The sequence below is a fragment of the Martes martes genome (assembly GCF_963455335.1).
Source record: "Martes martes genome assembly, chromosome: 1".
Classification (NCBI taxonomy): domain Eukaryota; kingdom Metazoa; phylum Chordata; class Mammalia; order Carnivora; family Mustelidae; genus Martes; species Martes martes.
The window spans coordinates 66,818,906-66,933,664 of NC_137888.1; the positions used below are offsets into that span (position 1 = coordinate 66,818,906).

The 114,759-nt window shown below is 41.3% G+C and overlaps 1 protein-coding gene and 2 pseudogenes across 4 annotated transcripts; 2 read left to right on the top strand and 1 right to left on the bottom strand.

Annotated features, from left to right (window-relative positions):
* Nucleotides 1-395: 395 nt before the first annotated feature.
* LOC308341078 (sulfide:quinone oxidoreductase, mitochondrial-like) lies at nucleotides 396-10,700 on the bottom strand (annotated as a pseudogene). Its single transcript has 2 exons — nucleotides 10,638-10,700; nucleotides 396-1,552 (listed from the first exon to the last, which is right to left on the bottom strand). The product of its transcript is annotated as a sulfide:quinone oxidoreductase, mitochondrial-like (transcript).
* A 2,894-nt stretch (nucleotides 10,701-13,594) lies between these two features.
* SLC25A36 (solute carrier family 25 member 36) lies at nucleotides 13,595-49,801 on the top strand. 2 transcript variants are annotated; one of them, XM_080822461.1, is made up of 7 exons: nucleotides 13,595-13,911; nucleotides 24,916-25,080; nucleotides 29,490-29,567; nucleotides 32,533-32,633; nucleotides 40,464-40,530; nucleotides 43,144-43,433; nucleotides 45,870-49,801. In XM_080822461.1, exons 1-7 carry the CDS (start codon nucleotides 13,871-13,873, stop codon nucleotides 46,061-46,063), a joined length of 936 nt encoding a protein of 311 aa, XP_080678587.1. In that variant the 5' UTR covers nucleotides 13,595-13,870; the 3' UTR covers nucleotides 46,064-49,801. The 2 variants fall into 2 exon arrangements, with proteins under 2 accessions (XP_080678587.1, XP_080678588.1); XM_080822462.1 differs by lacking the exon at nucleotides 29,490-29,567 and having other exon boundaries at nucleotides 13,614-13,911.
* A 3,206-nt stretch (nucleotides 49,802-53,007) lies between these two features.
* LOC308341146 (large ribosomal subunit protein uL30-like) lies at nucleotides 53,008-54,582 on the top strand (annotated as a pseudogene). Its single transcript has 2 exons — nucleotides 53,008-53,034; nucleotides 53,864-54,582. The product of its transcript is annotated as a large ribosomal subunit protein uL30-like (transcript).
* Nucleotides 54,583-114,759: the final 60,177 nt, after the last annotated feature.

Here is a 114,759-nt window from a genome sequence, read left to right on the forward strand (position 1 = left end):
GCATGTTGCATCCCAAAAGTCTGGAGGCAGCAGGCTGAAGAAAGCGCTTCCTGCAAACACTTTCCCTCGCTGGATGTCAAGACTCCCCAACACCTCTGGCTATTTGGCCAGAAGGACTGAAAGGTGACACCAGGAGGCCCAGAGCCAGCCACCCAGCCCCACACACTCTAATCCTACCTGTGCAGCCCCAGGTCCCCTCCCCGTGTGTGTGTGTGTGTGTGTGTGTGTGTGTGTGTGTGTGTGGCACTGAAAAGGGAGGCATTTGGTCACCATGATCCAGCAATTTAAGTCTTTGCACAGGGTTAGGTTTTAAGTTCTTCCTGCTGCTCTTGGTCAATCAGCGACTGTGATTTCGGTTCAGAAGCCATCCAAGGAGAGTGAGGGTTGAGCCCTCCTCAACTCATACCCAGATGGAACACCTTCCTCAGAAAAGCTGGTCCTCCCCAGTAACCCTTCAGCATCATATTCCAATACATGAAAGGTATCAGGTCAGCCTTTATGAGGTACATGGTAAGTCGCTCTCTGCTCTGGTCAAAGGGGAAGGTTTCCAGCGACTGAGCATTTTGTCGAACTCCGCAAGAATCACACGGTTGTAGCCAGTCACCAATGGACACGAGGTGTAGCCATCGTACTTTTTCATTGGTTTTTGATTCTTCATAATCAGAGAAATTGTTCTGTCAAGTATTCCTGACTGGGCAGCCACTGCGGCTGCGGTCTTTGACGTCGGAAGGTTGGTGCAGTCCCCGATGCCGAAGACATTGGGGTATTTCATGCGTTGAAGAGTTTCTTTATCGACATCCACCCAGCCGGCAGCATCAGCCACAGGACTCGTCTTGAGGACATCTGGCGAACTCATGGGTGGTGTTACATGAAGCATTTCATATGAGATCACTTGGGTCTCTCCAGGTTTGTCCAGATTCTCAAAAACAGCCTCCTGTCTATCAGCTCGGACTTCGATGAGGTTTTGCTTATAGTTAACGGTGAGGTTCCTCTCCTGGATGATCTCCTGCAGGGCAGCTGCATACTTCTTCACCCCAAAAATGGTTCCAAGAGAAGTGTTGAAAATGATATTGGCCTTGGATCGCTTCGCTGTCTTCCGGAAATAGGCTTCTGACAAATACATGATCTTCTGGGGCACTCCAGCACATTTTACAGGGGTATTTGGGAAGGTAAAGATGGCATTGCCCTCCTTGAAGTCCTGCAGAGCTTTCCACGTCTTCTCCACAGTCTTCACCGAATAATTGGACCCTATTTTGGGATGGCCAAAACCTTCAGGTAAGCCTTTGATCTTCTCATAGTCCAGCTGAATCCCGAGAGCAATAATAAGGTATTTGTAGGAAATCTCCTTGCCACTGTCTGTGTGGACACAGTTCTTGTCTGGGTTCAGCTCAACCACTTGAGCTTTGATCTATTCTACGCCAGAAGGTATCACACTTGCGGTAGAATGGCCCGATGTGGATAGCTGCTTGGCTCCAGCACCCACCAGTGTCCAGATTGGCTGGTAGAAATGAAGTCCCAGGACTTCAGAATGTGATTTATTTGAAGATAGGGTCTTTAAAGAAGAGATTAAAGTAAAATTCAGTCCTATGGGTAGGCCGTAATCTAATATGACTGGTGTCCTTATAAGAGATTAGGACACTGGGGCACCTAGATGGCTCAGTTGGTTAAGCCATTGCGTTCGGCTCAGGTCATGATCTCAGGGTCGTGGGATTGAGTCCCAAGTCAGGCTCCCTGCTCAGTGGAGAGTCTGTTTCTCCCTCTCCCTCTACCCCCTCCCCCCGCTTGTGTGTGCGCTCGCTCGCGCTCTCTCGCTCTCTCTCTCTAAAAAAAAAAAGGAATAAAATAAATTTAAAAAAAAACAGAGACCAGGACATAAGCACACAGAGACTAAGGAAAACCTATATAGGAAGGAAGCCATTTGTAAGCCAGTGAGAGAGGCCTCGGAAGAAACCAAACCTGCCAACACCTTAATCTTGGAGTTCTAGCTTCCAGAATTGTGAGAAAATAAAGTTCTGTTGTTTGAGCAACCCTGCCTATATTATTTTTGTTATGGCAGCCATAGGAAAACTAATAGAAACCCCATCACCACGTAGATGGTTCCTTCTTATCACCCTCAGCTTCCAACATAAATGTCAGGTCCCCAGAGAGTATGTCTGTAACTGAGTGCAGTCTAAACTATATTTTCCTGGGCGCCTGGGTGGCTCAGTCGGTTAAGCATCTGCCTTCATTTCAGGTCATGATCCCAGGGTCCTGGGATTGAATCCTGCATCAGGCTACCTGTGCATTGGCGGAGCCTGCTTCTCCCTCTCCCTATCCCTCTGGTGCTTTCCCTGCTTGTGCTTTCTCTTTCTATGTCAAATAAGTAGTCTTTTAAAAAATAAACTACATTCTCCCATCACTTGTTTTTCTTCATAGTTCAAGTTTCATAGGATAGAGTTATTTTATTTGCTAACCAGCATTTTGCCTAGGATATGAACTCAGCCAGGGCTGGCACCTAGAGTGTCTCATTATTCCACTGGGACAGCACCTGGCACAGGGTAGGCACATGGAAAATATTTATTGTATGTCCATGATGCCAAGTGCCAAAGAGACTTTCAAAACAAATACAAGATGGTTACCAACCTGGGGAAGCGTGGTTTCTGCGTGTGGCTGGAATCCTGCCACTCAGGGAATGTGTGGGCTTGATGAGTGGACACGGCATGATCTGTGGAGGCCAGTACTGCTGTGGGAGTGTGGGCAGTGCCGCAGTTCAGAGGGACCTGTGCCCACAGGAAGGGCTGGGAGAGTGCAGGGAGAGAAAGGCAGGGTCTTCACTGCCACCAGGCAGGAAAGGGGGCTGAGCTTTCCTCTCCCTGCCCACACTTCTCTTCCAGTCTCTCTCTCAATCTCTTTCTCTCTTTCTCCTTCTTCTTCCTCCTCTTCATTTCCTTTTCTTTTTCTCTCTCTCTCATCCTCCCCTCCCCCAATCTATCTCTTTCTACTTCCTCCCTCTTGATAAGGAGGAAAAAAAAGTAAACCCAACCTCATGGTTGTGTTGTGAGAACAGAATGATAGATAAATATGAAACATCCACCAATGTGTTGGGTCCCTAATTGATAAAATTACTTGACTATAAGTTAGTTGCATAACTGTAATACACACTTCATTACTTGGACCAGAATGGATGGTATACTGCTTCTAATCCACACCTACAATTTCACCAATGCACCACTTCTTCAACGATCTACCTACTGCCTAGACACATCTAGCAGCTCACTACATTCTGTTTCCACATCTTCTCCTTGACCTGTAGAAGAGTAGAATCATGCCCACAATTTATAGGAATCAAATGTGCAGGTGAGGCACTCAAGCCTAAATCAATCCCATAGGTTAGCTAAAATTATTTTAATGATTTGAAGTTAATTCCATTCCATTGTTTTCAGAGAGAATAATTTGCATTGCTTGAATCCTCTTAAACTTTTTTCAGATGTATTCTGTTGACCCAGGATCTGATCTGGTAAATGTTCAAAAGAATGTATATTCCACTGTTATTGAGAGAAGTGTTCTATACGAGTGATCTGTGCAATTAGGAAGAGTTGGTTGATAGCGAAGTTCAAAACTGCATATCCTTGTGGACTATCTGCTTGTTCTATCAATTATTTAAAGAGGGGTATTGAAGTCCCTGACTCTAATTGTGGTTTTGCCTACTTCTCCTTTGCAGTTCTAACAGGTTTTTGCTATATGTGGTTTGTAGCTTTATTTTAGGTAAATAAATATTTAGGACCATTAGACCTCTTGATGACTTGACTATTATCACGAGATGACCTTCTTTATCCCTGATAATATTCTTTGGGCAGAAATCCACTTTGTCTAATAAAATAGCCACACCTGCTTTCTTTTACTAGCGTGAGCATGTATATCTTTTTTTCTCACCTTTTTGCTTTCAAGATATTTGTGTCTTTGTTAAATTAGCGGGTGTTTTGGAACTTATGGTATACATTTTTAAGTTATCACAGTTTACCTTCAAAAGATGCTATTCTCCACAAATATATTAAAAAACAGACCTATAATAGCACATTTGGGGGCATATTTTCCTACTTCTTTGCATACCTGGTAATCTTTGATTGATCCCAGACATTGTAGCTTTTACCTTGTGGGATGCTGTATGTTTCTGAATTCCTATATAGATTTTTGGCCTTTGTTCTGAGATGCATTGAAACGCCTTATTAAGGGGCACCTGGATGACTCAGTTGTCAAGCGAGTGTCTTCGGCTCAGGTCATGATCTCAGGGTCGTGGGATTGAGACCCGCATCTCTCTGTCAAATAAATAAACAAAATCTTTTTTTTTTAAGATTTTTATTTATTTATTTGACAGAGAGAGATCACAAGTAGACAGAGAGGCAGACAGAGAGAGAGAGGGAAGCAGGCTCCTGCTGAGCAGAGAGCCCGATGGGGACTCGATCCCAGGACCCTGAGATCATGACCTGAGCCGAAGGCAGCGGCTTAACCCACTGAGCCACCCAGGCACCCCAAAATCTTTTTTAAAAATGCATTTAATAGGGGCGCCTGGGTGGCTCAGTGGGTTAAAGCCTCTGCCTTCGGCTCAGGTCATGATCTCAGGGTCCTGGGATCGAACCCCACATTGGGCTCTCTGCTCAGCAGGGAGCCTGCTTCCTCCTCTCTCTCCCTGCCTCTCTGCCTACTTGTAATCTCTGTCAAATAAATAAATAAAATCTTTTAAAAAATGCATTTAATAAAGTTTCATTCATCCTTTCACACCTCACTTTTGAAATGTATCATGCAGGACCAGAACAGTGTTTAATCTAGGGCTAATTCTTCCCCACCAGTGAGGCAAGATCCTTCCAAGTACTCTCCCCAGTGCCCTGGGGTCTGTGAGGTGTTCCATGGTGCTGATGAGAATAGGCAGTATTCCTGCAAGAATGCCACGTCTGTTCGCTCTCATTTTAGGATGGGGGTATTGTTACCTCTCTCAGGTGGTTTCCTCATGTGATTAGTACTCAGCTGGAAACTTCAGGAGGATCCTCTGGGGTTCTTGGTACTCTGTCCCCCACACTCTGGCTGCCTTGGTCTCCCTGAATTCTCAGTTGTGTGTCCACAACCCAGGGAGTCTGCCAGCTTGGCCCAGTTCCCATCTTCCTGTGGTGTAGCCAGGAACCCTCTCCCAGGTAATAAGCTGAGGCAATTACATGGCTGACTTTGTTTCTCAACTCTCAGGAATTATTGTCTTTCATTGTCTGATACCAAGCATCTTAAAACCACAGCTTTATACACTTTGCCTGGTTTTTAATAAGATGTCTGATTCTTGATAATCCCTTTTGTTTGGCAGTTAAGTCTTACAGAGCCAAAATTATGGAAAAGTGGTGAAAGCAACTTTAAGTAGTTTCCACTCAATGACGAGAAGAAAAACAAATTGTTCAGCTATGGCCAAGAAACTGGACAGCAATGGTCTCACTGACATCCTGGAAGAAGACATGAAAGGATTGAGGACAGAGGGAAACAGAATATCCTAAGTACAAAAAAAAATTCTTGGTATCCTGTATTTCTGGGAGATTCAGGGCCTTTCCAAGGTAATTTTGACTATGGAGCGAAGGGAGGGGGGGTTCCCCCTCCAGCACTGATGTTTGACCCCAACCCCAGTGCAATGAGACTCCCCAGTCCTGTTCTCCATTTCCCTTCTGTTCTCTCAACTATTAGGCAACCCAAGAGGTTATGGCCAGGAGTAGTGGCTGGTGAAGGTGAAAAGCTGCTGAATCAGTTCTCCCCACCCCAGACTCAAAGGCTTGCGAAACAAAGCTGTTATCACTCTTCTCCCCACCAAACATCTGTCAACTGCTGCTTCTCAGGGCATTGCTGCCAAACCAGAAGTTTATCCTTTTAACCTTTGGCCCCTGACCCTGGATAGTGACCTAGTGCTCACTTCTTGCCAGGTACTGTGGGGGAGAGGTAATAGGGAATATCTGTTTTGGCTCTGGGGACCGGAAGACTGAACAAGCACATGTGAAACCACTGAACTCTCTAAGGATAAATACTGTATTTTCCTCTCCAGACTGAAAAGGCCCACTGAGTACCCAGCCCACTGAGTGCAGGCACCCGATCACCACCATGGCATTTTGTCATGAAATTTCTCAAAACTAGGGATGAAAAGGAAAGACCCTAAGAGTTAAAAGAGCAAAAAGCATGTTATATATAAAAGACCAGAAGTAGAAATGGAGTCAAACTTCCCAATATTAGCCCTGGAAGCTAGAAAGTAATGGGGCAATGGCTTCAAAAGTCAGAAGGGGGATGTTTGGCTGGCTTGGTTAATAGAGCATGTGACTCTTGATCTTGGGGTTGTGGGTTCGAGCCCCACGTTGGGTGTAAACATTACTTAAAAATAAAATCTCCAAAAAAGAGGGAAATTATTTCCAACCCAGAATCCCATATTTAGCCAAATTATCAAATATGAAGATAAAATAAAGCATGCATAGTGTGGTGCCTGGAGTGGCTCAGTCGGTTAAGTGGCTGCCTTCCACTCAGGTCATGATCCCAGGTTCAGGGCATCAAGTCCCACATCAGGGTACTTGTTTAGCAGGGCGTCTGTTTCTCCATACCCCTCACCCCCGCTCATGATATCTCACTCTTAAATAAATAGTGAAATAAAATCTTTACTTTAAAAAAGCATGCATAATAATACTTCCTATACACCTTTTCTTTGGCAGCTGTTGTAGGATGTTCAGCAAAATGAAGTAGCAGATAAAGAAAGAAAAAAAAAAAACAAAAAACATGAGATCCCGGTTTTAAGTAAGGGGGTTGTATAAATCCCAGGATGAAAATTGTGCAGCCAAGAAAGCAACTAGTTCCTGGTGGGGCAGGAAGACAGAAGATTCCAGGAGGGAGGTGTTCAGAGAGAGCAAAAAAATGGGGTTTCAAGACGGATATTTAAACGTTTAGAAATAAGATTTCTGGGCCTTCGATAGAGGTGATGTACTATGTGGAAAAAATTAAAGATACGTCTAGAAAAGTAAACGAATTGGGGGGAAAGCACCATTGTTAACTCCAAGAAGAGTAAAAAGTTGTGCAAGTTCTATACCATTTGGCTTTGCGGTGGACAAAACTGACATAGTCATCATAAGACAAATAATCACGGAGTTAACTCAAGGACTGACAGGGCTTGGAAGCTCCAACAGGGAAAACGCAGGGGGTGGGGGAAGGGCAGAAGTGGAGAGGAGCTAAATCTGCATCTGTGAGAGCCAGAGTGCTCAAGATCAATGAACCTAGAAAAACAACGTGAACAGCTATTATTGAAAAATATGCAACTAAAGAGAAAGTAAAAAGTTGAAAGTGGCTACTTCTAGGAGCGAAAACGAAGAGACAAAATTAATGGGGTTGGAAGCCTGGCGTTTTTCATTATAACTTTTCTAATCCTATGTATTTGTAACAACCATGGGCATTGTTTGCATTATTTGTTTTATTGTGGTAAAATATTCAGAACATAAAATTTGCCATTTTAGCCATTTTTCAGTGTACAATTCAGTGGCTTTAAGTACATTCACATTGTTGTACAGCAATCACCACCATCTGTCTCTAGAACTTTTCCAACATCCCAAACTGAAACTTCATAACCACTAAACACTAACGCTTCAAACCGCCTTTCTCTAGCTTCTGGTAACCACTATTTTACTTTTTTCTCTATGAATTTGACTATCCTAGGTTTCTCATATAAGTGGAACCATACAATCCTTGTCCTCTTATGATGTTTTTTTCATTTAGCCTAATGTCTTCAAGGTCTATCCATGTTGTAGCATGTTTCAGAATTTCCCTTCTTTTAGGGGCACCTGGCTGGCTCAGGCAGTGGAGTGTGTAACTCTTGATTTTGACTATTGTGAGTTTGAGCCCATGTTGGGTGTACAGATTACTTAAAAATAAAATCTTTAAAAAAAAAAAAAGAATTTCCCTCCTTTTAAAGACTAAATAAATATTCCATTGTATGTCTATATCGTATTTTGTTTTTTCCATTATTAACAAGAAAGCCACAGGTCCAAAATGATGTCACTTAGACCCAGTCCCCAAACTAAGGCAAGATACACTATCTCACTGCAGTTGCAAACTCCCCCCAGAAATGTAGTCTTAAAGAGTCAGACAGGAATTTTTCTTTTCATTTCTTTTTTTAATTTTAAAATTTTTTTCGGAAAGTTTTGCGGGGAGGGGGCAGAGGGAGAAGAGAGAGATAGAGTCTTAAGCAGGCTCCAAGCCTAGCGGAGCTGATTCCAGGATCCTGAGATCATGACCCTGAGCCAAAACCAAGAGTCAGACATTTAACCAACTGAGCCACCCAGGCCCTCAGCCAAGAATTTTTCAGTCAGGGCCAGTGATTCTGCCACTTGGGACTTAAGCCAAAACCAAGAGTCAGACATTTAACCAACTGAGTCACCCAGGCCCTCAGCCAAGAATTTTTCAGTCAGGACCAGTGAATCTGCCACTTGGGCCTTCTCCATTCCCCAAAGAAAGATGAGGTCATCGGCATAAGACCCCTCACTTTTTTTTGTATTACCACAAATTACTGAAGTCCCAGGCATTGGCTATACAAAACTGAGAAAGTGTACCCGTCTTTCAACAAAATCTATACATTTCTTGGCAAGTTCTCTTCACCTTTCTAATCCCCTGTCCTGGAGGGTAGGAAAAATTGGATTTGGGTTTGTTTTTCCTAAGCCTCCTGGGACACGCTCCTGAGGGATGGGGTTTCCTACAAGCAAACTGTTGATTCGTTCTGCATAAAATCCATTTCTCTAACCTCCTTATCGATCCCCAGCCCTAGCTCTGCTTTCACCTGTGTATCTTGGAAGAACCTTTTATCCCTGAATGTGATACATAGGGTGGCTGATGGAAGGGGTGCTCAATGGGAGATCAAACCTGCATTAGGGAGCAGCTGCTCTCCTGACTCCAAGTGGGGTTCACAGGTAAGAGCACACTTATCCTCAGGGCACCACAGCTTCATAAGTTCCCCACCCTTCAACAGCTCCCCACCCTCTGTGCTTTTCTAGTAACCATGGCTAATATTCGCCATAGACCAAAAAACAGTTGAGATGGTACAGAACAGAGGATGAGCTTACAGACTCTGGAGTCAGATTACATAGATTTTCATCACAGCTCAGCCACCTGCTAGCTGAGTCCCCTTGACAAATCCTCCAACCTCTCAGCATCTCCCTTTCTTCATGCACAGAACATACCTCATTAGGTTCTATACAGGGTTAATGTAAATACATGTGATATGCCTGTAACAGTGCCTGGCACAGGATGAGGACTGTATAGATCAACTCTGAGAGGACTGCCATCATGCACAGAGTACCCAGGAGCACCCTTGCTCTGTTCCTCCCAATGATCTCTTCTGAGGAGTGGAATTTAGGAAGGGAGGTTGAGGATTTGATTTGATTTGATTTAATGGAGGGGATTTTAATTTCTACTTCCTGCACCTCTGTATTGTTTGAATTTATTACTTTTTGTTAAAAGCAAACCAGGAAAATAAATAAATAAAATGGCATCTGGTGAAGAGAATGTAAAACAATCTCTCCCACCCCCCCCACCCCCCACCCCCCCCACTGAAATAGCTAAGAAGATACAGAGATTTAACAACAACAGCAACAACAACAACAATCCTGGAGCCTCTGACTGGCTCAGTTAGGAGAGCGCACACCTCTTGGGGTTGTAAACTAATACCATCCAACCTTTTTTTTTTGAAGATTTTATTTATTTATTTGACAGAGATCACAAGAAGGCAGAGAAGCAGGTAGAGAGAGAGAGGAGGAAGCAGGCTCTCTGCTCAGCAGAGAGCCCAATGCAGGGCTCGACTCTGACCTGAGCCGAAGGCAGAGGCTTTAACCCACCGAGCCACCCAGGAGCCCCCCAACCAAACTTTTAAAAGTAATGTTGCCAGGGTGCCTGCCTGGTTCAGTTGGAGTAGCAGGTGACTCTAGATCTTGGGGTCCTGAGTATGAGCCCCAGGTTGGGTGTAGATATTACTTAAATAAATAAAACTTTACTACTAATAATAATAATAAAACTAATGTTGCTAATCCAAAGCTTGAAACTCATACAAATTTTCTTCACCTCCAAGACTAGTAAAATTGAAGTGTATGGGAAGGGTGGCATCAGTGTTTCATCTATGTGCCACTCTCCCACAAATAGCTACTAAAAGCTTTTCTTTAGCCCATTAGCAATTAAAATTCAAGGCCCGTACCAACCAAGACAGAGAATAGCAGTCCCCTCTACTTCACAGTGAGCTTATTTGTTTGTTTGGAGATGAGCATCCAGTTGTGCCCACCCTTTCCCCATTAGTTTCTCTTTCTAGATTTAATTTAAAAACAAAAACAAACAAACATACAAACAAAAAAAACACTACAACTCCCAGAAGACCCCTGGGCAGAAGTAGGGGTGGGAGAGGGAAGGGTGGTCGGTGAAGGTGTGCCTGACCCTAAAGCGACGTCTCAGCTCCACTCACCCTGCTTTAACATGCTTCTCCTGGAAAAGCACCTGGCAGCTCAAGAAACCTCTTTGCACTAGTCTTGAAGGATGTGCTCTAGCCAGCAGGAGTGAAGAAGTAGGGTTATAAAAGAGCAGGCGGATAGCAGTGCCGTGAAACTTCAGCAAGGGTGACAACCAACCCAACTCTGGATCTCCACGAGAATGATGACCTCGGCAACCACAGGCCAGTGGGCGGTCCCCATGACGTACCAGGCAGACCAGGCAGGGGGCAGAGTCTCCTTCCACGATGGCATCAGAAGGAAGTTCAAAAGGAAAGGGTCACAAATGATCTGTTATTGCTCATTGGGGAAATAACTGTTACACATAAGAACTCTGGCTTCCTCCTTAACCAGTTTTAAAATCTTCATTAAATGTAATTACTATGACATTCACTATGTCAAAAACAGGGAGCTAGAGCTATTGTCTTAAAAGAAATAGATCTAAAATGGTGCAGTCTACTTTGGAAAAGGGTCTGGCAGGTATTCAAAGGGTTAAACATAGAGTTCTCCTAAGACCCAGCAATTCCACTCCCAAGCATATTACCAAGAGAATTAAAAATGTATATTCGTGAACAAATGTTCGTGGCAGCATTATTCATGAGAGCCAAAAAAAGAAGCAATCCAAAGAGCCATCAGGTGAGACTAGATCAACAGAATGGGGTATATCCATACAATGGAATATTATTGTTCAGTTGTAAAAGGGAATGAAACACTGATATGTGCTACAGCCTGAATGGACCTTGGAAACGTTATGCTTAGTGAAAGAAACCAGACAAAAAGGGCACATACTGTATGGTTCTTTGATATGAAAAATCCAGATTAGGCAAACCCAGGAAGAGAGAAAGTAGATTAGTGGTTGCAGAAGACAGGGGGAGAGAAGAATGGAAGCGATTGCTAGCAAATGCAGGGTTTCTTTTGGGTGAGGAAAATGCTCTAGAATCAGATACTGGTGATGATTGTATTCCTATGAGAATATACAAAAAACCACTACATTAGGCACTTTAGGTGGCTGGTGGCATGTAAATGATACCCCCCAAAACCTGCTATTAAAAAAGAAGGGGTCCCCAAATGCTAATACAATGGTTTTGGGGTAGTACAGCTGAGTGCCAATTTTTATTTTTATTTTTCTGGGGCTTTATTGTTTTTTGTTTTTTGTTTGTCCAAAATTTCCCTCCTCTAATGGGCAGTTATTATTCTAACAACTGAAGCTCTGAAATCAGACACATTCTGCTGGATTCAAATCCAAGTTTCTCCTGAATAAACTGGTTAATCTTGGGCAAGTTGCTTAATTATTCTACACCTTAGGCTCTTTATGGAAAATTGAGCAATAATATTACTTACCACAGGGTAGTTGTGAGAATTTAATAAGAAAATGCTGTAAAGCGCTTAGATCAGAGCTTGGCATATTAGTAAGTGTTGAAGAAATACCAGCTGCCATTTTTTGTTTAGCTTTTTTTTTTTTTTTTTTTTTTTTTTTAAGTAATCTCTGTATCCAACTTGGAGCTCAAACTCCCACCCAGAAACCAAGTCTCATGCTCTACCTACTCACACAGCCAGGCACTCACCCACTCCCCCCCAACCCCCTCACCTCCTGCGGCTAGTTCTGTTAAGAATACAAGACAGTAAAATAATACTACTAATTTTTATAAGTAGTACTTATACAGCACTGCTGTCGATGCATATTAATGCATTTAGTCCTCACAACTACCTTAGGAAGTGGAGTACTCGTATGCTCATTTTATAGCTGAATATTAACAGTGGCATTTGCCAGCAACATGCAGTCTGTACATTCTGTAGGAATTTAGGGGTCCGTGAAGAGCACAGAGAGCTGAGGCAATCAAGGAGGACTCCATGAAGAGCATGGCCCTGGAAGAAAAGTAAGGGGCGCCCTGGATAATCCCTCATGGGTGGGAAAGGGTGGTGAGGGCCTTCCAGGTGGAATAGAAGTTACCCAACAAGTAGGTGGAAAATATTAACATTTGTTCAGGGTGAGTACAGATTATGTAATGAGTACAGATTATGTGTTATTTTCTGTACTTTTGTGCAACTGAGAAATAATTAAAAATTAATAAAATTAAAAATATTTTAGTCACTGTGTTCTGAACAAATAAAACATTTGCTTTCCCTGAGTCTTTGACTTATGTAGTATATATAACACATTAGCTGGTTAGAAGAACTAGTAAATCTTAATTCTCTTCATTCTTTCTAAAACATACGTTAGTTTTTAAATTCTATTTGCTTGTCACTATACCTTAGAGTTTCTTTTTTCCATATGGATCTGTCTTACTCCTTGTCACAATTGCACATTGCACAGTAGGAACCATCAATGATTTGTTTCTCGCTTCCCTACTGATCCCAATTTTCTATTACAAGCACTGTTTGTAAACATTTTACCCTTGTAAAAGTCCTTCCCAGGCACTACCTAGGGTAGATACTAGGAAGCAGAAATGCCATATATCGTTTTCAAAAAGTTAATCAAACAGGGGATGAATGCAAAATCTCTGTACTTCCCAATCAATTTTGTTGTAAACCTAGAACTGCCTTTTAAGAAAAAAAAATTTTTTTAAAAGATCTTATTTACTTGAGAGAGATTCACACGTAGGCAGAGAGGCAGGCAGAAAGAGAGGGGGAAGCAGGCTCCCTGCCGAGCAGGGAACCCGATGTGGGACTCAATCCCAGGATCCTGGGATCCTGACCTAAACCGAAGGCAGAGGCTTAACCCACTGAGCCACTCAGGCGCTCCCAAAAAAAAAAAAAAAAAATCTTACCAAAAAAAAAAAGGTCAAAGGCCGGGCAAGCTGGCGAACGGGGAAGTCCAGAAGGTTTCTCACGTGGTCTGGGCTGGGGCGTGGGGCTCCCTTCAGCCTGCCGGGCCCGGCCCAGGTGGCACCGGTGCAGCCTCCCCGCCCGGGATTAGATGCAGTAGCGCGGTGACCTACTACCCTCAGGACACGCGCTCCGCCCTGCCTCACGGTCCCTTTCATTGAAGAAGAAAAAAAAAAAAAAAAACCACCCTCGGCGATCACGTGAAAGCGGCGTGCTGGCCGCCTGACGTCACGAAGCGCAGGCCAATGGAAGCTTCTGTTTATGTCGGAGGTCACCGGAATATCAGAGCCCCAGCAAGCAGCCTTGCCCCGCCGTCGCCGCGCCGCTCTCCCGCCCAGGTCGCGGGCGCCCAGTGGAGCAGGAGGCGGCGCGGCTCCAGCGCCGCGGGGAGGGCCGCGCCGTTGCTTCCTGCAGCCGCGTCTCCGCTGGCCGGACCCCGCAGTCCCCGGGGCGCCGTGCGGCTCCAGACCGGGACCGAAGCTGCCGGCCGTCGCGGGTGGCCGGATCTGCGTCCCGCCTCAGCGCTCGGAGGACATGCGGAAGAGAGAATGACCCAGAGGGACACGCTTGTGCATCTGTTTGCCGGGGGGTACGGTCCAGACAGGGCGTGCAGGCTGGGGCCGAGGGTGCTGGGCTGAGGCCGAGGCCTGACGCGCAGGCCAGAGGAACGAGGGGGCTCCAGCCCGCTGGGCGGAGAGGGCGAGGCCCGGGCGGGGAGCGGGGAGGAGGCTTGAGGCGGGGGTGCTGAGGAATCTGAGGCCCGGCGAGGCGGGGGAAGATAAGGGACGAAGCTGGGGCGGGACATCAGTCTTGGGATCTGCGGAGCCGCGGCAAGGCTGGGGCGGAAGCTGCAAGCCGGAGGAGCGGCGGGCGGGGCTGGGGGGTACCGAGCGGACCGGGGCCGCGCGCCGCGGCCTAGAGCGTGTCCGGGATGCGGGGCCGTGGGAAGGAGTGTGGTGCAGGCCTCGCGGACGTTTCTAGGCCTGGGGGACGGGGCGGAGGTGCGGAGGCCGAGGACAAAATGGGCGCCGGGACCGCCTCCTCTCTCCCGCCTTGCAGCGCGGGCTGCTAGGCCTCCTCACGTTGCTCACGCCCCACCTCGGACCTCGGGGAGCTGATTTCCCCGCCCGCGCTGCGCGGGTGGGCTCTGGGTTGGGGTTGAGGGGAGGGCTCCCCGCACCCGTGGGGAGACTCACCGCTGGAGCTGTAGGATACTCGCTCTTGGAGGATTTTCTTCCCGAGCTTCTCCAGGTTGCAAGATGCGTGCAAAGCGGCATTGCCTTTGGGGTCAGATTCTTTCTCGAAAACTAGCCCTCTTGTGCACACTCTGCTCTTCGTCTTCTTAAAGGAGAAAGTCGGGGGTGGGGAGAGGTCAAATGCTTTGGCTATAGTTACTGTGTGTATGAGATTACGACTAAGCCTTAAGCCTCCCTGATTGCCAACCTAAATGCTACAGATACTTTGTTGAGCCAGTTGAGTCTCTTTTTTAGGTTTGTTCCTTCCGAATTATTTGGGGAATCCTAGCATTTTTAAGTGTAAGAGTTGCTTATTTGTAGGATCATAGTCATCAAAAAATGGCTGCGGTGAATTATGCCGAGGCTCTTTTATGTCTATATGACCATGTAAAGTCGCATCCCCTTAAAGCGTAGTTTGTTTTTCTGTCGGCCACTTTAAAATTTTATTGCCAGTGATGGCAATACTTTTCCTTGCGTTGGCACATTCAGTCAACAGACTTTTATTGTACACTAGTCATGGACCAGCCACTGGTCTGGAATAAAAATTATTTTCCTTTTAATCCGTGAGACAGAGTTTAGACGGAGTTTACTTTCCATATTTCTGACACTTTTGCCAGTAATCCATATTTCTGATACGTTAACCAATAATATTGGCAAATTAAATCTTGAAAAAAAAATTAGCCATGTAGATGTTCTTGTAAATAAGTGTTGTTAGGCAAATTATCAGGCTTCCTCATGTAATTGAGGTAATATATCTGAAAGAAGACTGCACACCTACTTATGGCCGCTATTTTAATTTGAGTGAAAAATGGACAGAACCTTTTATTTTAATTGGCTTCATTTGTAAATTGAGGAAGGTGTGCTATATGATCTCTAAGGCCCTTCCCAGGTCCTAACATTTCTATTACTCTGCATTCAAAATTCATATATCAGTTTGTTTTTTTTTTAATTAGGGCACGTTAGCTTGATTGCACTAAGTTCCTTGTTTGGATTAAGATCATCTGTCACTTTCTTGTTACTAATGCATGTAAAGGACCTCCTGGTTAGCTTTTTCTTTAAGAGCAGAAATGGAGTTTTTGCAGCATCTAAACACCAATAGATTTAGAAGCCTCCCCTCCCCCAAAGAACCTAGCATTTGCAGATTATTTAGAGTATTAAATGAGGTACTGGAATAAAGCCTGACACAACATAGGTGATCAGCCTTGTAAATTACTTTGTATCTCTTGTTTTTATAGTTACATGTGGTTGCATAATTTGTTGCAATAAAACCTGGTTTATCTTTTTTTTTACCCCCTGGTTTATCGTTTTTAGAGAATACCAGGACTAGGATGGTAAAGATCATCTGGTTCAGCCCCTTAAAAATATGGAAAATTACTGAGGTGTATTGATTTACCCAAGGTCAAACAGCTTTCTATACATGTAAAATGAGAGGTAAATAATCTCTACAGATCCTTCCAGCTCTATATTACATAACGCCAATATTGTAGAATATCCTGGATGTCTGTATGGTAACCTTTTGGAAATGATGTTGGGTTATGTCAGTTACATTGTTCTTAATTGAAGATGTTGAATTCTTTTATATATGAAAGTTGCTTATTTAGGCAATCACTTCTGGTACATTCTTCATAGAAAACTAGATTTCATTTTTATCCTGTTAAACTTATGTTAATTAGGAGTTAGGAAAGTTATTTTTACTTAAGCAGTAATAAGTAACAGAAAAGGAGAGAGATCTTTTTTATTAGCTGTTGTGACTGGGCTGCTTCACACACAGATATCATTTAGATTAAGTTCTGAAAACTCTATATGTTTTAAAACTAAATAATGTTTTGCAGTGGCATTTAATCTTAGGCAAAAATTGCCCAAATATGGGGCCTTAGGATTGTTTCCCTGGTGGTTGTAATTGTATTCAAGTATGTGTTTATCAGAATCTTGGAGATTTCCAGTGGTCTATTAGCTGTATTATTAAATCGGGAACATTTGCGACACACTAGAGCTGGACCTTGGGTGTGGGTAACATAGCCACATTCCTAACTTATGCTTTCTTTAAGACACCCTTTGGTCCCATTATATTATTTGCCAGGGTTAATATTCAGAGTTTGTAAGGTCATTGGTTAGGTCAGCTGTGTTATGGAGGCAACTCCTAACAACCTGCCAAAATGATGTAAGTAAGACTTAATTTAGGCTGTATTTTTAATGACTATTTGTATATTAAACTCTTTAATAGAACTATATATTATGTAGACTTGGGTCAGCTATCCACCAAGAGACAGTTTGCTTTTTTCTTTTTCTAGGAAGAGATTGTCTCAGATAGAAGGAAAAAACCTTAGAAACTGTCCTTTCTAGGTTTTTGATGTTATAGAATAATGAATTTGTATGCTCTTCAGCTATCAAACTTGACTGTTCTTTCCTTGGAATTCTTTGCCAATCAAAGCACTTAAAGAAAATGAGCAAGCAACTTTGCATTGGAACTTTTTTTTTTTTTAACAATAAAGCTACAACTTAGTACTTTATTATTAGCAGCAAATTACATTAGTGATAACTTACAACTGATCTTAACTCATTGGCCACATCATGGACAGAGGGACTCAGGAGCATTACAAGGCAAAAAGGAAGTGAAGGCCTGCTTAAGGCACTTGGAGTGGGGATGGTGAGGGGAAATGTGAGAGCAAGTTTAGAATGTAGAACCGGAGAGACTTGAGGATAATTGGATGTTAGAAAGCCTCTATATGCCTTTGTCACCCTTGTTAGCCTTCAGTATCTCATACTAAGGTAATCATAGGAGCTTCTTCACATGGCCTTTTAAAATTGTATATATTTAAGGTATACAGCATGATGATTTGATAATATGTATGCATAGTGAAAGGATTATGACATAACATCTGTTGTTACCATTTTTTGTGAGAGCACCTGAAATCTACTCTTAGCAGATTTCCAGTATTCAGTACAGTAGTATTAATTTTAGTCATTATGCTATACATTAGAACTTTAGACTTATTCATCCTACATAACTGCAGATTTGTACTGACTAATACTTTAACATTTCCCACACCTTGTTCCTGCTGACTACCCTGCATGCTTCTGTCTTATTTGACTTTAGATTTTATATAATAGTGAGATCATGCCATTTTTTTCTTTCTGTGTCTGGCTTATTTCACTTAGCATAATGTCTTCTATGTTCATTTGTGTTGTTGTAAATGACAGGGTCTTCCACGTGGCCTTCTTGATCCTGGATGCTTCCTAGCCCCACTACATTCTACATGTCTGTCTTGCTAGTTTTTGGTTTTGTGGTGGTGGTGGTGGTGGTGGTGGTTGTTTTAAGACTTTGTATTTTAAGAGAGAACTCAAGCAGGCAGGGAGAAGGGGAAGCAGACTCCCTGCTGAGCGGGAAGCCTGATCCACTGGATCCCAGGACCCTGGGATCAGGACCTGAGCCACCCAGGCGCCCTATCTTGCTAATATTTTAAAAGCATTATATTGGCCGTGCAAATCAGTGTTCATGTAGAGTTTGCTTATTATAAATAGTAAAACAATTTAAATCCGTGTTCATTGTTAAGAAACTTTCTTTGTGGGAGAATAGAATAAAATAATTTTAAATATTATGGTTTTTTATATAGAATGTTTAAGAAATAATTTCTGGTCTTTTAATTGTTTTATGACTTGCTTAATAAAATAATTGTGCTGTCCAAAATCTTGGAGATTAATAAATGAGGCACACAATATATATTTAATATATTTTAGTTGTACTCCTATCCCTTTAGTTTTGAAGCTGAGAATGCATTGTCCCTAGCCTCCACCTGTTAAGGAGTATGCTGCTTTAATCTTGCACTAAATTGACCAGTAGGTAGAAGTTATCTCTACTCACAAGCTGTTTAAGATGTGTAATAATAACTGTACAGAAGAGGGGTGCCTGGGTGGCTCAGTTGTTTAAGCGTCCGACTCCTGATGTGACACTCAGGTTAGGATCTCAGGGTCGTGAGATAAAGTGTGTGTCAGGCTCAGTGCTGGACCTGCAGCCTGTTCAGGATTTTCTCTCTCCCTGTCTGTTCCATTCTTCCTCTCATCCATACCCTCCTCACTAACATCCCCCCCCCCAGCCTCAAAAAAAAAAAAAAAAAAACAGAAGAACACATTTTTCCCTTTATATCCTTCCTGGCTAAATTGCATCTAATTTAGCATAGAACAGCATGCTTCAAATTGTACAGCAACCTATTAGTGGATTATAAAATCAATTTGGTTGGTTTGTGACCGACCTTCTAAAAATAGTAAGTATTCTGTGAAATGTTTGTGCATGTGGATATACTGTGTCTTCATGTAAAATAGTTCTTGTGGAATTGAATTCAGAGATTTGAAAGGGAAAGAGCTGGACTTAAAATCAGCAGATTTGGTTTGTTTTTTAGTTGACTGTCGACTTGGAGCAACTAATTTTCCCTTGCAGGATTTTTGTTTCCTCATCTGCAGAATAAGGAAGTTGGGCCAAATACACTGTTTCTTACCTCCTTTTTTAAAAAAAAAGTTTTAAAAATTTTTATTTATTTATTTGAGAGAGAGAACAGGAGATGGGGGAGGGTCAGAGGGAGAAGCAGAGTCCCTGCAGAGCAGGGAGCCCCATGTGGGACTCAGTCTTGGGACTCCAGGATCATGATCTGGGCTGAAGACAGTCTGTGGTAAGTGGATATAAATTGCTGATTTCCTGATGCTTTCATTGTAGCATCAGGGAATACAGAAGATAAAGTAAATAAAATACTTAGTATTAAGTGGGCAGTATGGGCTGTAGAGAAGAGTAGTAGTGCAAGAAAGGTGACTAAAGAGTCAGTGTGAAAGATTTTATATATGGTGATCAGAGAGGACATAAGTGAGAAGTGACAACTGAGCAAAGATAAAGAGGTGAGGTAGTAACTGGCTCTTCTATTCAAGGCAAGAATAGAAGATGAAACGGCAAGAGTAGAAATTCTGAGGTAGGAGCATGGGTCATATAATAAATTCTAATTAGAATTACAGCAGAGACCAGTGGCTTAGACCAGGATGGAAATGATGAGCAGTGGTTAAGATTCTGGATTTATTTTGGAGTAACTGAGTCAAAGACACTTGCATACCATTTTTTCATGGGGTCCAGTGAGTAGGTCCCAGAAGCATCAACCACATTCTCCAGTTAAAAACTGCTGCTGTTAAAAAAAAAAAAAAGATACTGATAAATTTTTGATTAAGTTTATTTTATAAATAAAGGTATGCATATAGTATTTTTTAAAAAGCTGCTGTAAGATTTTTATTAAACAGCGTTCCCCAACTCCTCTCCTCCCACGTTTCCTTCCTAGTGGGAACCTGTTGTCTCAGCTGTGTAGAATTTTCTTCATACTTTCTCTTCTGGTAGATGAGGATTTAGGGGGCACCTGGGTGGCTCAGTTGGTTAAGTGGCTGCCTTCTGCTCAGGTCATGATCCCAGAGTCCTGGGATTGAGCCCCACATTGGGCTCCCTGCTCAGCAGAAAGCCTGCTTCTCCCTCTCCCTCTGCCTGCTGCTCTGCCTGCTTGGTGTTCTCTATCTCTCTAATAAATAAATAAATAAATAAACTTTTTAAAAAAAAGAAAAAAGATGAGGGTTTAGTTATACAATTCCCTATTTCTCCTTTCTTTCTGTCCTCTCAATATAGTTACATAACAATTTTTTAGTTAAATCAATAGATAATGCTTAGCTTACTGTGATAGTGTATCGTTGATTGGAGGGCTCAGTTGTTGACCTTTTCTTTCTCGAATATCTTCATTTCCTCCCCTTGGAGTTAATAATTGCTACACATTTCAGAATGTTTGATTAGTTATGTGAGTACTTGAATATTTAGTTTCATATCATCAAATATATTCATCTGTCTTTTTTTCCTGAAGATCGTCATCCCTCTGAACTATGTGAATCCTTTCTGGGCTAGTTATTTTCTGAGCCTGACATTTTCACTGTCATCTTGTGATTCCTTTCTCGCTCTCCTAGGTTACTCATTCTTTTCCTAAATTCAATCCCCACCCCTACCCCCATTTTATCAAGATGTAATTGACCTATAACGCTGTATTAGTTTTAGGTGTACAACATAATGACTTGGAATTTCCCCTCCTCTTTTTTAGATTAATCCCTTAACTTGTAGAACACATTCTTTTGTAGCTAAGATAAAGTATAAGGTAGGAAATTTCTTAAATATTTATTTGTCTGCAGTGTATTTATTTTTTCTGCTTGATAGGTAGGTTTGGTATAGAATTCTAGAATCCATAATCTTCTGCAGTTGGGAATTCTGATGCTGTTTTGACATTTCCTTTGTTAAAAAACCTTTTATGCTTTGTGTGGAAGTTGATGAGATCTTTGTTCCCAATATTTTAAAAGATTATAGTAGCTCACCTTGGTGTAGGGGTTCGTTTTGGTTTTTGTTTTGATTTTTTTGGAATCTTTTGATTGTACCTGTGAAGCCTGACCTCAGAGATTCTTGAATTCTCATGTTCTTTTTTTTTTTTAAGGTTTTATTTATTTATTTGACAGAAAGAGAGATCACAAGTAGGCAGAGAGGCAGGCAGAGAGAGGGGGAAGCAGGCTCCCGCAGTGAGCCCGATGCTGGGCTTGATCCCAGGACCCTGAGAACATTACCTGAGCCGAAGGCAGAGGCTTAACCTACTGAGCTACCCAGGCACCCCGAATTCTCATGTTCTTTAGAGAATTAGGCTTCTGCCTGGGAATATAGTTTCACCCAGTGTGTGAGGGGAGTGGGGGTAGATCCCACCTGGATATCGCCCCTTTGCTCTGTAGCGGATCAGCCAGTCCCTCTGTTTTCAGTTCTTTGCCTCACCTCCATCTTGAATACTTTGTGCACTAATCTTCAGGCCTTTGAGATTCTGCAGGGCTTTTCTTCCGTATTTCCTTCTGCAGTTCTTTTTTGCCTCTTTGCTAGTAAGTCATTTACAAATCCCTTCCTGTATGCTTCATTGCTTGAAATCTTGGGTCTTGTTCATTTCTCCTCTGGCTCCCTCTGTCCTTGTGGCATATTTCTCTAAATTAGGCGATTTTTGACGTGGAGAGGAAATAATGTATAGTTAACCCTGTTTTCATAAGGAGAGATTTTAAATGTTTAACTCCAGTAGTTTAGTTCCCTGCATCCATTCTTCTGATTTCAGCATGCATAGTAGTTTTAAATGGCTTGAAGATAAAAATGGCATGAGAGATACTGGAGTGTCACCCCTATGCTTACATACCTATTGAATTTCGTAACATAAAATTGCTTCAGGACAGCCTAAGTGCTTGTGTGTACACCCACTTAAACCATTCCCCAGCTCTGTGTAACTTAGATCCTCATTACTTGTTGAATTGTTTTTAAGAGGGAGAATTGTTTAAGTTTTAAACATTACTTTTAAATTGTTCCTTAAGGAATCATGGTATCTTGTCTGTGGTCTGGCCATAAAGTATTTGTAAAAGTTATGATGTAATTTCTGTTACTGCTATCTGTAATAGATGCTGATAACTTCAGTAGCTAATATTAATGTGTGCCATGTCATGAAATACTTTACATGGGTAATATCATACATCATCTTTACAACAAGGCTGTTTTCCCCCAGTAGATGGTGGTCTTTTATATAAAGTTGACTCTTGAACAACATGGATTTGTACTGATACGGTCCACTTTTATGCAGATTTTTTTTTCAATAAATATAGTACTGTAAATGTAGTTTCCTAACATGATTTTCTTAACATTTTCTTCAGCTTTATATAGTAAGAATAAAATATATAATACATATACAAAATATATGTTACATGTTTATTTTCTTGGTAAGGCTTCAGTCAGTAGTAGGCTATTAGAAGTTAAGTTTTGGGGGAGTCAAAAGTTAAATGTGGATTTTTAACTACATAGGGTGTGGGGAAGGTTGGTTCCCCTAACCCCCATGTTGTCTGGGAGTCAGCTGTAATGAGGTTTTAAGCCTATTTCAGAGCTGTTTAAAAATTATACCTGTTCCTTATTTATTGAGTATGGGGTCTCCCTTAATCTAGTTAATTTTGTTTCAAATCTCTTATAGGCGTACTATTTATCTAATTAGTGTGTTGATTTCTGACAATAGAATTATGGTTTTGATCTTTCCTTTTGGGCTTTAATTTTTTTTAATTTTTTAATTTTTTTAAAATTTCCTATTTAAAACTAAGTGGAGTTTTTAGGAAACACTAAGTTTATTATAATTAAGATTTTAACACAATGTATTCAGTTCCAGGTAGTACATATACTTAACTAGTTTTCACATACTCAGTTTTTTCATCAGTTTTATCAAGGCATATGATAACATTCACCAAATAAAATTTGTTAAGTGTGTAGTTCAGTAAGTTTTGGTAATGTGTAAGGTCCTGTAACTACTATTATAATCAATCAAGATACAGAACGTTTCTTTTATCCCAAGAATTCCTCCATGCCCTTCACAGTCAGTTCCTATGCACTCCACTACCTCTAGGTAATTACTGATCTCATTTCTGTTCTAGTTTTGCCTTTTCCAAAAAGTCATTAAAATGAAAATGTCCTAAAATAAAAGGCTTTCGACCCTCACTTTTTCAGTTAGCATAATGCTTTTGAGATTCATCCAGATTGTTACTTTTTTTACAGAATGTAATCTATTACATTGATATACCATAACTTGTTTATCCTTCATCAGTTGGTAGACATTTAGGTTACCAGTTTGGGGCTTTTAAGAATACAGCTGCTGGGGCACCTGGGTGGCTCAGTGGGTTAAGCCTCTGCCTTCGGCTCAGGTCGTGATCTCGGGGTCCTGGGATCGAGCCCCTCATCGGGCTCTCTGCTCTGCGGGGAGCCTGCTTCCTCCTCTCTCTCTCTGCCTACTCATGATCTCTGTCTATCAAATGAATAAATAATAAAAATCTTTAAAAAAAAAAAAAGAATACAGCTGCTATGAGTATTCATGGATAGGACTTTGTGAAGACATATATCTGGATTTCTCCTGAGTTAGCACCTAAGAGTGGGACTTTGTAAGAAATCAACAGGCTGTCTTTTCTGGGGTTTTTTGTTTGTTTTTTTTAAAGCCTTTTTCTAAAATGACTACCACTTTGCATTCCCATCAGCAATGTATGAGATTTCCAGTTGGCCTTTATCAGCACTTGGCTTTCTCATTCTTTTTAGTTTTCACCATTAATAGATGTATCGTTATAGCTCATTGTGGTTGTTTGCATTTCCCTGATAAATGATTTTGAAAAAAATCTTTCAGGATTTATTTGCATCCATATGCATTTGAATGTTATCTGTTTTTAAGTTGTATTTTTCACTTTTGCATAAAATTTGTTTCAGTTTTATTTTCTTGATGGCATGTACTGTTATAGCAGTGTGAAATACTTATATATTTTATATATAAGTCCTAAATTTTGTATATTTATAAATTGTTCTAAATTTTATTGGGCATAATAGCGTTGCCATGCTGCTTTTTTTTTTACTATGTGATATGCACATACACTTTTTTTTTTTTTTTAATTCTAGAGGTAGAATTGTCTAGTATATTTCTGTGGTGAGCTGCTTTTCTTTTTCTTCCTTTCATGCCCATTTGGAGGTTCAGGTTACTTCTGATTTAGTCTGCTTTTCGCTTTGACTCTTTGGTAAGGGGTCTCCTGATTTTCCTCTAGTTAGAAAGCAGTTCTCAAGGTTTCAGGAGGTTTCACTGAGTGGTGGTTAGTGCTTTAAGAGAAAATTATTTCCCATTCTTGCATTTAAAAAGAATAGTTACTCAGCCTATCTCTTACATTGCTTGAAAAAGTTTAAATGATGTCATTTGTTTAGAGCTTTTATTTTGTTTTGATGATCAGTTTTTGTATTTAAATTGGATTCTTCTAGCTAAGCCTATCTGCTTTGTACAGATTTCTACATGTGGGCCTAATCCACTGATTTTGAGATATAAATATCATTTTTTGTAGGCAAAACACTTCTGAGTATTTGAATATTTAAAATAGGAAACATGATTATCCATCAGTGCTTAATTTTTATTGCTCTGAAGACAATAGCTTGAGTTTTGAAAGATAGAGGAGTTTGAGGGATAGGATATACTTCAGATAGTGACCTAGGTGTCAACAACCACAAATAATATCTGGCAAGGAGCACCAAATAAACCCTTAGGATACTATTTAAAACTATGATGTGACTTCCGAGTAAATTATAAATATTAAGCTCAGTTCTTTTTAGCTACTAAAGGTGTATGCAGTCAAATAAACATTAAAATTGTTTAGTCTTTTAAAATAAAAAATCTTAACATTTTAGTACCTTGGTGAAGCCCCAGTTGCCCACTCATTATACAGTCTAAATGTGTGTACTAATTTTTGGAGTAAGTAGATTTGTTCCTTTCATTTTTTCATAGATGTGGTGGTACAGTAGGAGCTATTCTGACATGTCCACTGGAAGTTGTAAAAACACGGCTGCAGTCATCTTCTGTGACACTTTATATCTCTGAAGTTCAGTTGAACACCATGGCTGGAGCCAGTGTCAACCGTGTAGTGTCTCCTGGACCTCTCCACTGCCTAAAGTGAGGCACAATTTTCGTGAATTTGGTTTTTTTAGTCTGTTTACCTTAATGATAGCCATGTGTTTTGTTTGTTTATATTCTGCCACATTTTAAGAAGCTTTTTTACAAACTTATTAACAGAGTTACTCTGAATTATATTCATCAGAAAAGATAATCCCTAATGGAGAGGAACAGTTAGTTGGATGATATAAAATGTAATGTTATTTCCAAATCATGTGTATTTGGATTATTTTTCTATATTTATTCAGTGGATTTGTTTTCTGAAGGTATTCTAGGTGTCCTATTTGGATCATTTATTTGTCTTTGAAATGTGATAGTGTTAAATCCCAACTCTTTCTGTGTGTTTTTAAATTTTCCATGTATTGACACAGTAAGTACATCCACTTAATGGCAATCTGTGATTTTTATGTAACCTAAACATAACTGAAATTTGAAGCAGTGTTCTACTGATTTTAAGAGGTGATTCAGTGTTTGTTTGACATTTCTTAGTGGTTTGAGAAAGATTTTGTCTCTACATTTTACCATACTTCATTATATTGCACATTGGATTTAAAATTTCAAAACTATTGAGATTACATTTTATGTGTTCAAACTTAGGTATGTAACTTGTATCTGCCTTATCAGGTCACTTGGTACATAATCTATTTGAACTTAGTTCAGTAGTATTTATTTTGTGGCAGCAAATAAACTCAATACTGAGTGTTTACCTTAGTTACCAAGAGTTCATCAGTCTTTTCTTTTTTCAGTTTACCTAGTACATGATAGGTAGAATAAGATTGTTAACAATTTTGGATGAAAATGCTGTAATTATAGGGTGCCTGAGTGGCTCAGTCAGTTGAACGTCTGCCTTTGGCTCAGATCATGATCCCCGGGTCCTGGGATTGAGTCCCAGGTTGGGCTCCCTGCTGAGGAGGGAGCCTGCTTCTCCCTCTCCCTATGTGCCTCCTCCAGGTTGTACACTCTCTTCACTCACTCTCTATATCTCAAATAAATAAAATCTTTAAAAATAAATAAATAAAATGCCATAATTACAGGGGCACCTGGGTGCCTCTTTCAGTTAAGCATCTGACTCTTGATTTCGGCTCAGGTCATGATCGCAGGGTTGTGAGATGTAGCCCTGTGATGGGCTCCGTGCTGGATGTGGAGACTACTAAAGAGTCTCTGTCTCTCCCTTTGCCCCTCTTCCCTTCTTAAATAAATAAATAAAATGCCATAATTATAGATGAATATCTGATAAGAGTATTATCAATCAGATTAATAATATCTTGGCAAAAATAGAATATTTTACCTGTTAATAATAGGTCATTTCTGTATCATGATTTTGTCTTTTATTACCACTATTACATCTCCTAAACTTCTTTCTTTGATCTTTGCGACAGTACCGAATATATTTTTTTATTTATTTAAGAGCGAGCAAGAGTGTATGCAAGAAGAGGGAGGGGCAGATGCAGAGGAAGAGGAACAAGCAGACTCTGAGCTGAGTGCACAGCCACTGTGGGGCTCATATCTCACGACCCTGAGATCATGACCTGAGCTGAAATCAAGTCAGATGCCTAACCACCTGAGACACCCAGGCTCCTCACAGTAGTAGTATATTTTTTATTCTTTTTTCTATTTTCCAGTGGTTTTACCTTCTGACTTTTCTCAGCAGTAGTAGGAATCCCTCTCAGCTTTGTTTTAATTTCTCAGTTTTTCTGGCCCTCTGTTAAGAGTCAGTTTAACATGTGTCACCTGTCATTAGTATATAAGTGACTTCTAAGTTTGCATTCTCTGCCTTAATACCTTTTTACTCATTCCCTTTGATTCCCTACTCAGGGGCTCTGTCCAAAGCAATCTGTTTCATGGCTTTTTTTTTTTCCCCCAACATCTTTATTTGAGGTACAAGTTACGTACCATAAAATTAACCCATGTAAAGTATACAGTTTGTTTGTTTTTAGTATATCCAGAGAATTGTGCGGCCATTATCACCTTCCAAATTTTTAACGTTTCTGTTATCATCACAAAATAAACCTTTATCTGTTAAAAGTCACTTCTCATTTTCTCCCTTCTCTCTCCTTCCATCCCCTAGCTCTAGGCAACTATAATCTGCTTTCTATCACTATACATTTGCTTATTATGGACATTCTATATAAATGGAATTCTATAATACACAGTCTTTTGTGATTGGTTTCTTTCACTCAGCATGTTTTCAAGGTTGATCCATGTTGTAACAGTATCTTTCTATTGTCAAGTATTGCTTTATATGGATATATACCACATTTTGTTTATCCACTCATCAGTTGATAGACATTGGTTTGTTTCCACTTTGCAGTATTCTGAATGATGCTATTATAGAGATGTAGGTTTTCATTTTGGGGGGGATATGCTAGGAGCAGAGTTGCTAGGTCATACAATAACTTGTAACATTTTGAGGAACTATGACACTGTTTTCCAGAGTGGCTGCATCATTTTACATTTCTACCACCAATGAATGAAATTTTCAGTTTCTGCACAGCCTTACCAACCCCGGTTTTTTGTTTTTGTTTTTTTAAGTAGGCTCCATCAACTCAGGGTTAAAGCCACCCAGGCACCCCCACCAACTCTTGTTTTACTATGTCTGACTTTTTTATTATAACCATTCTAGTGAGTGAAGCATTTCATGGCTTACCCATGAACTTTAGAAATCCCTCCCCCCTGCCCCCTACCGGGCTCTTGATTTCCTAGGTGGGTCATGGGTGAACTTCAGGAGGTCTATAAATTACATGAAATTGTATGCAGAATTGTGTTTGCAAATGGGTTTTGTTTTGTTTTTTTTTTAAGATCTTATTTATTTATTTGAGAGAGAGTGCACGAGTCTGTGTGGGAAGGGGAGAGGGAGAGAATCTGAAGCAAATTTCCTGCGGAGCACAGAGCCCAATGTGACCCAGTCCCATGATCCTGAGACCATGACCCGAGCTGAAACCAAGAGTCAGACACCTAACCAGCTGAGCCATCCAGGCACCCCAACAAATATGTTTGTTTTTGTTTTTGTTTTTTAAAGAACATTTACCTTTCTTAATTTTTCAGCGAGACTTAGGATACAGAAAAGGCTAACAAACACTGAATCTTCAAAATGTTCTCCATTTGTTATTTTGAACTCTGCTTCTGTCTAATCTAGTTTTATCAGATGTGGTTCTGTATCACTGTGTCAGTCATCTGGAAACATGGTAAAAATGCAAATTACTGAGCAGTGTCCTATACCTATTGAGTCAGAATACTTGGAGGGTGAGATCAGAGAAATAAGCGTTTTAAACAAATGCTCATAATATTAAGGTTTATCAAGTACTTACTGGGAGCCAGATCTCTTTTAAGTTCTTCATATGTTTATTTATTTATTCCTCACAGCAACTCAAAAAGAGAGTACTGTTTTTCTCTGTTTACTGCTGATGAAAATAAGGATAAGAGAAAAGTTACTACTTATGTTCTTACAGCTAGTGATTTACAAAAATTGGTCTCCTTACTAAGAAGTCTGGCCCCATATCTCAGGTTCTTATTTAACCATTATGCTCAACTGTCTTTAAAGATATCATTCTTAAGCACGTAGGTGGTTAAGAACCACTGCCCTAGCCTGTTAACTCTAGGTTAAAATACTTACTTTTCTCCAGTTTCTGTTTCTGTTCTCACTTCCAAGCTTAATTAATAACTCACTCTCAGAAAGCCTTCCAGGGCTTAGACATGCCTCTTCCTTTCTCTGCTAGGCTTATGTATCTAGCTTGTATAGTATTTGCTTATTAATATAGTCTGTTGAATTATTTGTTTCAGTGTAATTCTTTTTTCCGCAACTGCACATCAAATTTCTCATTAGCAGGTGTCTCACCTTCTTTTCTGTCTTTTTACTCTGCTTAGTTTTTATGCAGTAAGTATTCAGTATAGTAAATGTTAACTAAATAAAGGGGGATATGGTAACTGGCTAACTATTTTGGTACCCTAAAGGAGGTTAGGTTGCCAGATTTTGACAGCATTTCATTGGAATGATTGAAAGAGGTAATGCTGATGAGAGAGTTGTCTGATTTTCAAGAAAGGACCTCAGATACTAGACAGAAAACTACATTTTTGACGGGAACTGAATTTGCTGGTTAAGATTATAAAATGGAGGATATTGAAGATAATCATGTTCATACAAGAACATGATTGTATGAAAATGTAGAAATCATACTGTAGTCTTTAAAACTTTTAGAAAAGTGTCTGATTAGAATTCTTTTTATTATCATTTAAGATTATCATTTTATGCTGTGTCAAGAAAAACGGATTTTCATAAGTAAGAAAAACTGAGCAGAGCAGCACAACCTTATAGCAGAAGCTGACAGGTTTAAAAGTCTTAAGTTTGCTATACAAATAAAGTACTAGACTTCAAAGGACATTCCTTTCTAAATAATATTTTTTTCTTTCAGAGTGATCTTGGAAAAAGAAGGGCCTCGTTCCTTGTTCAGAGGATTAGGTCCCAATTTAGTGGGGGTGGCTCCTTCCAGGTAAAAATAATTTTTTTAAGTTAAACAAAATCGTGGCAGTCTTTATTGTTTCAAGTTTAATGATGGAAGATGCTGAAGAGAAGTCAAGGTGGTAAGGATAAAGCACCATGGTATAAAAACAGGTATCTAGTATCCATGTAAAAGCTTGGGCCGTTTGCCCTGTGTGGCAGCGCAAAGGACCTCTTAGTGAAATCGCTGTGGTGCAGTTTTTGAACCAAATTCAGAAGGCAGAGAATACTAAGGGAACCAACAGTGTGAAAGAGGAATACCTAGAGCTCTAGAACTAACCCTGTTTTTTGGCTTAGAGGACAAGCTAGACAGAATAATTTCATTACCTATTAAAAGAGCCAAAAAGGCCTAATTAATATATTAATTTGTCATTTTTCTCTGATACCTTTTTATCTTAGATTTACTGCTTCTGTAATAAAATACCATAGAGTTCCCATTCAGAGTGAAAATGGCCCTCTGTATCCTATGTACTGGATACGTGTCTTACTATTTATTTGGTTTTCAAGTTTTCGTGGGCTTTTTTCTCTCTTGAAAAATTTATCTGTTGGGGGAGATGGCTCCTGGGTGGCTCAGTCTTTAAGCGTCTGCCTTCAGCTCAGGTCATGATCCCCAGGTCCTGGGATTGAGCCCCTCATCTGGCTCCCTCGGCAGAGAGCCTGCTTCTCCCTCTCCTACTCCCCCTGCTTGTGTTCCTGCTGTCAAATAAATAAATAAAATCTTTCAAAAAAAAATTTATTTGGGGACACCTGAGTGGCTTAGTTGGTTAAACGTCGGACTCTTGGTTTCACCTCGGGTTGTGATATCAGAGTCGTGAGATGGAGCCTGGCTTGGGGCTCCATGCTCAGTGTGGAGTCTACTCGAGATTCTTTACCTCTGTCCTTCTCCCTCCCCCTCTGCTCCTCATCCCCCATTTGGGTGCTTGTGCACTCAACCGCACATGCGCACGCTCTCTCTCAAATAAATAAATAAATCTTAAAAAAATTTATCCTTACCGTAAAAAGTAAAAATGTATAGCATAAAGGCTGACATTCCATGTTAAACACATCACCCCTCATGCTATATGCCTTCTCATAGGCACTTACTCGTCTCTGCACAGAGAAGTGTTACTAATAAAAGTTTGGCATGTATAGTCTTCTTTTAATTTTTCTGGCTTATATTGTATGTAAAATGCATATCATGTATACTTAATTATTGTTTACATTCATTTAATCTTATTAAAATATTTCACCAAATTTGTCTTGAAGCTTTTTCCATCAAAATACGTAGTTTTTGTTTAATCACATAGTGTGGTGACTCTATCATTAATAAGCATTCCCTTAATGATAAACCTTTAGGTTTATTTCCACATTTTATCTGTTGAAAGCAGTAGTTTTGTGAACACAGCTCTATTTTTATCTTTACTTAAGCAAGTGTATTTCTTTAGAATAGTTACGTGTAATTAGAATTTCTGTATAAAAGAGCATATACACATTTGAAATTAATATTACTCAATTGCCTTCTGAAAGGCAATTTTTTTAATTCTCAAGTAGTGGATTAGTTGCTCTTTATCACATATTACTCATGTTGGTTACTATTCATGTCTTTTAATACTAGTTGAATAGACTAAACATGATTTTCACTGTGTTGGTTTTTTTTTTCTTTTAAGATTTTATTTATTTATTAGAGAGTGAACACAAGCAGGGTGGGAAAGAAGGGTCAGAGAGAGAGGGAAAAGCCAGCTCCCCACTAAGCAGGGAGCCCGGCGTGGGGCTCCGTCCCAAGACCCCAAGATTACAACCTGAGCCGAAGGCAGACACTTAACCAACTGAGCCACCCAGGTGCCCCTATTTTCAGTTTTAATATACATTTGTTTAATTTTGGGTGCAGTCACACCTTCCTTCTTGTAATGATTTTCCATTTGTGTATCTCTACTGTGAATTACCTTATATATTCGTTGCCTGTCTTCTCATTAAAAGGTCTTTTCTTACTTATTTCTAGGAATGTGCTATTTTTACCTCTTCACAATTCGTCATTAAATGTATTCTATTTGTTTTTCTTGCTGATAATGTATTATGTTTCATTTTAAATTATATTAACTTTCCATTTTTCTTCAGCACATTAAAAAAGGCACAACAGTGAGACTGTCCTCATTTGTGCTTTTGCCTGTTATGTTGGGAAATAAAAAGATTTGATACTGCAAGCAAATAATTCAAAGCCTGGAAAGCTAAACAATGAGGAGGTGGTGGGGATGCATGAAATCATAGTCAATAAGTTAAGAGGGGAAGTATTTACAGATGTAATGGAATGTTTATAAACTTAGAAGACATGACCTGATGGGGCTCATTTCTTCTGGAATTATTTTGTCTGTTTAAGGATATTGTGAACTACTCTGTATAATATAGATTAGAATATACCATGGTATCTCAGAATTGTTTAACATACTTTGATGAATTGGGTCAGTTCTGTGACCCTCTCCCCACTTAAAAAATATTATATATTAATAGTAATATCTTTATATTAATATCAACTAATCATAATAATTATATAATTAAAAAATTTTTAAAGTGCTTATACCATATTTACCCAACTCAAGTGTGTTTAATTTAACCTTACCATTACTTAAGCCTTCCAGCCTTATTCATATGTTTCTAAACATCTCTTATACAAATAGTTTTTATTTCATGCAGTCAGTCAGTTGATGTAAAAGTGTTGGGTCATGGTGGTAGGTGTCTTTTTGTTGGAGGGTGCTTTACATTTGAGGAACTTTACATTGAAGTTTGTCTTTTAATGAGTCAATGCAAACTGTACTTCAGAATCTACATGGAAAAAATATGTAAATTATCCTGATGTTACATGAGAATGTGGCTAAGACTTTGTTTTTAGATTTTTCTAAAATTAGAAAGATGAATTTACTTGTCATTTAAATCTTATGAATTATGTAACATGCTTGTTGATAAAATTTAAATCTTTATTTTAGAGCAATATACTTTGCTGCTTACTCAAACTGCAAAGAAAAGCTGAATGGTATATTTGATCCGGATTCTACCCAGGTACACATGATTTCAGCTGCAATGGCAGGTATGAATATAAAATATTAAAAAGCAAAAATTTTCCCAAAACCTAGAGACTTAATGTTGAATTATGATTTTACATTATGTAGTTAAGACATTGTGCTTTTCATTGATTAGCATCTACATATATGATTCTTAATATTTATTAGTATTACAGTAAATTTGACCAGAAGGTATACTTAAAATCTGTTTTAAGTTGGCATTTTTGTAATCAGGGGTTTGTGATAGCATACAGGTAGTATAATTTTTACATTGTCTTGTGTAGTCCACTGAATATTTAGTGATCACTTTGACAGTTTAAAGAATCCAACCATAATTACACTATAAATAAGTTATGCAGCTGTAATTTACTCTTCTCTCCTCAATTTCTGTTAGTGCCTTTTCCCTTTTTGCTGCATGTTTTGGCTTCTGTCTGAAATGTGCCGGCAGTTCTTGGTAAAGTATTCATTTTGTCCTGTGCTCAAATGCTGAAATTTTTGTGATGTATTACTGATAACTGAGAGATACTGTAATGTATGTATTTTGAAAAATATGTTTAGCATTCCATATAAATAACACTAGATAATACTTAAATTTAGGCACTGGCTATGTGTACATGCTTGCTATAGAAATGTTTTCCAGGGACTCTTCTATCATTGTTGAGTATATATGATTCTGAATTAAAGCAACTAGTTTTGGGCCTCTGTACTGCCTTAAAGATAAACTAGGAGATTGATTTGACCAGTCTGGTTCTGGAATCATTTGTTGCAATGCGTGTTAGACAAAGCCGTGACCTTTGGTTCATTATTTGCAGTTTTCTAAGATTTATTGTATATTTAACCATATGTCACGTTACCAAATTATGCTATGACAATAAAGCAGATTTTTACTACTTTCATCAACTATTGAGCCATAAATTGAGTGTCAGTTACGTGTTTCATAATGAGTGCCTTAAACTGTTAACCGTTTTCTGTTTAGAAATAAATTGGATCAATTTGAACCACATACTTTAACGAACTAAGTGTAAGTTGGAATAATTAATTTCTGAAAGGGTCAATAGCCATATATCTACTATATACCTCACAAATTATTTTCAAGACTTTTCATATTTGGTAATTGACTGACTCACCAAAGTTTTAAAGCTGAAAGGTAAAAAGTTTAGAGGTCACGGTGGTGAAATAGTCTTATTTATCCATGAGGAGAGATCTTGGGCAACTTAATGTAATTTATGCAAATTTCCTTTTACCTTACCCTTGGAATGTAGGTTGCTCTACAAAGATTTGGATTTTGAGAATTAGTTCTTTAGTACCATAGAGATCATCTAGTTATAAATAGAAATTTTTTTAATTTACTTTTTATAGCTGTTGAATACAGATACGATTTTTCCTCTTCAAATTTGAGTGGGTATAAGGTAAAAATTAGTGGCTAATTTCAAACTATATAACTGCCTTATTAGGATCTTTAAGAATATATTTCTGGACTACCAGTTTTTTAACCCCAGAAAATTATTAAAGAAATGTTAATTTTTTTTGTTCATTTTGTTAGACTTGATGTCCAGAAAGTAGATGAGCAGACATTTTTGGTAGAGGATAGTTATTATATATTCAGTAATACAAATTTAGGGTTTCAGAATATCTTAATTCCCAGTAGAACATCTTTTTTATTAGAATATCTCATCAGAATTTATTACTATTTTTGTATCATGTGGTAAAGAATTTCAGTGGAATTGTCATTTTGCACTTTTCTCTCAAGTGTGTACAAATGTCAACTCATAGTTTGTTTTTATATTGATAACTATTTTCCAACTTGAATTCCTTGAATTTTTGTAAATTGATGGTCTTAACCTTGCTCAGATTATTGCACTATATACTTATTGTGTAATTTGAAAATACCTCTTTCATGTGTTTGCAGTTACATTTTTCTGAGAATTGTGCTTTCAGAGCTTCCTTGCACTATTCATGAGCATTAACACTTAGCTCTGCAGTTTTTATACATAACTACATTGTTGGTGAAACTGAAAGATCCCATGCAAAGTCATTAAGGTAGCCTTTTGCCCCCTTCATTCTTGAAATTACCTAGACCATATTGCTCTGGTTTTTCTTCAGGATCATTTTTGAAGTCTTTTAAACATGAATTGGGGGTGCAAAGTGCTTAGAGGCAGTCATGTGAAAAATCATTTTTTAACTGGCTATTAAAAAAAAATGCTAACCTTGTCACTTTGGTATCAAAAAATGCACTAAAATAGACTTAAATGATATTGCCTGTAAGATTTTGCCACATCAAACAGCATACACATTAAGGATTTTAGTAACAGACCTTGTACATAATTTTTTTTCCAGGTAGCCCATTGATTTTGCATTTTATCCATATGAACCCAAGTGTTTAGGTAATAAACCTTTTGTTAATAAAAATAAACAGTTTATTTAAAGTGGATCTTACTTTGGCTTGTTGTAGTGTTTCAAGAGAATACTTTAAGAATTATAAACCTAAATTTAGAGGTATAATTGAAAAATTATTTCCAGTTAGAAGGCTATTTAATAAAATTAAGTAATGTTGACTCTGTTTTACCTGCTTTTTTTCTTCCCTACATGTAACCTTTGTTAGACTGAGAGTATTTGTTTTGTCGAGATTACTTGTATGTTTTTGTTTAAATGAATTTGTATATCCTACTCTATTACTAGACAAAAATGTACATACAAAAAATAGTATGGTTTCTTTATAGTAATTCCCAGTTTTCAGAAATTTTTATCTGGAGAAAACATACACACTTTTATATGCAACATAGATTTAAATGAAAAGAATTTTGATTTTTATTGGATTATATATTCAAATAGTTATTCCTTAATTTTTAAAATACCAATAATATAATCATTTAACTTTTACTAAATACCTAGTGGGTTTTACTTATAACATTCACTGTTATTTTTCAAAATACATTTTTCTGTTTGACTTTAAGTTTATTATAAACATTAAACTTTAAAGGTTAAGTTTTTACTCATGAAAGAGAAATTTTTTCTTGCCTATATAAAATATATTTTTTAATATTTTATTTTCCATGGCAGTTTATTCACCCAAATGGGTGGGTGGACAGATGTTTTGTGTGTTTATATATAAACATTCTTCCTGTTTTTTATTTTGTAGAACACAAGAAATAAAATACAAAATAATCCAAAATATTCCATAAATTGGATGTGCAGTATTATTGGTCATAGTGCAAAAGGTGTGAAAGGTACAATTGTAGCAACATATACTTTAATTTTAAAAAATTACAGATAATTACAAAATGTTACTCAGAATATTCTGGGTTTTGGGGTTTTTTTTTTAAGATTTAAGGAAAAAAAGATTTGCTAAGAAGCTGTTAAAGTATAGAAAATTGTGATTTCACCTCTGATCATGATAGATAATGATTAGGAAAATGAGATATGATGATCCCTTCTAAATATTTTCTTAGACTCCCCATTGACAAGGTTAGCATTTTTTCGTTAGGGCAAAATTCGTGTTTTAGGTAAGTATTTGGACTCTGAAACTGCTGCAGATGGCAGAATTTTCAGTACTCGATGCATTTTTTTTTAAATTATGGCCCATTCTGATCTTCCTTTTTGTTTTTTAACTTAAAATTTTCAAAAAAGTTAGATCTCACCGTAAATATTTCTGAAATCCTTCCAATGGGATTCATTTTGTACACATGTTTCTGATGAGGTCACTGCTTGTTGTTATGATACAGAAAAGCCTGTGTCTATTTTAGGCATTTACTGTACATTTCTCCCGAGAAAAGAGTGAGATCGTGTCATCTCATGCTCCCCATCCGCAGGTCACTTCCTGTAGAAATATGGACTAACTTAAACCTCGTGAGTACTGATCTGAGCGTCTCTTGCAGCCTCTAGTTATAAGAAACACACCCTGGGAATTTATAATAGCTGTGGAATTAGTAGAAGGCGGGAAATGAACTTTTATTTCCTGAATATATGTGTGTGTTCTGAGTATTTCATAAAACTTTTTAATTCTGATCCCTTTAGAATATTCCTTCTAGAAGGAAGAATGGGGTAACTTTTCAGTCATTGTGTAATAAAAGCCTGGGGTCTTCAGCTTGGCCATAATAGCCTTGACCTCGAAAAAATTTGGTGACAATATTTAAGATACACGTAGTTGTAAATGGTATCATACCATCCTACAACTTTTAGGAAAGATAGTAGTTCTCTCTGCTTAGCATAACATATTTTAAAAGGCTAATACATGCTTTCCATTCTGTTGTCTGTTTATATTTAGCTTTCTGCTTTCTTGCAAAAACATTGATCTTAATACCTACCATTACTTTCCAATAAATGTAGGGTAAGAATATATGGGATCTAAGCTGTTTTAGTTTTAATTGGGTTTTTGTTTTGTTTTTGTTTTGTAGTTTTAATGTATTTCTCTTAGAAGGTTAGGTGGGCTTTGTTCTGCTTACAGAACTTGATGAAGTAAAAAAAACTGAAAATGCAACAATACAGGTATCACTCACTTAATGAAATAGACATTTTCACAAGTTTCCTATAAGCAGGATTTCTTTTAATCTGGTGTACATTGTTGGATGGAGTCTTATGAAGCAAAACTTTAAAAGTTGCATTTTGAAAGTTTAAAAAAAATTTTCTAATAAAACTCTAACCACACTACTATATGGCCAATACACTGCCTCTTTGCTTTTACTGACTAGAGCAATGTTAATTCTTAACCTACAAATAGCTCCTTCATATGCCTCTAATTCAGCTTTAATGTTTAACAGAGTGCTCAGAATATTAATATGAACTAGCATTATTATCAAAATACCACAAACTTTAAATGCAAAAATAAAAAGTAATAGTAAATTTCTAAACTTTAGGGAAACTATTCCAAGTATCTTTGTATATATTTGTCTTAGAAGTAGGAAGATCTTTTTAGCTTTGGCTGTTGGCCAACTTCAGATTGCCTTGCCATATATAATTAAGTTAGTGATAAATTTTTGCTTCTTCCCACTTGTTTCATTTCTTGAATTAACAGACTATATTTTTATAGGATTAATTAGCTTAATAATGTCCAGTTAGTTTATTAGGTAGAGTGTCTGTGGTTAAGAGAATGTAATAGCATAAAATTCTAGGACCAGAGTTTTAACTGTGGTAAAGACCAATCACTAAAATGTAGGTTATCCCTAGATTCTCTCTAATGTAGTGGTTTGCTGGCATTTAGCCTAGTGTCTTTATTAAAAGCTAGCTTATTATTGGGAGAGTTGAGCCAGAACAACTGTAGTAAGCACAAGTTATTGGTAGTAACAGTTACAGAGGGATAAGATGACAACACTCAGTTGAATTTTAATGTTTCCTGTCCCATAGATTAATTTGTATTTGGAAAGGAATTTTAGTTAAGTGAGAAATACCTGTTGTTTGCGTCCTGTCATTGTTCATTCATAGGTACAGAGGATAATTAAAAATTTTATTCATGGATATTTGAAAAATTCATTTCTAGTAATATTTATAAATATTATTGCAGTATTTTAAAGTGTACATATATGGAGTTTTTCAGACTTTAATTGAGGAATTTTGTGACTTGGAAGAGTATTAAGCTTGGGTATTAACTAAGTTTATATTTTTAGAAATAGAACTTCTATTTAAAAAGAAAAACTTTAATGTTCATCTTTTCAAATCAAGTATCGTAGACTGAGATTTTTACCTAGACAGGGCTTTTTGGGTTGGGTTTGTTTTGTTTTGTTTTGTTTTGTTTTTAAAGCTTGGTGTAAGGATTCCCAGTTTTAGGCTTTCAAAATTTAATGAAAATTTTGTTTTCTTAATTTCCACAGGCTAATTAATAAAAACGATTGTGAATAATGTAGAACATTTTGTTGCCTTGTGCTGCTTTGCAGCCTTTCCCTAATAGACCCCCTAATACTGCTTTACGGGTATTTAACTAATACAGATATTTAAGTCTGAAAACAGTCATCGAGTTAGAGGTATAGCCAGAATACTAATGTCTGGTGCACATTTTCTTTAAAATATAATTTGAGTGTATTTAGTTTGAGTTTTTCAGTTAAGAAAATGAAGGTCAAGGAAAGAAAAAAAATTCTTTAGCTTTATTCTCATTTAAGCCAGGACATGCAAGAAAAATCTTTTCCAAGTAAAATATTTAAACGGATCTAATAATTTCATATTTTTCTTCTCCTTTCCTTTTACCAAGATTTTTATATATGAAAAGAAACTTACTTAAAAATGTTCCTGATAAAATGTCCAACACTTTAAATTTTTATTATTTTAATACTGGCATATACAAAATTGTTGGTCCAGTACTAGTTTTATATGTAGTATTAAAAATACTTGAAAGAAACGGAGACTATAGAGCTATTACAAAATAGTGAAAGGAGTTATCAAACCAAATTTTTATTCCATTTATCTATTATTTATCTATTATTTATCTATGTATCTATTATAAATAGATACAATTTAAGCATCCCTTTGTGAGACATCTGGCTATTTCTGTGGTGTTAAAACAGTGGCTTAAGGAAATAAAATTTGAGTTAGCTAATTATCTGACATTATAGAGGGGCAAAGAACCTGTGAGACCAAATTCTGCTTTGTAAACGATTTAGTAAAATGATTTTGCATTTTAGGTATACCCGTAGTGACTTTGAAAGCCAAGAAAAGTTTTATGATTGGTTCTACACTATATGTTAACTTCAAAAACAAATTATTTTTAAGTGCACCACATCATTTCTCTTCCTGAAATAACTTTACTCATATTCAGTGTGCTGGTTATATTCCACCTTTCTAAAAACAATACGTTTCACCTGCCTGTTATTTGATAGAAAGTGTTAAAATAGTTAAGATCCTTAGACATTTCTGCATGTAAGTTTTCACTGAACTTAAAGGCCAGTTGAATAAATACAGTTTGATGTAAGTAGTTCTGTGAAGTTTGTGTAGTGATCTTAAATGTTCACAAGCAATACATTAAAACCCTGTTTTGTATAGATGAAGCAATTTTCATAAATTCCCGTTACCAAGATTGCATTTCGTGTGCTATTTTCCATAACAGTAGGAAGATAGAAAGTAAAAAATATGCACTAGTCTAGAAACAACTGTTCCAGAGATCTTAATTTACCAACTGGAATGAGCCATCTTAGGAGACCACCCTTCTGCACTGATAGTACACAGTACTTAAGTTTTAAAGTAAACCAGAACTACATTCTACTCTAGTTTCCCTCTTCAGTGTCTATAAAGGTGAGAGGAAAGTTCCAGTATGTAACTTCTTGAACTTTTCAGTTTTTTATATGGTTAAGTGGGTGAGAAATAGATCTGTCCTATTAACCCTAACAGAAAGCTTACTTCTGTGATACCATTATTTTAACAGTGTTAGTAAGAATATGTTCATATAAAGCATTCATAAAGGCAAACAATAGTTTTTGCTGTTATATAGCCAACCTAAGATCAAAAATAAATGCTGACCTTTAGGTAGAAACCACTTGGAACATAGGGATTTGGACCTTAAGTAGCTGCGTAGAGTTTGCATGCTAAAAAGCCCTAGAATACACCAAATTTCTATATATTTGTCTGTAGAAATGGGTTTCTAAATTTAGCTTAGAGTGTAGACGGTGCCCTTCTACACTTGGGAGAGGAATTTATATATAATCAGGTTTTGCTCTTAAGAGAATTTTTTAGTTACGGTCAGAATTTGAGAATGTAGATTGGAAATAAACTACAAATGTTCATGGTTGTATGTTTATAAAATAAAAGTGTATAGAATACATCAATTAATAGTTTAAACATTTTCTTTAATATAGATTTATATGATTTTTAAAACCTTAAAGTTAATAATATATTCTTCATTTTTACCAGAGTTCATTTTAAACATGTTTGTTTAGGTTTTACTGCAATCACAGTGACCAACCCCATTTGGCTTATAAAGACTCGGTTACAGCTTGATGCAAGGTATGTTAATTCATTAAAATAAAATTAAAGTTGATTTCAGCTAATTTTTTCCTGTAAATTTATATCTGTGAGATTTCAGTGCCATGTACCTAGCCATGTCTTTCCCCTCTTTTGATACTGATTTTGTTTTTTGGGGTTTACCGTCAAAAGCAAGTGATAACAATAGTTGGCAATATGAGACTTTCTAGGGAAGAAAGAATATTATGTGTTGTGTTTTTAAATAAAAAGAATATATATTAGCCGAGCCCAAGCAGTGATAATTTCACTATGTGAGTGATTTTAATTGGTCTCCCAACAGTTAAACAACCCACGATCAACTGGTCTAAATTAAATCTTGCAGGATCATTGCTCAAATTTGGTAAATTTTATATACAGAGAGGCGTGGCATGGGATTTAGCTCTCATATATTCATAGACTTCATCTGTTACCAATGACCGTTCTATGGTAGCAGAGTTCATTGATTTGATGAATGTCTGTTGAGCAGATACACTGCTTGGTTCTAGAGATACACCAAGAAACAGTGGGGACCAACTTTGAATGGAATAGTCAATGAATTTTGTTTTTGAGCCCATTTTAAGCAGAAGCAGTGGTCGTTGCAAACCTCATAGGTCTTAAGGTTAGGGCCTGGCGTGTTTGGGAACTGAGCAAAGGCCACAAGCCGTACAGCTTAGAGTCTAGCCATCTCTATTCCTGTTACCTGGAGAATGGGAAGAGGAAATACTTTTTTAGAGAGATGAACCTATGGTTGTATTATAATAATAATAATACTTTGAAAACCTTTAGCCTTTTGGTATGGACTAGACTTGTAACAAATTTTCACTCTTATATTTTAGGGCTTGGGAAGTAGTCTATGTATCTCATAGGCTAAATAAAACTTATCTAAGAAATCATTAATAATGATGCCTGTTGGGGCGCCTGGGTGGCTCAGTGGGTTGAAGCCTCTGCCTTCGGCTCGGGTCATGATCCCAGGGTCCTGGGATCGACCCCCAAGTCGGGCTCTCTGCTTGGCGGGGAGCCTGCTTCCTCCTCTCTCTCTACCTCTCTGTCTACTTGTAATCTCTGTCTGTCAAATAAATGGATGAACTCTTTAAAAAATAATGATAATGATGATGCCTGTTTAAATATCTGTTTCCCACATTCTGTCATGTTGAACTATATGCTATTTGGAGACTGGAAACATCTCTAATTCTTGTTTCATCCGGAATAATTAAAATGAAGTCTTAAGTGTCGTGAAGCAAAACTCAAAGTCTACTTGCTAAAGCCAAAGACCTGAAAGGTAGTGGTAGTTAAAACAACCCAAAAGTTAGAGAAATGTGAAGATTCCAGTCCATATTATACTACCAGGGGTATGCTTCGGTATGTTGTAGGGTGGATCTATGGGGGGTCCTGAGAAAAGTATCTCTATTATTTTTTCACTTACAGTTGTAACACAAGCAAACACAAGGTCTTAGGCTTGGGGAGTGATAGGTAATGGGATGGGGTTGAGGTAATAGTTAAAGGTTGGTTTAAGGATGCTAATGTATAACCATGAAATCAAGAATAGGGCTGATGTGTTTGCATATTACTCTTTAGGACTTGTAGGATTTTAACTTCTTGTGAGGAAGTCTCTGGTAGAAACTGATTAGAGTTGTCTTCATGGATCATTCAAAGAAGAAAGTTTTCAGTCAGTGTCATTAGTTGAGGACAGTTACTAGTTCAAGACAATAATTAGGTCATAAAACTGGAGGAATTTGTAGGTTATCAAGTAGGTGTCGTAATTGTTTTTGTTATGTCAGAAATAGGTTGTATATAATTTATAAATAGGTAAATTTTCTATTTCTTTCCCTGTAGGTCACATTTAAACTCATTTCTTATAGATAAGGTTCTGTAGGGAGAATCATAGTGTAAGGTAATATTTTTACAAACTCAAAATTACATACTTGTATAAGAGTAGGTACACTGCCCATATAGCACTAAGCAAGTTTTACTGGGCACGATGCTCAATAAATATTTTATAACTGTAGCGGTCCGCATTCACTGTTCACCATGATACTGACATGAAAGATAGGACTGTTGCCTTCGAAGGATCATAGGAAATTTGACTTAAGTTCACACAGTCATTTTTGGGGAAGAACTGAGTGGGTTTAGAAGAATTCTGCAGATGCACAAGTATTGCATTAATTATATTCCCTGCTTTGTGATATACTATCATCATTGGTGTCTCAATCACTCTTTTCATGTTACTAAGTGCAGAAGAAATCTTCTCAACTTAGAACTGGATTTAATGATATGATGTAATGTGAGAGTTTGTTTTTATCTTGAGCTGCAGTCACAATGTATTTGGACTATTTTATTTTTTATCCCTACAGTACAAACTTAACGAGTACATGAAACTGAAGATTTAATGTATTTTGCATTAGTTAAATAAACTTCTTACATGGTACCCATCTAATGTGACAAACTTGGGATAAAAGAATAAAGTCTAAAATGAATGTCTTAAAATTCTGGTTTCACTTCTCCATGAGTTAGAGGATCATCCTCTATTTAGAGTGGCATATTTCTACTGCATTTTACTGACTTTATTTAAAAACCTATACTACCTTGTAAACAAGATTTTTCCTTTTTGCTTTTCAGGAACCGTGGAGAAAAGCGAATGGGTGCTTTTGAATGTATTCGTAAAGTGTATCAGACAGATGGACTTAGAGGATTTTATAGGGGCATGTCTGCTTCATATGCTGGCATATCAGAGACGGTTATCCATTTTGTTATTTATGAAAGTATTAAGCAAAAACTACTGGAATATAAGATTGCTTCTACAATGGAAAATGATGAAGAGTCTGTGAAAGAAGCGTCCGATTTTGTGGGAATGATGCTGGCTGCTGCCACCTCAAAAACTTGTGCCACAACTATAGCATATCCACATGGTAAGAGGAGTGGAGTTTCTATGAGTAAAATTCTATTAATTTACAAGTATTTTCCCATGTCAGCCAATGACCCATTTATTAGAACATTTATAATTTTATTGAAATCAGTAAAACAAAATACAGTTCTTAGGAGTTCATAATAGGATTAAATCTGTGTAAGTAACTTTTAATAGGTCAGTATATATTACAGTAGCATGATGGAGATTTAGCATGCACTCTGGACCGTCACATTTTAGCCCTGAGTCAGTCAGATTCCAGCCAGGTATGGCTATAGATGGTATACTAGATACTTTATATACATTATGTATACATTATTGCTAATCTACAAAAAATTCCTGCAAAGTACTTACCTTCTCCATTTAAGTCTAAGTGTGCTAGAATAGAACCAGAATTTGTCTTCATTTTCAAATGGGAAACAAGAAATGTTAAGATTGAGTTGCCGAAGGTCACAGAGCTTACTCAGGTCACATAGCTTACTCAGTGGAGAAGCCCAGATTTGAAACGGGAATCTATAATCCAAAACGCCAACCTATTTTACATTATTTCATGTTGGCAAATAAGTATATATGAATGATTTATTTCTGTCATTAAGTCTTATACTGTTAGCCTCTTTCATTGATAGATAATAAAATCACTTAAAAATTTGTCTGCAGGATGCTGAGATTTTTTTGTAACTTGTTTTAAGTGTAGACTTTGATTTTGTTGTATTTGGGGGTTTGTTTTGCCTTTTTTTTAAGATTTTATTTGTCAGAAAGAGAACAAGCAGGGGGAGCAGTAAGCAGACGGAGAAGCAGGCTTCCCATTGAGCAGGGAGCCCTGGTGCAGGACTCAATCCCAGGACCCTGGGGTCACAACTTCAGCTGAAGGCAGACTTTTAACTGACTGACTAAACCTCGGGGGTTCTAGGATTTTTTTTTCTTTCAAGTAATCTCTACACCCAGCATGGGACTTGAGATCAAGAATTGGATGCTACACTGACTGATCCACCCAGGCGCCCCTACTTTGGGCTTTTAATCTAAATGCTTCACTTTTGTTACACTGATTAACATTCACATTCATCCTTGTAAGTCTAAGGCTCTGTGATTAAAGCTGCATCAAGACAAATGAAACAGGACAATGGTTATTTGCTCTAAAAATGTAATTTTATGAGTAAAACTAACTCTAACCAAGTTGGACTGTGAACTTACCTCCACTTCTTGAGGGAAGTTCCTAACTTCTCTCTTTAGGAGAAGTCAAAAGAGGACAGTTATCAGCAGCATTGTTTAGGTTCTGGCTACTATAGGATACCTAGAATCGTGGCCTGCTAAGGGTAAGAGACAGTTTTGGAGTTGTAAGCATCCTGTCCCCTCAAGTGAGATGATGTCCTTACATGAAGGGGTAATTAATAAACAATGTTTTGGGTGGAATATATAAATGGCATGAATTTTTAAGATAAGATACAAGAAATCTCAAATAGTAACATTTGCAGTGAAAATAGTTCTAGGCCATTTCCCTCAGGCCCAACAGGAGTAGTGTGTTGGAAAAACAGACTGTTCAGTAGAGAGCTCTGAAATCTTGTCCCAGCCTCTACCCCCAAATGACTAAAACCTCTCAGCAGTCCAATTTCCTCACCTTTCAAAGCTAAGAAATAATGGACTAACCATAATCTTTTGTATCTCTTAGAGCTCTAAAATTTTACGAATTTTGCGTAGTTCCTTCCCAGACGGGGTCTTTTAGCTAACAGCTGGTGTTTTGAACAATTTTAGGCTCATGCACATGAAATTTCATGTTTGTTTCATGTGGACCATTGTAAATATAGATTATTAATTCTGTTTTCTTATTGTGGGGTTCACCTAAGAGTTTTTGTGTTTATTTCTCACACTATCTTTGTGTATTCATTTTTTATACCACCTGCATTCCCTTTTCTGTTTCTTCACCTTTTCCTTATACATGTATCATCCTTTTAGCTATATCTAGTATACAACTGACACTTTTGTTTTATTCTTTAACCATTCAGGAACCTGTTAAATTTTTAATTAGTATTTATTACTAGTGATTTTAACCAGCTATCTTAGAAGGTGGGTGTTACTGTAATAAGACCAGTTTCAATAAGTTACACATTAAAAATCACTCCCATATTCTGAGCTTACGCTTAAAGACTGGTAAATGGGATGTGCTCAGCATTAGGAGGGTATAAAGATAACACGAATGGGGGCACCTAGGTAGCTCAGTGAGTTAAAGCCTCTGCCTTCGGCTCAAGTCATGATCCCAGGGTCCTGGGATTAAGCCCCACATCGGCCTCTCTGCTCAGTAGGGAGCCTGCTCCCCCCGCCCCAACCCGCCTGCCTCTCTGCCCACTTGTGATCATCTGTCAAATAAATAAACAAATAATCTTTAAAAAAAAAAAAAAAAGATACCACAAATGTTTTAAAATGACTTTTTTTCCCCCCTAAACAGAAGTTGTAAGAACAAGACTACGTGAAGAGGGAACAAAATATAGATCTTTTTTTCAGACACTATCTTTGGTTGTTCAAGAAGAAGGTTATGGGTCTCTTTACCGTGGTCTAACAACTCATCTGGTGAGACAGATTCCAAACACAGCCATTATGATGGCCACCTATGAATTGGTGGTCTACCTTCTCAATGGATAGCAACTTTAAGCTGCTGTACTATGAAGAAGGAAGACCAAAAGATTCCAGTGGACCATGCAGTATCGAAGCCAGCATGGTGGACAGAAGTAAAACGTTTGGGAACATGTAACTATGCCTAAGTGGAAGTTTGGTTGTAGGAATTAAAGTAATCATAACCACATTACTTGGTCTTTTTCAGTAATATGAAGAAAAAAAAAAACCTAGGCTGCCTCTAAGAAAAAAGCCTTTAGAAGCACTCCTTTCTCCAAATTGCCATTTTCTCTACCATGTCCACAGGACACAGTTGCATTTTGTTGATTTATGGCAGAGTACGGTGTGTATTCCATGAGCACTTTTCCAGTCTTCTAAACAAAGCCATCCCTAATTGTATAAATATTACAACTATCCAAAGATAGTATTGACAGTCATAAATGTCTTACCTCTGGCTTCTGTGTAATTCATGTAAAATTGTAAAATAACAAGAATAAGTGAGATTCTTAGTATTACTTTTCCATTTCCTTGAGAGGATCTGGAATATTTTAAAATTAATTATTTGGCATTAATAGTCACTAGTTTTGACAACTAATGAAATAATGTCAAAAGATCTTGCATATTTTTAGCTTTAAAATGTTTTGGTTTCCACTGCTAACAGGTGCTTGATGTTGAGCATGATGTGGACACTTAAATTGTTCATTAACGTATCAAGCCCAGTGTAATAGTTTGGGACAGAAGAAACCAGTGAAATGTTGATTCTTGGCCATTTGAGTAACTGAACACATCCTCATATCTTCTCTAACTTTACAAAACATGAATGAATGCGGTTGTCTTGTCAGTGACTTAGTAGTTACGAACTTGAATTATCATCTATCATACCTAGATATTTTCTTGAAGTAGAAAAAATTCACCACTTCTGAATCTTTCTCTGTTTGCCTTCACATTAGGAATTTGAACCATTGAATTATTTCCAGAAGATCAATATAGATTGCATTTATTTTGTAGAGAAAATGGTAATTTTCAGCTTTCCCCTATTAGGTTTCTTTTTTCAAGGTGACATTATAAATATCTGGGGCAGTGTAAACATAGAAGAGGGACCCTCTGCTGTCTGATTGAGCAGGTAGTGATTCTAATTGACCAGAGTTTTGTGAATGAACAAACTGCTTTTGACAAGAAATTTATGTTATCCTGATTTCTTGGATGGTAAATCATAGAAAGACTCAAGTTAATTCAGATTAAGTTTCCTAACAGGATATAGCTTTTACATTTTGCTGTTGAGTTCAGCTGTACCTTTTAGTACCTAAATGTATATATGTATGGCCCTTCTGAAGATGTTTGCTGTAAATCTGTTAAGAGACTTTTGCTTATGGATGTTGCTATACTGGTGTATAAAACATCTTCAATTAAACTCCAGTGTGGTACTCATTTCGGTATAGATGAACTGTACATTTTGTGCAATGGCTTTATTTTAAGAATGACTTTGTGAATGCACTTTGTGGCCTTTTTTTGGAGAAGGGTGAGAGTAGAGTATTCCGTGTTAAGATTTTATTTTTTTTTAAACATTGGTCATGTATTAGGCAGAAACCATGTTCAAAACATTTTTCTGGGTTTTAGAGATGGTGTTTGGAGATCTTTAATAATATAAATGTTTTATGTATTCTATGTACACTCTAATGCCCCTGACACAGAAAATTGTAGCATGTCATTGCAAGCTTTCTCTGCTATCACCAGTGAAACACAGTGCCCTCTTAAATTCCTTCACCTTCTTAACTCCTTATAATCAACATAACTGGATGTTTTTGAGGTGCTTTGATTGGAATTAAAAAATATTCCAATCTCTTTGGAGACCAAAGGCAAATTCAGTTTCATTACCTTTGGGATTATTCGTACCTTTTATGGTGAATTTTAGCTTTGACATTTATTGTGAGAAACATGCCAAAAAAAAAAAAACTAGAGGTTTCTAACTTAAATCTGTAGAGAAAGTCTCATCTATAGTGTTTGCCTTTTCAGGTGCCACTTACACTGCCTAATACAGTACCATTTGCCTTGCAAAGATTTGTAAACATTAGTTCTGTTGAATGTAAGACAGAGATTCTCCCTAATGGTAATGATCTCAGTATGCCACAAATGATTAAGAATGATACGAAAACCAGCAGCTATGGAACATCTTATTATTTAGTGCTAGCACATTCATAATAAGTGTCCTTCACGGATGAACATGTATTCTTTTCTTATTTGTATTTAGCAAGTAAAACTTATGTTGACCTTAGTGTATTATATTCAGATTTTAAAAGTGAGTATTCGCTGTGTACTGGAAGAAAAGATCTTAGAGTCTTAGATTTTGGTTTTTTGTGCAACAACTGGAAAGAAGCAGTGAAGCTTATTTTAGGGTTGTTTTTTCCCCCAAAGCACAATCTGCCATAGTTTACTTCATGTGACAGATAATTTAAAAAAGAAAACTATATATAAAAGTTGTATATAAAGTTTGTCTTTGAAACATTTCTTTGGAGATTTTTTTTAATTGATGCAAATGTTTAAAAAGAAAAACACATACTTAAAGCATTGAGTTTTTTTTAGAGCTGTGTTTTGTTATCTATTTTCTATCAGATGACTTTTTATTTCTAGTACAGAGATTGGCAGCACTCTTCAGATTTGTATGTACTTTTATTACAGAATTTTATCAGGAAATTGAATTGAACTTAAGTTAAAGCAGTAGATACTGAAAGAGTATGCTCATAGAGCATTAGATAGAACTTTGGTACTGGTGGCTCATAGACAGTTTACTAAATTTCAAAGTCCAGATCTGAGAATTACCAGCCCTGTGACTGTGGGGCAGAATACAGTGCTTTTGAATCCAGGAGGGGGAAAGAAAAAGAAAAAAAAAAACTATCACCAAAGCTTTGTCTTAATTTTCATTATGTATGTAATTTTGTGGAACCAGCATTACTAGATGGGGGTCACTAGTAATTTATTTGTAATTTTGAAACCAGGATAGAATATGGTTAGATTATTTGATCCAGCCTTTGTCTCCTAAAACCTAATGCCCATTGTGGAATAGCATGACTGTATTAGGACCAGGGTGTTAAAAATAATGAGTGTTTATTCTTTTACTGGAGCATAAACATGTTGGCATTTTTAGGTTTAAGTCACTAAAAATACTGATCTGAACTTAAAGGATTTAAGTGCTAGAAATCAATCTATCCTTTACTCTTCCAACATTGTTCATGCCTGTCTTTCATTGTTTACATGCTCTTCTGCCCAGACTATTAGTACTGTAGGGACCCCTTTTGGGCTGATAAATAAAATAGTTGAGCCTTTCTGTCTACTGATCATGACTTAAACATTCCTAAGAATAAAGGTATTTCTGAATGATACAAATTAGAAGGAATTTTAATTACATGAGAATATTTCATACAATGTACTAACTTTCTGCCCACTCAGTTCTCTTCTCCATCATGCACTTATATTTCTTGTTAATCTATACACTGCTTTTTATGCTACTCCTTTTAGAAACTGAAAATTCTAGTTTCACTGTTTTTTTGTTAATAAACACTTGAATGTGTACCCCTCATATGTGAACAATTAAATTATGATCTATTCGTCATAGCTAAATCAACTTCAAAAGAGTTGATATCTTTTGACCATTTATGTGAGGTTTGCTATTCTCGCATTTTGTGTACATGGCTGTAAATTATGTGCATTTATTCTATTTATGTTAACTAGCTGAATTCTTTTGAATTGTTAAAATTAAAAAATTAAAATATCCTTATGAAAATATGGGGGTTTTTTCCTATAATGTATTCTAACATTTTGGTTTGGTGAGAATATAATCACACTTTTTAGGATAAAATGAACAAAAGTGTATTGCCATTTTCAAGTTTAAGTGTTAGACTCCAATCTGCTAGACATAGTGATTTCTCTATAGGAAACAAAAGGTCAAATTATCTACTTCCCTTGTAAGTCAGTAAGATTCTTCTGTTCTGCCATATATTCCACAGGTTTATTGATAATTTAGGTACCATACTTTTCATGTATCAAAACATCCTATTTGAAAAGAATATCTGAAAAATTTGAGCCTAATGAGGTTATTTGATACCTCCTTAGGTTGAAATGATTTTTTTACATTTTATCTTACATCATTAGTTTTTGATGTAGTGTTCAATGATTCATTATTTGCATATAACACCCAGTGCTCATCGCAACATGTGCCCTCAATACCCATCACCCACTTACCCTTCCTCCCACCCCCCGATTGTAATGATATTTTAACATCATGACTTCGTGTTAGTTTTGGTTTTCACCTTTCTGAAAGCTAAGAATATTAAAAGTTCAAACTTGTTAAAATAACCAAATGAATCTTCATTTGATAGGTTGAAACAATCGACAGATACAAGTGTCCTATAGTACTTACCCATTTTACATTTCTGTTTTATTGAAGTTTTCACAAGTTGTAGCTACCATGAAACATCACCTAGTTTTGTAGGTGAGGAAACCAGGATAGATTTGTCATGTCCCTTTTCTCAAACAAAACTGAAAGTTTTTGGACTACTTTCCACTGAAGACTGAAATAGTGGGTGAGGTGAGGACATTGGCAAAATAATGGTTGAAGTTGGTATGCCAAGCATATTTTACTGCTTAGTGTCCCAAGTTTACATTGTGTGTGTGTATGTGTGTGTGTGTGTATTACTGAATATTAGGATCCGTGGTAGAGGAGGGAATTTGTGAGTGTATGATTTCCTAAGGTTCAAGTATGAAATCCACACAACTGATAAACTCTGGCAAGAAAGCAAAGTGTAGTTAAGTGATTTCCTTTATTCTCCTAATTTTTTTTTCCACATTGCACAAACCAGCTGGCTACCTTAATATATATGGAATCAGTTCAGTAATTTAAATTCATAGAGTGCTATGTTTATACAGTGATTTCATGTGGTTTTCCAGCAACCTATAGATTGGGTGAATGGGCAAGTGATATTTAGAGGGGTATTAGTCACAGTGGGGTTTTTTTGACTTGGTGTTCTGAATCTTAATCCTGTGTTTATTTACTATACTAGATTATTCAACAGCCTTTGGGATGAACACTAGAATGAGTAACAAAACAAAAGACAATATAGATTAAAGATCTATGGGGATTGGCTCAGGATGAAATATGCTGGGGGATAGTAAGAAATAGAGCTAAGTACATGAATTGGAGTAGTTGAAGCTGGTCTATATAGAGCCTTAGGTTACTTCTGAGGCCACGAGGGAAACACTGGATTCCCCACCACCACCAATCATAAGTGTGTCTTAGGTGAGCTGTTCTCAATTATGCTACCTTTGAGCCTCAGCAATGTCATATGTTCTCTGGAAGTGTTACGGTGATTGATTCTTTTAGAAAGATCTGGAAAGGTTGGCTGGAGAAAACAGTATTTAAACCAAGCTTTGAAACTTAACAGGCTGATTTGGGGAGGAGCATTCCTTGTTGAAACAAAGATCAAAGTGTTCTAGTAGCCCATCAGAGAAATAACCCATTTTCTTTTATTCTCTCCTGGGAGTTGATAGAAAAAGTGTTTTGAGGGGCGCCTGTGTGACTTAGTTGAGCATCAGACTTTTGGTTTTGGCTTGGGTCATGATCTCGGGGTAATGGGATCAATCCCCCAGTCAGGCTCCACAGTGGGTGTGGAACCTGCTTGGGATTCTCTCCCTTTTCCTCTCCCTCTTCACCTGCCCCTCCCTATGCTCATGCCTATGTGTGCTCTCTCAAATAATTTTTTTAAAGTGTCTAGAGATTTTCAAACTGGTGGTCGACCTAGGATTCTAAACCTAGTCTCATTCAAAGTAGCTCAGCACATCCAGCTCAACAAAATTGAGTGTTAGAGTTCTGTTTTCTGTGTCCCAGTCCCTCATACTTTCCAAAGCACCTCAATTCTTAAGTCTTCTAAATTGCCAAGGACAAAAGGCCCACTTTCGCTATTTCTGAATCTTACCTTTCAAGATTATCCAGTAAGATTGATATCTGTTGATTGAACTTACTCAGATGTTTTAGTAGTGTAGGTTATTTGATGTGAATTTTCCTAAGTCACATATTGACTTTTTCATTGTCCCTGCCCCCCATAAGAGCAACTGGACATCAGTAGGAAAAGTGAGCCATTACCTCACCATACTCAAAACAATATGGGTCTAAAGATTAAAATTGCAAACCTTCTGGAAAAAAAAAGAAATATGTTTGCAAACTTGGAGTAGGCAGGGATTAGAGTCCACAGGAGGCACCAACCATTAAGAAAAAGCCCTCAAAATTAAAAATACCATTAAAATAAAAGTGCAGCCACAGTCTGCAAGAAAATACTTAAAATATATCTGACAAGATATAAAATATATACACAGGTAATGACCTAAACACTTTTAAAAATAAGCATATGTAAAGATGCCTAACATGATTAGTAATACTAATTAGAACCACAAATAAGGTAACACAATATAGCCAATACAATGACAAGCAGACACAATACCAAGGATGTAGAAACAACTGGGACTGCCTACATTGCTGTTGAGAATGTGAAATGGTATAGCTACATTGGAAAGATGAAGTTTTTAAGAAAAAAGTTTAAAATTATTTCTATGCTATAACCCAGAATTACTACTGGTAGGGAAGGGGGAGGTGGGAATTTCCAAGAGAAATGAAAATCTCCAAAATTTTCATAGCTCTTTTATTTCTAAGAGTGATATCAAGGGAAAGTCAATTGTAAATCATGCAGTGAAATACTGCATCATAAAACAAAAAGCAAAATAGGAATTACAGATACGTGCAATAATGTAAATGAGTATTAAAGACATATTAGATGAAAGAAGCCGGGCGCAGAATAGTATACACTGTACTCCATTTATATGAAGGTCAAAACAGGGAAACATAGCCAGCTTGATAGAAGTCAAATTAGTGTACCTGGAGTTGGAGAGGAGTTGACTAGCAACAGGGCCTAGTGAAACTTTCTGGAGTAATGGAAAAGTCCTACATGTTGATCTGGGTAGGGTTAAACAGGTGTGTACATAATGTAAAGATATATTATCTGTATATTTAAGATTTGTTCACGTCAAGCCTTTTTTTTTTTTTTAATCTAATGCAAAGTAAAAAATGTTTGAACACTACATAATGAAACCCATGAAGCCTTGAGGTACTGGAATTAGCAAAGTACAGTTCATAAAATAGCCCTGCTTAATATGTTTTGAGAAATAAAAGAGAATTTTTAAGTATCTGATTTTGCTATCAAGCAGGCAGGACCTCTGGGCTACTCATCTCCATGACAACTAGATCTCAGAATGTGCTTTTTGAGGCCTAGCTCACAAAAAGTAGAAGGCTTCCCCAAGGACTTTTCCCTTTCCCTCCCCCACGCCAAGCCCAAAATTAAGCAATTAGAACTAAATCTGGATTAATCAGGATGGGGACTGGTGCTGGGGCTTAGATCTCCAGGAACAATTGTATCTGGGGCCCAGGCCTGAAGAACAGGGGCCTCAGTAGACTGAGGTGCTCCCAGGATGGGTGGGGGGTACTCCCCTGGATACCAGTAGAAGCAGAGTCAAATCTGGTGGGGGGGAACTCTTCAAGTTGGGCCTACAGACTCATAGCATTGCTTAATGATTTCCAAACATAAGATCTGGCCGGCCGTGAGTGATCACAGAAACATGGAAACAACAGATTGACACCATCAAGGACTTAAGAGAGAAAATGCAGAGTAGCTAGTAGTTACAATTACAAAGATGAGCCTACAGTATTAAATAAGAAATAAACAGACTTTAAAATAGTTAACCATAAAAATGAAGACTATAGAGCAGTAGCCACAGGTTTGGAAACAACAGCAAGAGCAAAGAAACAAGATCCCTCTGGTTCCAGAAAATCTGAAAAAGATGATGGCTTATCAGGCCCTTAAAACCTCTCAAGCAAAGCAGGCACTTTTGGACAAGGAACAGAAGAAAGGAAAAGAGCTCAAGTTCAAGGGACCGAAATGGTTCTTACATGATTCCCGGCAGCAGCAACATGACAGGTTGCGTCTGAGACGACCAGAAGTGAAACCTTGTGGCTTGGAAGTGCCAGATAAATATTCCTTGGGCTCTGCTGTATGCATCCAAAGGATGAATGGGGTGAGTTCACTGGTGCAGAGGACTACTGCCAGGCTTCGCCCGAAGGTTTTCAGTGATGTCTTTTTCAGAGTAACCCCCTGGACCATAAAAACACTACATAGAGTGGAAACGTACGTGACCCGAGGACTTCCAAATCTGAAGTGTGCCCAGAAACTCATATTGAAACATGGACAAGACAAAGTGAAGAATAAAACCATCCCTTTGACAGACAACACAGTGACTGAGGAGCACCTGGGGAGGTAGAGTGTTATTTGCTTGGAAGACCTCATTTATGAAATTGTCTTTCCAGGGAAGAACTTGCAGATATCTGCATTCTTCCGTCCTTTCCATCTCTCAGTGGCCTGTTCTGCTACCAAGAATAGTGGGCTTCCTCAAGGAGGTGCCTTGCCTGGCTCTCGAGGGGACACATCAATCAGCTCATTTGTCAGCTGAATTAAACTCAGAATATCTGAAAGCACAGCGCACTGGTGGCTTGTGTTTTGTCTTTTGGAATTTTTACCAGTGTCTTCAAAGAAGATTATTAAATGTTATATCTCTGGAAACTAGAGGGAGGGTCAAGGACAAGATGATGATCCTCCTGGCAGGCACTTGTCATCACAGCCCATTTCCAAGGGAAAATTCCAGTGTGTTTCCACTGTTGGGGGCCCCCCGCCACCTCTGAGGTCAGCAGAGGACTCCTGGCATGGAAGAGGGAGTCCTGCTATGTCCCATCTTCTATCCTGGAGTTTAATGTTGATGAACGAATACCCAAGCATGAATACAAGACTGCAGTGGACCAAGCTCAGGGACATACTAGAGCCTGGGGGTTCCTGGGGCCTTGTTTTAGAAGGAACTTGAAATATAGTTACAAAGAAGAACACAAAAACAGTGCTCAGTTGTCAGAAAAAAGAGAACTATAGGCACTGAAATCAAGAACTCGGTGGGTGAATAAAAATGGACTAGATGTAACTAAAGTGATTTAAACGTGAACACCTACCTAAATTATCTAGAGGACAGGAAGGGTAAAGAGAAGGGCTATGAAAGATCAGTTAGGAAATAAAGGAGGATGGAATCAGAATGTCTAATATACTTCATTACATTTAGTAAATGAGGAAACATTTTAGAAGGTAATTGGAAAATTCCCAGAGTTGATAAACCTGAATCCATAGCTCCACAGATCACAATGTATCCTGATTTGGATTAAGACATGCCTATAAACAGTGATAGGAAGAACATCAAAGCAAAGTGAAGATTTTGATTTCTGCTACCTGCAATGGGTTAGGTTTTAGGGCCAGTGCTCCCAATGAGTGCAATTAAAATGCTCAGTAAAGTATTCTAAAAATCTTACCATCTGAGAGTGAACATAATGAGGAATGAGCAAGCCAAACTCCAAGACATAAGAGCCTAGAAAGTCAAGAGGGCACGCCAAGCCACCTAGGACCCAGAAGCAAGTGAGGCAGAAGTAGATGACCAGGTCCCATTTAAGTTGAGGAGTCTGATAGACCCTTCCCATTAAGTTGGGGTCCCAGTAGCAAATTTGGATTCTTTCTTCCATCTCCCTGGGAGTGGACAAAGTTTCCTTGGTGCTGAGCAGAGCACAGAAGTAGAACACAGAAGCCCAACCCTGAGACCCAGTACTGACCCCGAGTAGAAATAAAGCCCAACTTAGCATTGCTAGAGTGAGGATGGGGCGTCCAGATCAAGAATTAAAGTGGTTCCAGACACATGGGATCCCAAATGCATGGTAGAAGCAAAGACCATTCTTTTCTGGAAAAAGCAGTCCTTACCTATGATTATGGTGCGAACACATCAATAATTTCCAGGCCTGTGAGCAGCACACGGTCGATAAGCACACAAGAAAGCCGTGCCACTAGTGACAACCCTTAAAAGCAAAAGCAGCCCACTCTCAAAGAGAAAAGCGACTCTGGAGTTCCCAAATATAAAGTAAAGTGCAAATGAGTACAGTTTTAAAAATATAAGACATGCTTGAAAATAGGAGAGTAGGACACTAAAAAATGGTTGAGCAGATTTGAAAACCAAATATAACTCCTAGAAGTGAGAACTAAAGTTTAAAGCACAGTTGGACAAAGCTGGGAAGCATAGTTTCGCAGCAAGTTGGAGCACATGCTGTCCAGAGGAAGAAGAAGGTACAGAGGAGACGTGAGATGCAGACAGGACGCTCCAGGGCTGGGCGGCGGCTGAGGAACTAATCTCTTAGATCAACAATCCCAAACAGAATACATAAAAAGGAGCTCCTCTCCACACACAGTATCATGAAACTAGATAACCAAAGGCAGAGAAGATTTGGGGATAAAAATATCCAGACTTTTACCTCTGACACAACGAATCTTCACAGCAATGACAGCCACTGTGACAACTGACTTAACAGGCAGAACAGAAGAGAGGGGGACAATTCCTTCCGATGTGCTGCCAAGCTAGTTTTACAACCAGTAAAAATCCTTCAGGCCTGAGGAAGGAATACAGAAATTTCAGAAAAATTAAAACAGGGAGTGTGCTCTCAGCAGGTCATCAAAGGAAATCCCCCAAGGTGTACATCAGGCAGAAGGAACTTGTGGTGTCAGGACTGAGATGCAAGAAAAATGCTAAACAAAGAAGCAGTAAGTTGGGCGGGCAAATGGAAAATGTAGTTTGCCATATAAAAGAGTAATGATGGGGTGCCTGGGTGGCTCAATAGGTTAAAGCCTCTGCCTTTGGCTCGGGTCATGATCTCAGGGTCCTGGGATCGAGCCCCGCATCGGGCTCTCTGCTCAACAGGGAGTCTGCTACCCGCTCCTCCCTCTCTCTCTCTGCCTGCCTCTCTGCCTACTTGTGATCTATCTCTCTCTCTCTCTCTGTGTCAAATAAATAAAATCTTTTAAAAAAGAAAAAAAGAGTAATGATAATGGGATTTTAAAAAACAAAACATGACAAAAATATAGCACATTACAATTTTATGAAAGGAGGGAAGGAGATAAATGGAGTTGAAGTGTTCTATAAACTTATCCATGTAGAAGGTGGAGATTTTGGTTCATCTGATTTAAGATTTTTTGTTTACTTATTTAAGATAGAGCAAGAAAGTGAGAGAGAGCAGGAGCAGGGGGAGGGAGAGCAGCAGGCACAGACAGAGGGAGAACCAGGCTCCCTGCTTAGCAGGGAGCCTGACTAGGGCTCGATCTCAGGACCCCGGGATCATGACCTGAGCCGAAGGCCAACGCTTAACTGACTGAGCTACCCAGATGGCCTACTTTTGATTCATTTAAATGTTAAGTATGTGTTGTAAAATGAAGGACAACCAATGAAAGAACAGAAATAGTACCACTTCCATACTAGTAGAAGGGGGAAACGTGGAATTATTCTTTTTCAAAAATCAGTTTAAAATGAGTGCCAGAAAGGAGAGACAAACAGCATGAAATTAAATTTTTCTGAAGTAAACTCTATGCCCAAAGTGGGGCTCAAAGTCATGATGTCAAGATCAGAAGTTGTATCCTGAGCCAGCCAGCACCCCAGAAATAAGATGGTTTTAAATCCAAATATTTCAGCCATTACATTAGTGGAAATGGAATAAATGCTCCAGTGTAAAGATTGTCAGACTGGATTTAAAAATAACCAAAAGCTTCTTGTGAGAGGTATGGCTACACCATAAGGACATGTTAAGGTTGGAAGTAAAAGGATAAAACTTGAAAATACTATCCAAAGGAAACAGGTGTAACTATATCACTACCAGAGAAAACAGACATGAAGGCCAGCAAGCATTACCAGAATTCAGGATGTTTGATTACCGTATGGTCATAAAAGATTTATTTCATCAAGAATACAATGATTTAAAATTTTCATATGCCTGATAAAATTTCCTCATCGTGTAGAGCCAGAATCGAAAGAACCTCAGGAAGAAACAGAAAAATCCACAGCAATAGTGGGAGTCTTCAACAAACTTCTCTCAGAAATTGATACAAGAAAATAGTAAGCATATAGATTTCATGGGTATGGTTAACAGCCTTGACCCAATGGAAATGCACAGAACACTGCCCTTAACATCTGCAGAATATGCATCGCTATTTCCAGAAACTGACCCAAGCAATCTCATCAGATCTCAAGTATTGAAATCATACAGAGGATGTTCTCTGACCACAAAGCAATTAAACTGGAAATCAGCAAATAGATCACTGAAGAACTTCCTAACTTTGGAAATTTGACACGTGCTTCCAAATAACCCACAGTTCCGCTCAGCCACACGGACAAAATATTTGGAGCTGAATGATAATAAAAATTCTAAATGTCAAAACTGATGAATGCAGCTTAAGCAGTCCTTAGAGAAAATTTAAAATTTTAAGTCCCTATATTAGAAAGGAAAAAAGGCTGAACATTAATGAGGTAAACATTTGTATTAGTTAGGGTTGGCTAGGGCACAGTAGAGACTCAGATGCATAATGGCTCAACCTAATAGACATTTTATGGCTTGTTCATTTAATGATCTTAGAGGAACAGGTTGGCACTACTCTAACAGTTCTTCAGGGACTCAGCTGACTGAGGCTCTGCTATTCTCAACATTTGCCTTCCAAGGTGGATGGGGGCTGTGGCTCTCAGACTTCAGCCTGTATCCAAATCACATGGAGGGCTTGTTTTGTTTCTCTGGTGTTTAAAGTAAAAGATAGGGGTGTCTGGGTATCTCGGTCGGTTAAGCGGTGGCCTTCGGCTCAGGTCACAGTCTCAGGGTCCTGGGATCAAGCCGCATCTCTCCCCGCTGAGCGGGGAGCCCATTTCTCCCTCTGTCCCTCCCCCTTGTTCACACTCTCTCTTTCTCTATCAAATAAATCAATAAAATCTTTAAAAAAATAAAGTAAAAGATGGATGTTCCCTATCTTAGATAAAACTGTAAGTAAGTGGGCAAAATTCCATCATTTGGGGAAATAATTGGGAGAATAGAACAACCAGATATATTTTCCCCATACCATTAGCAAAGTATTTTCTCCTGCCCCCAGCTTTGAGATATCATTTACATATAATACTGTGTAAGTTTGAGGTGTACATCCTGATGATTTGGTACACTTACATATTGTGAAGTGATTACCACAAGAAGGTTAACACCTCCCTCCACTCACGTAATTATTTTTGTGTGCATGTGGTTAGAGCATTTAAGATCTCTCTTTGCAACTCTCAAAGATAGAATACAGTGTTGTTAGCTATAGTCACCATACTGTACTTCAGATCCACAGAACTTGTTCATCTCATAACTGGAAGTTCCTACCCTTTGACTAACATGTCTCTGTTGCCTTGTGCACCCCCCACCCAACACCAAGTCCCTGGTAACTACCACCCCACTCTCTACTTCTGTGAGTTCAGCTTTTTTAGACATGTTGAGATCACACAGTATTGTCTTTCTCTGTCTGACTTACTTCATTTAGCATGTTGTCACAAAAGGCAGGAGTTCTGTCTTCTCTATGGCTGAATAATATTCCATTGTGTATATATACCAAACCTCTTCATCTGCTCGTCTGTTGTTTTTAAGACTTGGCTATTGCGAATAATGCCACAGTGAACATCAGGGTGCAGCTGTCTCACTGAGACAATGATTTCATTTCTTTTCCTATATACCCAGAAGTGGGATTGCTGGATCATATGGTAGTTCTATTTTTAATATTTTGAGGAACCTCCATACTGTTTTCCATAGTGGCCGCACCAATTTACATTCCCACCGACACACAAGGGTTCCCTTTTCTCCACATCCTCACCAACACTTGGTATCCCTTATCTTCTTGATGCTAGCCATTCTAACATGAGTGAGATGATCTCTCATTGTGGGCTTAATTTGCATTTCCCTGTTATTTAGTGATGCTTAGCCTATTTTCATATGCCTTTCCGCTATGTGTATGCCTTCTTTGGAAAAAATGTCTACTCAGTTCATTTGCCCATTCTAATCAGATTATTTATTCTTTTGTTGTTTTGGGGTTGTATGAGTTCCTTAATATTTTGGATATTAACCCCTTACCAGATACGTGGTTTGCAAATATTTTCTCCTGTTACACAGGTTACTTTCCCATTTTGCTTATTGTTTCTTCTGCTGTGTAGAAGCTTTTTATTTTATTTATTTTATTTATTTTTTGGGTGGGGCAGCAAAACAAAGTTTATTGAACAATAGTACAAAGCTCCTCCCCAGAGGGTTGCCAGTATGCAGAAACTTTTTAGTTTGATGTAGTCCCACCTACTAATTTTTGCTTTTGGTGTCATATCCAAAAAGTTATTTCCAAGATCAGTGTCAAGGAGCTTTTCCCCTATGTTTTCTTCTAGGAATTTTAGAGTTTCAGGTCTTACATTTAAGTCTTTCATCCACTTTGACTTAATTTTTGTAAGTGGTGGAAATAGGAGTCTGATTTCAATTCTTTTGCATGTGAATATCATTTTCTCAACACCTTTTTTTTTTAAGATTTTATTTATTTATTTGACAGAGAGAGACACAGTGAGAGAGAGAACACAGCGGAGGGAGTAGGAGAGAGAGAAGCAGGCTTCCTGCCAAGCAGGGAGCCCGATGCGGGACTTGGTCCCAGGACTCTGGGATCACGACCCAAGCCAAGGCAGACGTTTAACAACTGAGCCACCCAGGCACCCATCAACATCATTTATTTAAAAATACCATCTCTCCCCCATGAGCCATTCTTGGCCCCCTTGTTGAATATTAGTTGACCATACATGCATGAGTTAATTTCTGGGCTCTTGATTCTCTTCCCTTGGCCTAAGGTGTCTGTTTTGTTTGGTTTTTAAGATTTTATTTATTTATTTATTTGAGAGATAGAGCTTGAGAGTGGGGGAGGAAGCCTGATTTGGAACTCGATCCTGGGACTCCAGCATCATGACCTGAGCCAAAGGCAGTTGCTTAACCAACTGAGCCACCCATGCGCCCCTAAGGTGTCTGTTTTTATGCCAACACAATACTGTTTTAATTGCTACAGCTTTGAAATGCAGTAGTTTGGAATCAGAAGGCGTGGTTTCTCCAGCTTTGTTCTTCTTCCGCGGGATTGTTTTGGCTGTTTGGGGGGGTTTGTGGTTCCACATGAATTCTAAGATTGTTTTTCTTATTTCTGTGAAAAATGCCATTGGAATTTTGCTAGCGATTGCACTGAATCTACAGATGGCTTGATTGTATGGACATTTTATTTTTTTTTTATTTTTTTTTATTTATTTATTTGTTAGAGAGAGAGAGCGAGCGAGCACAGGCAGACAGAGTTGTAGGCAGAGGCAGAGGAAGAAGCAGGCTCCCCCCCGAGCAAGGAGCCCGATGAGGGACTCGATCCCAGGACGCCGGGATCATGACCTGAGCCGAAGGCAGCCGCCCAACCAACTGAGCCACCCAGGCGTCCCTGTATGGACATTTTAATATTAATTCTTCTGATCCATGACACAAGATTTTTCTATTTGTGTCATCTCCCATGTTCTTCATCAAAGTCTTACCGTTTTCAGTATACAGACCTTGAACCTCCTCAGTTAAACTTACTCCTAAGTATTTTTTATTGTTTGATGCTTCTGAGGGACCCTTGACTTCTTTTTCAGATACTTCCTTTTTACATTTAGAGTAATTATTGATAGCTAAGGACTATTAATGCCATCTAATTAATTGTTTAATGGTTCTTTGTAGTTCCCTCTTTCCTTTCTTCCTCTTTCGGCTTTCCTTGGTGGATTGATAATTTCCATCGTCGCATGCTTTGAATTTCTTCTCTTTTCCCTTTGTGAGTCTACTGTAGGTTTTTGCTTTGTAGTTACCCTGAGGCTGACATGAAACAACCTATAGATATAAATCTACTTTACACTGTTAACAATTAACTTTGATTGCATGTCAAAATTTTACCCTTTCACTCCGCCCACCTTTTATGTTTTTGAAGTCACAATTTACATCTTTTTATATTGTGTATTCACTAATAAATTATTGTAGCTATTGTTATTTTTAACATTCTTGCCCTTTAGCTTTTTTACTAGAATTAAGTGGTTAACACTCTATTGTATTACAGTATTAGAGTATGCTGAATTTAACTGTATACTTACTCTTATCAGTGTTGTATATTTTCATATGCTTTCATGTTACTATTAGCTGAATATCATTTCAGCTTGAAATTCTAGAGGGCTTGTTAAAACACTGATTGCTGAGTATCATCCCCAGATTTTGATTCAGTAGGATTCACCTAAGTCTGTGGCCCAAGAATTTGCATTTCTAACAGGCTGCCAGGTAATGCTGCTTTTGGTTCAAAGACCACACTCTGAGTCTCACTGACTTTGGATTATCTATATCCAAGTCAGCTGGAAAGAAGAATGAGCATGGATGGGTGTATGACTTCTGCTCATATTTCACTGGCCAGAACCCAGTCATGTGATATCTGATACCCAGCCGTACCTGATAGGGAGGCTGAGAAAATAATAGAGTAGCTGTGGGCCCAGGAAGAAAAGGAAACATTTTTGTAAAGAGTTCTGTGACAACATACTTTGCAATGAATTAGAAAAAAAAAATAGAATAAACTCAAATAACTTAAAAGCAATAAAATAATTAAGAGCAGTACTTAATGGGTTAAAATCTTAAAATATAATAGAAAATCAACAAAGCCAAAACTGGTTTTCTAAGAAGACTAATAGTACTGATATTTTAGAATACTATAAATTCTAGAACAATAGCTAAAAATAAATAAAACAAAAAGGTATAATTAATAAGCCAATAGTGGAGATAAAATGGAATACTAAAGTATACTCAGTCAAAAAAAAAAAAAAAGCTAGGAGAAGAAGGGGAAGGTATAAGGTAGAGAACAAATGAGATAAATAGAAAGCAAATTGCAAGATGGTAGATATAAACCTAACAGTTTCAGTAAGTACGTTAAATATAAGTGGTCTGAACATTTGATTAAAAGACAGAGATTCATGCAAAAAATAAAATAAAATAAAAGACCGAGATTGTCAGACTGGGTAGCAATGCAAAATTCAATTATGTGCTGTCTGTGTTTATTTTTAAAAACCTTTGATTTTGGGGATGACTGGGTGGCTCAGTCCGTTGAGCATCTGCCTTTGGCTTGGGTCATGGTCCTGGGGTCCTGGGATCGAGTCCTACATCAGGCTCTCTGCTCAGTGGGGAGCTTGCTTCTCTCTCTGCCTGCCTCTCCCCCTGCTTGTGCTCTCTGATAAAGAAAGAGAAGAAAAAAAAGAAAGAAGGAAAGAAAGAAGGAAGGAAGGAAGGAAAGAAAGAAAGAAAGAAAGAAAAGAAAGAAGAAAGAAAATCTTAAAAAAAAAACTTTTTGATTTTGAAATAATATACTTACAAAAAAGTTGAAAAAATAGAACAAGGAGTTCCAATATACTTTCATCTACCTTCCCCAAAAGGTGACATACTGTACAATTATCAAAACTGGGAAGTAAACATTGAAACAACATTATTTACTAATTTATAGGCCTTATTCAAATTTTGGCACTTGTCTCACTAATGTTATTTCTCTGGCCCAGAATTTAATCTAGGATGCCACATTGCATTTACTTATCATGTCTCTTTGCTACCTATAGTCTTGGATGGTTCTTTAGTATTTCTTATTCATGACCTTGACACTGGTGAAAAGTCCTGGCTGGTTATTTTGTAAACTTCTCTCAGTTTGGGCTCATCTGACATTTCTTCCTGTGCAGTCATGTTATGCAGTTTTGGCAAGAGTATCAAGAAATGATGATGGAAAATGGAAAACATCCATGAAAACAAAAGCTGGTTTTAAAAAAATCAGTATAAGGTTAATAAAACTCTAGTTAGACTAAAAGAAAAGAATAAGACACAAATAAGTGATACTAGAAGTAGTGCAGAGCTATCCCTTTTTTTTTTTTTTAGAGCTATCCTTTTTAAAAAGATTTTATTTGTTTATTTGACAGAGGGAGAGAGAGAAAGAGTGAGCATAAGCAGGGGGAGGGGCAGGCAGAGAGAGAGGGTCCCTGCTGAGCAGAGAGCTGGATGTGAGGCTTGATCCCAGGACCCTGGGATCATGACCTGAGCCAAGGCAGACACTTAACCAGCTGAGCCACCCAGGCACCTCTGGGGATTGGGAGGGAGACAAACCATAAAAGACTCAATCTCAAAAAACAGACTGAGGGTTGCTGGGGGGAGGGGGGACGGGAGAGGGTGGTGGGGAAATGGACATTGGAGAGGGTATGTGCTACGATGAGTGCTGTGAAATGTGTAAACCTGGCGATTCACAGACCTGTACCCCTGGGGATAAAAATACATTATATGTTTATTAAAATAAAAAAAATAAAAAAAAATGTATGCCAAGTAAATGCAACAGCTTAGACAACGTGACTCCATTCCTTGAAATGAGAATGTGTGATGCATCTCTCTGTCCATTATGCTTTATGTCCTCAGATCCACTTGGCCCCATGTTCTGAAAGCAGCTCCAGAATACCAGGGCTGCTCTTCCTGGGGAAAACTTCATGGGAAGGTCAGTGAGGTGATTTCCAGCCCCCAGCACTGCAGCTGGTCTTGGAACTGCAACAAATACTCATTGTTCTATCCATTCTAGATTTTCCTCACTTCAAGTCACACTTATGTTGGTCTCAGTGGCTTTTGTGGTGGCACAACCCAGACTGTCATCTTTAAAGGGACTGGGTCTGTGGTGAGTGTGTCCTTTTCAGGAAAGGTTTGCTGTAATTGTCCAAGTGCCATCAAAATTGGGTAAAGGAGAGGCAAGAGGCACCTGAGTAGGTCTATGTCCTCCTCATAGTTCCCCCTGCCTTCCTCATGCAACAGAAACCCCACCTCTCCTAATGATTAGTCAATATCCCTATTAGTCCATTTTTGGTGGACAAAATTCCACCAAAAATGGTGACGACTCCTTTTACCCGTTGGTCCTGAGCTACAAAGAACCTGAAGTGCCCTGGTGGCAGGTGCAGCTTATACCTCAAATGGAGTTTTGCTGTATATGCTGACAGAAGTGTACCTCCCTTTGGGGACCAGGACCTCTAAGTATGCAGAGCCCAGAATTGTGAGAACATGAGACTCACCAACTGTGAGTGATGTTAAGTGGGATCACCCCCTTTGGACCCATGAGGATGCTTGGTACCCAATCCAAATAAAATCTTACCTGAGAACTGTAGCTTCAGTGGTGACATCAGCAGGCCAACACCATGCTCAGTAGGGCCGGGAGCTCTTGGGTGGTGCAGCGCTTGATACGGCCAGTAAACCCCATGATCATGGACCCACTCCCACACTCCTTCACTGGAAATTGGGGCCTCTGGCCTGGCATGATGTGCCCAGTCATCAAACTGTACATTCTCGGATGGTGGAGCTGGTGAGGCTTACAGGCAAGAAAGGCAAACTCACAGCCGAAGTATGCATCTAGGCCTGTCAGAACAAGTTGCTGGCTTTTCCCAAATGCAAGACACCAACTAGATTTGACTTCCCATTTGGTGGTTGGTTCTCTCATGGGATGCTGCCATGTTGGGCAATCAGCATTGGTCTCTGTTACTGGAATGTTGGGCACTCGGTGGCAGGAGTAGCTAGATCAGCCTTGATAAGGAGGGGCCCATTCTTGGAGGCATCAACCCAGAGAACCCTAGAGACACCTGTCAAGGTCTCCCTCTTTCCCAGTCACAGCCCTACCTTGGGGATGGCAGACCTGCCTTGGTTGGGAATTCAGTCTTCTTGGGAGCTGGACTACTCTGATGATGAAGTCCTGGGCCTGGGCCTCAGCTTCTCTGCTGTCCCACTGCAGAGATAAATCCTGCTTTGTGTGCTGCCAAGGAAGCCCTCTGGCTTTTAATTACAGCTTAATCACCCTTAGCCTTCTGTTAATTGTCTCTTCTAGAGCTGCAGTAGAGCTTAGCAAAAGGCACACATTTCCATTTCCTTCTGGCTATTAGTTTCTCCGTGTTTGTCCAACGCATCACTGTTCACTTCCACAGTGTTCACGGTGGAATGGAAACCTCGTGCCAGGTGTCCATCTCCATGTAGACGGTGTCTTGGTCCCTTTACCTTTCACTTCATCCTGCCTGGAATGCAGTCATCATGCTTGGGGGTAACCAACTTGTGACAAGCCAGTTACAAGCATAGAGTGTGTGATTAAGCGAAAGGCAAGGGAATCTAAGCCCCGGGTGGCATTGTGGAACCAGAACCACCTTGGCCAGCCATTGCTTTTATCATCACATGAGAAAAATAAAGCCTGCTTTATTAAAGCTACTAGATTTTGCATTTTTGTTACAGAAACATGCAGTTCTTAACTCTATGGTTATGAAAATGTTGTGCTAACGAATTTGCAAATTCAATGAAATGAACAAATTTATAATAACCATTTGCCAAAGCTATCAAAAAGGACCTATGGAAAGAAACTTAATCTATTGTTAAAAGTTAAAAAGTTTTTATAGCAGGGATGCCTGGGTGGCTCAGTGGGTTAAAGCCTCTGCCTTTGGCTCAGGTCATGGTCCCAGGGTCCCGGGATCAAGCCCCGCATCCAGCTCTCTACTCAGCGGGGAGCCTGTTTCCTCCTCTCTCTCTACCTGCCTCTCTACCTACTTGTGATCTCTCTCTCTCTGTGTCAAATAAATAAATAAAATCTTTTAAAAAAATGTTTTTATAGCACACAAAAATCCTAAAAGGTTTTTATCAATTACTTAAGGATTAGATAATTTCAAGTTTACATATATTTTTCCAGAGAAAAGAAAACAAGTGTTTACTCTCTAATTCATTTTTTTGAGTTACTACACTTTGATTGGAAAAGCAGCCAACAAGAGTACAGTAAGAAAAATGGCAGGCCAATCTCACTCATGGATTTGGTAAACTCAACCCACATTAATTGATACTATTGTTTTAAAAAAGATAGTAGATTATGACCCAATTGGATTAATCCCAACAACATAAGGTTAGTTTAACATTAAAGAATTTGTTAGGGGCACCTGTGTGGCTCAGTGGGTTAAGCCACTGCCTTCAGCTCAGGTCATGATCCCAGGGTCCTGGGATCGAGCCCCACGTCAGGCTCTCTGCTCTGCGGAAAGCCTGCTTCCTCCTCTCTCTGCCTGCCTCTCTGCCTACTTGTGATCTCTGTCTTTCAAATAAACAAATAAAATCTTAAAAAAAAAAAAAAGAATTTGTTAATGTGATTTTACCACATCACAGATCAGTGAAGAAAAATCACATGAGCATCACAGATATGGAAAAGCATTCAGTGAAATTTAATATTCATTCATGATAAAACTCAGCATAAGCTAGGAACAGAAGGAGAGAGTTTTCCTCTTTGTTTTGTTTTAAGTAATCTCTATTTATGTGGGACTCTAACTCATGACCTGGAGATTGAGATTCGAGTACTCCACAGACTGAGCCAGTCAGGTGCCCGAAGGAGAGTTTTTTAACCTGATGAAAAACAATCTTCAATAAACCTATAGTGAATATCACATTTATAAATGAAATGTTATAGTTGCTCTTCTAAAATCAAAAACAAGGGGACGCCTGGGTGGCTCAGAGGGTTAAAGCCTCTGCCTTCGGCTCAGGTCATGATCCCAGGGTCCTGGGATCGAGCCCCACGTCAGGCTCTCTGCTCAGCGGGGAGCCTGCTTCCTCCTCCCTCTCTGCCTGCCTCTGCCTGCTTGTGATCTCTGTCAAATAAATAAATAAAAATCTTTAATAAAAAAGAAAAATAAAAAACAAGTCAAGAATGCCTGCTATTACCACTTTTACATAACATTGTACTTAAGATCCTAGTAAGAAATGATTAGAGAAAAGAACATTTTGACTGTGCACATGCAAAATTCAAAACAATCTACAGGTCAGTTATTAGAGTTAATGTACATTTAATATATAGCAATAATTGTGTTTCATGGAAGCAATAAGAAATATAAATTATAAATAATGCCTTTATAATAGCAAGTGAAAAACAACGTCTGAACCTAGAGCTCAGAAAACATGGATTAAACAATAAAATTCTTTTGGAAAACCATTAAAGTCCCAAATAACTGGAGAGATACAACATGTCGTGGGCAGAAAAACTTAGTTGTAGAATAATACCAATTACCTCCAATAGATCCAAGGATTCTATACAGTTTTAAACTCAGCAGCATTTTTCTTAGAATTTAATTAAAATAATTACAAAATCTACATGGTAAAATAAGGGACCAGAATAACCTTGATGCTTCTAAGGAAGGATACAGTGACATTATTATCAATTAGAGTAATTAAGACATAGGTTTTTGGTACAGGAATATACAATTAGAACAATGGAACACAAGACAGAGCCCAGACACAGACACAACTCTCATGGAAATTTGATCCTCTCAGAGATAGCATTGCAGATCAGTGGGAACTGGATGGACCACTGAACATGCTACTCGTTCAAGGTTACCCATTTGAAAAATTATGAAACTGGAAATTCTCATCCAACTAGTGGATACCCTATACCATACCAAAAGAATTCATTTCAGATGGAGTAGACTTATTTGTGAATTTTCTTAAGCATTAAAAAGAAAATGCAGGGGGCACCTGGGTGGCTCGGTGGGTTGAGGCCTCTGCCTTCGGCTCAGGTCATGATCTCGGGGTCCTGGGATCGAGCCCCGCATCGGGCTCTCTGCTCAGCGGGGACCCTGCTTCCCCCTCTCTCTGCCTGCCTTTCTGCCTACTTGTGATCTCTCTCTGTCAAATAAATGAATAAAATCTTTAAAAAAAAAAAAAAAGAAAATGCAGGAGAAATTTTTTGCAAACTTGTGAGAGTAAAATATTTTCTTAAGCAAGACACTACAAGTGTACATTATACAGGAAATAATTGACAAATTAGACTACATTAAAGTTTTAAATTTCAGGATGCTGGGGTAGCTCAGTCAGTTATGCATTTGCCTTCAGTTCAGGTGATGATCCCAGGATCCTGGCTCTAGTCCCACATTGGGCTCCTTGCTCAGTGGGGAGTTTGCTTCTCCCTCTGCCTGCTGCTCTCCACGCTTGTGCTCTCTCTCTCTCATTCTGTCAAATAAATTAATAAAATCTTTCTTTTCCTTTTTTTAAAGATTTTATTTATTTATTTATTTCACAGAGAGAGAGAGAGCACAAGCAGGCAGAGTGGCAGGTAGAGGGAGAGAGAGAAGCAAGCTCCCCGCTGAGTAAGGAGCCCAATGTGGGACTAGAGCCAGTACTCTGGGATCATCACCTGAACTGAAGGCAGCTGCTTAACCAACTGAGCCACCCAGGCATCCCAATCAAATTCAAAAGAATAAAAATAAATAAACTTTTAAATTTCTTTTACTCAAAATACTTCAAAAAGAATGAAAAATCATCTGAAAATTAGAAGAATAAATTTGCAACACACGTGACTGAAAAGGTATAGTATCAGAATATATAAAGAACTGCTGTGAATCAATCAGTTAAGAACCAACCCAGTAAAAACCTAGACAAAAGTCATAAATAAGCAATTCACAGGATAATAAAACCTAACATGCAATATGTATGTGAAAAAATGTTCATCTTAGTAATAATTAGGAACCTGCAAATGAAAATCAAAAGATGTCATTTTACAACCATGAAAAAGGCAAAAACATGTAAATCAGATCATCTCAGGTGCATGTAAGACAAAGGAATTCTTGTGTACTCCAGCTGAAGACATAGCGTGGTATTATCGCTTTGGGGAAAAATTGCACTATAAAAATTCAACTATTCTATATAATTGAAAATGCTTATACCATATAAGCTGGAATGTCCACTCCTAGGTGTATACCCAGGAGAAACACTGGCTCACGTGTTCCAAGAGTCATGCACAAGAATATTCGTTGGAGGCTGGTTGACAAAACAAAACACTGAAAACCTTCTAAGTGTCCAAGGACAGGAGAACGGAGAAATGGGCATCAGTTGTGAAATGGGCATCAAATGAAAATGAATGACCCACGTGATCAACAGGGCTCAATCTCAGGACCTTAATTTTGAATCAGAAAAGATAATCACAGAAGCATATACATATAGAGCGATTCTGTTTATGTAACATTCAAAAACCTGCAAAGTCAACAAAATTTGCTTAGGCAAACATTACATGTGTTAAAATGAGAAAAAAAAAATTTTAAGTAGTGTAATGAAAAAATTTCTGATTACCTCCGGCAGGAGAAAGAGGGTAGAAAAAGGCACACCGGAGGCTTTGAAGGAGCCAACATTTCTTTGAGCAGCTGATGGGTCAGATGATTTTCAAAAAGTTTTCTGGTCTATCAGTGCATGACAAATTACCGCAAAATTTAACAGTTTAAAACAACAAATATTTATCATCTCAGTTTCTGTGCATCTGAGTCCCCCATCTCAGGGATGCTCAGAGGCTGCGATGTGTCGGCTGGGGACTGCAGACCACTCTAGGCCCCATCGGAAGTATCTGCTTCCAGGCTCACTCACAGGATTGCTGGCAAGATCCGGTTTCTCACGGGTTGTTTGGACAGAGGGCCTCAGATCCTTGACAGCCCTTGGCCAAAGTCCACCCTTGGTTCCTCCCCATGTGGGCCTCTCCATAGGGCAGCTCACAGCCTGGCAGCTGGCTTCCCAGAGGGAGTGGAAGCAAAAGAGGTGAGCAAGGAGGAAGCCAGTCTCTATAAACCGATCTCAGAAGTGACAGCCGATTATTTCCCCCGTGTTCGCTTCACTGCTGTATTGTACGCCTGTGAAGTCGCGACGCAGCGTGGCTCAGGGGGTTACACAAGACCAGGAACCTCAGCGGGCAGGAACCACTGACAGCTGCTGACAACATACGGTAGCGTGTGTGCTTGTTCTCTATTAAATATTCTGTAATAAGAACCCCTCCGGGGCCTCCTCAGGGACCTCAGGATCAAAATCGTTTCCTTACTATGGTCATTCCCTGCCCAGAAGGCCTCTTCACGGCCTGGCTTTGTCTCCCTCCAACCTCCACTGTTTCTCCTGTCAGAATGACTGACTTGGGCTTCTCAAAGCCACGGTGCTCTCCAGTCTCCAAGCAATCCCCACACTGCTCGCACAGAGGGGGGTCTTTTCCTCAAGGGCCTTCTCTACTCCTTTCCCAACATGCCCCACCTCCGGCCAGAACCCATGGCTGCTCTGGCTCTTCTCCCCGTCCTCAGGCCCAGCTTGGGCTCTGCTCCCCTCTCCTCAACTGTGGAGTTTGCCCCCTTGTCTCGGAGCGCTCAGAGGGCAGTGCCCTGCCCAGCCCACCCAGCCCCCCTAGAGAAACAGTGCAGACAGAGGGAAGGGACGCTGAGGAGCCATACAGCACGGCGTAAACAGACGCCGTGAAGAGCCTCGTGACTGTTCAGGTGAGACTTTGAAGCCACAGGAGTGATGAAAAAACTGTCCGTTATCAGAGCTTCTTACATATCAGATAAGGGATTGTGGGCTTGTGTTTGCTTGAAACATTAAGCACTGTTGGAGGGTGTTTTGTTTTTTTTTTTTTAATTTTTTAAAGATTTCATTTATTTTTGCGAGAGAAAAAGAGAGCGAGCGAGCACAAGCGGGGAGGAGGGGCAAAGGGAGAAGCCCACTCCCTGTAGTCAGATGCAGGACTCGATCCCAGGACCCTAGGGTCATGACCTGAGCTGAAGGCAGATGCTAAAGCAACTGAGCCAACCAGGTGCCTGGAAGGTGTTTTTTGTTTTTCTTTTTTTAATTAAACCTTTTATTTTGAAAAAATTTCAAACGGACCAGAAGTTGCAAGAATTAAAAAAAAAAGAATAAAAAAAAGAAGTTGCAAGATTATTGCAATTAATTTCCATATACTCTTCATTTATTGTTAACTTGTTTACATCTTAACACACTTGCTTTCTCTCGTGTGTGTGTGTGTGTGTGTGTGTGTGTGTGTGTGTGTTGGCAGAATAATGGTCCTAAAGATGTCCACATCCTAATTCCTGGAACAGATATGTGTATATACAACAAGGGGGTATTAAGGTTGAAGATGACATTAAAATTGCAAATCAGCTGACTTGTCACTAAAGAGATTGTCCTGAGTTACCCAGGTGACCCCAATGTAATCACAACAGTTCTTATAAATGGGGAGAAGAAGGCTGAAGAGTCAGAAACAAAAAGATGGCATGGGAATTAAAGACTCGACCAGCCACCCAGGACTCTGAAGAAGGAAGGGTGTCATGATAAGCCAAGGAGTGTGGGCAACTTCCAGAAGCTGGAAAAGGCCAGAAAACACATTCTCCCCTTGATTCACCAGAAAGTAATACAGCCCAGCAGACACCTTGATTTTAACCTGGTAAGACCCATTTCAGATTTCTAACTTCCAGAACTGTAAGATAATAAATTTGTGTTATTCAAAGCCACTGGTAGGGACGCCTGGGTGGCTCAGTTGGTTAAGCGGCTGCCTTCGGCTCAGGTCATGATCCCAGTGTCCTGGGATCGAGTCCCACATTGGGCTCCTTGCTCAGCAGGGAGCCTGCTTCTCCCTCTGCCTCTGCCTGCCTCTCTGTCTGCCTGTGCTCACTCTCTCTGACAAATAAATAAATAAAATCTTAAAAAAAAAAAAATAAATAAAGCCACTGGTAATTTGTCAAAGCAGCAATAGGAAACTACTGTAATGAGCATATCACATACACATTCCCATTTCATTTTTTCTAAGTTTAGTTTTCTTTTCAGGTAAGAGTAGGTTTCAGAGATCAAGGACACTCTCATACAATGGAGTACAATGAACAAATTTGGAAAAAGTAATATTTACACAATATTATTTTCTAATGTACAAGCGCATGCTCAGATATCGCTAGTGGCCCCCATAGTGCCCTTTAGAGCAAAAAGCTCCAGTTCAAGAGTCACACGTGGCATGTCCCTGTCCAGTCTCTTTCAACTTGGGTGCCTAGGTGGCTCAGCTGGTTAAGCCACTGCTTTCCACTCAGGTCATGATCCTGGAGTCCTAGGATCGAGTCCTGCATCAGGATCCCTGCTGAGCAGGGAGTCTGCTTCTCCCTTTGACCCTCCCCCCTCTTGTGCTTTAGACCTGTTCACTCTGAAGCAATTCTCAGCTTTGCACTCAAGACACCAATATTTTTCAAAGTACAGATTTGAAAGTAAAGATTTCAAAGTACAATTCTTTGGTAGGATGATCCTTAATCTGAGTTTGTCTTACTTTCTCCTTATGATTACATTGAGTTTATGCCCTTTGGGAAGGAAGACGATACATGTTTAAAGATCTGATAATTCTATTTCTGAAACATCTAGAAAATGATTACCAATGCAGTCCAATTTTTTTAAAAGATTTTGTTTATTTATTTGACAGAGTGAGAGAGACAGTGAGAGAAGGAACATGAGCAGGGGGAGTGGGAGAGGAAGAAGCAGGCTTCCTGCTGAGCAGGGAGCCCAATGTGGGCCTTGATTCAGGGACCCTGGGATCGTGAACTGAGCTGAAGGCAGACGCTTAACGACTGAGTCACCCAGGCGCCCCTGCAGTCCGATTTTTAATTTACGTGAAAAACAGCTTAGGAAAAAGTCCACTCCAATGTTACTCTCAACCCAAACTTTCCTACTTGGAAGCCTTTAGGAATAGAATTTGCTTAAGATTTGAACGGAAATAAGGCGTTCGGAAGCTTTGGAAGCCCTAGGGGGCGCCCGGCAGCTGCTGTGAGACTTGGAACGGTTCTGTCTCTCTGGTCCTCAGCGGGCTCTTTCCTTCAGCGCGCCAGAGCTGGCGCCCCAGAGCCCTCAAAACTTGGAAACAGCATCTACCGATAGAGGAGTACCCCCTGAAAGTTCGTAACATTAATAATTTAGGAAAGTCTGGGAGATGCCTAAGGGCCTGATAAATTACAGGCATTAAAACATGCAGAGAAATAAAGAATGGTTTTATTGTGTTTTGTGATGATAGAAGGCAAATTAAATGTAATTTGAATAAATATATTCACCATTAGCTACTTGTCCTCTAAAATACTATTTGGTACTGGTGTATATGTGCAAACGTGGTTTGCATATTAATCACTTTATGGTTTAATGAGATAATTTAGCCAGAATGAGATTATGAAGTTGCAAACAGCAGCTGGGTGCTCCCAGATTCTCTGCCCCATAGGGGAATAGTCTGCAAAATATTGACATTGTATCTTTAAAACTGTCTGACTCTGATTCTAATTGCAGTTGTGATAAATGCCCTCTTTTATGGTCCTCTAGCCCCTCTCCTTTTTGGGGATGGGATTTCATGTTGCCTTTAGTGGGCATTGGAGTAAATACTCTGCTATGCCATATAGGAAATCAAGGATTTAAAGTAATATTGTGTTTATTGGTGTAATTTCCTCTTTGTTCCCAGAGGGTTTCACTTTAAAGCAGGTGGGACGCAGGGGAGCGTCCATGACCGCTCTAGGCTGTCCCAGCCCCACCCTCTGTCTCCATCCCTAAGAGTGTATTCTCAGTCTGCGGAAGCACAGAATACGCTCATCAGTTTCCTTGTTTATTCGTTTATTCATATTCAGCAAATGTTTACTGAGTTACAGAGAAATCCTGGCAGAGCTCACTGGAATTTAGAACTTCCTTCAACAGTTCTTCATTGTTTACAGTGAAAGACCAATATAATTGTACTCAGTTCTATTCGTGGGAGAGACAGAACTGGAAGAAGAGAGCTGCTTTGCAGAGGACTTTGTAGGTAGAATTTACGTTTACAATTGCACTCCTAGACATTCAGATTTGGGGATTGAGACCGATTCCCAGGGCAGAAAGTCCAGCTCAGTGTGCCACTTGCTTATGTTCAATGGGGCAGTGAACAGTTCCCTGCCATGTGAGGTGGTGGAGGACGGCAAATTTGTTCCAACAGGTGATGATCGAAGAGTATGATAGAATCACCATGATTCCCTGGCTCACACAGATCTGGGTTCAAATCCCGAGTCCAGCACCTGCTCTGGGAAGTTGAACAAATCTTCTCTGATTTTTCCCGGCTATAAAAAGAGAATTATGAGACCTACCCCAACTAGGCTTTGAGCATTACGCTTGGTAAACACTTGTGAAAGCCCTGCTGCACAAAAGGCCAGAACGTGTGCAGTATCCGCTGGATCCTCGTTCCACCCAGAGAAGAGCAGTCAACTGCACTTCCGTTTAAACCCGTGTTCTGTCTGACCTATGCTTCGAGAAACTTCTGCCACCCTAATTCTTCACTGTCTCTAGAAAGAAAAAAAAAAGGCAAAAACTTGGAAAGGGAAGAATTGGATAAAGAAAGCATTTTTCTTTATTTCAAAATGAGAAAATAGAGTGTGAAAACAAGAGGGAATATGTCAGGACACAGAGTGTTCACCCAGTGCCTACGGAAGGAAAGAAATCACGGTTGAAATTCACCAGGCCCAAAGTTCTGTGAAGCCAAGCTGGTGCTGGAAGAGAAAAGAAGCTGGTCGATTTTTTTTGTAGAGGAAATATGAATTTTTGTGTGTCTCATATTGATACTTCCCATGTCATTGTTTTTGGGAACTGCTGTAATAAGTTCCTTCTTGCAACAGAGTACCGGCCAACGGCTGGCTGTAGGACTGAATCTAAAGAGAGTTCCTGCTCATCGGTATTGCCTTTCGGGCTGAATGGTCATTAGTGGGGATCTGCCACAAAGGCATTTTCTCTCTATTCTTACAATGCAAGCAGAGCATCATTAGATGATAATATCATATCATCCAAGGGTTAATTAACCAACCCAAGTTCAAGTGGCAAGCATCTTACAAGAAAAATGTGCAGTGTTGGCTAGGTGTTCATTTATAAAACAGAAACAGTTGTGTCAATAATTCTTTCCTTATTCTTAGATCTCTCAGCAATTTGGAATTTAAGTCATTGAGGGACTTGAAGCACAGCTCTGTTAGCACCAAGAATTTCCCCATGTCTTCTGCTTATTCATCCTGCAAAGGGGGACAGTGCTACCCGCCCTCCAGAGTCACCCCTGGGATCCAGAAAGTGCATGAAGTAGAAGGCACTACTCTCGCTATGGTGACTCTGCTCTCATTCTGGAGCTGCTGTGTTGATGTCTGCCCTTCAGACAGCTGCATTCTGCCAGAGGTTTCCAGCCAGGACACTCCCACTCACTAGGGGGCGCTGAGGAAGTCTGAGCTGTGCTCAGTGTTTAGGTTGACTGGAGAGCAGTTATGACGGATGTGGCTGGAGGGTCGTTGATTGTCCCCTGCAATGTGTGGACCAGCACCATCCAACAGAGCTGTCCTATACCCCATACAAATTCTCAGTGTCCTACCAGGAATTGATGTCAATGAAAAAGCTGTTCGTAAATAGCCCGCCCAAGAACTCCTGTTTTATATGTAAAGAATTTTGTGTGGTTTTTAGTATCGTGTTTTCTGGAAACTCATCCAACCCTGCAAATCAGGGTAAGGTTATGCTTTGTTTCATTATTATTAAAACTTTACCTGGAAACGTTTGCTATTTCAGAAGTCACAACATCAGTGACAATTCCATTCCTGTATTTGGTTGTAGGGGAGGGAGACCAGGCTCCACTCTGAATGCAACGAGGACAAGTTGAACTTTACAGCCAAGGAGCGAGGTAGAGGGCAGTGGATGGAAAATTGCTAAGAGCACACATTGGGAGTGAGGAGGATTCTGCTTTCACTGATCTAACGGGTTTCTGGCTGAAGGCAGGCGAGGGAGACCAGACATCCCCTGGGGGAAGGTGGGGATCAGAAAGCTGATCAGATATTGAGGTGATCAGATATTGAGGATGTGGGTGGTTTGGGTTCTGCTATATGGACTTAGCAGGATTCTAGCTAAAACTGGACCATGTGGAGATGGCTATGGGAGCTCGAAAGTCAGGGCCTGGTTGGAAAGAGAACACAGAGATTCATGATTGATGTGAGAACCAGGAGAGAACTATGGTCACAGGCAGGCAGGCATGGCAATATTTCAGTCCTCAGGGACCCAGTCTCCTTCTACCTTTTGTTCCCTTATTCTTGGTGCCAGCCTTCCATTTTCAGACCTGTTCTATGATCCAAGAGGACACTGGAGCTCCAGGCATCTTGGCCACAGTGTAGGAAGGGAGCTAGGAAAGAGACAAGGGCAATGGGGCACCCCGAAGATGCCTGTCGCCTGATGAGGAGCACCCAGACGGCCCATCAGACAGCTTCTTCCATCTCACTGGCTGCCCCCAGCTGGGGGCATGTAAGGAGACTGAGAAATTTAGTCCTCTACTGCGTGCATCATTCTCCAGAATAAAATCAGAGTTCTGAAAGCAAGAAGAGGAGAATTGACATTGGGGTGGTATTTAGCAATTTCATTTGGTGCTGCTGCTGCTGCTGCTGCTGCTGCTGCTGCTGCTAGGGATTTTGACTGTAGACGTACCTGGCCCCCGCCCCCGGGCTTAGGGAGCTTCATGACCACAAAGTCCCAGACACCCTAGTTATGATGCTGTGTGTCCACTTACTTATTGTGTGGTGACCTTAACCACCATGGGCCTCACGTTACTCATCTGTACAATGAGGATACAAATGGTACTTAACAACTCGGGTAGCTGTGAGGCTTAAATTATTTGGGAAGGCCTTACCACAAGCCCCTAAAACCATCCAACCTTCCCCTCCTCCCACACATGCCCAGTCACACACGGAGCAGTAGCACTAGGGCGGGGGACTCCGTGAGGAAGTCTCCAGTCACACACTTCACTTCAGACATCAGCTTGGTCAGCAGAGGACCCAGGTCTCAGGAAAACACTCGCCTCACACCTGCCAACTCTTGGCCAGTTGCTCTGCGGGAAGGATGCGAAGACAGCTGGGCTGGGTTTTTCTGGGCTTTTCTCCATGGTCCCTTCCGGTAGGGCCAGCCAGAGGCCAAAATCTTGAACGCGGTGAGGTTGCTTTGCAGCATCTGTCTCCCCTGGTTGCTCCAGAAAAGATCTGACCAGTGATTATGGGAACTGCTTGTCTGCTTCACTTCCACAGGGAAGGGCTTTTAAAATGATTGTGTTCTTTGAAACACCATTTACCATCAAAGAAACCAAGGCTCCATGGAGAAATGACTGACTGCAGAGCTCTGGCTCCAGATATGGGCAAGATAAGCTTAGGACATCTTGTGTCAAAAAGCGAGGAAGCCATCGGGGCTACCAGGACCTGTGGAAAGGAAAGGAGTCCAGTTTGAGGGGACTCGCTGGGGCCAAAGAGGAGACAGTTTGAGCATCCAACAGAAAAATGATTACAAATCACTGACATATCATATATACCTTAAATCCTCTTTACATGAAACTCATCAGAAACTTATGGTGGGCTTTTATGTGTTTGTTTGGTAGGGAAAAAAATCATTATTCTGAAAATAGGTAAATAAAAGGAGAGAAACAACCATTTGTCCTGTCTTTACCGGATGGACTACAGTCCAGAGTGATCAAAGAGTTGATAGAGAAAAGTTCACCTTTATGGAAGAGTCTTGGCTAGTAAGAGCAAAGAAACATGACTGAACTAGAAAACTTCCATTTTCCAACCAGATTGGGATTATGGATCTAAACCACAGTCATCAATTGCTACTGAAACTATAAAGTGGGTAAATCGGATTGATACCTGAACCCCCAGAGAAATGTCACCACCGCCCAACGTAGAGCACCCCAACGTGATGTGCCTCCAGACAGGGCCTGTAGCAAACACACAGCACCTCTCTGAAGTATTCTTGTCCCCTCAGAATTGACCCTGAGTCAAACCACGCCTCTAGATCTTCCAGCTACTTGACAGAAAACACAACAGCAGGAGGAACGTATTAAAAAAACACTGCAAGGGGCGCCTGGGGGGCTTAGTCAGTGAAGCGTCTGACTTTGGCTCAGGTCCTGATCTCAGGGTCCTCGGATCCATCCAGTGTCAGCCCACATTGGGCTTGGTGCTGAGCAGGGAGTCTGCTGAAGATTTTCTCTCTCCCTCTGCCCCTCCCCCTCCTCATTCTCTCATACTCTCTCTCAGATAAATAATAAAATCTGAAAAAGAAAAAAGAGGTACCTGGGTAGCTCAGTTCGTTAAGTGTCTACCTTCAGCTCAGGTCATGATCTCAGGGTCCTGGGATGGAGCCCCGCATTGGGCTCTTTGCTCAGCAGGGAGTCTGCTTCTCCCTCTCCTCTGCCCCTCCCCCCTGCTCACAATTTCTCTCTCTCTCTCTCTCAAATAAATAAATAAAATCAGAAGGAAGAAAGGAAGGAAGGAAAGAAAGAAAGAAAGAAAGAAAGAGCGAGCAAACTGTGAGGATATAATACACCAAATCCAGAATGTTGGAAATTCTACAGGATAAATGAATGACTCTGTTTCTCCAGTAAATGATGTGGGGTAAAGAATGAAAAAACATATTATTGTAGATTAAAATATAATTAAAAGACATTAAGAGATGTAAGGCATATGCAAAAGGAACATAACTGGATTGTGATTTGGACAAACCAACTATAAAAAGACATTTGAACACAACTGAAGAAACAGGAACTTGGATTGGGTATCAGATGATTCTAAGAAATTACCATAATTTTTGTGCGTGTGATAATGGTATTGTGGTAATGTTTTTATTATTTTTTTTAAAGATTTTATTTATTTATTTGACAGAGATCACAAGTAGGCAGAGAGGCAGGCAGAGAGAGAGAGAGAGAGAGAGGAGGAAGCAGGCTCCCTGCTAAGCAGAGAGCCCGATGTGGGGCTCGATCCCAGGACTCTGGGATCATGACCTGAGCCGAAGGCAGAGGCTTTAACCCACTGAGCCACCCAGGTGCCCCTGTGGTAATGTTTTTAAAACTCGTTACCTGAGGGTAAAATGATAAGACGTCTAGAATTTAATTTAGAATGACAGGGGGGTGGGGGGGGGAAATGTGAGTGGATAGAGATAGGACAGAGGAAAGAAGATTGGCCAGGACTCAGTCACACACCCTAGTCCCTGCAAGGGAGGCTGGGAAGTATGTCTTCCCAACTGCCGGTTTTCTGCCTGCCGGGGTCGTCCAATGACGGATGACAATGGGTTATAACAGAGGAGTATAATTAGCTCCACCATCTGTACCTGATGTAAAAAAGAAGAGAAAGAAAGCTAAGGAAGTAACAGGGGGAAAAAAAAAAAAAACGGAAAAAGAAAATGGTCCTAGTCAAAACTGGTGTTGCTTTGCTCACATCCCTGAAAGCTTCAGGTGATAACTCAGAGGACCTTGGGACAGGATCTCTCTCATCTGCTGCTCCTACTCTTTCTGGTTCAGTCTCAGGAAGGCTCATCTTCACAGATGCCCAAAACCTCTTGAGGCCAACTACCTACCTACCCATCCTTTCTGCCATACCAGTGGAGAGAGGGCTCTGCTTGTCCAAGAGGCCAACATAACCCCCCTGGATTGAATCTCCTTGGCTGACTTGGGTCTCCCGCACACCCCTGCACCAGTCACTGAGTCCTAGGAACCGAACACAGGGAAGGGCCTGGCTAGATCAGGTGTGCATCCTGGAAGCCCAGCAGCCTCCCCCTCTCACAGTAGACTGTGAGTGGGGAAGGGGCAACTGGGCTGGTATTGCCTGAAGGGGGACAGGATTCTTGGCAGAGAAAGCACATATCCCTTCATCAATTCCCCATCTCTAGCCCCCATTCCTTACCTGCAAAGCGGAGTTGATGAGGCCCACCTGAGCAGTCAGTGAGGTCCGCAAAGTCCCGAAAGTCGGTAATATGACAAACGCAGTTGTTCTCCCCACTCTGAAGGATCTATTTCTAGTCCTTTCCGTGGAGATGGAACAACAGGCACCCCTTGAGTCAGCATGTGTGTGCCGTTTGACAGCCACCTCATGTCCCCTTCCATCCTTCTGGGTGGTACTAGGGAGCCCTTGAATTTTGCCTAGAATTGGCAAAAACCCTGGGGAGGAGTGTCACGAGCGATGGGTTGGGCCACCTCTAGATATTTGCAAAATCTGTTGAACAGAGCCCTCCGCTGTTCAGATTGGTGCTTCAGCACAACTGTGTGTGGTCCCAAATGCTCTCCCTTTAAAAAACAATTGTCTTAAACATCTGAAAACACACATTTATTGTGATACGAATGTCTCTAAGTCAAGCCTTTTGGCAGCTTGGTTCATTTGTCCCCCTTGGGAATTCTGATGTTTCCTGGGTTTTGAGAACACAGGTTAAGGAATTTTTAGTGTTTTTGTCTTTGTGATCTTGGATAGAAGCCCTGTGCAGGTGGCCAGGAGCGCAATATTTACCATATAGAAAGAATCGGTGAACAAGATCAAAAAGATAGGCTTTGGAAACAGACTGCTTGGTTCAACCCCGAGTGTGTGACCTCAGACAAGTATCTCTTAGACCCAGTTTCCTCATCTGTAAAACGGGACTTAGAATTCGGCTGTGAAATTGCAGTGAGGAAACTGGTTTGTTCCCAGCTCACACAGGCAAGAGCAAAAGGCACCCCCACCCCCTCCTCCCTGCTGTGTGAAGCCAGTCTGAGGTCCAGGCTCTGGGTGGAGACTGCCCTGGTGCCTTTGTATCTTTTGTGTAACCTCCCCCGCTTTCTCACCATCTGTCTGGCCAGGGGTGCCGCCTGCAATCAGAGCCCAGCCTGCTCCCGTTCCCTAGCCCGCTCCCCGGCCTCAGGGCTGCCCGGGGACTCCCTCAGAACAATGCAGAGACGCCTTCTGGGGCCCGGGTCAGGCCCTTGCTTTGTGTCTGCCTGGCGGCCTCTTTCCCGCCCAGCCCAGCCCAGATGGGCCCATAGCCAGCCCCCTGTGGAGACCGTTGAAGGGGGGCTGTAGGGACAGGACTGCAGAGGACAGAGGACAGGATGGCCCCAGGGACATGCAGCCTCCTAAACTCCCCTGCCGCTCACACTGGCCTTGGCACTGTTACCTCAACAGGGAGAGCTCTGAGTTTGGGTGTGGACTGACCAGGCCCAGGGCACAAATGTATCTGGATTTATGAGAATTTTATGCAAAGTTAATTCTTTCTTCTGTGAACTGTTCTTCTTCTTCCTCCTTTCTGGACATCAGTCCATGTAATAGACTTAGGTGGCATTCATTAATCAAATTCTCTCTCTCATAGAATTTTCTTGCCTTGACTCTGTGGATTTCTTCCTTTTTTCCTCAGCTTTACTGAGACATTGACATGAAACCTACATCAAGTTTCAGGTGTACAATGTGATGTCATATTCAAAATGATTAACACCTTCATCCTTTCACGGGATTGCCATTTTTGGGGGGTGGTGATAACATTTGAAATCTACTCCCTTAACAACCGTTACACAATACGTCACTGTTAATTACAGCCGCCATGCCATTCCTTTGCTTCCTGGAACTTACTTATCTTAAACCTGGGAATTTGTACCCTTTGACCAATATATCCCCATTTCCCCCACCCTTAGGCCCTGGTAACTTCCATTCTATTCCCTACTTTTGTGCGTTCAGCTTTAAAAAATTTTTTATTTTTAATTTTAACTTGATTTTTAATTGAAGTATCATAGACATACAGTGTGTTATTCGTTTCAGGTGTACAATCTAGTGATTTAACAATTCCATCCATGACTCCTTGCTCATCACCTAAGTGTCCACTTAAGCCCCTTCACCTATTTCACCATCCCCTCAGCCACCACGCCATGAGTTCAGCTTTTTTACATTCTACGTAGAAATGAGATCATACAGTATTTGTCTTTCACTATCTGACTTGATACTCAGCATAATGATCTCAAGGTTCACCCATGTTGCAAATGACAGGGTTTCCTTCTTGAACTGGATAGTCCTCCACTGTGTGTGTACATACTACATGTTCTTTATTCACCTGTCTCCGTGTCTCGTAGATAAAAATGTTGCAATCAACATGGGGGTGCAGATGTCTTTGAGATAGTGTTTTCTTTTCCTTTGGCTAAAGACCCAGAAATGGAATTGTTGGATCACATGGTAGTTCTATTGTTAATTTTTTGAGGAAACTCCATGCTGTTTCCCACAGTGCCTGCACCAGTTTGCATTGCCCACAGTGCACCGGGGCTCCCTTCTGTGGATTTTTTCCAAGTTAGACTCAAGCACAGAGAGGACTCACGAACTGAGGGTGTGTGATCATACATAGAGGAAGGGAAGTAGGAGAAATGGAGGAGGAGAATAGTTTCAAATAATTGGGAAGAATTAGTTCCTTTTGTATTTATACATATAACATGAGGCTTTGAATATTTAGGTTTTAATATTTCAAAATAAATGGGTTAGTAAAGACATTCAGAAAGAAAAATCACCAACGGGCAGATCTGTCTTCACAGCCAAAGAAATCAAATGAGTGCCTTGTAGAAGAATCTTACCTTTGTTGTGTATCTGATCATCATTAATGACCCTGTGAGGCAGGAAATATTATCACAGCTGGGCCCTGGAAATGGAAGCTCAGAGAGGGCAAATGATTTGACTAATGTCACACAGCTGGCAAGTGGCAGAGACCAACTCACCAGTCTTCTGTGAGACCTCCAGTGTCCTGTGAGCAAGGGGCTGTCTTTCCTGCTCACTGAAGGGCAGTGGGGAAGGCCATGGGAGCCTGAGTCTCCTTCCCTGTGATGTGAGGCTACTACTCCTCCCACTGTACAGGTGGCCCTAAGCCTTCAGTGAGAGGCTGGGTAGGGACGAATTGCTCAAAGTGCAAAGAGGAGCTGGTGTCTGTACGAGTGCTGCTTCTCATTCAGCCTCAGCCCGGGAGCCCTGTTACTGGTTTCAGACGGTGCATGGGTGTTCTTGGCCTGGCCCACCAGGGCTCCGGGCTCTCCCACACAGAGAAGGGGAGAAATGTAACCAAATGCGACCACTCTGAATGTGACCAGGTGGCTGACCATGACGGCTCTACAGAGGAAGAAGAAGAAGGGGTGAGATGAGTTGGCCAAGGTGGCCAGAGACAAGGGCAGGAGAGCTGTCGTGCACACTGAGACAGAGCCAGGGAGGAGGCCTGAGTGAGGAAGGGGAGACAGACACACAGGACAATAAGCCAGCCACAGCAAAGATGCTTTCTCAGCATCTTGGCCTTCCCACAACTCAGGATGTCCCACAACGCGTGCATGCACACACATACCCACACACACACAACCACAGGGTACGCCCACCTGGCCTATGGCCCACTGCTTTTCCCAGCCCCCCCGCCCCCCCCCGCAAACACAGGGAGGGTCCAAATAAAGCAAAAAAAAATTTTTTAAGCCAAATAAAGCAATTTATAACAAATGTTTTTCTGATCTGGGATCCAGTCCAGAGTCCTGTGTTACACTAAGTTATCAGGACTCCGGAGCTCTGTCGTCTCCTCTAATCTGAGACATCCCTTCTTTTTCTTTCTTAACTCTGACAGGTTGGAGAGTACAGTCATGCCAGTTGCTTTGTAGAATGTCCCTCAGTTTGGGTCTCATATTTCCTCATTATCAACTTTACATTGTGTCCTTCTGGCCAGAATGCCACAGAAGTAATGTTACGTTCTTCTCAGGGCAACGAATCAGGAGGCAACGGTATCCATTTGTCCCTTCACTGGTGACATTGACATTGGTTGGTTTATTAAAATGGTGTCTGCCAAGTTTCTACCTTCCTTTTCTAATTAATAATTATTTTTGTAGGGAGATCTGTTGAGACTGTAAATATCTTGTTCTTCAACAGACTTCCAGCCACATGTTTTTGTAATCCTTGAAGACTCTTGCCTGGCTTCCTTATAGGACGGTGGTTTTCCTCTGCATTTATGCTCTGTGTTGGCATAATACAGTAAGGAAGAGCTGTCCTTTGGGCATGGATGTACACATCTGTACAGACTTACCAATTCTCATGATACTCAACTGATTATAACCCATTATTGGCATCTATTTGGAGGTGTTTCCTGTGTAATTTTAACATACTCCTAGTATTCCTTATTTGGTCACAGTCCAATGTTCCAGACTCATCGTGTACTTTCCCTGTCCCTGTCCTTGAATCAGCCATTTCTTCAAGGGTCTCTGGTTCCTTTTAGCAAGGAATGATTTTTTTTTTTTTAAAGATTTTATTTATTTATTTGGCAGACAGAGATCACAAGTAGGCAGAGAGGCAGGCAGAGTGATAGGAGGAAGCAGGCTCCCTGCCGAGCAGAGAGCCCAATGCGGGGCCCGATCCCAGGACCCTGAGATCATGACCTGAGCCGAAGGCAGAGGCTTTAACCCACTGAGCCACCCAGGCACCCCGCAAGGAATGATTTTTAAGAACCAAAAATATTACGTGCTAGAGTGTGCTCAATGCCAGCTGCCTTGGTGTCTCTAGCCCTTTCCATGGATGAAGCTAGAAACCCTGGTATCTCTAATTCCAAGCTAACTCTGTAAGGTTTGCCTACTTTGTCCATTTCATGGTTGTCTCTCCTTTCTTGCAGGGTGATCTGATTCTCAACATAAGTATATCTGTTTATTTGTTTGGACCTAAAAACATAGAAAATAGTTCCAGAATTCTTATACTCACGCTACTACAGAAAACCAAATCTATTAAGTAAAATACGAGTCTTCTCTATTTACTTATGCAGTTGCCAGGAGTGGCTGAAACCTGTCAGATTTGTCCCTGAGGCTGGGTACGTTGCCACTGAATGAAAATTACCGTTCTGTTCATGTAGAAAGGCTGGGAAGGAGTTTTGGTGGGCAACCAATAATTATTGCTGGCAGTCACTCAGGGTGCTATCTGGGAAGGGAATGCGGTGTGGAGAGGAGATTGAACTGCCAAGGTCCAGGGAAGAGATGCTAAAGGCCTGAGCCAGGGAAGCCTACTAGAGGCATGTTGTCCATGAAATCCACTGGGGCCTTCTAGAATTTTATATACTCTAGTCTGTACCAGCTCCCTGGATAATGCATTTCAAACGTTCACTCTTCAGTGTCAAGAGAATACTAGCCTTGTGACCCCGGACAAGTTCTTAACCTCCCTGAGCCTCACACAGGTCACTTTGCTTTCAGAGAAAGGGTGTGAGCCTGTCCATGATGTTGCTGAGAATGTTTCTAAATATGCTTCTAATCAACGGTTTGGGCCAATAGCATGCTTTTCTTTAATTGGCAATTACATAATTCCTTTTAACACTACAGGAATCCCGAAATCCTTTTAATAGATGGCATTGTAATTGCAGTTTTCATCTTAAACCACTTTATTTTCAGAGGGAATGAGAGACTCTGTCAAGAACGTAATAAGATAATTCAATGAAAAAGATGAAATGCTTGACTACCACCCAGGTAATAGCTGATCAAAAAAAAAGAAGAAAGAACTCAAGTGGCAATATAGATCAGGTGGGGCAGAGTAGGTATCTTTCAGCTGTGTGGGTGGAATATATTCCAAATTATTAATTCCCTGTCGGCTCAAGGCCAGCCATCCTCAGTGGTAGCCTGACCTGGCTTCCACTCAGCAGAAGGGGTGCTCTCCATGTCAGTAGTGAAGGGTAGTGGCAACAATCAAGGCTTTGGAGGCAGCCAGACCTGTATTCATCTTCCAGCTTTGTTGTTTATTGCTGTTTAATGCTGGGCTGCTAAACATCGGAAATCCTGGCCACGGAAGATACACACCTTTGAGAAGGTCATGAGCGATGAAAGCCAAGCACACGGACACTTGGTAAGGAAGAGTTCCCTTCTCCCTTAGCAACTTTCATGGATTTACTTTTGTGGCCCAGCAAAGCCTGATTTATATACCACATCCCCTCTCAGCCACCCAGGAGCCCCAGCGTAGTGTACCAGCAGCCAGCTCTGAGGATGAGACCCCAGAGAAATGAGAGCCCAGAGGACATGTGCATCCTCCCATACCACACCCCGTACTTCTATCGGGGCTCAGGAACCCTCAGTCGCCTTCTTCTCTCTTTAAAAAAAGAAAAGTTAATGTTTTTAAACACCTACCCGGCGCTCAGTCTCTGTATTGGGTTTTGTGGGTGATACAAAGAAATGTAAGACGCAGTCCCTGTTTTCCAGGACCATAAAATCCTACTGAGGACCCAAAATAAGCACAAGGCATAACAGACAGACCTGGATTCAAGTCCCAGCTCTGCACTCATTAGCTATGTGACCCTGACCCTGAATAGTCACTTTACCTCTTCGTACCTCTACTTCCTTTTGACTTTATCGTCAAAGCCCATAGTAGTTAAATAATGTAACAGAAGACGTATTATGAGACAGCCTACAATTCATTGCCAAGTGAAATGCCCTGAAATAAACACTGCTAGAGCTCACTGAAGAGCAGAACCATTCCAGCTGGGGTAAGTGGGGTAGATTCTTGGCCGAAGAAGGAAAGGGACTAGCATCCCCCAAAGACGGGTTGATTTTCTCAGATGTGTCATGGAAGCCATGTTTCCTGCACCCATGATAAGGAATAAGACTCGGGCCCCTAAGACAAAATGGCACCCTGAAGAACCACGCGTTCTTTCAGGTGGGAGGGCGCGTCTAGACTCTGTCGTTCCATCTTGGCTAGAAGCAGAAGACTTCCTTCAGTACTTGCTTTTGTGTGCAGAGTAACTTTCTGATGTTTACGATGGGAAAACCCTGGCTGAAAAAAGGGCCTTGCACGGTTAGTGTGAGGATCCACTGGGAGAAGACCTGTAAATGCTCAGACGGTGCCTTACGGGCAAGCGTTCAGCTGATGTTGATGCATTAGTCGGTTTTGCTGTGCAACAAACAGCCACATCTCAGAGACGTACAACAACGGCCATTTCCAACTAATGTGTCTACTCGTTTGTTGGCATCCTTACCGCTGTCTGTCATGACTCAGCTGTGCTCGACTCACCTCCAGCGCCAGGCTTTCTCATTCTGGGACCTGGGGTGGGGGGAAGTAACGTCACCTGAACCAATTGCTGTTAACATCCTCTCCTGTAAGCAAAGCTCCCTGTACTTTTCTGTTCAAAGCCACACTTCGGTTTGGAGTATTAGGCTGAGCATGTGCCTGTCCATTAGCATTTCCTTTATCCTAAGCATAGATCTGTCCTCCACTTGGTTTGTCATTGCCTAGTGGACCCTGGTCAAGGCAGGAGGAGGGTCGACTGGTTCATGGTGGGCTGCGAGGCCACTCAGACAAGTGGATGGTGAGAACTGTCAATTTGAGGGCAAGGAATGTTCTCGCACTACAATGGAATTAAATTAGAATTTGATATGACATAATGACTGGGAAATCCCCAAATATTTGGAAACAAAATAGCATGATTCTAAGTAATTTATGAGTCAAAAGAAAAAAGTATCTTAAAGGAACAAAATATTTTGAATTGCCTGAAGATGAAAATGCTATAGTGCCAAATGTCCAAGATGCAGCTCTACCAGCACTTTCAGTGTTCACAGCACTAAAGGCCTACATCAGACAAGACAAGCGGTAGCACATCAATGAGCTTAACCTTCACCTTAAGAAACTAGAAAAAGAGAAGAAGTGGATGCAAAAGTAAGCAGAAGAAAGGACGAAGTTAAAGATCAGAGCAAAAATCAGTGGAATCAAAGCAAGAAAATACATGAAACCAAAGGCTGATTCTTTGGGAAGATTGATGAAATTGATAAACTGCTGGCCAGACTGAATAGGCAAAAATGGAAAGAGAAGGCCCAAATTACCACTATCAGAAACACAAGAGGTGCGACCGCTATGGAGTCCACATGTATTAAAAGAATGACAAGTAAATATTACAGGGTGCCTGGGTGGCTCAGGTGGTTGGGCAACTGCCTTCAGCTCTGGTCATGATCCTGGAGTCCCGGGATCGAGTCCCTCATTGGGCTCCCTGCTTGACAGGGAGTCTGCCTGTCCATTTGATCCTTTCCCCTCTCTCTCTCTCTCACTCTTTCTCTCTCTCTCAATCTCAAAAAACAAAAAACAACAAACAAACAAAAAAAAAACTTTAAAAAAAATGTTACAGACAATTTAATGCCAATATTTAAAACAATTAGATGAAACAAATCTCTTGAAAGATTTTGACTACCACAGTTCACTAAAAAAAGAGAGAAAATAGGTCTGTATCTATTGAAGTAATTGAATTTCTATTTAAAAATCTCTTCACAAAGAAAACTCCAGGGCCAGATTACTTCACCAGTGGATTCTATGAAGCGTTTAAAGAGGAAATAATACCAATATTACATACACTCTTCCAGAAAATAGGAGAAATAGAAGAAAAGGGAAAACCTTAACTCACTTTGGAAGGCCAGCATGAATTTGATGCCAAAGCCAGGAAGTGGTAACAAGGGGAAAAAAAGCTCAGACCAGTATCCCTCATAAACATAGATGTAAATGAGACCCTGCAATGTCTTAAAAGGGTAATACATTATAGCCAAGCTATCCATTTATCCCCAGAATGCAAAGCTAGTACACTTTCACAATTCAGTTGATGTAATTCACTGTATGACCAGACTCAAAAAGAAAGGAAATCGGTAAGTCACAGAATGACTGGGAAGACTGGAAGAGATCCAGAAACACACAGGCAGGAACAACAACAACAACAACAAAGGGGAGCAGAACGACAGCTGGAATCATACCCCAAATACAATCTGTTGTGGACACTTCTGCCCCTGCCAGGTCACTGGACACAGGGGTGGGCACCATGGCTAATGCCATCACTGGGGGCTGGATGTTGCTGCTGCAAAGCTTCCATCAGAATGCATTCTCCACCATCCCTGCTTCTTTGAATGGCTGGTTCCAGCTTTGAAGACCCAGGAGTGAGGTTCTGATTGGCCAAGCTGTCAAGAAGACTGGAAAAGACAAGGTAACAGAGGAGGTTCTTAGCTGCCAACAATGGAATCCTTGCCACCAACTTGATGCAGCTGGGGACCTAGTAAGGCAGATTAAATAGCTCACAGAATCATTGGGATTGTTGAAAACTAGGCTATGGACCGAGCTTTCGGGAAAATACCTGCAACGACTCAGGGCCTCGTAAGGGAGATCCTGCCACAGTTGAGATTAGGAAGCCGCCACGCTTGCCCCTGTCCCAGGAAAGAGCAGTCTCTACTTCCCCAGAAGTACCAGCCAGAATGTCTTAGGCCCAGACAGTTTCCTCAAGTAGCTCACTTCTGAATCAGACTGGTGTGTCTGTTTGACAGAATTAAGATTATATCCATATTCAGTGGTGAGGCAGGCTAGGAAATGAAGGGGTTTTGTTTGGTTTTACCAAAAATAAAATGTGAAGAGGGTTTGCAAGGGATCTGAGAGACACGACTGAGTGCTGGTTTTTTTGTCCCCTGGTGAGAAGTGTCTCTGCTTCCTATCCATAAGGAAGGAACTTCCTTCCTTCATGTAGAGGGAAGTTCCTCAAGTTTAGGAAGATAGTTCCACTGCTGGACTTCCAAAAGTGACCAATGGAAAAGCACTAGAGAAAGGCGTTTCTATTACTTCCATTTTACAGATTGGAAACTGAGCTTCCCAGACATTTGGTAACTTGTACAAGATCACAGTTTGACATACAAAAATTGGCCAAACCCTTATAGATGTCACCTCCCTTAGTCTTCACAACTCTCCGTGGTAGTTATGATCATCCCATTTTACATAAGAATAAAAATGAGGTTTATGGAAATCAATTAAGAAGCTGAAAGTCCTGCAGTGTGACCTTGCTGTGATTTGGCTTCTATCTCACCACCTTATCCCAGTGTACCAAGGTGTTATATAACAACAGAACTCTCCAGACCTCTGGTTGTAGGTATGTACTTGCATGTGTTTGTTTGCCCTTACTATCTTATCCTGCACCAAGGTCAATGTTTGTTGGATAAATTTGAGTGTCTCTGTCACTACATCTCACCTCTTCTTACACTAACTCAGGTGTATTCTAGAGTCTCTAGGGCCCCACTAGCTCTAATTATCTAAGATATAAAGGGTAATGGGATGGAGCATGGGGTGGCCTGGGATCTATAGCTCTGTCAGTATGTAAATCATTTATTTGTATGCAAATTATTCCAAGGAAATGGTGTTTGGGATCCTTGAGTCAATCTTTCTCTCCTGTAAATGATGCAAAATATTTTCGGTTCATGTGACCCTCTGTGGCTAGATTGAAACAGTTTGTTTGTTTGTTTGTTTTAGTAGACTTTATTTTTTAGAGCAATTGTAGGGGAACAGCAAAATTGCGCAGATTTTGCAGGAACCCACTGTTGCAGAACATGCATAGCCTTCCCCATTGTTGACATCCCCCACTGAGGGGTACATTTGTTACAACTGATAAACCTACGTTGACACATCAGTGTCACCCGAAGTCCACAGTTTTCCCTAGGATCATTCTTGGTAATGTTCCAAATCAGCTAAACTTAAAGAGGTCCACATGAAAACACATTATAATTTAAATGTTGAAAGTTAAAAGCAAGGAGAGAATATTGAAAGCAGCAAGAGAAAAACAACTTTTATGTGCAAGGGAACCTCCTTAAAACTATCAGCAGATTATTCACCAGAAACTGCAGGCCAGAAAAGAGTGGCCTGCAATATATTCAAAGCGCTGAAAGAAAAAACTTCCAACCAAGAATACTCTATCTGGCAAAGTTATCATTAAGAATTGAAGGAAGGGGGATGCCTAGGTGGCTCAGTGGGTTGAGCCTCTGTCTTCTGCTCAGGTCATGATCTCTGAGTCCTGGGATCAAGCCCGCATAGGGCTCTCTGCTCAGCAGGGAGCCTGCTTCCCCCTACCACCCCCCACCTGCCTGCCTCTCTGCCTACTTGTGATCTCTGTCAAATAAATAAACAAAATCTTAAAAAAAAAAAAAAAGGAATTGAAGAAAGGAAAGAGTTTTTTCAGACAAGCAAAACATAAGGAGTTCATCATCACTAGGCTGGCCTTACAAAAAATGTTAAAGGGATTTCTTTTAAACTGAAAAGAAAGGGCACTAATCAATCACAAGTAAACATATGAAAGAATAAATCTCACTGGAAAGGTAAATATACAGTAAAGGTAATGGATTAATCACTTATACTGTTAATACAAAAGTTAAAAGACAAAAGTAGTAAAGATAACTGTAATTATAATAATTAGTTAAGGGATACACAAGATAAAAAGATGTAAAATGTGACATCAAAAACACAAAATGAGGGGGGACAGTAAAAATGCTGAGCTTTAGAATGGGATCAGACTTAAGTTTTTATCAACTTAAAAGGACTGTTAAAGATATAAGCTGTTATATATAAGCCTCAAGGTAACTACAAAGCAAAAACCTATAGTAAATACACAAAAGGTGAAGAGAAAGAATTCTAAGTCACTAAAGAAAGTCATCAAACCACAAAGGAAGAGAGCAAGAGAAGAAAGGAGCTGAGAGAAACTACAGAAAGAGCTAATAAGCATTTAATAATATGGCAATGAGTACATACTTGTCAATAATTATTTTAAATGTAAATGGACTAAATTTCCCAACCAAAAGACACAGAGTGGCTGAATGGATTAAAAAACAAGCCTCATCTATATGCTACCCATAAGATATACACTTTAGATGTAAGGATACATATGGGCTGAAAGCGAAGGGATGGAAAAAGGTATTTCATGCACATGAAAACCAAAAGGAGTTGGAGTAGCTACACTTAAATCAGACAAAATAGCCTTTAAAACAAAAGTGTAATAAGAGACAAAGATGGGTGTTATATAAAGGGGTCAAACCAGCAATATTTACAACCAACATTTGTAAATATTTGTGCACCCAACATAGGGCCACCTAAATATATGAAGTGAACATTATCAGACCTGAAAGGAGAAATAGACAGCAGAGTTTTAATACTCTACTTACATCAGTGGATAGATCATTCAGACAGAAAATCAATTAGTGTAAAAAAATTCTTAAAATAGGGATAATAAAGGATACTGTATTGTAAAAAAAAAAAAAAGTCAACTAGGAAACATTAGCCTTAAATGACATGTAAGACCAGATGTACTGACAGATAATATACAGAACACTGCATCCAAACACAACAGAATACACATTTTCTTAAGTGCTAATGAAACATTTTCTCAGGTAGATTATATATTAGGCCACAAAACAAGTCTTAATACATTTAAGAGGACTGAAATCATAGGAGGAATTTTTTTTACCACAATGTATGAAACAAGAATATAATTGCACGCAGAAAACTGGAAAATTCATGAATATGTTGAGCTTAAACACAAGTTACTGAACAACCAATGGTGTCAGAGAAGAAAGCAAAGGAGAAATACAGAAATAGTCTCAAGACAAACAAAAATAGAAATATATCAAAATCTGTGGGATGCAGGAAAAGCAATTCTAAGAGGGAAGTTCATAGTAATAAATGCCTACCTCAAGAAAAAAGACATCATTTTAAAAAATATTTTATTATTCTTCAGAGTCCATAGTCTCTCATGGTTCACCTGCCCTTCCAAAAACAACCTGAGGGTTTTGAAGGGGCGGGGGGTGGGAGGTTGGGGGAACCAGGTGGTGGGTATTAGGGAGGGTACATATTGCATGGAGCAATGGGTGTGGTGCAAAAACAATGAATACTGTTACGCTGAAAAGAAAAAAAAATTTTATTATTATTATTTATTTGAGAGAGTGTGCCTGCATGCACATCCAAGTGGGGGATGGGCAGAGTGAAAGGGAGAAACAGACTCCCCCACTGAATGGGGAGCGGGGGCAAGGCTCCAATCCCAGGGCCCTGAGTTCATGTCATAAGCTGAAACCAAGAGTTGCACATTCAACCTACTGAGCCACCTAGAAAAAAGAAAAGTCTTAAATAACCTATCTTTGTACCTCAAGGAACTAGAAACAGAAGAACAAATGAAGCCCAAAGTTAGTAGAAGGGAAATAACAACACTAGAGCAAAAATAAATAAAATAGAGACTAAGAAGACAACAGAAAAGATCAGTGAAACTAAACTGGTTGTTTGAAAAGATAAACAAAACTGATAAGCCTATAACTAGACTCACCAAGAAAAAAAGAGGGACGACTCAAATAAACAACATCAGATTTGAAAGAGAAGATGTTACAACCAGTATCATAGAAATACTAAAGGATCGTAAGGGTCGACTATGAACAATTACACACCAACAAACTGGATAATCTAAAAGAAATGGATAAATTCCTAGAAACATACAACCTACCAAGACTGAATCATGATGAAAGTAGAAGATTTGAACAGAGCAATGACTGATAAGGAAATTAAGTCAGTAATTAAAAACCTCCCAACAGGGCGCCTGGGTGGCTCAGTGGGTTAAAGCCTCTGCCTTCAGCTCAGGTCATGATCCCAGGGTCCTGGGATCGAGCCCCATGTCTGGCTCTCTGCTCAGCGAGGAGCCTGCTTCCCTTCCTCTCTCTCTGCCTGCCTCTCTGCCTACTTGTGATCTCTGTCTATCAAATAAATAAATAAAATCTTTAAAAAAAAAAAAAAAACCTCCCAACAAATAAAAGCCCAGCAGCAGAGGGATTCACTGGGAAATTCTACCAAACATCCAGAACATTCTCAAACTCTTTCAAAAAATATAAGAGTGGGGAGGACCTGCGTGACTCAGTTGGCTGAGTGACTGACTCTTGATTTTGGCCTGGGTCATGATCTCAGGTCATGAGATCGAGCCCCATATGGGCTCTGCACTTGGTATGGAACCTGCTTAAGTTTCTCTCTCCCTCTTCCTTTGCCCCTCCCTCCTCCCACTCTTTCTCTCTAAAAAAAAAGGGGGGGGGGAATTCTTCTAAACTTATTTTATGAGGCTAGCATTATTCTGATATCAAAACTAGATATGACACCACAAGAAAAGTGAATTATAGGCCAATATCCCTGATGAACATAGATGCAAAAATCCTTAACAAAATGGGGCACCTGGGTGGCTCAGTGGGTTAAAGCCTCTGCCTTCGGCTCAGGTCATGATCCCAGGGTCCTGGGATCAAGCCCCGCATCGGGCTCTCTGCTCATCGGGGAGCCTGCTTCCTCCTCTCTCTCTGCCTGCCTCTCTGCCTACTTGTGATCTGTCTGTCAAATAAATAAATAAAATCTTAAAAAAATAAAATAAAAAATAACCAGAAGATCTGGATAGATATTTTCCCAAAGAAGACAAACAGAAGTCCAACAGGCATGTGAGAATATGTTCAGCATCACTAATAATCAGGGAAATGCAAATCAAAATCACAATGAGGTGTCCTTGCAGTCCTGTCAGAACAGCTATAATAAAAAAGGTAAGAGATAAGTAAGTGTTGGCAAGGATGTGGAGAAAAGAGAACCCTTGTGCGTTGTTCATGGGAATATAAATTGGTGCAGCCACAATAGAAAACAGGATGGAGGTTCCTCCAAAAACTAAAAATAGGACTACCACTTGATCCAGGAATTCCAATTCTGGGTATTTATCTGGAGAAAATGAAACCACTAACTCAAAAAAGATATTTGCACCCCATGTTTACTGCAGCATTATCTGCGATAGTCAAGATGTGGAAACAACCCAAGCGTCCACTGATGAATGAATGGATAAAGACACTGTATTATATATATAAAATGGGATAGTATTCAGCCATAAAAAATGAAATCTTGTCATTTATGACAACATGGCTGGACACAGAGGTCTTATATTAAGTGAAATGAGCCAAAGAAAGACAAATACTCTATAATCTTTTTTTATACGTGGAACCAAAATAAATAAAAATAAAAATAAAACAAGCTTCTAGAGAGAACAGACTACTGGTTGTCAGAAGTGGTAGATGGAGGCGGAAGAAACGGGTGAAGAGGGTTAAAAAGAGAAAAAAAAAAAAACAGTAAATCTCCAGCCATAGTTATAACCAAAGACAGTACTCATGTTCTATTTTACTACTTTTAACTTTAAATCTACTATTGCATTCTCAGTGTATGAGCATGTATCTTTCCACGTTGTCTAAATTGAACTTCAATATTTGGTAATTAAAACAAAGAGTTGTTTATATTTTTGTGCATACAGTATACCATACACTGATAATCAATATAAAATAGTACTTTCAGTCATTTCTGACTTCCTAAAAAGGCTCATCATTAAATACATTCGATAGAACTCTGTAGGAATCTTGTTATTGAGTCTGAAAAGAAATTAAGTGTCTTAATGGAATGTGGTAGATGTAATGTAGTCCCTTAAATCAGTTATTACAAAAATACTTCTTTTAAAAAAAGATGCTTTGAAACTAGTAGAAATTATTGGTGCTGAGAATACATTTGATTAGAAAAAATCCATCTGTTTTCAAGTATAAAGCCAAACTTATAAACAGATACTCTTTTCACAGACTTGGAGTTATGATTAAATATACAGTTGGGCTGACACAGTTTAGCAATTGAGGTAGAACCTGCATGTTTAAAAAAAAAAGAAAGAAAGAAAGAAAGAAAGAAAGAAAGAAAGAAAGAAAGAAAGAAAGAAAGAAAGAAAGAAAGAAAGAAAAAGGAATCTTGGGAAGTCAATTAGTGAAATTCTCCCATCCGGGTATCTGACCACCCTCAGTATCTGAACCAATCCTTGGTCCCTCTCCCTGGTCCACCTTTAGCGAGAACCACATCAAGTCTGTCCAGCAAGAATCCCCCTCACCCTTGCTGTGTGCTCTTAGTAATTCTCTATCCACTGCCCCGACCCCAGCTCCTTGGCTATAAATTCCCACTTGTCCTGGAATTCAGAGCTGAGCCTAATCTCTCTCCCCTGCAACAAAACCCCATTGTAGTAGCCCCCCTAGAACAAAGTCTTACGGTCTTTAAGAAGTGTCAAGAATATTTTTTTTTAATATCATGTTTGTTCCCCCAATAAATTATAAGCCATGAAAAGGAAGGAGCTACAGTTCCATGCATCGGCGCGGATAAATCTTGAGTCAAAATAGCAAGTCCTAGAAAACAAGGTACAACATAGCATTAATAAAGGTCCAAACACAAGTACATAAAACTAAATAAAATAATAATAGTGTTTAGGCATATATATTATATATGCATATATATATATAAAACTTTTTTCAAGTTAACAATCAGAATAGTGGTTTTATGTGCAGCAGAGGCAAAAAGATGCTCTAGGAGAGGAGCACATAGGGAGATGTATGTGCCTGGGGTTGGATGGTGGGATCATGGGTGTTCATTATATTGTGAATAAACACTGAAATAAATGTGGGAGTAGATGACAGGCTTACAGGCAGAGAGCTGAAGGGTGAATTGAAGTTACCTTATATTGTTCATTATATATAAGTTACCTTATATAAGTTCATTATATTGTGAATAAACACTGAAATAAATGTGGGAGTAGATGACAGGCTTACAGGCAGAGAGCTGAAGGGTGAATTGAAGTTACCTGGGGTCAGGCTGTACCAAGGACAAAGGTCAGAGTGTGCAAAGGCCTGTGTCAGGGAGAGAAAGCTTGATTTGCTGGAGCTACTCCCAGGGTCTCAGCTGGGCCTGGCCCAGAGCAACGCTGCAGAACAAGGAGACTAGAGGGCAGGAGTCAGAGTCAGCTAAGAAGTGGGAAACCATCCTGTAGGCCATGGGATACCCTGAAGAGGGGGGAGGGAAGGGAGAGGACAGGACACTGACTTTATGAAGACAGCTCTGGCAGTACAGGGGAAGTACATGGGCTGTCCCCAAGCAGCCTAACCACTGTCTGTCTCACCAGCTTCATCTTACCACCTTTGGCTACACTCCAGTTATGCTATAGGCTTTGGGCTGGGATAGGCACCTAGCTAGGTGACCCTCCCACCTCCTCCTCCCTTCCACCCCCTGCCTCCAGGAGCTAATTCGTGTAACCACCTTCACCAGGAAACGTTCCCAGGCTGCCCTTCCTGGTCCGGGAAAGGAGCCCCAGAACCTCCATCAAAACATTTCCTTCACGGGTTTGAATTGTCTTTACCTGTCTGTGTCCTTGACGACATGGGCCCTCTGCATGTAGGCTCTTTGGTGCCTGGCACAGAAAGGGCTGGGGTCAGACCAAATGACTGTGGAAGGATATGGAAGTCAGCCCCGGGAGCACAGAGGGGTACACTCAGACCAGGAACTTTCAGTTTCCCCGAGGAAGCACAGATGCTTGGATGCACCCTCTGGGCCTCCGCTCTGGCCACGCCCTCTTCCTTACCTCAGGCTGGCTGGGAAGCAGCCCACCATCAGCTCTGTAGTAGCACGCAGAAGAGGGAGGCTCACCTCCCTGCGCCTCGGGTGGGCGGGGAAGGCTCCGTGAAGCAGGTGCAGTATGAAATTGGAATTTAAAAAGATGAGTTGAAGCCTGCTCTTTAAAAATAAAATGTAGACACGTGTCTAAGGGAGAGAATATTAAACCATCCTCTTTCCCTGGCTGCTGCTTCCCACGTGCGTTGGGAAGAAACACCAAAGCTGCCGAGTGACCGTGGGTGTCTCCTCCCTCTCAGGGGCACCCACCCCGGAGCTCCCCGCGCGCTTGAATGAATGAGGGAGGACCCGTGCACATGAATGAGTGCGGGAGTGAGGGAGTGCGCGGGCAAGCGGGCGGGTGAATGGCGACCGCGCCGACTCGGCACAGGGGCGCGGGCGCGGGCTCCACTTCCCTCTCCCGCCAGCTGGTGGCCTAGGGAAGGTGGCGGCGCCGGCAGCGGCCCGAGCTGGGACGGGCCGGGGCGCGGGATGGTGGGGGAAGGGGCGTTCCCGGCGGCCGCGCCTTCCGCGGCTATTGGATTAGTGGCCTTCAGGGATGAGCTCAGCCGGATCGGCTTTCAGCTGCAGCCTCCGGGCCGGCCGGGAAGGCGGGGAGCGGGCGGCGGAGGAGGAGGAGGGGTAGGCGGCGGCGGCTGCAGCATCCAGAGCTGGCCGCGGCGGCCGGCGCGCCCGGCGCACAAAGGCGCCTAGCCCCTGGGGAGGGCGATGAGCGCACGGCAGCCAGAGCCCGGACAGCAGCTCCAGCTACCACTGCGTGCGCCCAGGGCGCGGGGGAAGACACGGGGCGCGCCGGGGGCCAGCGGCCGAGGCGCGGCCCGTGAGCCCTGAGCTCGGGACTCGCCGCCCTCTCGGTCCCGCGCAGATCTTCGGCACTGCTAGATCGCGGGCCTTAGCGCGCCCCCGGGATCCGTGCAGGAAGGCGCTGCCCCACTCCCACCCGACCTCTCGCGCCCTCCCGCCGTGCCCGAGCGCCAACTTCCCCAAGAACGCTCCAACTCCAGGCCACCCTGCCGGGCAGAGGGGGCGCTGCTGCTGGGCACCAGCGGTGAGGACGCGCCCCTGGCCCTGGGGAGCCAGCCGGCATCTTTGGGGTCGCTCGGGCTCCCCTGAGTGGGCGGCGGCGGCGGCGGCGGCAACGGACAGCTCTTGGCTGAGTGCAGGACCTGCCAGCCCGGCGATTCCTCCCGGCAGGCGCTCGCCCTCTCTTTTATGGTGAGTATCGTCTGGCTTCTAGTGAGGGGCGTCCTTGGGCGCGCGGGAGCCGGGCGCGGAGATCAGGCAGCGTGGACCTCGTGCGGGCCGGCACTCACCATAACGGGAGCTCCTGGCATGGGTCCTGTCCGGGTTCCCGGGAATTCCTCTCTGGAAGCTGTGGCAGTCCCAACCGGCTGGTCTGTGTGCAGGCTTGGGGCATTTGGGACTGGCCCCTGGTGCCAAAGGTTCGAAGCCTCCTGCTTCTCTGTGTAATGGAGACAGCATGAAAGACTGCCACCCGAGCCGCCCTGCTTGGGTTTGGGTGCAAGATTCGTCATTCACTCGCTGGCTGACCTTGGGCAAGGCGCCAAACCTCAGTTTCCTCATCCGTAGGATGGGGATGATCATGGTACCCGTTTCATAAGTGTATTGGCAGGATCTATGAGGCGATGCTTGTAACGTATGCAGACCTGTGCCTGGCACATAGGAAGTACTCCGTCCAACGCTAGCTAGCATTATTATTAGGTGTGTGAGTCCAAGCGTTTCACAACTTTCCGGAGCTGTAGCAGCTCCCTCGTCTATACAGTGGGAACTGAATAAATTCTGGGGGTGTGCTCGTCGGGGTGGGGTGGGGGAGGGGATTCGGAGCGGTGGAAATCAAGGGCCTGGCACGCAGCAGGCAGTGATGAAGTGGTGGCTGGTGTTACCGCTTTCTCTAGACGCTGGGGTAGTGAGGCTGGTGGCCCGGCCCGAGCACTGCTCGGGGCAGTTTGTGGCCTTGCTTGGAGACAAACTTGGTGATGCTCAGGAAGCGAGGGCGTCGCGGGCTCCGCGAGTCACAGGCAGGGGTAGGAGGTCGGGTCTGGCAAGGAGGGAGGAGGGCAGAGCCTGGAGAGAGGCAAATGTGTCCGCCCCGGTAGCGCCGCAGGACGCGCCACGGGCTCCGAGCCAGGAGGGGACTCTGAGCCCAGGACTTCTCCCTGGTGGGATAAACTGAGAAGTGGCCGCTCCAGCCTCTCTAAGGGCCGAGCGTGGACGATTGAGGACTAGAACGGAGAGTAGGGCGTTTCTGTACCGCTGCCGCGAAAACGTGGGGAACTCTGGGCTCTGGAGTGAGGCTAGAGTTCGAATTCCGCCTCCACCATCAGCCCTCGGTGTGACCTTGGGCCAGTACTCTGATCTCTCCCAGCTCAGTCTCCTCGTCGGCCGCATCCTCTGCTGGGGGCGGTTGCGGGGGTGAAGATAGGAGTTCTCTCCTCTCTAGGAATCTGAGCCCCCATCTTCCACCCACCTTCTGCCCCTCCCCGCAATCTGATGAGCCTAAATCCGGAAGACGTGAAATGTTATGCCTGAGCCTCAGGGAAACGCTATTAAAAGGAGAATCCAGGATCTGCCCACCCTCTACCCCGCCGGTCACAGCACCATGGGAAGAGATCAGTGCACTAAATTTCTCTCAGTCTCTCTTTCCCTGCTTCCCCAACCTTCTCACCTCGATCCTCCAACCAAATCCTGCGGCTTCTGTCAGGCAGTCTAATGGGGACGCCTCCTCATCCCTCAAAACCTTCATTTGTTTCTAAAGCTCTGCAGATTAATGGAGTTTGTGAAAAGACAGAGTGTCAACAGGATGATCTAAGCTTGCTTTACACAAGGGCATATTCCTCTGAAACACATACTCTCTGATTGATTCAATTTTTAAAACTTCTTTAAATAGTAGTAATAAAAGGAATTTAAGCGACCTTTGGCAAACAACAAAATTCAGCTGGCTGGCCATCTCACTCAAATATCTCTCCAGTTTGTATTTCTGTTTTCTTTCAAAGATTGATAAATTCAATTATATAAAAAGAAACTGCAGGGGAAAGAAATCACCGTAAATAGTCAAGAGACATAGGACAAACTGGGGGGAGAATTGTCACTCCTATCACAAAGGGCTCATCTCTTTAATATATAAAAGGTTTCTCTAGCCAGTAAGCAAAACACCAAAACTGGACAAAGACCATTGACAGTCCACATACACAAAATGAAATCGAAATGATACTTAAACATATGACAAGATGCCCTACCTCCCTCAGTAAGAAGAATGCAAGATAAAACTACAATAAGATACCTTTTTTTTTCACCTATCAGATTAGCAGATAGGAGCAATAAGCATTTATCAGAAACATCTTTTAAAAATATAAGTGAGGGACACCGTGGTGGCTCAGTCATTAAGCGTCTGCCTTCAGCCCAGGTCATGATACTCGGGTCCTGAGATGGAGACCCGCATTGGGCTCCCTGCTCAGCAGGAGGCCTGCTTCTCCCTCTTCCACTCCCCCTGCTTGTGTTCTCTCTCTCACTGTGTCTCTCTCTGTCAAATATATAAATAAAAATTTAAAAAATAAAAATATAAGTGAATTGGGACACCTAAGTGGCTTAGTTGGTTAAGCATCTGAGTCTTGTTATTAGGTCAGGTCTTCATTTCAGGATTGTGAGTTCAAGCCCCATGCTGGGCTCCAACACCAGCCTGCCTGAAAAAAATTAATCAATCAAACAATCAAAGCCCTCTCTATCTTAGAACCCCCACAAGGCTGTCCTTCAGTAAACTCTAGACACCCCAGGGTCTTCCAGGTCTGGGTACTACCCCCTTCTCCCTTTGTCATTGTTTTCTTATCTCATTGCCTTCCATTCCTGGCCTTTCTGGTTTTTCTGCAACACTTGAAGGAATTCATTTGCTGTTCCCCTGCTTTTTGTCTTCTCTTTTCTTTCTTTCTTTCTTTCTTTTTTAAGAGAAAGAGTGTGAGAGTGTGTTGCAGGGCAGGGATAGAGGAGAGAGAGAGAGAATCTCAAGCAGACTAAGTGCTGAGGGGGACTTGATCTCACGACCCTGAGATCGCGACCCGAGCAGAAATCAAGAGTTAGTTTCTTAGTCAACTGAGCCACCCAGATGCCCCTCTTCCCTTTTCTTAATACTCACTCCTTCATTCCTCTCCCAGAAATGGGCAAGACCTGGGCCACTACAGAGTTCCTCATCCCTCTGTGAAGACACCCAGTTAACTCAACATATGGGGGCTACTTAATTCTCCCTGAGTTGCCTGGCCTGTTGTCAGATAGCCGGGCTATGAAAGGTCTCTTCTCTGTAGGTATAAGAACGAAGGGTCTCAGACAATTCTCTGGCTGGAACAGGCCATTCAATGTGGAAAATCTGGGGGGTGGTGGGACCTGGAGTAAAATGATCAAAAGTTTCTGCTTCACAGTCATTTAAAAAAATAAGTACATGGGGCACCTGGGTGGCTTAGTCGGTTGAGCCTCTGACTCTTGGTTTTGGTTCGGGTCATGATCTCCTGGGTTGTAGGATCGAGCCCCACATTTGGCTCTGTGCTCAGCATGGAGTCTGCTTGAGATTCTCTCTCTGCCCCTCCCCCCTGCTCACTATCTAAATCTCTCTCTCAAATAAGTAGAATCTTAAAAAAAAATAAGTACATAAATATCTGCACTTAACTTATGTGACCATAACCATAAATATTTGGTAAAGAAGATCCACAGCAAAAAATACATAAAATATCAACACATTTTAAAATAAAACATGGGGGCACCTGGGTGGCTCAGTGGGTTAAGCCTCTGCCTTCTGCTCAGGTCATGATCTCAGGGTCCTGGGATCGAGACCCGCATCGGGCTCTCTGCTCAGCAGGGAGCCTGCTTTCCCCGCCCCCTCTTGGCCTACCTCTCTGCCTGCTTGTGATCTCTGTCAAATAAATAAATAAAATATTAAAAAATGAAATAAAACATGATGCTTAAATAATTCAGCTAGTTATCTGCTGCTACTCAGCTCAAGAAATGCAGAGGCTGGGCGCCTGGGTGGCTCAGTGGGTTGAGCCTCTGCCTTTGGCTCAGGTCATGATCTCAGGGTCCTGGGATCGAGCCCCGAATCCGGCTCTCTGCTCAGCGGGGAGCCTGCTTCCCCCTCTCTCTCTGCCTGCCTCTCTGCCTACTTGTGATCTCTCTCTGTGTGTCAAATAAATAAATAAAATCTTTATTAAAAAAAAAAAAAAGAAAGAAAGAAATCTGGAGGCTGTGGGAAAAACACTTGTCTGTACCGAACACATTGGGAAAGAATATGGTGAACCCAAATCAGATGTCGTGGGCCTTGTGGACCTTTCCGGGGCAGTGTTGACTGCATGTGGTTTTTGTTTCACATATCGAGTTTAGAACTCAATCCCCATTTCAAATGTGTACTTTAATTATGAGGGAAAAAATGCTCATTGTTAAAAATGCAAGCTGTACAGGAAATGTGGAGTAGATATCCCTTCTTCAACCCAAAAGGTGGTTTCTCACCTAACCAGAGGTAGCGGGTGCCAGCTGGATGCCGGCAGGAGGTAGGGGAGAGCTGGGTGCTGGCTCTGCCAACAAGCAATGCAGCATGCCGTGCAGAAGACAACAAGGACGGGGATGCAGGGAGATGGAGGGCTGGCACAGAGGCTGCCCAGCCTTCTTGCAGGGAGAAATCAGCCAGGCAAGGGAAAGTGAGAAGGCGCCCAGGACGACAAGGTATGGACAAGATGTAGTGCTTGGGGAAGTCCGACCTGGCCACTGAGCTGGGCCGTGCTGGGAGGTAGTGTAGAACTAAACAGGAGCAGGTCTCGGGGACAGTTTGCCAAGCTATGGGGTGCAGCTTCCCCCTGAGAAGCCACCTGGATTGGTGACTGGGAAGATGGGTGGTGGCTTGGTCAGATTTACCGCTTGGCAGTTTGGAAGGGTTGTTAGAGGACACAGACTGAGTCAAGGAGCCCCATTAGGAGACCATTGCAGTAATCCAGGCAACAGCTGAGCTAAGGGAGAGCTGAAGGCACTCAGTGAGAGAGACAGAGGAATGGGGGGATCCATGGCAGAATTGGGAGTGTGCAGAGAGGAACTTGGTATGCTGGAGAGAGATGAAGCGGAGGTTCAGCTCTGGACATGTAGATTCTGAGGCACCAGTGGGTCCCCAGATTTCTGACATCTGGGGTGAGCACACACCCCCCAACTCCCTGGGGGAGGCTTGTGGTAGAAAGAGGCCAGCTGGCTTTACAAGGTTATTTGAAGGAGCACCCAATCTGATGGTGGTTAGAGGTTTCCAGAAAGAGGGTTCTGGTGAGGAGGAGAGAAGGCAGGGCTAGAGACCCAGTTTGGAAGAATCTGTAGAGGCCAGAAATGAGAGGAGCGACCTAGGGGTCGCCCCATTTATGGGGCAATAAAGGTATGTCCTGGAGCCAGGAGGTGACAGAAAGCTGCCATGAGCTCTGGACCTCCATGCATGCACAGAAGAAGAGGCCCAGAGCAACTCCCAAGTCACCCATCTGGCTTAGTGCTGGGAAATGCCATTGATGGTGAAGCTGGAGGCCTGCCTTCTCCAGGAGGGAGGCGAGGTTGTTCTGGTTAGCCAGGCCACAGAGATGGCTTCCTTCTCAGCCACAGACCAGGAGATAGGTTAATCACACACATTCCTGGGGCCAGGGGCCCCCTCCTACCTGGCCCTCCTTCTCCTCTCTCTCTCTCCCAGGTCTCCCTGTTTCTCCCGCTTCCTCACCAGCCCCTTCTCTCTTGTCCACTCCCTGGTCTCTCAAAAATGCTCCCAGAGACACCTCAGGTTTCATAGAAGGACCCTCAGAAATCCCAGCAGGTGCCTATCATGATCTCCTGGATCAAGCCTGAGGCATGAATAAATCTGCTTTTCTTTCGGGCATCCTGAATTTTCCCACAACCAGTTATAGCAAATAAATGGGAGATAAATGAGGGGCTGGACAGGAAGATTATTGTGTTTCTCTCATAGAATGTTCCCCAGGAGGGTCCCAGTGTGTAGCGCCCTCCCCCACCCGTGTTCCAGCTCTGCTCTAACCTGAGCCACGCTGGGCCTCACAGAGGCCACCTGCCCCCTAGAACAAGCCACATGTGCCTGGGAAACCCCTCTGGGCACAGGGGCAGCTACAGCGTGACCAGGCCTCTGGCCTTGCTGCCTTGGAGGTGTGTCTCTTTCAAATGACCTTGTAGATAGAGTACGCTGGCCTGGTCTCCACCCAGCAAACTCCTTCATCCCATCCTTGGCTCTCTTTGCTGGCTGACAGCCTGAGCTTCTGCCTTGGGGGCTCCTGGCTCAGTCATGCGTGGGAGGATTCCCATGGAAACCCCACAAGAAGGAGAGGCTCGGGGAAGCCTCATTGATTTGCACTCTAGGAAGGCAGGCGTGAGACGTTTCCACCTGGAACTGGACAGATGGCTCTCTTTGTGAGCTCTGGGGAAATAAGGACTTGCCCAGCCCATTGTAGCGTGAGCTCCATGCATGCATAGAGAGGGAAAAAGATAATAGGCGTTTGGGGCAACACCTTGGAGGCTCTTCAGTTCATTCGTCATTGGTGGTTTCATGCTGAATGAGCTTCTTTTAATAAAACAGTCCCCCACTTAATATTTGTGCTAAGAAAATCTTAAAAACATCCCAGTCAAACCAGGGTCCAGTAGGTATCATTGACGCCATTATCTGGAGGCAAAAAACGAAGGAATGATGATGGTAAATGGATTGGCTGGGCTCATGGCTCTCCGTACCTCCGGCTCATGCCTCCATGGAGGCTTCTTTGGCTCATTTGCTCAGGCCTGGGTGTTGTGGAGATGTTGGCCTAGCACTTGCTCTGCACTGGCACCGTTTGGGAGTCTTGGGGCTGCAGTGAGGAGACCCAGCCCCGCTCTCAAGTTGTCTCCCAGTGGGCAGGAGGGAGGCAGCTAAGGAGATGCACGGCCTCCTGTGATAAGGCTGGTGGAGACAAGTCCAGCAGCCTTATCACAGGAGACAAGTCCTCCGAGAGCTGGGGAGGGGGCTCCCCAGAGGTGCTGATCCCCAAGCTGAATTACCCAGATGTGTGCACTCGGGGGTGTGCAGGGAGAGAGGAGGGACGAAGGCAGCAGCGTGGTAGGACAGGGATGATGTATGGGCTTAACGTGTGCCTGTTGGAAAGTTCTGGCAGGTTGGTGGGAATGCAGTGAAGGGGTTTGTGGAGGAGGATGGGTCAGGGGAGCACTGGGGGAGGTTAGGGTTAGGGGTCTGCCCTTTATCCTGCTGTGAAGGATTGTAAGCAGGGGTCTGATTCAATTAACTATGCATTTTACAACTGCTATAGTATGTATTTGTAAGCAATGGGAGTCTATTAAAGGAATTCAAATGGTATCAGACTGTGCTGTTTTTTTACGGCCCTTGCCATTATTCAGACCTGTCACTGGGTATGACCTCTTTGGTGTGAGCTCTCCCTAGAGGGAAGCGATCTGGTTTTAGACCTTCCTGTAGCCTCAGATCCCCAGGGAGGCAGCATTACTGTTGGCTAAAAGAAGAAACGAAATCCATACCCACCCCTGATCTGAAGCCAGAGGCCACCCTGAGGGGAAGGCAGCTCACCCAGTCATTACCAATTCCTGCAGCGTCTGTCCCGAGGCCAACCCCATGCCGGGGTTTGCCCAGCCAGCTGGGCCTCTGAGAATGGGGTTTCTGGTACCACTCCTCTGAAGCTTGAGCGTCACGTTTTGCAGACCGCTGAGGCTTCTTCCCGGGCCAGCCTCAACATTTCACATTTCCTCATTTCTCTGTTGTGTTGCAACACCCCTCCAGGGTCCCCAGAAGGGCAATTGGCAATTTGGATTTTTGTTTTCTTGCTCAGCTGTCACTGAAGCCCCGGGGCAGACCCTGCCAGATAATGTCATTAAGCATCCCATCCAAGCAAAGACTAAGAGATGAAGTGTGGTTTGGGGGGATGGGACAACAGAGGTCCCATTAAGCAGCGTGCAGTTTGCCCTCTTCTTACTGGGTTGAGAGATGGTGCGATTCCTAGCAGGGATTTGGACTTTGTTGTAGATCCTCTGTGCCTGGCCCACTGCCAGGGTCTGTGGTGGAGACAAGAAGAGAAATGCGACAGGGACCCATTCCTTCTGGCTGAAGGCTGAAGAGGGAAGGCAGGGACTGAGGGGACTGAGTCTGATGGCGCTCCTGCTCTCTTCCTGGCTCCCAGCAGCCCAGGGCCCAGTACGTGGCAGCTATCCTCTAAGTGTTTGTTGAGTGAATAAATAAGGACTGAGGCAGGGTGCTCATCAGTATCTAGCAAAGGGGCAGACTGGAGATCAACAAGAGTCAGCTGCTCAGAGGAAAGGACAGTGTTAGTGACAGAACTAGGCCCTGTGTCCCCATCTCCTGACTACATCCTCTAAAAAGAACAGAAGGTGAGGGGTGCCTGGGTGGCTCGGTGGGTTAAAGCCTCTGCCTTCGGCTCAGGTCATGGTCTCGGGGTCCTGGGATCGGGCCCCGCATCGGGCTCTCTGCTCGGCCGGGGACCTGCTTCTTCCCTCCCTCTCTGCCTGCCTCTCTGCCTACTTGTGATCTGTCTGTCAAATAAATAAATAAAAATCTTAAAAAAAAAAAAAAAAAGAACAGAAGGTGAGACCTCTGTAGCTCAGTGCTACCTCCCCACACTCATACACATACTCTACCCTGTCTTTAAAGCATGGTGCCTGTCTGTGCTGGGGGGAGCAGGGAAGCCCCGGTGAAAGATTTTGTGCTCAGAGGAACACCCCTCAAGGCAGAAAGAAATGCAGATCAGCCAGACCAGATTGCCCAGGCCAGCAGGTTCCTTGAGGCCTGGTAGATCAGGGCAGGCTTCCTGGAAAAGGTGGAGCGGTCAGACTGGATTGGGGACATGAAGGAAAGGCTAGGGACTCTATCTATCCACCTGGACAAAGACTTGAAAATGGACCTGTAGGCCAGGTTTAGGATCTGAGGTTGTATTACTAATTTCCTTCCTCCCAGCTCTGCCCTGGAGTCAGCTGGTCATTCTGTCCCTCGATTCTGATCCTGACCATGCCCTTTGACAGTTTCCATGGGATTGAATCCAAATTATTTAGCCCCTCTTTTATTCATTTGCTGTTCAGTGACCAGTTAAAGGGGACCATAGGAGCTGGGACTTCCCTAGGGTGAGGCCTGCAGGGGCAGGGAGTCCCACTTGGGTACAGGGAAGGTAAGGGCAGAATAGAGCCCGCACTGCAGACCAGGAGCGAGGCTAGAAGCTAAGACCTAGTCCCCTGTTGTTGAGGATGTGCACTGACCTCCATTCTTTGCTCCTCTGAACCACTTTACCCTTTGCTCTGTAACAGAATCCTAGTGCACACCCAGGATCTTTTCTTTAGGATGCATTCAGGAAATGGCCATGTCAGAGAACGTACACAGTTTAAAGGATCACTTCACATTTTCTGGGTAGCTCCTGAACCAGGGAGCTGAATGGGCCAGGGCCCTGAATGGGCCCTGCACCATTCCAGACTTTACAGACACCTTTGCAAAGGCAGGTAAGGTTAGCAGGGAGTTAGCAGCACTTTTCAGGTGAGTCTCAGAGAGGTCACATTCTGGCCCAGGGCCTAGTGGGCAGCTGGGCATTCAAATCCTGCCCTTTGTTCCATTGCATGGTCAATGGAACATTAGTGGATATGAGCACGCCGGTCGGACCCTTCCATGGGGTGAGCAGCAAAGGGACCATCTGTTAGAGGTGTGCCTTGCCTCACTCACAGTGTGGCCAGCCTTTGGGATCTGCACCTGCTACTGATGGGGCAGAGGCCCTGAGGTCCCCAGTGACTCAGTGTGGGTCTCCTCTGGGGATGTGGCTTGGCTGTTGCTTTCAAACACATTAAAGGTGTCTTCAACGGCAACAACTCCAAAGCTGGCCTGGTTGTGTACAAGGGTAAAGCAGTTGCCCTTAGACACGTCCCGTGCAGGCCACACAGCACTGATCACTCCTGCCGTCGTGCACAGGCCTCATCCTTAGCAGTTGTAGAGAAGGTGGGAGAGCATGGGCTTGGCCTACCATGGCCCTGGGGTCAGTCTCAGTCCTGCCACTTGCTAGAAACCTCTCTGCACCTGTTTCTTCTTTTGGATAAAGAGGCACATGCCTTCCAGTTCCTGTGAAGCAGCTGTCATGCCACCTGGCACGGAGTGAGTACAGATACCTACAGTGAGTGATGGAGAAAGACAGAGGAGCATATGTTGTGTGGACTTGGGGTTCAGGACGGGAACAGATTCGCTTTTAGCCAGGTCACTTTGCTCAGGCTGCTGCCTCTTGCCGCCTCAGTTTCCCAGTCTATTAGAATGGGACTACAAGGTGCCTTTAACTGAATTATAAAAGCAGCAGATTCCAACCCCCTCGCAGTCAGATGCTCTAGGGCAGACTGTACAGACTTACCGAGATGACTCTGGATGAGTGTTGGCTCTGTTAATTGAATCCCCATACACACCCCGCACCTCTCACAGATTGTCTCGCTTATTTCTCATAATTGGTTGAGGCTCCAAGGTGAACAGAGGAAAAAGCAAGTTGTCTTGTTGACTGAACGGCAGTGTCCAGCTTTCTTGTAGACACAGCTAGTCCTCATTTCCATCTGGGCCCTTTGGGTTAAATACCCCACCCCCACCTCACTCCCCCACCTCCGCCCTCTTGCTCCTCCCCCACTCCCCACATTAATGGCAGCACACCACACAGAATGTTTTGGACCTTGTTTGTTGGCCTTCATCTCTCTGTTGACTCCTCATGTCAATACATTCTTTTCTCCAGCTGCATAGTATTCCATCATATGATTTACTAAAATCTATTTAGCCTTAGTTTGGGTTTTTTCCAATATTTTGCTATTACAAACAATGCTGCCTATGTATATGTGTAATATATATATATAATATTTGATATACACATGTATTGTTTTATATATAATACATAATATATGTGTGTGATGTATTATACGTATGTATTTAGCTCTGCACATTTAATACTGAATAAATACCGAAAGTGGAACTGCTAGGTCAAAGGGAATGTGCATTTGCAATTCTGAGAAATGGTGTTCATTCATCCACCACTGAGGTTACGCCATTTTACCTTCAGGTTAGCAATGTATGAGCCTGTCTGCTTCTCCAAAAAGGTGTTATCTAATTTTTTGAGCTTTGCTAATCTGATAGACAAAACCGGCATTTCGTTGTAGTTCTAACTTGTTTCTCTTTTAGTATGCAATTGGTAGAACATCTTCTCAAAAGAGCCATTTGTTTTTCTTTTGTGTGAACTATTTGTAGTATCTTTCACATTCTGTATGTGGATTGGTCTTCTCTTACCAATTTATAGTAGTTTGTCATATATTTGTAATTTGTGTCTTAAGTATTTCTCCATATTAAAACAACAAGCTAGTTTAATCTCTTTTACAAGTGCTTTTTACTATGTCATTTTGTTACTTCCCATTTTCATTTCTTATTTCTTATGTTTGGATCTTCTCTCCCCCTTAAATGATCAGATTAAGTGGTTCATATGTTTTATGGTTTATTTAATTTAGTCATTGAAGTCCTACATTTAAAATATATTTAGTAACATCTGAAAATGTTAATTACTTAATTTTAGGTGAAATAACCTGAATAAAGAAAGGCTCATGCTGCCTTTTTTTTTTTTTTTAAAGATTTTGTTTATTTATTTGTCAGAGAGAGAGAGAGAGAGAGAGTGAACACAGGCAAACAGAGTGGCAGAGGGAGAAGCTGGCTCCCTGCGGAGCAAGGAGCCCGAGGTGGGACTCGATCCCAGGACGCTGGGATCATGACCTGAGCCGAAGGCAGCGGCTTAACCAACTGAGCCACCCAGGCGTCCCTCATGCTGCCATTTTTAAAATTTTTTAAATTTAAATTCAATTAGCCAACATATAAATAAAAAGAAAATTTTGTAGAAAATATTTTTTGTAGATTAAAAAAAAGATATAATGAAATAATTCAAATGCTAATAGTGTTTAACATCTGGTTAATGAGACAGGCAGTGATTTTTGAGTTTTGTACATTTTTTGAGTTTTCTAGAATTTAAAAATTGTTTTAGTGTTTTCTAATTAATAGACTTTAATTTTAAAAGATTTTTATTTATTTATTTGACAGAAAGAGATCACAAGTAGGTAGAGAGGCAGACAGCAGGAGAGGAAGAAGCAGGTTCCCTGCCGAGCAGAGAGCCCGATGTGGGGCTTGATCCCAGGACCCTGAGATCATGACCTGAGTTGAAAGCAGAAGTTTAACACACTGAGTCACCCAGGTGCCCCTAGACTTTAATTTTTAGAGTAGTTTTGGATTTATAGAAAAATTATATAGAAAGTAGGTCGAGTTCCCATATACTCACACCTAGTTTTCCCTATTATTAACATCTTCCATAGTATGGTACATTTATCTTAGCTAATGAACCAGTATTGATACCCAATTACCCGAAGGCTAGGCTTTATTCAGATTTCTTTAGTTTTTACCTAGCATTGTTTCTCTGTTCCAGGACACCATATTAAATTTAGTTGTCAGTAGGCTTCTCTTGGCTGTGACAGTTTCTCAGATGTTCCTTGTCTTCAATGGCCTTAACAGTGTTGAGGCATATTGGTCAGGCCTTTTGCTGGACGCCCCCCATTGGAATTTGTCCTATGTTTTCGTTATGATTAGACGGGGGTTATGGGCTTTGGGGTAGAAGACCATAGAGATGAAGTACTATTTCATTACATCATATTATGTCATTTCATGACATACTAAAATGAAAATGATATAATAATTAATAACACTATAATAGATAATATGGTAGATTAAATGATTGCCTTGGAGAATTTTTTTGTTTTATTGGTTTGGTTTAGTTTTGTGGTATTATTTTCCCCAAAGAACTAGTTCTCAGACTTTTTTATTCTATTATTTTTCTATTTTATTATGCTTACTTCATGTATTTTCATTTTTTAATATTTATTAGTATAAGTACACCAGCCATGATCTACTTAGTAGGCTCCCACAGGCTCTAAGATATGGAATATGTTTTGTTCTCACTCTTTCTAATTCTGCAAATTCTGTATAGTTTTTTGTTTTGGGTTTTTTTTTTTAGTTGTTTAGAAGAGAGTTTTAAAAAATATTGAATGGATGCCTGGGTGGCTCAGTCAGTTAAGCATCTGTCTTTGGCTCAGGTCATGATCTGTCTCATTAGTTATGGGATTTTGATTTTTTTATATCTTTACTTAATTTGGTTCATTGACCTGTCATAAGCTAGAAAAAGTTATCTTCCTTCACTCTGTATCTCTCCTTGTATTTGCTGTAGCTTTTGCAGTAAATTTTGATGCTGTTACTTGGTGTGTTAGATCTTTAATACTGTTGAGTCTCTCTGCTTTGGATATATCTCTTATATGTAGCATACAGTTGGAGTTTTGTCTTGATTTCCAATCTTAGATTTATTTATTTATTATTATTATTATTATTGTAGTTTACCATGGCCATTCATTGACATAGCTAGTCTTTCTGGCTTAGTTTTAGTATTATACTTTATGTCTTTGTGTTATTGTTTCTCTTGTTCCTCACACCAAACTCTTTCACTGTGTGGTCTGTTGTATTTTGTGTTGTGTTCTTTCTGACAATCTGGAAAGTTTGTGTTTTTTCAGTTCTTCTGGAGGTTTATAACTATGTAAGATGCATTTAATTTTTTTTTAGACTGTGCTAGTTGTCTCCCTTCTGAAATAAGTGATCACAAAATTAGTTTACAAATTTCATCACAATTTTTATGTTGTGTGACGGCTTTTCTTCTGGTGAATTTTCTTGGTTGCCTTGTTTTTTATTTTTTTGGTGTGGTTTTGTTTCCCCCCCCCCCCTTTTCCTCCTTTATTTCTCCTGTTAGCATCTTTGACTCTATCCTATGCTTGTTCCTCTTTGGAAGAGGAGAAGCTTCTCTAGGTCGACATTTTGCAGTGAATTTATGTAGAGGAAAGTCCAGGAAGTATCTTAGGAAAACAGGATCGCTCCCTGGTTCATGATAATTTCATTCCCAGGACTGTGGCCATGATTTCTTTTGGCCTTGCTTCTACCCAGGCAGCCTAGATCTGTAGCCCTGGGCTTCTCCCAGTGCAGGCCCCACCTCCCGTTCTGCCTCATGGACACACTGCTTCCTGAGATGAATGGCTGATGGCTGATGGCTGATGGCGGCTGGTGGTTTCCTTTGCTAGTCCCATCATCCTTTCTCCTCAGGGTGCCCGAGGCAGCTCCCAGGCTTCTGTTTGGGAACCCTTGGTTTTTTTCCATCAGGGAGTGCCAGCTCCTGGTCGGCTCTGCCAGCTTTATCCCAGATCTGTGGCCACAGGTGCTCTCTCGCCCCCCATTGGATCTTCTCTGTTTTTGGCAGCCCTTTACTGTTCTTGGCAGTCTTTCCCTAGAAGTTGTGCTTCGGGTTACAAATGTGTTCTAGTTTCACCGAAGATAACATTTACATTTCTCTTGCTCTTTCTCTTTTATTTTAGGTGATTTGGGATATGAAAAGGAGTAACTGTATTCTGCTATCTTAGAACTGTCTAGTGTTGCACATTTTTATGTGCTCAGGTTTCCACCAGATTAAACATTAGCCAGAGCTCTGGGGATAGAGTTGGCATGCACTGGAGCTGGGGTCTGCAAATAGAAAGGAAATGGGAGTGGAGAATGAACTAGGAGAGTTAACAAGGAATCCGTGGTATCCCTGGTGTGCCGGGCGGTAGCAGTGTCCTTTCCTTCTCCACTTTGACTGTGGCGGGAGTGTGCCAATGTTTGGATGGGAGGAGGTGGCCAGACGGGCCAGGGCATGAAACAGGCCCGCCTCTTGGTTTGCCTCGGGGAATGTTGTTCAGAGCCCAGCAGCTCTTCCACCAGAGGGAAGGGCACATGCCTCTGCTCTGGACTGGCTGTGGGGCTCACCTCTCCATCCTTCCCCACATCCAGGGCTTTCCAAGCAGCGTGGGCACCCTGGGTTCTGGCTGGCCTCCTAGAGATGGTGGCCAAGTCCTCCTCCCTGAAAACCAGTATCCTGCCTCAGAGGAGGTTGTCCGGGGTCAGTGTTATTAACCAGTGTTTGTGTGCCCAAAGAAAGAAGGGAAGGGGTACTTGTGGGATGTCCGGGGACAGAGCCAGAGAGGAAAACCTTGCCCACAGAGTCTCAGGCTTGGCCCTTTATATTACTGTCTCACAGATTACCACACTACCTGGGGGCACTACTTTTCCCCATTTTACAGGTGAGGAAACTAGAGTCTAAGAGAGGCTAAAAGACCTTTCTTTGGACAAACAGCTTAGTGATGGAGACAGGGATTTGGATACAGGTCTATCTGGCTCCAGAGCCCGGACACTAGCCTCCTTATTTCCCTGCCTCCCACTCATCTTGCCATGGAGACTCCACCCAATCCTCAGATGGTTGTCTTGTGTCCATGCTCATGCCCCTGGGTGAATTTGCTGGATCCTCACTGTGTATCTTCCTTGTTGAGCCTGGCTGCACTTTAGATACTATTTAAGCTCCCCAGGGAAGCCAGGGTGGGAACCAAAGGGCCACACCTTATACTTCTACATCCCTGTGTCCTGGACCCTGTCTCCCTTCGGCCTTGGCACAGACCTTGTCCCCTGGGACCAAATATACCTGGGTTCTTCTCCAGGCTCTGTGGTCTTGGATAAATCACTGTACTTCTCTAAGCTCAGTCCTTATTTCTAAAATAAAATTGTCTATGATCACTGGAAGAGTAGAATACAGACTCTGAAGCCAGATGATCTCAGTGTGAATCTGAGCTCGGCCCATTACTAGCTGTGGGACTTCAGCTAATTCCTTATCCTTTCTCTTCTCTAGTTTTCACAGCTACAAAATGGGAGTAATAAAGTACATGTCTCAGAGGGAGGACTTAAG

Bases quoted from the DNA above. Each gene is read 5' to 3' on its own strand.
- SLC25A36 (XM_080822461.1), top strand. From the start codon at position 13,871: ATGACCCAGAGGGACACGCTTGTGCATCTGTTTGCCGGGGG. The intron at 13,912-24,915 runs GTACGGTCCAGA...ATTTTTTCATAG, and splicing joins GTGCATCTGTTTGCCGGGGG to ATGTGGTGGTACAGTAGGAG. The intron at 32,634-40,463 runs GTATGAATATAA...ATGTTTGTTTAG, and splicing joins GATTTCAGCTGCAATGGCAG to GTTTTACTGCAATCACAGTG.